The following is a 144179-nucleotide window of genomic DNA, read 5'->3' as shown; positions in this document are numbered from 1 at the left end:
ATTAATGGACTGTTAGGTTGGATGATTAATATAAGGCGCCTGAGAAACAACCTTGAAACATTTCCACCCTAAACTGCAAGATTAAGCCTTTGAAAACGATTTAATCGTTAACATACCTCGCTGCTCCAGCGACTTAATAAGGGCGGGGTCGGTGCGTGTTACAGGCAACCTCGCGGGGTCCCCCCTCCCCTTTGGGGGCTATTTCTGATTCAAAAGTTGAAAAGAAAGAAAGAAACCCAAAGCACTTTTTTAAAAAAAAAACCAGTGTGCAACACTTTGGAGAGAGAACCGCACTTTTTGGCACGGGTCGCGCTGGTTCTGCAACGCCCACACTCTTTAGCAACCAGCACAGCTCTTGCCAGAAAAGTACAGTAGACACGACACCCGCAGCCATTGTCTCCTGCTGGGTTCACAATTGTCTGTCCTCCGCAAAGAGCGGCGCTTCGGCCCTTTTCGGTGTAAAGGTCTCTTCAGAAATAGGATAGCTGGCGTGTAATTCTACATTATAAAAACAGTCGTGAATGTTCATAAGAGCAATATATTTAATAACTGAAAATACATTTTAAAATTGACATATTAAAAATAAACCTGTCTCTCATCATACTATCTCTCTCTCTCTCTCTCTCTCTCTCACTCACACACACACACACACACACACAGAGAGAGAGACAGTTCTGGAAATAGATCCTTCTAAAACGCCGTTTTTTTCTCCCCATTCTCTGATTCTGATTGTTTTTATACGAGATTTTTTTAAAAATCCCAGCAGCTATAGGGGGGACATGCACACTAGAGCGGTGTGCAATGTTTACCCATCATAAAAAACATATACAAAATACAACTTATACTGCTTTCCAGTACACCGTCCATTATTTGCAAAGTTATTTTTTTTAATGCAAACGCTTACGAGGAGCTAGTACCCCAATCCTAGACATGGCAACCTGGAAGTAAATTCCCATTGCTCGGATTAGGATTTACAACCAAGGCAAATTAGCCACAGTAGGCAGCTAATGCAGTGGTACAAACTACAAACGATACCGGCCAAGTTCAACCCAAGTAAGGGCTATACACACGTCCAGTTACTAAACATATACAAAGCTACATAGATACATGGAAGCAGATTCCATTAATTTTACTGACATTTATTTCAACGTAACATATTTAGGTTGCTTTTATCGGCACGCTTAACGTGGAAATAAATTCAACTTTGTGTCGATGAGGTCTATATTTCGAATCCGAGTGCTGCGATTCGATAATTTCGATTTAACTGGGCTGTGGATCGGGCTGATCGAGTTAGACATGCCTAATTTTTAAAGACACAAAAGTAGGCGGTCAGTCTGCTCATTTATTCGATTTTACATGAAGGAAACAAATGACGGGCAATCTGCGCCTAGAGCAAACATAATTGCTATAAAGTTAAACGGCACTCAGCGCAGACTGTTTTGCCTCCTGCAAATTCCACAGGAGTTTGGGGAACCAAAAACATCCTGGCAGGAAACGAGGAATTTATTCAATATCTCTTTGCAGTTCCTGAGAACCGGAATTCCCTTCTGGATACTAAACGGGAATGCCTTGCTCTCTCTTGCCCCGGAGCGCTTCGCCGCATCTATCCTAGAAATGTCATCTACAGAGCAATCAGGTGCATTAGTTTTATCTTCTTCTTCGTCGTCGTCATCATCATCATCATTATTTTACTCAGAAGCAAGTCCCGCTGTGCTCAGTGACGTTTACTCCCGAGTAAGCGTCCTCCAGATCGCAGCCTTCGCTTGCTACCCAATTCTCCTAACGCGCCGCGTCAATTTTTGCAGAAGTCACGCTGAAGGACCGGCTGAGACCATTCGGTCTCCGTCCTCCGAAGCTCCTCGGGACAACCGGAGCGATTGAAACCACCGGCTGATTTCAGTGGTGAAGGGAGGAGGAAGGCAACCTTGCAAGGCGAGAATTCCGATCCGGATCCCATCGAAGCCGGCGTGGCCACCAAACAGGCGCGGAAGCTCCTGGATGGAGAGGAGACGATACTGTGCTTTTTGCGAGGTGGGAGGTAAACAGGAACACTTATTCTTTGGGTTATATATTATAATAATGCACGAGGAATGCCCGCAGTTGAAAAGTGTTTAAGAGTCCGGTTGCCCCCGCCCCTGGTGGATATTATTCTAGTGGGACTAACTTCCAACCAGTCCCTAACTGTACAGGTCAATCCGATGCGCACTTAAGAGTTAAGTCCCGCTGTGTTCAATGGAACTTACTTGGGCGCAGTGGAGTGTAACCTTAGAGCAAGACAACTTGCCAACTTCACCTGGTTCTGGATCCAGAAATTAGTTTCTGAGCTGCCTTAGAGGTGGTCCCAGATAGTTCATCATTCAATGGAGCGATCTCATCATGAAAGTGAATGACTGCTGGCTACGATGGCGGGATAGTCACTCCATTCTCGGAAGGAGAACAATGCCAGTCGCTCACGGACACGCGTGGGGAGAGGGTCATTGCCACAATGCTCGGAGCTTCCCGGAGCTATCTGGTAGGCCAAAGCCAGAACGGGATCAGAGGCTTAGATAGGTCTTTTGGTCTGACCCATCCCAGTAGGGCTTTTCTTAGTTTCTTACGCACGTAATAATAACAACCAACCTGTGTCCTAATTCAGGTGAAACTGGTGAGGAAAACGACAGGTGCAGTGTGCCTTTCTGCATTAAAAAAAATAATACTGTGTTTCTACGTTCAAAGCCTGTTCATTCTTCAGCTGAAATGGGTCAGTAAAGAATGAGCCCTATCCTGCTGAAGTTGAACGCGTTCAAATCTCACTAATTTAAATGGGAGAATTGAAACCCAAGTCTTTTTTTTTTTTTACTGAAATCAGTCTCCTTTATTTTGGTTGGACCGTGCCGTTCCAGCAAGTCCATCCTAAATACGTCTCGTCGCGGGAGACGGATCCAGTTCAATTGTACATTTGAAATTGGAAATGCATTAATGGACTATTTAACCATACCGGTTCAATAAATATGCTGGGGTACTATTATACTGGGGAAAGGTGTTTGCCATAGACCTACGCGCGCCACACCTAAAGTCCCCTGTTTGTGGACAAACATTGCCACGCTGCAATCCTGAACCAATAAAAGAGCAGCGCGATCCTAAGAGCATTGACTCTGCTGTAGATTCCAGGGGGTACCATAGCACTGAACTTCGAAGTAGGTAAGGCATTGGATGGCAGCCTACTTTGCCTAGACGCTTTCGCGAAAGATCAAGATGATCTACAAGTCATTGTATGAAGGGCCACCCATTTTGAAATTAGTCCAAGATATTTATTAGGACGTAGATCCCAGTGAAGGCGCTTCAGGATAGAGGTGTCCAGCTGCTTTCTGGAGCAGGCCCGTAATTGGGAGGAAATGAACTCCGTTCAGTTTACAGGACACACTTCCGAGTAAACATCATTAACATTGGAGATGTCACAATGTTTAAATGTTGGTGTTATTAACGCTTGAAGGCTTGTTCTAAGCCAGGCACAGCGCTTGGTTTCGCAGAACCAATAAGAGCGACAATACTTTGCATTTTACTTGGGGACGCAGATTGCTCAATGCGCTTCTTATTCACTGTCCGAATTGTCTTTAAAAGCCATGCCGTCAAGCCAGAAGCCTGTTGTGGTCAGTCTAAGAAGGCTACTGAGGTGGGATTCACCTGGCTCATAGCTCAGTGTGTCTAAACATTTTCAGCGGATCCTAGGCGTGTCTACTCCAAAGTAAGCCCCCTCCACCCCCAATTCAATAGGACTTATTTCCCAAATCAATGTGCACAGGGCTTCAGCCTTTCAGATGGAAACTGATTTAGAATATACCGGGTAACCAGGGCTGGGTGCGCTGATATGGGAGATCTTCTGCTCCAGGATCGGTCTTCTGTTTCCAGCTACCCAGTGGCTGTATTAAATAATTTTAGATTCAGGGCTAAAGAGAGCGGGCCCCTCTTTCAATCACAATGTGCGCCTATTACTTTGCTTGCTTCTCGTGGTCTTGTGGGAGGGGGCTCTTCAGAGAGGAAATGTTTATACCGTCATCCTTACTGCAAAGGCGATAAACTAGCCCGGCTGCTGTCTTCCTGCTCATTCAGCTAAACTGGGCCCGGGCATTTGCGCCCAAGTTCTGCCCTGATGGCACCACTTCCGTGCGTACACTTCTACTTATATCTGTGCGAATCTCGAGCACCCAGAGTTGTGTCAGCGCCTCGCCATTTCAGTGGGAAGCGACCTAGAGGTGGAGGAAAGGTCCCTCTCTCTCTCTGGGGCTCCTTCTCAACCACAGCGACCCTTCCAGCCACCCCTCCCCGGGCTACGGGTGGCTTTCGCTGGCTGGACCCTGGTCCCAGTCTCCCGCAGCTCCTTTCTCTTTGGCTGCAGGTCCTGCAAATCCCCCGCCGCGTCCAGTAGCAAATGCTGCTTCTTTTGTACTTTCTGGCTCGACTGATAGAGGGGCTGGAGGGACTCAAGGCAGTTCTTTGGCCTCGGTCGGGCTTCAGGGCTTTCCTGTAGAAAAGAGCTGGCGAAGCCCATCGCGCTCTAAAAGTGTGAAGGGAATGGCGGCTTCTGGAGAGAGCTCCTAAAAAATACTGGACCGTCTTCGTGGGGAAAACCTTCCTTCTCAAATGTGCTCCGATCCGGGTCTGTGGAAAATCTGTGGACCATTGGCTGGCTTCTTCTCAGCATACTGCCCATGTCCAAAGGCACTCTTACCTTTCCTCGCCATCACACCAAATGAAGTTGCAGACAGGCTCTGTTCTGAGGCTGGATCCAGTGTGTGCGGTGATGATTGTGGTGGCATCGAATATCTTATTCTTCATTGCCATCAACGTTGTTATCATCCAGCTTGTAAAATTCACTATTCACTGCCGCAAGATGTGATAAGGGCAAAAAGAGAGTCCTTCCCACCAGATGCCTCTGGGAAGACTAGGAACAGAAGTCTCTCCCTATTGGGATGCCCGGCAGCTGGTATTCAGAAGCCTCCTTCCTCTAATACTGAGCCAACACCACTAAAAGCCATTGGGCATGGCCATTGGTTTAGGATGCAATCCCATGCACACTTAATGAGAAGTAGGTTTAATTAAACTCAATAGGGCTTGCCTCTGAGTAGACAGACACAGGATTGCAGTTAGATGGCTTTAAAAGAGGGACTATAGGTTAGGCCTATCAAGGATTATTTGGCACAAGAAGAGTGTGCTTTGCCTCATTCCAGATGCTGAATTGGGCCACAGGGGAGGACTGTGGGCTTCACAGAGGCATGTGTCTGGCTAAAAGGGACGAGGCTGATAGAGAACAAGGAGGGTTCACCCATATAAATCAACACATACACTTCTTATTGGATCTCCCCCATCACCCCACCCCCAAATTCCAGCAGAAGATGCCAGCTCTGAAGGCAGTCCAGAATCTCTTGAGGGTGGGAGAGGGAGGGTGGATCTGTGTCATCACAGATGCGGTCACCTCAGGAGCCACATGGCCCATCATGTTGCCCATTCCTCACCATGCCCACTCCTTCCTTTGGCCATGCTGACTGGTGCTGAGGAGAGTTAGACTCCAGCAACATTGAGAAGGGCCAACAACATCAAAGTCTCACATCGAATATAACTGATCTGTAGAAAGGAGTTTAGGATCTGAAACTAGAAACGATGTATGTGCTTTTGTAACCCAAGAAAAACTTTAAATAAAACAAAAACATTGAGTGGGCCACAGTTTAGCCATCCTTGGATCACACAACGGGTGGTGGTTGAGTGATGGACCATATTGTTTAGAAGCAGGTTATATGCGGAAAACCCTATGCTTCTGGAGACAAGTGACAGGATAAGGCCTTCAAGCCACTTTTGTGAGCCTCAGCCAGCACCGCCAGTCGCTGTGTCCAACAACACTCCTGGCCTAGAAGCTAGAATTGTCTGGCTGGCCCCTGTTGGAGACCTGTTCTGGTCCCTCAAGGCAATTCCTCAGTTCTTCAGTGTCTTGGTCATCTAGAAATAATGGCTTTAATGGGAAGTCAGGGCAGCAACAACCTCCCAGACACCTTACTGTGATATTATTAAAAAGGCTTCTCTTCATACTACATCAGAAGGCAAAGTTCAGAAGGTTCCTCTGAGGCTCCTTTAGTGCTGAACCAGACAAACAAAGACCCCCGTATCTTTGGTACCCCCTTTTTAAAACACGGGAGACAAGGGGAAGAAATAAAACAGCACGTGCAAAAGTTTTCGGCCTCCGTGGTTGAACTGATAAGCTCCCATTTTGTGGTTTCCTCCAGTCATTCCTGTGACTTCATTCTCTCGAATATGGAGGGAAAAGAATTAAAAACGCAGAGAAGGGGCACACCCACCTATACGCACGGAATTTAGCTTACACACAAGAGAAATTCAGACAAGCTATCCATTTATTTCTTCCTTTCCAGACTGTTCAGAATGAAAATAAAATAAAAACGAAGGGAAGCGCCCTGACCGCCCCAGGCCCGCTCCTTACAGCTGCCCCGCCCGCAAGCCTAAAATGATGTTATTTGCTTCTTCCTCAAACCACAATGAGCTTTCAATGTCATTCTTACTTAGCGGCTATGGCTATATTAACAGAAGCGGTATATTTCGAAAAGCAATCCTAAGCAATGCAGTATGTTCACGAGGTTTAAGATCGCAGCCTTACATTACATAGATCGACTCAAGTGTAAGCAGGTTTGACTCAGTCCCGTAGGAATTGACTTGGGCTGGAGTGTGCCCACGCCCCATCTGGGATCCCCCCCCCCAGCCTTTGGGATGGCGCCGGCTAGTTAGGTGAAGACAAATCTTCGCTGTCGTCCCTACCTCCGGATCACGGGAGGGCCGAGGTTGCTCCCGTGAAATAGCATGGAGCCCTGCGGGTTACTTACATAGAAAAACATGAAACGCGCACATAGTTCCAAAACTCATATAGATGCGTGTGTGCCTGCGTGCGCTAAAAGGTAAAGGGACCCCTGACCTTTAGTTTGAGTCCCGGACGACACTGGGGTTGCGGCGCTCATCTAGTTTTACTGGCCTAGGGAGCCGGCGTACAGTTTCCGGGTCATGTAGCCAGCATGACTAAGCCGCTTATGGCGAATCAGAGCAGCGCACTGAAACGCCATTTACCTTCCCGCCGGAGAGGTACCTATTTTTCTACTTGCACTTTGACGTGCTTTGGAACTGCTAGGTTGGCAAGAGCAGGGACCGAGCAACGGGAGCTCACCCAGTCGCGGGGATTCGAACCGCTGACCTTCTGATCGGCAAGACTCACGTCCCTACTCTCACCTTTACCCCTATCCTAAAAGTGGTTTTTAGTCCCATTCATTCCATTGCTGGCTGTAATCCGACACCTTTGTAAGCAAACTCCATTGAACCCCGCACAAGTGCCAAATTCCCGGGTCCTGGGTGCCCGAGTACCCATAAAATTCCCCATGAAGGGGCCGGACACCTACAAATTTCGGTGCCAGGGCCATGCACGCTGCATTGCACCCGGGCACCCACGGTCGCGGGGCCACGTTGGCACTCCTGGAACCCTGCAGGTTTTGCTCGAGGAACCTCACAGAGTACTTCCCGTTGTCTATGTTTTCGAATTATCCAGGGGGGGTGTTCTCCTGCGCAAGCTCCAAACGTAACCACGGAAGCTGTTGGAAGAGATATTTCTCCCAGATCCTGACCTAAATCCTTCCTTGCTTGGCCGGTAAATATCAGAGCAAGCGGTTTATAAATAACGCTTGAACTTCGGGCGACAGAAGTCCATGGGAACTGCGGATTCCCAACTAAGGTGCTTGCGAAACACGAAGATCTGCGGGCCTCTACCAAGCGCAACGCTGCTGGTAGGTAGTGATGGAATTCTACCTATACACTTTGTACACGCATACTGTACATTCGTGGACACTGGGGGTGGCTTACAGCAACACAACATACCAACGATATGCTGGACTATTTCTCAGGGGCGCGTGGGACCTTGGCATAGCCTTAACGCTGACATTTTAGGAAGCCTCCTTAGAAGGAGGCGAGTCCCACTGAGCTCTGTGGGGCTTACTCCTCAGTAAGGCTGCAAGGCCACAACCACTTGGAGTAGCTTCTAGGTAGACTAGGGCTGCACTGCAGATACGCTTTGGATCGGACCACATGTCAAAGACAGGCACTCAGGGATCTTTATTCATTCATCGGTCCTCAAAATCTACTCTTTTTTCCCCAAAGCAAAGTGTTTGGTGGTGGGTGCCGCTAGTCTGCCAGGGCTCCGACTCCGCAGGTGGTCCTAGAGCACCCTGGTTCTGGCTATATCTTGCCGTCGTTCTCAACCGATCCGGATCAAAGCGATCTTGAATGCAGTTCCTCGGAAGCAATGTCCAGGGAAATCAGCCGGGACTGGACTTCCAAGGAAACTCTTGCAGAGTTTATAAGGAGCGGAAAGTTTTCTTTCCCGAGCCCGTCCAACAGTAAATAGAGCTTCAGGGAGCAGGAACCTACCTTAGAACCGAGGCCTGTTGCCAGCCCCGATCCCATGTCTGTTTTCTCAGAAGGAAGTCGTGCTACTTTCCGCGGTAGATAAGTGCGCAACCTCAGGCGGGCTTTCATAATAACTTCCGCGGGATTTTCTTCCAAGTAAATACGCCAGGGCTGGGAGGGCGAATGTGGTTGTGCTCACAAACCCTGGCGCCGTGTGCTTGATGGTGGCACTCGGAAGAAATACCGTAACCACACACCTTTTGGGGCAGATTGACCACTGAGAAAGCTGGACTGGATGGGCCTTTGGCCGGATCCAGCAAGTCTCTTCTTAGGTGTATGCCACTGAACTGAAGGGGGCAGACCATAGGACCCGGGAGGCTAGGGTTCAAATGCCCACTGGGCCATAAAGCTCACCGGGTGACCTTGGGGACACGGTGGTTGTGGGAGCGGGGAGAACCACGCAGACCAGCTTGTAAGCTCCTTGGAGGAAAAGGTGGGCTGGGAATGCCATAAATAACCCAAAACTGCAATACTGTTTCTATGCACTACGAATGTGGTCGAGGTCGACGCCTCTTGGGTCTTGGGCGTGGGGGGGACGGACTGACTGAGCCAGCCTCCTTGAGCCTCAGGGGCAAAACCACTCCGTCCCGCGTTCGCTTCCTTGCTTGCTTGTGTGCTTATGCGTGCGTCTCTCTCTCTCCTCCCCTTCACCGCAGCGTGACATCAAAGAGCCCACCGCTGCATAAAGGCTGGCCGAGTTGCTGGCGGCAGAGCAGGAGGGCTGAGGCGAGCGCGGCAGGGAAGGAGCGCGCCGCTGGACCACGCAACTTGGACGGCGCGCCCGCAGCGTGGGCACCCCTCGGGGCCGAGCCCCCCATGGCTTCTTCGTAGCGCCGGAGACCCGGGGGCGCCGCCGTCGCCATGAACGTGGTGGGGGGCTACCAGGGCCACCCCCATCCCCACCACCACCCGCACCACGGCGCGCTGCTCCACCCCCACCACCCGCACCACGAGCCGTTCCTCTTCGGGCCGCCCGCGCCGCCGCCGCCGCCGGCCCCCGGCCGATGTTTCCCGCCGGCCGAGCGGCCCTTCGCGCAGGGCTGGCTGCTCAGCGCAGCCTCCGACCTCTCCCCACCGCCTCCGCCTCCTCCCGAGTTGGTGTGCGCAGCAGCTGCGGCAGCGGCTGCAGCGGCCGCCGGGCTGGGCTCGTCGGCTTCGCCCGCCTCGTCGTACGGCGGCAGCCCGTCGGAGCTGGGCGGGCGGCTGAGCGCGGCGCGCCGTCGGGGTGCGTCTTCGTCGTCGGCGCCCGGAGCGCCTCGCAAGGAGCGCCGCCGCACCGAGAGCCTGAACAGTGCCTTCGCCGAGCTGCGCGAGTGCATCCCCAACGTGCCGGCCGACACGAAGCTGTCCAAGATCAAGACACTGCGCCTGGCCACCAGCTACATCGCCTACCTCATGGAGGTGCTGGCCAAGGACGGGCCGGCCGCCGAGGGCTTCAAGGCCGAGCTCAAGAAGGCCGAGCCCCGCGACGCCAAGAGGAAGCGCGAGCAGCCGGTAAGGGCCCGCGCGAAGGCGCTCTGCGCACGATCAGAGGCGCCCTCCCCTCGAACGGGAGGAGCAGGGCAGAAAAGTGCGTCTCCAGGTTCTAGACGTAGCGGGATGAGTGGCGGCTCCCTATAAGGGGTGGAAACAATACCTTTGTTTCTGTACAGGCTTTAGGGCAGCTGCAAGGAGCGTAGCCATGGCCGAAACTTAGAGGCGCGGGGGCTAGGGGTGGGGAAAAGACTCTGCTCAATTCCAGGGAATTGCTACTCCTGCCCCTTCACCTTGGAGCTCAGCCGTCCCATCGCTGAGGGGAGGAAAAGGCACATTGGAGAGGCTCTCTTCTTGGCCAGGTGTGACCACCTGAGCGAGCCTGATCCCGCTCCCACTGGCTTCCGCTTCCGGAGAGTGGACCTCTCTGCCCCATAACATGCGCCCCTTCCCCAATTCCAGGTCTTCCTCTCCGGGCCTGTCCCACATTAAACTTCAGGTAAGAGGCTCATGTGATGTAATGGTGCTACAGTTAAAGAATAGCTATCCCAAACAAGGATCTGTTTTTCTCTGAGGCTGATTTCCTCGGTTGGGGTAACTAGAGCAGAGGCCTGAACATCGCAGAGGGGTATGGAAGGAGCCCCACCCCTCCTGTGTGTAGAATTAGGCTGGCAGGCTATAGAGCCCCTCGGAATCATTGGCAAGTCTCTGCTTGGTTTTTTAAAATGATTCCGGCCTGGAGCAAGAGAGAAGTGAGCTTGCTTTTTCTATGTGTGTGTTTAAGATGGTCTAGTATTTTGTTGGATATCAAGTCCACTGACGCCCACGGAAGTCCAAGTGAATAGGGTAAGGAAGAGCCCTCCTTTAAGAAGAGTGGAGTGGATATTAGGGTGGCAAGTTGGGAAAAGCTTCATTTGCTGTGCGGTGGGTTTGGGAGATGGAAAGACTAATTAGAGATGACATTTGGTGGCCTGAGTAGCCTACTTAAACCTCAATTATTAAATCAGAAGAACACAAGAAAAGCCCTGCCAGATCAGACCCAAGGCGTCTCTCGTCCAACATCCTTGTTTCTCACCAGATGCCCCTGGAAAGCCGAGCAGGAGAGCAAAACAGCTCATTCTTGCTCTGGCTCCCCAGCGACTGGTATCTAGAGGCGTGCCAAGGAAAGCCTAGGCCTCTGGCCTTTGGATTTAAATGAGCCCTTCTGCACTGGTGTGTGGGGTGGGGGTTTCTTCTAGACTAAGCAACAAGCAACATTCAAAGGAGGGCTGTAGCAATCTGCACGTTTGATACCCACCCAATCTGAACATAGCTGTCAACTTTTTCCTTTTTTAAAAAAAGGGAAATTCCCTTATTCCGAATAGGATTCCTCGCAAGAAAAGGGAAAAGTTGACAGCTATGAATCTGAAGCCCTTTGTCCCACAAAACAGAGCTTCTCATACCTACCGTATCCCTTGGTGGACTCATCCTGCCGGTCGTGTCTGAATCAAGGCCATAAAGACTGTGTGGGCAAAAGCGTTCGGCAGTCCCAAGTTCGAGACCTGGGTCGGTGGATCTGTGCCCCCCCCCCAACTGATGCTTTGTCCGCGAACTCCGTTGCATGGAATGCATTGCATGACATTTTAGATGGAGCAAGGAATGAACGCAGAATGGGACACTGTGGCAGGCAATATTTCAGGAGAAGTAATGTGGGACTCTGGAGCCTCTCTCCCCGACCCCCTTCCTAATGTGCCAACTGCCGTGGAGATCTCAATCTCTCGGGGAAAGAAGGTCGATTATTTCACTGCATTGCATGCCTTCCGAACTTCATCCGTCAACAGATCAGCTCTCTAGGCAGGGGAATGGGAATCGCTCGCTCCCCTGTTTCAAGACCACGGGGGAATTGCTCTTGGGGTTCTCTGAGCTATGGTCATGTATAATAAGTAACCGTCTGTAACAAATGTTCCCTGCGTCCGCCCTGCAAGCGCCCTTTTTAAACTTGACTCTGGCCTAGGCCAAGCCTTTCGGCTTTGCTAACGGTCTGCCCTCGGCCCCCTGTCGCGCAATCCCCGACATCGCGTGATTTAGGATGGCAGCCTTAGGCCTCCATCCATCCTTCACGCGTCTTTGGAAGCGTGCACTTGTACATACTTCTGAGTAGACAAGCGTGGGCTCGCGCTGCACGTGAGTCATTCGTTCTCTTGGTTTGATTTCCCTTTAGCGTGGATGTGAGACGATGGAGGACAGAGCCAGGCTGAGCTGAGTGAGGGCGGTCATTTCTTGCAAGTGTTGTCCCCAGTTCTGCATTCTGCAAGACGCGCCCTTCCTTCGCGAGAACTACTCCCTTGCACGGAACGTTCTTTGCCGGAGGGAGAATCGGAATCCGACCTTGGATGAACGAGCTATCCAAATGTCGTGGTTGCGCCGCCTTTCTTTACACCCCGAAATAATATATATTAATTACTATGGTTAAAGGAAGCAGACCTAGAATGAAAAGAATGACGAAGCCCGTTGCTTGAGGTTATGACCGCGAGTTAAAGCGGCGAGATCGCCCGCAGCCATCTTCCTCACGTAGCAAAGCGGCGCTTCTTTTAGGTGCAGGTTTATTTTTAAACATGCCTCGCTGCGAGAAAAGTGTTTGGAACTGCGCTTTCTCTAACGTTAGAAGTGAGTGACTCGTCTATTGTGCTGTCCGAGGAATGTTTTTCTAAAATAGCAATTTTGTTCTTCCGGCGTGAATGCATCTGAAACAACGCCATCCGCGCACAAGGGAGTTACATTGTTGCGCAAGCAACAGCAGGCATGCACTGACATACTAGTGTTACCTCTCACAAGAGTATAATAACGGTGACAGTGGTTGCACAATGAGCAGCCTATTCTGCAAGTGCAAATGACGCATTGGAACTGGATTTTCTGCAAGATTCAACACAAGGCTTCTGCTAGCAGTCTGTTTTCTGCGCTAGCAGCATTACACCATAGGAAGGTTTTCAGAAGTAGTAACATTTTTCAAGGGGGAAATGGGGAGGGAAAGCCCTCAGCAGACTGTTGAGGCAGAAGCGGGAGGGAAATGGCATGCCCTGTGAACGGCCATGGCTGGCTGGCTGGCAGGCAGGCATCTTGGACAGGACGTGCAACAGGCCCCGCTTGTTCCGATCCACAAGTTATCCTTTTGATTTCTATTCGCTGCCCTAGTGTTAAGCAGCTGCGTAAAGACCTCGAGGCAACCCAACGTTATTCGCGGGCTGGTTGTGGGGTCGCAGGAGCTTCTTCCTGATTGCAAAGCGGCGCTCTCCTCTTAAGATGTTACCCAGGGTTGCCGGCGACTAACCTTTACTCAGAGCAGACTCACTGAAATTGATGGCCATAACTAACTGAAGCCAAAACAAAATCAAAAATTCTTTCCAGTAGCACCTTAGAGACCAACTGAGTTTGTTCTAGGTATGAGCTTTCGTGTGCATGCACACTTCTTCAGATACACTGAAGCTTTCGTGTGCATGCACACTTCTTCAGATACACTTCAGATACACTTCTTCAGATAACTGAAGCCAATCAGCTTCAATGGGTGTACTCTGAGTAAAAGTGCGTTCAGTAGTCAGCGGCTCAAAGCGCTTTCTCTTCACTCCGCAAGTTGGCCATCGAAGACAGCTGCAAATTCTATGCAAGCTTCCTTGGAAGTCCAATTGACTTGCTTCCGAGTAGACACGCGTAGGATCTGGCGGTAGAAAAGTCCCAGTAGGCCTACTTTTGGAAAGGGCGGCCGAAATGAAATGGCCAACTTTTCTTTCTTTTTTCCCCCTTTTCTCCAGTCCCAGGCCAGGAACCGCATCCTTTTTGGAAGATCGGACTACAACAAATAGTTTAAAAAAAGAACAACCCGGTGGGGGAATGTTGAATGTGCCCCACACCCCTGGAAAGATAGGGAAGATGCAGTGGAGCCTGTCAAATATTGCGCCGCTACTTAAACACCCCACATCCCTTTTAAAATGGCATGTAACTTTCTTGGCCCAGTCCGTCTCTAGGGACGTTCCGTTGATACAGGTCTTTTTCTTGGCGCCTCTTTCGCTAGTTTGCATAGATTTTTTTATTATTATTCTGGGGCTCAAGAAGGTGGCATAACGCAAGAAATTGTTTCAAAATCCTCCAGGAGCGATGAAAGGCGCCGAGGCAACTCCCGACTTCATTTCCTCATCTCCTGTTCCCCTTTCTGGCGAGATTTAAAAATGCGCCATCGAATTGCCAGAGCTGTTTAGAACTGTTAAGATCATTTGAATGTGGGTTTTGGGGTGGGGTAGGGCGAGCAGAGAAAATTTTACACAATCTGGAAGGAAGGGGGAGGAAATAATAATCCCGTATCTTCGCCGTTTTGGCTGCAGTTGCTTCCCGTGGAAAAAACAAAACACAATTTCTCCGCGCAAAGCCAAGGCGCAAGGAATAAATACGCACACGAGGTTAATTGGGACCGCTCCAAAATACGCCGTGGAAGAGTTTCCTCAACAGTACTGTAGTGGTCTTTCCCCCTTTTTCTTTTAATGGAAGCTTCTCCCCAATAAAATAGACCAGCAAGGGCTTGGGGGGGGCGCTGTTCGGCAGACCACACGTTCCTGCCGCCAGCAGAATACAACCCACCCAAATCTCGACCTCCCCCCAAAAGGAAACCCTCCGAAATTGAACTGGAGCGAACCTGGTTCGGCTGTCCTGAGGCTTCCATTTATTTATTTTGTATGCTAATAGATTTCTCTCTTGCTCTTCAGAGTAAATGCATTCAGGCCATTTCAACCCACCCTTTTCTGGAAGTGTAAAAATGGAGGAGGGGGGAAATTGACGGCGAGCCGTTTTACTGCTCCTGCTTTTAAAGAGGCTCTGCGCTTCTTTTCCGTCTCTCAATGACGGCGTTTGGCCGATCAGTTTTCGATACTGTTTCAATACAGAAAAGTATCAGGCCATAGAAACATTAATCGAATTCGATCTCAGCTGCCATCACCATCATCATCGTCGTCATCATTCAAAATTTGTATTGTAATATAATTCCCAATCTCTATTTCCTCCATTCCCCGTCCTGGTTTGGATTCCCCTCTCCATAGTTAAAAGAAGGCGCTTAATCAGTGAAAAATAAATAAAAAAGTAATAAAAAAAGGAAAAGGGGAAAGGGATTCATTCATCTTTATTCCTTTGCGTTCGCTGTCGCTGAGGGGAGATAGAGGAGGACCGGATTTGAAAATAAATAATAACTAAATGACCGAGTTGCAAATACTTCCCAACAAGGGTAAATAAATTAGCATCTGCAAAGTTTATACTATTCAAGAGCCTGTATAAACCCCGCGATTTATTTATTCGGTCCCGTTGCCCGGAGTTTTTTTTTCGCGGAGCGGCATCGGCAATTAAAAGACTCATAACCGCCGTAATTTAGTAGAGGGCTCCGACGTATTTACCAAAACGCAGCCTCCTATATTTATAAAAGGGCTGCAAATAGAGACTGAAATTTATGGCCTTCCGCCTGATTATCTAATACTCATAAACAGATGAACAACTCCGGGGTCTTCTTTACAGCCTTCCGGGAGAAATTTACAAACAGTGGCCTCGTGGACGGCAGGAGGGCTCGCCACGCAAACGCCTGCCTACCTTCCTTCCTTCCTTCCTTCACTTGCCGGGCTCTCTCCTCTGCCTTAGGCACGCACGACCCCACCAAGACCAAGCGGTTTGCAAGCCCCTCCGTTGATTTGCGTTGCAGAGGCAGGAGCTGGCGCCGCTTGCATCGCCTGCGAGGACTGTTAAGCGCGCTTCGCAGGGGCCGCGTTGGGCCTTTTAGGACAATCGATATGATTAGTAGTAAAGGTAAAGGGTAAAGGGACCCCTGATGATTAGTAGTAGGATCCACTTATTAGGGACGGAGCCGCCCTTGAGCACGAGGACCTAGGGAAGGCAGTCCAGGCGCCCTCCTATAGCGTACTTTCTCAAGAGTAACACTCTTAGGATGGCTCCCCTCTACATTTCCCTGCTTTCTTTTCTTCTGGTGATGGTGCTGATTAAAGCGTAATGGAGATTCATTCCCTCCTGGTTTTTTTGTGTTTTTCTCTTTTCTCCCCTCCCCTCTCCCCCTTGCAGCAAACCGAGGGCTATTCTCACGCTTTAGGCCACGGAGAAAAACGGCTTAAGGGCAGGACTGGCTGGCCTCAGCAGGTCTGGGCGCTGGAACTGAATCAATGAATGAAAGCAGGAACGGTTTCCAGAGAACCGACTCCACCAAGGTGGCTGGGAGGAGGACTGCGCGCGCGCGCCCAGGATGGGGGACCCTGTTCTCCCTGGTTGGTCTCTGCCCCATCCCTCGCGCACCCCAAATCCCCAACACTCAGAAGGAGAGAGAGAGAGAAATCGTCCGCGACCCGCTTTTTTGTTTGTTTCCGTCTGCTGATCCGCCCTCTCCTTCGCAGCCTTGGAGCGGGGAGCCGGCGGCCGCCTCAGTGAGGACGAGGATCATGTGCAATGTGGAGGCTGCAGAAGAGGGAAGGGGGGGGGGGAGGCGACGGGAGGGTCCCACACGCCTGAGAACGGAAAACTCCCCCTTCCCTGAAGCCAGTAACTCGCTGGCTTGACAGCCTGGCAAGGACCTGGATGTCAAACGATGGACTGTCTGCGCCGTCGGAAGTCAGGCAGAAAGAAACCTTGCCGGGAACCCGCGCGGGATATCGCGTCGTCTAATGTCTGTTTTGAATGTCTCATGGAACCAGGGTGCCACAGATGTAGATGTGTGTGTGTGTGTGTGTGTGTACCGTACACACACACATATATAGCTATATCACGTGGGATTGTGTGCGGACCTGAAAGGGATCTTGTGTTGCACAAAGAAGGTGGAAGGCCCGCCAGCCGATCCTGACTTGAGAGTGATTTCCATTGCAGTCGTCGGTGGGATTTGCTGTCAAGCCATTGCTGAAGGGTAGGCTTGAGGGAGTGGGGAGTGGGAGGGGGGACGAGGAGAAGAGAGGTTGTTAATCCGATTTCATCACAATTTAGGCTGCAGCCCGAAACATCCTGGTCATAGTGCGGATCCCATGGAACACTAGGAGAGCTACTTCGAAGTACACCGCTCTATTAACGCCATGCCACTCTTCAGGCAACAACTTTATTTCTGCATGCCAGCGTGCAGATCGGAGCTTTTGCTTCCTTTTCAAAATCTGTAGCATCCCCCGCCCTAGCGCCCTAGCAGGGCTGTAGCGGAAACCTGAGCACGTAAACGGATTTGCTCGGGAGTAAATCCCACAGCTAGGAATAGGATTACTTCCTGGCAAGGATGGAAGGATGCAGATAAGAGCTGGAGGAGTTGAATCCCACCTTTGGACATGATCCAGTCCACATTAAGAACCCCCACATTGGATTTCTAAACTCTTGGCTTGGCCTGGACCCATCCCTCAGATTTCAGTGGGGCCAGCTATGCAGTCCTCAAGGGGCTTATTCCAAAATCGCCACCCCCCTCCCCATCAGATTCCATGAAGCTCCTTCAATAAACCACCCGTGGGTGTAACCAGGGGGGCAGGGAGGGGTAGCTGCCCCTCCATCAATAAAAATCAGTAAAAATACATAGCCTTTCAGGTCCAGGTTGCAGAAATGGAAGGAGGCTCGCTTTGGCTGTAACCCGGCTGCTTTCTTCTGTCTCTGTGCCCTAGGTTTACATTTCCTCTGCTTTCATCCCCTCTCCTCCCCAGTTAAAAGAGAATCCAGTTCAGAAAGAAAGGGGCAAAGCAAAAGAACAGGACCCCCAATCTGCTCCTCCTGTTGTAAATGCACTGTCGCCTGCCTGGCCTGGGACCTGATATTGACCATGGTCGATGGGGGGATTGGCCATGCTCTAGAGACACTCTCCCCTACAGATGTGCATGAGCTTTCCATACCTTCCTCCCACCACCACTTCACTCATTCCCTGCAACCCCCCCCCCAAGTTTAGGGGATTGGTTCCTCCTGCACTTGCGGGAGAGGGGAATACTGGGCATGATCCAGCTACAATTAAGCACCATTTAAAAGGTCACCTGGTTTCAGCCGGAGAGAGTTCAGCACATGGTGACCCCGCGTTGAAACCAGTGGTTCCTGAGGATGCTTCCCTGTGGCAGGCTTGTGTGTTGTGCCTAGTGTCATTATTTGTTTCGATGTAAATAAACACAAGGTCTCCCCCTCCTCTGACCATGTCTCTCCTCCCAACATCGTTGATTCCATTTCATATTTTTGTTTGGATGTATTTAAACTACCTAAATGGGTGCATTTTATACATTTCCTGTACCGGGTTTTCTACCTCAAATCTGTATGACCACTTTGCGAAGAGAACAGGTTTGCCTTGCCAAATATTTATGCGGATTTAAAGAATAATAATAATAATAATAATAAAGAAAAGCTTTATGAAGATTTTGCTTTCCTTAAGGCCATCACTCCCTAAAGTCAGACGGATTCCTTGTCTAATGAAGCTGAAATGAAGTGCAAAATCCTCTCTGTTTGAGTTTGGAAACTTATTTTCCTGTTTGTGCTAATGGGAAAACAGCAGTGAGGGAGGAAGTATGAAATTTGAAAGAACAGAACTTGATTAGCAACAGGAAAATAAATAGTGGGGATATGATCCAGCGCTATGCCCTGCTGGTTTATATTTATATATATATATTTATAAAGACTGAAAATTTCTGTCTAGAATCTTGTTTGCATCCATGGATTCCCTAGGTGACTGACTACTGTCAACCACCCTGTGCCAAGGAGAGATATAGCGCAGGGTGGGCGTTCAAATAAATAGGGTGTCAATCATATTTATACATGAACAGAAATAACATGAAATTATTTTAAATATACATCATATTTTGAGAAAGCTCTATATTTATTGATATTGCTAGTTGCTGGTGCTGTGTCATAAACATATATGATTTAATACTACGGCGAAAAAATGTTTATAGTTGTGGTAGTTGCTTGAGAGCTTGCAGACCCAACAGAGATTTTAAAAAATAAATAAATAAAAGTCTTCGCACTAGGCAGACAGACACAGACCATGATTCACAGCCCCATTAAATGTTAGTACATGGATTCTAGACAGTTGTGCCTTAATGCTAAGCACCTTGATTTGGAAGAATTTATTTGAAATCACCAGAACTTGCATTCAAGTAAACATGGGACATGATTCAACCGACGTGAGAAGGTTTTGGCCTCTTACCAAATTCAGTAGGAGAGTTAAGCAAGGATTTGAATGTTTCCAACTGAAATCAATGGGATGTCGGAAGAGAGTTTAGTTGGAGATTTAAGTGTGTGCTTCACATTCCTGGTGGAATTAATTGCTGTTTAAAAAAAAATGTTTATAAGCTTTTCAGTTTTACAAGTAACGGGATACCAACATTTACGTTGTCCTCCCCCTATTCTCAGCCGTCACTCCCCTACAGTGTCAGAAATGGTGAAAGTTAGTTTATTGAAAATCGTTGCTGATACCAAGTTTAAGCAATGTTAAGTCCTCTTTAAAAAAATAAAAAAGAGGAAGTGTTTAAGCATGTATCTGCCATTGAAATAAATGGGATTTAAAAGTTGCCCCCTCTTAGATATATATGTATAGTGTGTTTAGTATACACATTGAGACACCTCAGTGTGCTGACTTGGTATACATAAGCAGCATGCATATTATGGGCACTTTAATTTCTCCATAGCATTTGTGGAGTGTACACATTATTTAACAGTGTTTGTGTTTTAACTGAAATGCAGATGCCTAATATGGATGCAGAGGCACAGCTGTTATGTGGAAGAAGGGCCCAAAGAGTTAATATGTCCCACTTCATTCTATACATCCCCCCCTCTTCTTGGTGACGACTCCATTAGTGCTAATGTGGCAAATCAAAAGGAAATATTTATTGTTAATTTCAAAAGAAAGGTCAACACAGCATAGTTGCTTGTCTCTTCTCCCCCGCTCTTCAAGGCTTAGGAGAAAGAGTAAAACCACGACAGATCCTAATGAGAGAGAATTCCACCCCCTGCCTCCAAGAACTGTTGCATCGGGGCTATTGTGCACTCACAAATTTTGACAAACATTCAGAGCTAGAATCAGAGAACAGGTCTACCATTTTAGAGCCCAAGTCTACCAAATTGGGTAGACTTGGTCTGAGAAACCTTTCTAACAGGTCTACTTTACTGTTGTTTCTCAATGGGTAGACCTGCTGTCCTGGTGATTTCTTCTCCCTGTAGTTGAAACCCTTCAATTCTCACTCCCACCCCCCCTCCAATTAATTGCTCAGCTACTTCACATTTCCCTTAATTTAAAAACAAAAGCAAAACAAAAACACGACAAAACTGAACAACAGCACTTTGATTACACTGCGGTTATTGCCCCCTTTTTCTCAGAAGAAAGGGTATAAAACTTTGCTGTTTTGCAGGTCTAGCATAATCTCTAGCCCTGCCCAACAGGGATAAGCTAATGATGGACTTTATCTGCATTGGTACAGGCAGGGCATTGAAAACCAATGTTGTTTAAATGTAAACGTTGTAAAAACAATGTTTACAAACTCAGGGGAAGAAAATAACACGTGGTATAGGTTATGAAATTAGACCTGAATTAGATAATGGACAACAGTCTTTGTGGCTGCCTTTTTGTTTTTAGGTGTACACAACACCTGCAGTGGGGCAGATCCACACTCAGGACACCAGTGTTGCTGCTGCTTACCTAGTTGGGGCAGGAATGAGGCTGGGTGGAGAGGAGGTTTGTGCTTTGAGAGGACTAGAGAGACTCTTTTGGTGGTTCCAGGTGCCTCCACTCAGACAGCCCCATCGAGGTAAGCAGCAGAAACAGTGGCGTCAAAAGGGGAGCTTCATTCTACCATGTGTGCTGCTACTGCTATTCTGAAAGCCTGGCTTTCTGAATAGTTTTTCATGGGGCGGCAATCACTTCTCCACCAAGGAAGAGAGCTTCAGTATGAATCAGGAAGTTCATTCATTGGGTGTGTCACTTGGGAATGTCTTTGACTAATTGCCTAGCCCTGCTTTCCCAAATGTCCCTCATTTGCACTGAAAGATAGAAATAGGCAGTCTCAGAAACACACTGGCCCAAGAGTTCGTGCAGATTTAGCCTCTTCTTTCTGATTCTACAAGAGTTGGAGAATGGGGGCTATAGTTTTAACCCCTCCACACACAAACATCCACGTTTCAACAAGATCTCCAGTGCTATGCCATTCCTACTAGACCTCCTGGGAAAGATTTGATAGCAATAGTGTAGGGTGCTGAGCTGGAGTTGTTCATTGTGCTCCTTGGACTGCAAATTGGTGGGCATAAACCTTGATACTTAGAGAAAAGCTCCTCCCCTTTCCTCCTCATACCAAGTCACATGCACTGCCTTGACTTTTCTGGTATGCTAGGAAGCTGATCTTACGGGGAGAGGTAAATGTTGCAATAACTAAACCTAATTCAAACATGGGAAACAGAATCCTGACCCATATATAAGACTGGGTGTGCTACTCTTTTTCTGCCAAGTGGTGCCATTAAAGTAAGCCTTTGGAGAAGATGTCCAAGGCCCCCAGTTAGCAGATTGAGAAGGGGGATCTCCAAGGAAAGCAGAGCTGTTACACCACAATTCAAAGTCACTGTACAGATTTTGCTATAGGGGCAAGAGTCAGCACAGCTGCACCTCTCCTTTATTTCTCTCTCCCCACCCCCGTATATATGTGCATGCACACACACATTCACAAATATACATACAGTACATAATTCTGCCAAAAATATTTGCACAACTAACTAATGTACCTGAAGGACAGCATTCTTCATTAAGTATTCTCCCAAGAAGAGGATTTTGTGTCACGGAGGCCTCAGTCCCACTTGTGTCCATTTTGTAAGCACCATGATTGGAATTTAATAGGACTTAATTCTATGTAGATATGGAGAGGTCTGTATTGCACTTTGAGAAAGAGATGGAAAAGGTCAAACTGCTCTTGACTTTCTGTCTGTTCATTATAGAGTCTCTCACACATGGACATTTCCACAGAATGGAAGGCAAAACAAAAGAGGGAGGGAACCAAAATTTTCATTAAAGCCCAGGTGTGGAAACAAATGGCAATCATTAGCCCCTAGTGTCAAAGAAAAATTAGCACCCAAATGAATGGAGCTGAAAATGCATCACTATTGGTTACAGGTGAGCTTCACTGAGAAGAGCATTCCTTGAATGGGCGGCGGCCAGCCAAAAGGCCTGTTCTCCTGTTGTCACCCTCTGGACTGCTCCTTGTAGGGCACAGACAGAGAAGGGCCTCTGATGATGATCAAATCAAGTGAGTTCTCTATCAATACAAGGAGAGAGACTAGAAGCACCCAGCGATGGACTGATAAGTGCACACAGTATCAAGGTCCTTAAGTGATTAGATAATTCCCTCTCCAAGTGTTTGAATTATTTCAGCATCAGGCCTTGGGGATGCTACTTGGAGTATGGGATGTTTATTTCAACCACCCAGTTTCCATTATCAAGGCAGGATTATCAGTAAAATCAATAGAGGCCTTGCTTAGAGGAAAGGGGATTTGCAAGCTCCATAATAAGCCACATATTCATAACATACCATGTTAATCATAATGGAATGCAACCCAAACTGCTTTCTCTTGCTGTGTTGATCATGTAGATGACAGAGGATGCTGTTAACATACTGGCTCTGTTGGTGGAAATACTTCTGGTAATAGGATTCATGAAAGCGACGCCCATTCTTTCCCATACTCACTGGCTTCATTCCTATAACACGGATTACTGAGGCTTTAATTTCATGACAGCAACAGCAGGGAAGGAAAACCCTCCAACGTAAAGAGGGGCCTAGCTGAGGTGTGAGCCCAGGAGATTGAGAAGGTAGCATAAATCGATGCAGTCAAGAAACCTGGTGACAATCCCATGGAGATTCTGCCACAACCAACTTATAACCATTCTGTATGCTGCTCGAAGGTCATCTACATGCTACCTGAACCGGGCCTTAAGTATCCTATTAGACATCAGGTGGAAACTGCAAACTATCCCGAGTATCCAGGAATCATTTAAGAACATAAGAGCAGCCCACTTGGACCAGTCCAATGGCCTCTCTAGTCCAGCATCCTGTTTTCACAGTGGCCAACCAGATGCCTATGGGAAGCCCACAAGCAAGGTCTGAGTGCAACAGTGCTCTCCCCACATGTGATTTGTAGCAGGTGGTATTCAGAGAGATACTGCCTCCAACAGTGCAGGTAGAATATAGTCATCATGCCTAGTTGCCACGGATAGCCTTATCCTTCCTGAATTTCTCTCCTCCTCTTTTGAAACCACCTAGTGTAGTGTCCACAACTATGGTACATTAGGGCTCTCTACATCAGTACACAATTTACATTAGGGGTGGGGAACCTGTGGCCCTCCAGGTGCTCTCGGACTACAATTCCCATAATCCCTATCACAGGGCATGGCGGCTGGGGCTGATGGAATCAAAACATTTCTAGCCTTAGGATTTAAGGTATCAACCTAAGAAGAGAGAAACGGGTAGAGGAAATAATCATGGGAAATACTTGAAAGGAGAAATGTGTTTGTGTGTGTGTTCTGTACAGTACTCTAAACCCAACTGCTGGGTGTATGCCAGCATTCCACTGGAATTTCCCCTAGTGTGGATGGCACTCCTAGACCACACCTTCATGGATCTATGTGCATATAAATAATGAATAGTCACAACTGAACCAAAGAGAAGAAAGAAAGAAAGAAAAAAGTTGCACAAACATTATACTCAATTTTGAAGACACCTTGGGCTGCTTTCTGGTAGTGTGCAAAGTACTGTGCTGTGCCAGAAGCCCCTCGCCCCACCCTATGGCTAGGAAGAGGTGCTATTTCCTGACATTTCCCAGCTGTTTTTTCTCTGTGGTGGCAAGAGCTGGTGTAGCGTGAGTGACTGAGCTACAAAACAAAAAAGACCCCGTGTCCTTAGTTAGCCCCAGTCCCTGCTCTGTAATACAGGGGGAAATAATACCAACATTCTGGGGCAGGGGAAGGTTGTAAAGATCCCCAAAAGATAATAACGGATTTGAAGTGCTTTGAACACTAGAACGCGTTCTGCAAACGTTACAGATGATGATGTGAATGCATTGTCAGCAAATCTCTCTCCAGTTATGGTGGCAAAAAAGTACGGTATCCAGACAGGAGCCAATGCTTCTTTCCAAACATGGTAAACATACATAAGTGGCATAAGCTACAGATGCATCCTATAAGCCGAGTTCTTATGAATGATTTCTGTTCCTTTGCTATTTGTCTCAGTCATTCAAAATGTGCCTGAATAGAAAGCATAAGCGCTGTGTGATCTGATAGAATATAATAAATGGTAACCAAGAACCACTGCTGGATTGGGAACAAGCCTGAACTTTCTGCTTTAATTGAATACAACTGTGAATGTTGCATTGGAGGTTTCAGATGCGCGGTTTAAAGTCCCAGTTAAAGTTTTTGCTGGACAGGAAAGAAAAATGACCTCCCTGTCTCCATTATGCAACCCAGGAAAGGGGCATAGGAGTATTAGGTGTGCCTCTTTGATCCTAGAGGCTAACCCTTGCCTTATATCATGTCTACACTTATCCCTGTACAGCATTAGCTCTTGTCAAGGCATTTTTCAAAATCTTAGCTACCTTCTCCACCCCCTTGTGGCTTAATTATCCCTTGAGAAATCTGAGATGGCTACCCCTCCCCCTCCGCCCACCCAATCTCCTCTCTCTGTGGACTTGGCTCCCCCCACCCCGGTTTCTTGGTTTAGGTGTTCCTTGCCAATTCAAAGATGGCAGGAGGGCAAAACGAATGAGCAAACAAAAGCAACGAATAACATTGTCACGCTACACTGTATTCTGGATTTGTGTATCTCCCTGGACTGCATGCCATATCCTCCCCTTTCGCTCTGCATGCACAGAGGCACAAAGAGAGCTTGAATAGTATGATCACTAAAGGAAACCTGCTGGCCAGAAATCTTGCGCTTGGATAGAGGGCACTGTTGCACATGCACATTCATGCAGCATTTTATTATTCTACAACACGTTCCTGACCTAACAACAGTGTCTTGGTGGAAACATTTATCCACAATGTGAGTGAATCTTCGTACTTTTGTCCATTTACTGTATTTATTTTTCCCAATTTGAACTATTAAATGGTGATTTTATTGAGTCAAAATGAGAGTACCCATTTTAAAAGAAAAAAGCTCTCCCTCCCTCCCTCTCTCTCCATCCCACAATAAGTTTAAGAGACAAAGCAGCATAAAAACCAAAGCAGCACAACAAAATACCATACACAGCACAAAACCAGAACAGCCATCAAATTTATTCACTAAAACCACCCACCATAGTACAGCAACTTAAAAAATAGAAATGTTAAAAGGAGAACAAAAAGGTCTTGACCTGATGCCAAAAATGCAGCAATGCGGGTGCCAGGCAAGTGTCCCAAGGAAAGCACCCCATGGCTTGACCACATGTAGGACCAATAGCTTTGTGCTCATTGCTTCTTTTTCACATGCCTTCTGATTTTGAAGGTTTCAGAACATCCAATGCTGCTACCTTGTGTTTATATAGTTATCCCCATAATGCCTGAAATACTAAACATACATTGCCAGCAGTTCTGACTACCTTGTAAGGTTGGCCAGGACAATTATCCTCCTATTATAGATGGGTGAGCTGAAATGCAGCATCTTCCTTAAGACCAGGCGGCTGAATCAAAAATTGACATAGGAACTTCCAGTGCATTGACCTTGTGATGAAGGAACATCATCTTATTCCCTAAGATGATGCACTACACCCGCCTGGGATGCGGGTGGCGCTGTGGTCTAAACCACTGAGTCTCTTGGGATTGCCGATCAGAAGGTCGGTGGTTCAAATCCCCATGGCAAGGTGAGCTCCCATTGCTCTGTCCCAGCTGCTGTCACCTAGCAGTTCAAAAGCATGCCAGTGCAAGTAGATAAATAGGTACCACAGTGGTGGGAAGGTAAATGGTGTTTTCGTGCACTCTGGTTTTAGTCATGGTGTTTCATTGCACCAGAAGTGGTTTAGTCATGCTAGCCACATGATCCAGAAAGCTGTCTGTAGACAAACGCTGGCTCCCTCGGTCTGAAGCGAGATGAGCGCAGCACCCCATAGTCACCTTTGACTGGACTTAACCGTCCAGGGGTCCTTTACCTTTTTTACTACTACAACCGCCCATTGTCAAGCTTTCCTTTCCAACCCTGAAGGCTAGAAACTTCATCATTATTTTTTAACAGACGCTGGGAATCTCCCATCTAGTGTGCCCAAAGCACGACTAATCACTCATGGTTGCCCCACTGTCAGCATGTATGGTGACAAGGTAAGCAGCTAGCCCTGCAGGGAATCGCCCACTCAATGACTCATCTCCGCACTTACGTGTTCAGCCTTTTGGCAAATTATCTCGTCTCGCTACCCCCCACCCCACCCCCACCCCAAGCACACACAGTTTCCTTCAGAAAGCTGCAGTGTTGTTTCTTTCTTGGTATTTATGAGACTGTTTATCTGATTTCAAAGGAGCCAATTCTTATCTCGGAAGCGGCAAGGAAGGGGTTAAACAGGACAGCCCCGTAGACAGCATGGAGCCAAATAAAATACCAATCTGACAAAAGGGGGGTCGGGCGGGCTGGGAAACTAGAAAGAAAAACAGGAGTGGGAAAGGCACATGGAAACAAAACTGAAATGGAATGGGGAATGGCTTTTTGGGTGCCCGAGAAAGCGTATGGCCCTCTATTGGGTGGCCAGGCCTTGTCTGAAGATGGTCGACACTGAGAACCTGCCTTCTTTGCTTCTTGCTGCTCTTTCTTCCCTGCTTGGTTTGGAAGAATAGAGCGGCCATTGTCTCACCCAGGCCAGAGGAAGAAAAATTAAACACGGCGTTGGGAGCTTCAGCGCCGCCAGGCCTAATCCAAGGGTTTTCCGCACAGAGGAGTCCACAACACAAGAGGCCTTCAGGAGACGTGTGAGGGCAGGCCCCGTTAAAGTTAATGAGAGGTACCTACAAACATTTCCACAAGCCGAGAAGTGGGAGTTCGGTGAAAGTCCAGGGGAAGTGCTTCAAAGGCAGCAAAGTATTATTGCTTCATTTCCCCCCTGGGTAAGTTTGTATGCATAGCTGTACAAAAATTGGATGGTGGCGGGGGGGGGGGGGAGAGGGAGCAGAAGAAAAGTTATAGCTGCTACTGTGCCTAACTTAGCTATATGGCCGGAAAGCGGGTAGCAAGGTCATGCCCACTGCAGTGCCACGGGGGGGAAAAGTTGCAGCCACCTATCTCTTACATGAAGCTTGTGGGCGTTGTGACTGGATGTCAGTATTCAGCTGCCTCATGGGAATCTACAGATAAGAACCAAAGGCTGACAGGGCGGGTCTTCTCTCCGAGGGTCTCCTTTTAAAAGGTGGAAAGTGTGTGGAACTGTGTGGAGACCATCTGGGCTGTGATTCCTGGAAGACCTGCTCCCTGCCTTGCAGGCCTTTTCCACCTGGCCTGGGAGGGCAGAACTGACTCCAGCTACAAAAGGCTGTTGAGGTGGCCAGAGACCATCTTGACTGTCTCTTAATGCAGACCCAGGTCATGGAGCCTGAGCTTCCACAGCCACCACCCATCATGAACCACCATTGGCAGCAACAGCAGCAGATACGTTCTATGCTTATATTTCATTTTCTTACTACTTGTGCTCTTTGAAATGTGCATTTTATATTTGACTTCCATGATTAATGTTTTCTTTTGAAATGTTTAAGATACTTTTTCATTAATTTTGCTGCATTAAATGTGCATTCTGTAGTTGACCTTCTTTGTAATGTTTTACTTTTAAATCTTTTAAGGTAATATTTTAGTTTCCGGTTAATTATGCTCCTTTGAATATATACTTAAAATTTGACTTCCTTCTGTATTGTCTTAGTCTGAATTGTTTTATTTGATGCTTTAATGTAGGTTGCCTTGTGATTTTTTTCCCTTTAAAATATGAAGTGGAGCAGATATGAAATGGAAAAAACCCTGCATATTAATTTTTTTAATGAAAAAAACCCTTTAAAAAAAGACTCCAAGGAGATAGTAAAAGAGAGGAAAATTAACAGAAAACCTCCCTTTTCACCAAATAAAGAGATTTATTGGCCTTGTTAAAAAAAAATACAGGAGAACCCAGAGCTGGGGGGACGGGGGACGGGACCTGAGGCTCTTCAGATGTTGGACTCCCAATTCCCATCAGTCCCAGCCAACATGGCAACTGGACAGGGGTGATGGCAGTTGGAGTCCAGGAAAATCTGGAGAGCCAAAAGTCCCCCTTGCCCTGGCCTGGAGAATTGCACATCCAATCTCTAGCACGAATCTGAAAGTTGTGATCAGTAAACAATATTCCTTGATCTCGAAAATGAAAGCTACTCGTTTTAACTGGGAAAAGGATACACAGGGGAACATAATGTAAGGTTTCATCTTTGGTCACTAAAAATGTTGCAAGGTTGCTGCCCTGGACTCCTATGGAAGGAAGTGGGGAATAGATGATAATAACAACAGCAACTGTCCCCCTCAAGAAAAGCTTTTGTGTAAGATTCAGTTTTATTGGTACATGACTTCCAACTGTCAGAAACAAAATTATAATCTCAGGGCTGGCAAATGCTGAGAAGTCAGGCTCTAGGAAGATGTATACATTAAAAAAAAGAAAAGAAAACACATATACTGGACATATTTTTTAAAAACACATGTTATTCTCTTAGCTCCATGAGCACAACATACAGGTAATACAGCTTGGATGGAGACCTTAAGATCAGAGAAACTGTGTATGAAACAAGATAGTAATGCTGATTCTCAGGTCTAGGAAACAGACCTTTCCGTTCTTCAAAGAGCAGGTGCCCATTCTGGGGATACTCCTTGATCCAGCTCTGTCACTGGAGCTATAGCCATAGGCAACAATTGCTATGTTCTACCTCTGTAGCCAGGGACATGGGTGGCGCTGTGGGTTATACCACAGAGCCTAGGGCTTGCCAATCAGAAGGTCAGCGGTTTGAATCCCCACGACAGGGTGAGCTCCCGTTGTTCGGTCCCTGCTCTTGCCAACCTAGCAGTTCGAAAGCATGTCAAAGTGCAAGTAGATAAATAGGTACCACTCCAGTGGGAAGGTAAACAGCATTTCCGTGCACTGCTCTGGTTCACCAGAAGTGGCTTAGTCATGCTCACCACATGACCCGGAAGCTCCCTCAGCCAGTAAAGCGAGATGAGCGCCACAACCCCAGAGTCGTCCGCGACTGGACCTAACGGTCAGGGGTCCCTTTACCTTTATCTCTGTAGCCAGAGGCATCATGCCTCTGAATACCAATGATTGGGAATCACAGTTGGATAGATTGCTGTTGCGCTGATGTCCAATTTGCAGGCTTCTCACAGGCACCTGGTTGGCTACTGTGGGAACAGTATGTTGGACTAGATGGGCCACTGGCCTGATCCAGCAGCTGCTTCTTATGTTCTTTAGGAGGCTGAATTGGCCTCTGTGGCATGGAATACCTTTTGCCAGTTTTAGGCTCGTCCATCATCTTGATAAGGATAGCTTAGCAACATTAATCCATTATCCAGTAACATTCCAGCTGGAGTACTATCATGCATTGGACATAGGTTTGCCTTTGAGGATCAAGACCTTGAGTAGAGGCCCTTTCACTAGTATCATCAGTTCCTGAATTATGTTATGCTCACACAAAGTTGAGGGCCTTTTCTGAGGTGGCACATCTTGACTTTGGAACATTCTCCCTATGCAGAAGCTTGACTGGTGTCAACATCACAGGACTTCTCCACATCATCATTTAGTGTGGATTAGAATCTGACTGTGCCTCCATTTATGTGGTGTTGTCCACACATCACTTTTTCAATTGCAGTCTCACTATTCCCACACACACACACACACACACACACACCCTGCCAAATTTAGTTTTTTTCCAGATTTGCAGAAAAAGGAGAGGTGGGTGCAAACTGTATTGGAAGCAGATGCTTTGTATCATATTATTTTTATTTGTGTGAAAATAATAATAATAATAATAATAATAATAATAATAATAATAATAATAATAATAATAATAATTTATTATAATAATAATTTAATTGTACCCCGCCCATCTGGCTGGGTCCCCCCAGCCACTCTGGGGGCAGCCTCCAACAGATATTAAAATACATTAAAATATCACAGGTTAAAAACTTCCCTAAACAGGGTTGCCTTCAGGTAATTTGACTTCTTCTTTCCATCTCCCCTTTTCACACTCCCTACTTTAGTTTTCTCTTTCACACCTTTCATGACAGTTGTGTATGCTTCCAGTAATGGAGCGCCATGTGGACACACACACGATTAAACCCTCAGATTTGTGCATAAGTTGAACATTTGATCACATAAACTGTAGCACTACCGGTCTCTCCCTAACCTTGTGCACACTGCAGTATCACGTGCATTAGAATCTGCCCATGTTCCCCTTTGTGTAGCTTTGTGTATACTTCCTGAAATGGAGCAGCTGTGGATACGTGTGTTTACTGTTAAACACTCAGATTTGTACATAAGCACACATTTGAGGAAAAACAGCAACATATACTCAATAAATTATCTTGGTAGTTTTTTGTTGTTTTTTAAAGGGGCTGCTTGTGCCCGTACGACATTACATTAAGTCACTACTCAACTGCTTATTGAAACCTTAATTGATTTTGCTATCAACTTGTAAAGCATTTGTTTTGTTTATTTGTTCCATTCACATTTATTTATTCACACACATTGTTATTTGCCCTTTTTTGGCCTCTCTTTTAACTTCTTGTGTTTCTTTGCCACTGCCTTTGGTGGCTGTGAACCTGTGATCCTGCAGCTGTTGGACTCAAACTCCCATTAGCCCTGGTCAAATATGATGGTCCAGGAATATTTGGAGGCTGGCCATCTGTGGGCTGCATTCCACATGCCTAATACACACTTTTCTTTTATCAGATACAAAAGAAAGTTTAACACGAAGCATCACTACTGCATTATGACATAATAATAAAGCAACCTTTCAGAATGCTGTTTTCAGGACACACACACTGTACTGCTCACTTTAATGTTTATATATCCAAGAATAAGCTTTTGAACTTTTGCTAGAAATATGCCTCCCAATAATCTTTCCCCTCCCCTTCACAATGGCACCTCTGCCTATAGATATTTATTTGCACATTCATTTATGTATATATAAAAACTCAGACATGTGTGGATTACAACCAGTGGCAGACCTTGGCCTCTCAGATTTCAATGGCGCCCTGCACCATGCCAAAACCCAGCACAGCCCCCTGCCTCTCACCTTCTGTTAGATGTCAGAATTGCAGTGCCTGCTGTGGTTCTCAAGATGTTCTGTGCCTGGTGTGATCAAACTAGTCATGCTCCCCTGGATAAGTCTTTGCTTACAACATACTATGGTCTTTGTTACTGCTAGCACATAAACTGCTAGCACTGACACTTGATAATGACAGGAAGGATACTTCAGAGTAACAAAATCCTCCTTTATTCCTCTGCTACAGGAGATGGAAAATAAGACTGGACACAGTAGTAATTACTCCCGAAGTCTCTATGAACATATTCCCAGAGACTAAGGGACTTCATGTTCAGTATCATGACATGGGAATAAGGCTTTGAGCTGGTTTATACATGTGTTCAGCACTTGATTACTATAGCATCAAGAGAAATCAGCCATCATGTGTTTATCACCACAGAAGAGATTTTTTCATTCACATTTTTTAAAAAGTGATGTTATTTCACACATAGGAAGCTTACACCAAGCTCAGCTATTTGTTTGTCAAGCTCGGCATTGTCAACTCCTCCTCCCTACAACAAAAGGTCTGGGGCAGAAGCCCTTTACATCACCTGTTACCTGAGCCTTTTAAATGAAAATGCCAGGGATCAGGGATTTATGCATTACAAGGCATGTGCTCTGTCACCAAGGTCCTGTACAAACCCTCATTGAAACCAACGAAGTGCATGTGTGGGGAAAGCAGCCTTTAGGGCTACCACTTTGGGAAGGGTCTCCAGGCTCATTTTCTTTAGTCCACAGGGGATTGGTGGACAATGGGTTTCTCTATCAAGAAAGGGAAAGGTTTCAACCAATCATCATGCTTGAACTTCTAGGAAGATCAGTGGAATGAAGGGACTGGCCTTTTGGATTAGACATTAAGCCTGTGAGGCAGACAGCTTGCCAAAAGGGAGATTTTGTACATGTAGATGGGAAATTGTGTGCCAAGGTGGTTTGAAGCTGTGGCATATTTTCCTCCCTGTAACTTTGCTTACATTTTCTTAAGGAAGAGCCTGACAGTTCTTGTCATTTAAGGTCCCCCCCACCCAGCCCTTTAGATGGCTCCTTCAGGGAGGGTAATTGGGCCATAATTTGTTTTTTATGTCAAGATGGCGTCAAAGATAAGGTGAATGTTTCAGAGTTTGGGGACTAAAGAGACAGGAGAAATCCTGACCTGGGCCCGACCTCGAAATAATGGCCAAAAGCCCCAGTAAGTAACAGTTGCAGGTGAAAGATTTACAGCCAGCGAGGCCTTTGATCCTCACCCATCCTTCCAGTCTCTCAGGACCTTGGCCAGCTTTCAAATAAAATAACTGCTATGTCTTCTTTGCATTGCCTGCCCATAGCCTTGTGGGTCTACTGGAATCTCCAACCTAGACAGCCCAATCAGATCAAGTCTTCTGTGCCAGAGAGTCTTGTAACTCCTCTCTTGGCAGCCAATAATGCTGTGAATTGATGAACTGATGGAAGAACACCCAGTAGGGCAAATCCTTCTTAGATAAAACACAAGTGAGACACCACACTGTTCTTTATTAAGGCTTTATTAAGTCAGACCTAAGTACTTTCCAAGGCAGCATAGAATGGTTGTTTGCAAACAGTTTAGAAAATGGTTTAGGGCCTACCAGTGCTGTTTGTTGGGTTTTGATGCTACTGATGGAAGGAGTTAATTTCCTACACACACTCCAAAGGCTCTTCATGCAAGACAAGTGATCCCGATTGAGCCCATGCTGACCAGTGCATCAATACATTTTTAGTTTCACTAAGGTCTACCTAACTCTGCTTAATGCTAACACAAACATGTCCCACAATACTGTAGGTAACCACAACAAATTGACATTGAGCTTGGCTGAGCTCACAAATGGCAACAAGGAGCACAGAAAACCATATCACAAGTGTCATCACTGTGGAATCTGGTTATTCTTCACAAAGTAATCAGTATTTGACAAAGCAGATATATCAGAAATGATGGAAATCATTTAATGTTATTAAAACAGTAGAAGGAATAGTTTGGGTTTAATCAGTGCTGCTTCTGTACAATATATGGGAGGCATCCAGCTCAAATCTATGGCTCTCTGATTTTTGAAAGATTAAGGTTAAAAACTATTTTGTCCTTTGAAATAAGCTTCCGTCTTTCTGCCTCATCCACAAGGCATTTTATAATTTCTTTATCCTTTTATTGAGTACATGGTTGAGATCCCATATTCTTGCAGTAGGATAGGTTTCTTTTTCCATTAAAAAGATGTCTGCAGTGCTCTGTGGCCTTCCGTGCTGTTTCCCTGGTTTTTGACTAAGCTGCAGGCAGCTGGGGAGGCTGGCTACACACTGCCTGAGATTGATGCCTTGCTGATTTTCTTGTTAATGGAACCTTAACCTTAGAGAAATCACACAGACCCTTTTCTGCACTAACCTCACTAAAACAAAAAACAAAAAAAAGCTAATAAAACAGCTGTTGGGAGTAGGGTAGACAGCCTTCCTATCTTCCTGTGCCTATAGGAAAGCCTAGATGAGGACATCTGTCTTGAGAGACAATGGCATGCGCCTCTTCTCTGGGGTGCACCAATATGAGTGATAATATTCCTCAAAGTTTAATCCATTTTCTATGTTCATGCCTCCTGTTCCTTTTAGTGCACCCTCATTTGTGCTGCTATAGAAACCGAAGCTGTAGGAACATAAACACATGCTAGAAAGCAGCTTTAAAAGCAAGTTTAAGAAAAGCTGGGAGGGGGCAGGGTGGGGGAAGACTTTCTAATAGCCTGGGAAGATCTAAACCTGACTCCAAAAGCAAAGGAGATGTAAACCCTAGGTCTTGAATTAGTAGCCTTAGAAAAACTAATCAGTCATCCCTTCTTATGTACACTGGGTAAATATAAAATATAAGCCTCAGCTATTACTATAGACTCGTCTGTTTGATAACAGATTGCCTATAAAATAAACCCTCAACCATTAAATCTCCATTCATGTTCTCCACTATCCTCCAATCTGCCCTTTATAACAGGGATGCTGAGAAAAATCAAAGCCTGGCTTTTATCAAACGTTATGGAAAGGGTGGAGAAACAACTCCTTCAGGGATCCAATCCAATGTGCATAGTGCATTTCATTCTCAAACAGGCAATTTTTTTAAAAAAGCCAGATTTTTAATGATATTCATATCTCTTAATACTGCATAATCCTACTTCCGGTATCTGACAAGCACTTCTATGGAAAGAGTCCTGTTTGTGACAGGAAAATGGCTGCAGTCCCTGTTAACAGCTGTGGAAAATGTTCCTTACCCAATCAGCAAAACACAGACCTGCGGCTGAGAGGGAAGGGGAGGGGCACAAACATTGCCAAGGTTATAAGGCTGCAAAACCAGCTGTGCTTGCTTAGATGATACTGCCCTCATATGGTGAAAAAGCATACAGGAGGGAAGTACACAATGAGCACAGTCCAGTACTTGGATTATAATGCGCTAGTCTAGAACACTGATGCAGAAATCACTCAGTTCAGAGATCGGTGGCTTGAAAGCTACATGCCCAGCCTTTGCTCCAAGAATCCCGAGAACCAAGCTATGAGCATTATAATGTAAAGCTCTCAGAAAACGATCCATTTATATAGTGGAAGCACAACAGCACACACTTGAACTATCCTTGATGTGCTTTGTCCTTGGTGCCCCTTCTGCCAGCTTTAAGTGGGTTCTTGAAGGCTCTTCTTGGTAACAATTTCTCAAAGGGTAGTTAAAATGGCTGATTACTAACGTAACAACAGCAATAGCCCAAAGAGAACAGAAGTGGTTTGGAATACCGAGTATAAATTTAAGAATGTGACATGTTTATAAGGACAGACATTTCACCATACTTTATTTAAAAAACAGAGCTCTGTTGTCTTTATAATGTTCAATGCATTCCTGCAACTGAAATGTGACCTGTTATGAGGTACAGTACATAATATGATTTGCTTCCAAGCTTTCAGTTTTTAAAATATGGAATACTGGTAAGCAACTGGGTATGACCAGGTCAAGTACAAAATGTCTGAAGTTGAGAAAAGGTTTTTTTGCTTTTTCTTCCCGCATGGGTGATGCAAGTGTCTTCCTATGCCCATCATTTAAGGATTTCAGCAAACAAAGTATGAACACATATAAGTGAGTACATTTACAAGGAAAACTGCAACCAGCAAAACTGATCATTTATTAAAAATGCACCTCAGGCATTGACATATTTGTCCAACATCACAGAGTTTTAACTTACAGTGGAAGGAAGGATACACTATACATCTTAGAGAAAAGAACTCTACAGTTTCACTGTAAGTCACAAGGTTGCTTAAGAATACACAGTTATTATTTCACAATGAAAGCTTGCCTAAAACATTTGGCATAAAGATCAGAACAAGACATTGAAGGCCCACCAGAATGAATGAAGGGGAAGGGAAGTTGTTTTCCTCCAGTAAGCCTGTTATATGTCAAAGGGGTAAATTGTCATGTTTTTCTAGTGTGCATCAGGACAAGAAAGGAGGGATGAAGGCAACATAATAAAAGGCAAACTCCATAAGCTCATGTTTGAAAATTGTAACAAAAAAACCCTCAAAAACAACCAGCAGGAAAAAACTATTGCTAAGCATTTCATTGAAATTCTGAGTTTAAGGCATGAGCCCCTTCCCCTCTAGAAACATATGAAATTCAACATCTAAGGTATTAATAAATGAGAACAGGTAAATTCTACAGAAGAGCAAGAATTATCCTGCACCACTATCACACTTTTAAGAAACAAACAAATCCATGCACACCCTTAGATTCACAACTGAGCATGTGGGATATTACAAGTGAGGGAACACTGATGTTCTGCTTCATTATAGCAGGGCCCTTTAATCAATTGTTCCAGTACTGAGATACTTATTTTAGGATAGCTGTCCTGAAGATTCACCAGTCCCTCATCTCAACACACAGGGCGAAGTGACACTAGTGCACTGAATACAACAGTCGGCCATTTAAGTCTTAACTTTATCAAAATGCTTTTTTCTAGTATGCCAAGGGGTTTCATCTTATTTACATTAGAATTTATCAACGTGAGGTAAAGTGCAAGGCTCCCAAACCCACCCACCCCCCGCAAAAAAATTGCATTTGGCTAATAGTTATAATATAGTTATCTCAAAATTTAAAATACTGTTTTAGTAAGTTCTCTCTCAAGACAAGTCACCAATTGCTGTATTTCTGGGATATATCTTGCTCATGGCTTTTCAAGTCTGCTTTTGAAAATCTGGAAAAAAATATCCTTGCCATGAGCTACTTTGGCTTTGCTGACGTTTACACAGATATGTTTACTGATAAAATATTTTAGGTGGCTGGGGGAAAAAAGGTTTGATTGAATTAGTCTATGAATCTAAGACTCAGGAGTTCTGCAAGGACAACTGCAGGACTTACTTTTGAATCATATTTCATGATATGCCTTGCAAGACAAAATCTGAAATTTAATGCAAGTGTTTGATATGCAACATTTATATGGCAGAAACACACTTGGACTTGCTTGATTTAGTTTCTGACTATTTAATCAACTGCACAATGTATTCATAAAAGTGTCATTCCAGTGCTATAATTGTCATTGCACATTCCCCATCACTTTGCTCTTTCCTTCATTCAATTCAAGGGATGAACAAAAATCCTTGCACTACTACAACTACAAATGCACCGAGGACCACCATATTTTGATGGTTAACTTCATTATAGAAGATGTGCCACATTAAGTTCTTTGGCTCTGATGCAAAGCCCATTAAAACAATGATGGCCCTTCTGCTAGCTTTAAGTGGGTTCTTGAATGAGTTTGAAGGTTTCAAACAGATCTTCTTGCTTGGAGTTAAGTTTCATTCAGTATAGCTGTGGTCAGCAATATAATCTCCCACACCTAATCTTAAACATTTGAACTGTCACACCCAAGCCACAGTTCGTAGCTGACTAGCTTAAACCCCATGTAAACTATATAGTTGACAAGAATCAAGATAAAATGTAACCCACCAGTTTGTATGAACGAACATGTCAATGTGACTAAGTTCTCATATATTCTATTAAGTTTAGAATATCTTTCACATCCTTTGAAGCTCAAAAATGCTGATGAAGGTTTTATTAAAACCACAAGGAATTGGATAATTTCCTTAAATGGCACGCAGCATAATCTGCCATTACATTAAACAACTGCATTATGGTGGTTTTGGTGATTCTACACTAGATGTTCAAGAATCACAGGCTTCTCCCTGAATATAGTTATTGCTGTGAGCTGGAATCCTTTCTAGCATGACAAGCCATGAAAATGGCTTATTTTGTCTGCCATGACATTTGTTCAACCCTTGTTGGTCTAGCTGAAAATAAGGCATATAGAGATGTCTCTAAACTACAACAGGACTCAACAATTATGATATCAGCAATTGCTGATCTGCTTGTATAATGAATAACAATTACATTTTACATCAATTAATTTATTTGGGGAAATGATTTCCTTGATTTGATTTCCAAAGCTATGCCTAAAGGGGTAGCACCTGCATTTTTCCATAGTCATTTTGAAGCTGGCTGCTGAAACCCTGCAGTTATTTATTTACAAAAAATGAGATCTAACACTAAAAAATGTACATTTTTGGTCTAGAAGTGAGGCATACAGTGTGTGTCTCTTTGATGACCATGGCAAAATTCCTCTAACTGCAAACATGAATATTCTGAAGATAAATAAAAAACCATGTCCCCAAGCTTCTGCTTATGAAGATTAATTGTGTTCTGGCGGCCAGTTCAATTCACTTTTCCCAGTGAATACACTTTGTGTATGTGTTGGAAGTACATGGTAAATTGACATACTCTTTGCTGAAGCTGCCTGAAAATAACCACATTTAATGGTGGTATCCAATTAATTGAGAGAATGTGTAATCGTGACGCGTACCCACTGTTTCTTGAGCATCTATTTGCAACAGAAACAAACAAACCATTGCAAATGAGTGTTGCATCTTTGAGGCCAATTTTAGTTTTTTCATGCGCTTTGTCAGACTGAAAAGTATTTAAGAAGATAAGGCTGCACTGCACAACAAATAAATGTAAGGCTGAATTAAGCAGTATCACCATAGCGTAACATGAGTTTGGGGTAGGGCAGAGATCTACTATTAGGATGCCAAAATACTCTTGAATGCTTGCCTATCACCTTATCATCTGAGAAATTATCTTTGGAGTAGATTATCGGCATCTTGCACCATACACTCATCTCTTACTTGGATACAAGACTGATGGATTTCAGAGGTGCTTAAATCTGTGCTTTTATAAAACAAAGTCAAGGACTAGAGCAGCACAGGGCTGATATGATGCTTATAGTCTCTAAGTTGAATGTGAAGAAAATGCGAAAACTACAAGAAACAGAGTGTTACAACTCTGACCTTCGGTAAAGTCTTATTTTAGACCAGGCAAGAGTAACTTGTAACTTACCAAGCAAAATACAGTTCACCATTCATGTTAAGCAGTCCATCAAGAGGTCAATAATCTGTATATGTTGTTGGCCAGGACATAAGAAGTTAGGCACCTGCAAGCCAAAGCTAGCAGGCCACAAGTTGTTGACTTATTTTAGACCATGAGGTTGCCTCCTCCACTGAAGAAAATGAGGAAGCTGTACACATGTGCAGTGCATAAGGATTTCTGGATTGGATAAAAGGTGAAGAGCAACATGAAATTTAAACAATGGTAACTTTGTCACTGCACATTTCAGGTGGCTGCATGTAGGAGAGAGAAGTGGATTGGCACTAATTCTCATTTCCAAAAATTAGGGTGAGCAGAGGTCACTGCTAACACCAGCTCATATTATTGTCTACTGACATCATAACTGCTGTTTTGCATTGTGCGCATTCAAATGTCAAAGCATCAGATAGGCCTAATGAATATCTGCCTATCCAAGACCAGATTAGGTCTATAACTGAATATTTGGTTACAGACCTGGGCTGCACTCCTACACTCATTTTTCTGGAAGTAGACCAGTGGAACTCAATGGGGCTTACCTCTGAATATATATAATTGTGCTGTTAATCTGGTGCTTTAAATATTGATCAATGGCCCACAGTAACTTAAATAAAGCCATTTTTAGTATGGTGAAAAAACAGAATTAAATTTGTGCACTGAACTTTGCAAGAGCACAGGATAGCATGTCTAAATTCTAATGGCTCTCAATTAAGTGATGCTTTTTTAAAAAAACAAACCCAACAACACCTGAACATTTAACATTTTAACTTTTGTAAATTCACAAAATAGAAGTCCTAGTAGCAAATAAGCAGAGTTGGACAGTTTTAGTATTCTATCAAGACCATATACATACAAAAAGGCGTGGTTTAAAAACTTCTAGCACCCATACATATTTTGCCTCAAAGCAAGTAATCCTGTATTGAATACAAGTGGTGACCACACTTAAAAACAGGAACCCCAGACCAAGATTTTTGAATCAAAATTCCAGTGTCATGCCTGACCTGGAGCAAGTAAGTCTTAGAGCCCTATTGGATATGGTATGATCCAGTTCAAGAATGTTGAATTCATATCACATGTGACTTATAATCAAGAGATTAATTTTAATCCTGTGGACAAGCATTATATTTGACTTCTTGATTTTTCCTGTGATCGCCATCCCTTCAGTCAAGTATTAGGCTTTGAAAATTCTGGAATCATCACATATATTCATGTATTCGAATATTCTGGGCCAAAGGTTTTCTGTATAATTTCTAGTTTGCACTTTAATTTACAAAAATGTTAACTTTTTTGTATTCATAATGCACCTGATACTTCTTCAAATTCACATATGATTGTGTCCAAAACCTGCCTGATCTTCATTCAAGTTTGCTACTTTCTGACTTCTGATCCAACCTACTCTTGTTACTCTTTACCATGTATATGAAGTATGCAAGTGTCTCTTTCTCATTCACTGGGATGTTCCTGAAGTGGCGGCTGACAGTCTGAAAGGACAAGAAAATTAGAAAGTTTTGTAATATGGAGCTAGCACATGGTCTGTGGCAGGGATGGAGAACATGCAGTCATCCAGATGTTGTTCAACTCCCAACTCCCATCAGCCAGGACAATAGTCAGGGATCGTAGGGTTGTGTAGTCCAACACCTGGACTTCATCTGGACCACAGGCTCCCAATCCCTTGGCTGTGGTTTAGTCACAACTGGCTTTCTAAGGTCTGTTGAATGTGCTTGAAATTTCTTTTCATCTCAATATTTCATGGAATGCTAAGGAGAAACAACTGTTGATACTTCCTATGATATGCAAAGCAGAAAATGAACCTATAGTACACATAACACCTTGCAGAAGCCCCTGAGAAACATAATGACCTACAGTATGTATTCAAACTTTATTTGCGTAGCCGACTGGCCATAGCATCTAAAAGACAAACACCAACAAAAATACAACAAATATGGCTACCAATAAAACCTTATAACCTATTAAAACTCAGGATAATAGCTCCTTGGACCTTAACATAAATAGTAAAATGATAATAATAATGATAATAATAAAATCCTATGCTGGGAATCCGGATGTCTACACTGTTGTCGTTCAGATAGCAGCTCTCAATCTCATTGCTCTCTCGATAAATCTGGCAACCTTCTCTGTTGAGCTGTTCTGGTCGGCTAGAAGTGAAAACAATTTGGCTTCACAAGAGCAGCCCGGGATGGCAGATAGGAGCGGCGTGATGGTCTCATCCCTCAGGTCTTTATACAGGGGGCAGGACAAGAGTACATGCGACACAGTCTCTACATAGCCGGATCCACAGGGGCATAGCCGGATCTCGATTGGAATTTTTTGGTATCTACCTTCAAGAACAGCTGAGGGTAACATATTTAGCCTGGCCAGTGTAAAGGCCCGCCTAAATTTTGGGATGGTTAGGTTGGACAAGTATGGTGCCCGAGATTCAAAGTGGGAGGGGGGCAGATAAGCGTACCAAGCACTAAATTTCTTGATAGAGGCCAGATTATTCTGCAGTTCAATATCCTTCAGGCGCTGGTCAATAAGGATTTTTGCCTTGGGAAGACCCATTTTAAGTAGGTGTTGTGCTTGGAGGCCACATGTGAGTAGTTTTTGATGCACTGCTTTGGACCACAGACTTCTGTGTGCATCTCGTGTGACTAGGGGCAATAGGCCGGATGGATTTAAATTTAAGCGAATCCAATAGTTGAATGTTCTTAACCAGGTCCTGGTTTCGACAGAGGGGAGGCCGGTCTCCAATCGTAGGGCCGCGTTTGGTGCACATGGTGGGACGCCTAGGATCTGTCTTAAGAATCTAGACTGGACCGTTTCAAGTATGTTACAATGGTTTCCCGTCCAGATTTGGGCCCCATAGAGTAACTGCGCCAAGGGTTTTGCTTGAAAAACCTCCAGAGCTGCTGGAATATGCCTGCCTCCCTTTGTAAAGTAAAAGCGAGACAATATTTTGGCGCTTTGGGATGCTTTTTCCCTGGCATATTTATGATGAGCCTCCCAGGACCCTGTTGACTGGAAAACTATTCCGAGATATTTAAAATTTTTGACCTGTTCTATTGGTTGATTGTCCATCTCCCATCTATATTGTCTGTGTCTCCTGGCAAAGACCATGACTTTGGTTTTTTGGTGATTTACCACCAGTTGATCTCTCCTGCAGTAGGCTGAGAATTCTCTTAAAAGCCTTTTGAGGCCTACTTTGGTTCGTGACAGAAGAACCGCGTCATCCGCATAGAGGAGCGCTGAAATTGATTTTTCGGCCAGTTTGGGGGCATGAAACTCTGGGGATGTTAAATATTTGACCATGTCGTTTATGTATAGATTGAATAAGGCCGGGGCTAAAATGCAGCCCTGTTTGACTCCTTTGTTGGTTGGTACAGGGCCAATCAGCTGCCCATTAACTGAGGTTCTTACATATATTTTGGAGTCTTTGTATAGGCTTTTTATCAAGAATAGTAATCTTTTATCAATGCTGGAAGTGTTTAATTTAGCCCAGAGTTTGACTCGTGAAATCGAGTCAAAGGCCGCCTTCAGGTCAATAAAGGCTGCGTATAGAATCCCACGTGTTTTATTGACATATTTATCTATGAGATGTGATAGTACAAAGCAGTGGTCTATTGTTGTTCTGCCCTGTCTGAAACCGGCTTGCTCCTCTGCCAGAACTGCCTCAGTTTCCATCCAGTCAATTAGTTTAGTGTGGAGGTGTTTGGCGTACAATTTGCTGGGAATAGGGAGGAGACTAATGGGTCTGTAGCTCGCTGGATCAGCCATTGGACCCTTTTTGTAGATTGGAATGATTACTGCCTACAGTATAAAACAGAGATTGCCCACTTGAACAATTATAGATGTTAGTTGATAAATCATACAAAACTTCTAGCCTGTTTGATAGCCTGCTGTTCGTTGAGAGGAGGGTATTGGTTTGTTTTTGTTTGTACTATAATGAAAGCACAGAAGTTTGCTAGCCAACTTACTTCTGCCAGCTGAGCTTTATTCAGGCCAGGTCTGGTTTGCAACTTGTAATGCCTTTTATAACGACGCAGTGTGTTTACCTGAAGTTGAAACAAGTCGACCTGCAAAAAAGATGGCATGACTGACAATTAAAAGGCATAGTCTTTTTAAAAATATGCATCTACTCTAAGAAGAAACCTGTAAGAAACATCACCTGTTTTAAGGCAAGGAATTCCAAAACAGGTAACTAGCATATAAATAGTGAGACATCAACAGCTCTGCAAGTACCTTACTTCCCTGTACTTTCAACAGAATGATCTCTCCGTTTTGTATGCACTCTCTGGATTGTAGCCACCATATTGGTACAGTGATGAGAATACACTATCCCAGTCATTTCTTTGGTGACACAGCAGGGTTACATTTGACTATTCTTATTTGCCCTCTTAAAAGATTAAGGCTTGGATCCAGAGTTCCTGTGAGAGGGCAAGCCAGAGGTCAGTGGTAGAGCACATGCTTTGCACACAGACAATCATGCGTTTCATCTCCAGTATCACCAGATTGTTCTGGGAGCTATTTCTGTCTGAAACCCTGGAGAACCACTATAAGTCAGCATGGAGAATGCTAAATTAGGTGGACCAATAGTCTGACTCAGTGTAAGGCAGCTACCTTGGTTTCTAACTTGGCTCATAGGCTGCTGGAGGGAGGGAGATAAATTTTCACCAGTTACCCTTCTCACCTGCAGGTACCATGCTCCAGTGTTGGGGGACTGTTCAGATAAATATGGGTGGTGGTAGTGTAAAATTGGTGAAAATCTCCTCCCCCTCCTGCAGGAGCCCTTTAACTCACTGAGGGGAACTCTGAATGCAACCCTATATCCTTATTTAACTTTCATACAAAGTTAATACAACGTGGTGTTCAAACAATCCCTAGTACTTCTTTTATTGATTGCTGCTATGTACAGGTGAATGCCTTCTGTGCCAACTTTTAAATGCCTGTTGGAAACTTTTCTATTCCGCCAGGCTTATGCAGGCAATTAAGAGTGCATCCCCCAAGATGGGACACCGATTTTGTTTTAATTCCTTTTGCGTTTAACTTGCTTTTTTATTATTTATTGTCCGGTTTTATGTTTTTTATACTGCTGTAAAACGCTGTAGTATATTTTTATGCTACAGTATAGAAATGTTTTCATAACTAACTAACTAACTAAAATATAGCCCCTTGAAGTTGCATTTTTAATTACTTGTGTTTCAATCATAATTTGAGAAGTACAAAAAGCATCATAACTTATGAAAGTCTATGTCACAAAGAGCAGGCTTTCCAATCACTAAGTAAGAATTAGAAAGCACACCTCCTATCCAGAGCTTTCCCTTCTGTAAACAAGTTTGTCACTTGCTTATTTATCATTTATTTAAGCCTTTTATACCCTACCTTATATCCTGCCCAAAAGGCTCTAATAGTGACCTAAAAAAATCAGTACCAAGATGGTCCTTACTCTCAGGCTCATAGTTTAAAAATGCATGACACACAAGGGAAAGGGAAAAGCAAGCTCCAACACAAGTCACAGTGCTTATAACGCAGCTGCATAGTTCTGTCTATGCTGATTAGCGCTGTCTAAAAGAGTACCCACTTTCGACCCATGTCAGTTCTGGCTGTCTTGCCCTATCCCTCAGTTTCATTCTAGGAGCAGAGCTGGTGACAGTTTCCAGGCCAGAACAACTCCTGACACACAGGTCTTTCCTGAGATAGCTCACCAAATGAGTTAGAATCATCACAGTAGGGGATATGATAGTAAAATGTGATGGACAGATTCTTTATAGAGTAGTACAAAAGTACACTAAATTTTGCAGGAAAGCAGATTAGTTGTGTCTGGCCTACAAGAGCTCTGTTTTCTCCAAAAGCAATCTGTTCTTACAAATTAAATTTCCGAAAATTAAATTTCCAAAACGATAAGAGGCTGTTGGAGGTGAAGGCATGGGCATTATAACTGTACTTTTTTACTATGTAACCTTCAGCCTATAGATCAGAAGTGTGGACCCTCACATCTGGTAGTCAAATGCGGCCCTTCAGGTCTTTTGGGATTATTGCTAGACCACAACCCTTCCTACTCCATACTCTATCCCCAGGCTACATTGTGGCTCTGCCCCCTCATCAAATGCTTTAAACTGACTGGAATGTGTTCTTGAAGTGTGCCTTTTGCTTGCCTGGATGGAAGATAGAGAGAGAGGTGTGGCTGCAGAAACCTTGGAATTACACTTGTTGCACCATCCATTACTGCCTTGGCCCCACCCACCACTGGTATGTGGCCTGCAGAAAGTTGCCCATGAGAAACTGCAACCTTCAGGCTGAAAACGGTCCCCCACGAGGTTGACCAAGATGAATGAAAATACAATCAGGGTCAAACAGAAATTGCAACAATCTCCAATTTAATTATGCTACGTACCTCTGGGACATCAATCTCATGCTCTGGAGAGTCTCCCCCATCATCACTGGTCTTCCTCTTTCTTTTGTTTCGAACACTCTGAATGAAGTTCTTGTGGAAATCACATATATACAGGTGTCCTACCTATCAATTAAAAAAAAACCAAACATGCAGTGAAATAGTACAGTGGTCACAATATAGCAGAGTGGAAGATTACATTTAAGAAATTACATTTAATTAAGCTGCAAAATATCACTAGCACAGACTTGGACTTTTTTGGGGAGGGGGAGGATCTGTTTATCTATTAACCCAAAAGCTGCTGAGAGGCAGAATACCAGCAACCCCCTTAAATATCATTGGGCATACTCCACCCTGTCTCCATCCCCAATATATTGAGGGGCAAAGGTAGTTCATTTAAAAATAAATATTTGTGGTTTATGGCAGGCTGCTGCAGTAGTGCTAACAGCAGTCCACACTAAGGAAACAGTTCTCCAATCATTCCCACCCATATACCTTCTCATTGCCAGAAAGGGAAGCAGTTCCTCCAATAAGGACTTGCAGATGTAAATAAGCTGAAGACTGGGAAACTGAAGTTGTGGCTTAGAACTTGGGAGCTGCACCTGGAGCAGGTGAATTAATTTCTCCAACAGAAATTAAGGGAACTACCCCCTTCTATAGTTTCAGAATGGGACTTTGCACTCCAGAACCCCAAAAGATGAGCCGAGAAATTTGATAGTATTTATTGAGCATTAGTTCCTAGTTTGGGTCACTGCATAATTGTCTACAAATCAGCTTGCAAAAGAAAAAGATCCAAGTGTGTTGGAAGTTGGTAAGTTACATAACAGGGCGCCAGGTATAGTGAGGGTTTATTATGATCTGAAATATAAAGGTACATTTATACCACACTTACTTCAGTATAACTTACTTATTTTTGAGTCTGACAGCACATCAGTTACCTATTAAGCCTATAGCTGCTCCATGCATGTACAGAGCAGGGACAAAGAGGCAGTAAATTTCATTAACCACAATTTGAGACTTGAGGACTATTTCATTGTTTCCAGAGCATTACAGTTATCATTCTAGTGAGTAGGCATCTGATAACATCCATGAAAGTTTACACTACAGTTCCACAGGACTCTTGTATGTTTGCTGTACCATATTAAAGTTGTTTTGTTTTGTTTTTTTACTTCATGGTTGGAGATTTAACAGGTTTTTAAAACCAGCCCTTTCAAGGCAACAGCCTGAAATCTGCAAAGGCACATCAGTCAAATACTGTACATACAACAGTTCCCAGCAGTAATGCCACAGTGTCAATAACAAACTGTAATACTATATAGCCTTTGACAAAGAAGTGGATGTTTTATTGGTTGCTCAAACTGCCACTGATAAATAAATGTCCTCTATATACCAGTGCTATATCTTTACATAGCATTATAGCCACCTCCACCCTTGCTCTTAAAAGCTCAGAACTGGTTATAGCTTCTTACCTCGACCAGACAGGATATTGTCTTCCCTAATCTGCAATGTGTTGTGAACTTTGTGCAATTAATATCACTCGATCATTAGATTAAAGTGTATTTACACTCTGAATTAAATTAGTTAATTGTTGTTCCCATTTCTATTATTATATTTGTATGTATGATCGCTCTCTCTCTTACTCAGCATAACTTTATAAAGCTAGACTGGACAAAAATATAGTATGCAGTTAGAGACCACATAAGCTGTTTTAGACTCTCATCTCTTCCTATAACAAAAAGGAACCAAAATCTCTATCTACATGGGTTTTCATGCTAGAAACATAAGCCATAAGTACTGTAGAGGCAACATGCTCTATTTCAACTTCTCTAGATTATTTTTTTAAAAAAACAGTTATCGTTATTATAAGTTACAGTGAATGCAGTAAGAGTACTGCTAAAGCACTGCTCATCTGAAAACTGCAACCAATAGCCACCACAAACCTTTCGAAGCTTTTGCTGCAGCAGCTAGCTATTAGATCAACACCACCAACATCTGAAATTATTCTCAGGAAAGGGCAAACAGTAACACAGAGAAGTGCAGCACATCGAGGCAACCCCCCCCCCCCCAGCACAACTCACGCTTTTGTCAGTATCCAGCTTCAGCTTTTTCTGGGAGATGCTCTTCTGGATCCTCTTGCTGAAGGAGGCATTGCCAGCCGGGCGGACACAGCGGTCCCCGTCGTCGATAAGGCAGCAACTCTGTCCGTAGAAAGGGGTGGTGGGAGGCCCATCCCGACTGTCTTCCTCAGTGCTGAAACCATTCATCGCAGCCTCCCCCCAGCTCCGCGGAGAGAAAGCGAAGGCAGGCGGGCGGGCAGCGACCCTCCCCGCCTCTGGGCTACTTCGCCCGGGTTTTGCGAAGCCCCTTCCCCGTCCCTTTGAGCCTCCTCCTCCTGGCCTATCCGACCCTGGGCTTATCCACCTGCCTTAAAGGGACATTGCCTGTCAGCAGGACACTTCCTCCCCGCGCCCCTTTTACAGCCTTCCCCAGCTCCCCGCAAGGAAACCCCCACCTCTTCCTCCCCCCCCCCCACCGCCGAGTGTGTCACACCGCGAGGGACCCACAGAAACCGTCTGTGGGGCAGCCGCCCCCCTATCCGCTCTTTTACGAAACTCACTCTCTTTCCATTCTCGGAGCACAAACGCCCTTTCCGACCACACCTCACCCCCCCACCCCCCCAAAAAAACCCTTCGTCCTCCCCGGGACTCCCGGTCTGCCCCGCCTCCCCTGAGGGGAACACTCGCCTTCCCCCCCCCCCTCCACCGGCCTCTTCCTCACGGCCTCTCAGAGAGCAACTCCTGACAGGCGACTGCCCCCCTCCCTTGGCAACAACAGAAGCGGGCGCCGCTCAAGCTCCCTTCACTCGGAGACCGCCCCCCCCCCCCCCCCGATGTCGGCAGCCTCGTGAGGTGGAGGTGGCCGTTGCTGCCTGTACTCCACCGTCCTAGCAGGGAGAGTCGGATCTCCCCCCCCCCTCCCCGAGGGAGCGAGCGACTGACTGACTGACTGCTCTCTTCGTCTTCTCTTTACTCTCTCTCTCTCTCTCTCACACACACACACACAAAAACCTGCCCGCTCCGCCTCCTCCACCTTAGCCGGAAGTCCCGTCTCCGAGCAGCCATTGGTTGCTCGAGTGCGGAAGGCCGGGAACTGTGCCGCCGCACGCACGGCCTATTGGCCAGAGCGGTTGTCCGTCTGCGGCGATAGGCTGTTTCCTGCGATGGGGGCGGTTGCTAGGAGAGTGTTTGAAGTCCGCACAGAGAATGAAAGCGGAGGGGAGGGGAGAGAGGGAGGCTGGCAGGGCGGAGGGAGGAAGTTTGGGATGCAGCTCCGAGGCCCGTTTCACATGCAGAGCGTGGGGGGGGGGGGAGACACAACAACTTACATCAGAGTAAACACGCTTAAGGTTGCGCTGCTTAAGACCTAACCCGAAAAAAGGAGCGCCTTGTAAAAAATTACAAAGCGGGTGGTTTATACCGGTAGATATATATTGCCTACACAGCGATAAAGTGAGCGCTAGACGAGTGGTCATAGAATTGTAGAGTTGGATGAGACCCTGAGGGCGAAATTGGGAAAAGGGGAAGGTCATGGGCGTACCCTGGTGGCAGCTGCCCTCCTAAATCAAGTAAATAAAAAATACTTAGGTAACTGCAACTGACCAATTGCGTCGCTCTGCTCCCCCCCCCCCCAATAAATTCTGGCTACGTCCATGGCGAGGTTGTTAAAAGAACTGGCGGGGTCAAAGGTTCTGGGGAATTTGGAGGAGACAAAACTCCGAGCCCCATGGGGACCCCAGGACAGGAAGAAGCAGGTTAGGGCCCAGGAAAGCAGGGAGACCGAGTTCGGAGGCACGCTTGGAGCTGCAAATCAGGAACGGGCAAACGAGACAAATCCGTCCGAAAAGTCTTAATTAAGAGCTGGTAGTTCTCCAAGAATGGCTTTATTCTTGGATTAGGATTGGCTAAATGATACAGAGAGCGGATTCACCACATAACAGGATACTGATACGGTTTGCAGAGCTCGTAGTTTAAATAGAAGTATATACTGTAATGGGTATGTATGGGACCAGAACAAGTGTGTGGGCTTTGAAATTTCGAAGGGGATTTAAAAAATAATAATTTAAAAAATTGCTTAGCATTCTCCATGGACTGCATTTAACCTGCATATTCCAGCAGAGGGAGTAATCACCCCATATATAAGGAATATAATCTAGTATTATTATTAAACAGAAATCAACAGGTAAGAAAAATGTGTGTTTTCAGCCCTATGATCTTTGTACTATGGTGTACTATGGAATTATCTTCTTGCCAATGATGTTCAACATCTGTATGAATCCACTGGGATCCGTCATTAGGGGTTTGGGGGCAAAATGTCATTAGTACACTAATGAAACACAGTTCTATTTATAACATCTGAGTCAGGAGAGTCTTGCATGATCTGGCCCATTATATGGGTGAGTGGTGGACTGAATGAGGGCAAAAAAAACTTGAGTTTTGGCTATAAATTGGTGGGGCGAGAAGAGCTTTCAGTCCCTTCCCCAACTGCTAGTCTGGGTAGACCAGACATGCCAGAGGTGCTTCAATAGCTGCCACCACTCTCCCTTAGGTTACCTCTAATCCCGGACAGGAGGACTTTCCTGGGATCCAAGGGGGAGCAGAGATACCTTTCTCTCACCCTAGACCAAAGTAGCCATCTTTTTTCAGTCAAACCCCACTCACACATGTGGCATGAACCAAATGCCTGTGCACATAAGGGGCTGGAAACTTCATAAGGCTCCTAACATCTTGGGCCCGGGATACTTTGATCACAATGCGTTATATCCTTGCCTGATCACTGAGGTTAAGGAGAGCTGCTGTCAGCAGACCACCATGGTTCAGATGCAGGGCTCACATCTACCAGAGCTTCACATTCAGTATTGTGGAGCCAATGCTGTGGACCCCTCTTCCTCTTGAGTTCAGACAGGCCCTCCCCTACTGAACTTCAGGTACCTGGTGAATTTGTTCTTTTTTTGGACTAGGGGTTTTTAAAACAAGCCTTTCTGATTTTATGGTAAATTTAAATAATTTTATGCATTGTGTATCTAACTTCATTGTTGAATGTAAGACACTGGTTTTAAGCGGAATATAAGTGGAATAAAAAATAATGTATTGCATTTGTTAGTTGGTAGTTACAAAACAAGAGAAGTCTCAAAGCAATTTAAAACACAGATAAAATCAATTAAAAGCCAAATTTTAAATGACATACAACATTCATAAAATGCTCATCCAACAAGACAAGAAGATAAATTCCTACCCCACTAAAAGGTGAGTACTGTACCAGAATAAAAGCTAATTTAACAATCAAAGCCTGGATAAATAAAAATGCCTGGGCCTGGAGCCTAAAAACTAACCATGATGACACCAGACATGTTTTGCTGGGGAGAACATTCCACAGATGGGGAGCCACTATTGAAAAAGCTTGTTCTTATGTAGTCACCTTCCACACTTCCCTTGGAGAAGGCCTCTGTTGAAGATCACAAGGTCTCAGATGGTTCATGTGGGGGAGAGGCAGTTCTTGCAACTCACTACACCCCAACTCTCTTAAGTCTCATGTTTTAAGTATAACAAATTTCAGAAAAAATACTTGATGTTTTTTAAAAAGTGATAAAAACCAAGAGGTCAATGTCTGTAGTTGTCGGGGATTTGAAGCTATTGGAAGGCAATATGATCTTAGGACACTTTTCAATGCAGAAGATATGATTTTCTTCTCCAAGTATCCACATAAAATGCTTTGGTTACTGCAAAACGGAACACTTCCAAAGATGTTCAGAAAAAGACACAATACAAATTTATTTTAAATATATTATAAAAGAAAGTCCATTCATCTCTTAGAAACACTATACCTTACACCCAAATGATTTCCAATTTATCAAAGATTCTAAATTAAAGTGCTAGACATCCTTTACCTCCCCCCAACACAATAGGACAGTGTCCTGAGATGCACAAATAAATACACTGGTTTATGCTGCAACATCCAATTTCAAACAATCTGTTAAGCATGCATTACAATGTTGAAACAAAGAGCCCCTGTATAACCTTGTCTCAAAACATAATTGGCCACTTGATACTATTGTTGGAAGAGAGATGGTGTTTTACAACACAATCCTTACCATTTCTACTCAGAAGTAAGTCTTACTGAAGTCAATGGGTTTACTCCCAGGTAAGTGGTGTTACGACTGCAACCTTAGCCAGTTAGCTTGATTCTACAATGCAACGTCATTAACTTAGTTAATATAATTTTATTTAGGATAAAAAGCTCCTATTAGCAACAATGGAATGTGCTTGCATGGTGCTAGCCTAATCAAATTGAAACTGGAAATCTCTGGGTGACTATAGAAGCATTAGGATGGTCCTGAACTGAATGCATGTCAAAAAGCCTTTTCTTAATGGGCAATGAATTTTTATCTAAATTGTCATCTTGTTCCATATATGATTACATGTGACATCTTAGAAATCATATAGAGTTTATAACACTGAGACCCTAGAAAAAACTAAAGCCAAACTATATGTGAGCATTTGCAACTACACTTCTCTACCTCCCATCACAAATAAAGCAATTTGTATCAGATATAATTTAAAAGGTTTATTTGGGAAGAAGTGCTAAACTCTAACCACTCACCCTGTCTTCAGATCATCTCCTTGTGAGCTGTCCACCCATGTCACTTTTCGCTCATCTAGGCTCTGATATAATGAGCCTGGCTAGGAAAAGAAGAACCGGTGAGGAGGGGGCCACAGGAAGGTGAGTGGCAGGTGTAGGGAAGGTTCAGTGCCTTCTCTTTCTCTCTGCACACAAACTCTTTCTACAGGCTCTCACAGGTATACTCTTTTTGTTCTTAAGACTCCCTTCCCCATTTGTTTGCTGCCATCACATCTAATTTTGGACATGGTTACCCACAAAACAGAAGCAAATTCACAAAGTTGAGAAGACACCTCTATGCTGTTAGTATCTTCCTAACACTTTCCAATGAAATAAAATTGGTGGAAAATGCCTCAATGTTTATAGCAAGTTAAGGAACCTTCAGGAACTCTTCTTCATATTAGATAGGGTGCCCAGAAGGACTCTGCAGCAAGGCCTTTGAGCATTTCTGTACATGCTAAGCAGCAAGTCCTGTTGAAATTAGTAGGAATTCAGCTAGTTTTGATATTACAGTATATTAAGCTAATCAGACGGCTTACACTAGTTTAGACTAGCTTAAACCAGGGGTGGTTATATCCATGTTAGTACTGTGAGTATTTCTATGAAACATAAAGCAAACTACTGTTAAGTCTTCTGCTCTTTTCAGATTTTTTTTTTTTTTTTACATCACAGCTTCATAGCAAAAACCTAATCAAATTGCGGTATTGTTTTGATAACAACAATTTATTATTTATACCCCTCCCACCTGGCTGGGTTTCCCCAGCCACTCTGGGCAGCTTCCAACCAAATATTAAAAACAATACAGCATCAAACATTAAAAACGTTCCTAAACAGGGCCGCCTTCAGTTGTCTTTTAAAAGTAAAATAGTTGCTTATTGCCTTGACATCTGCTGGGAGGGCGTTCCACAGGGCAGGCGCCACTACCGAGAAGGCCCTCTGTCTGGTTCCCTGTAACCTCACTTCTTGCAGCCAGGGAACCGCCAGAAGGCCCTCGGCGCTGGACCTCAGTGTCTGGGCTGGATGATGGGGGTGGAGACGCTCCTTCAGGTAAACAGGACCGAGGCCGTTTGATGGTGAAAATATGTCTTTTTATATAGCCCACTAATCCTTGTAATGATAAAGCCACTTGTGTCACACCACTATGGCCTACAGGAACACTGTACTCACATATTGTCCTGAAAGCTAACCTTCCAACTGCTTGGGATATGCTGTATAGAGGCTTTTGGGTCAAGCTCTTCTAGGTGTTTGTTTAGTTGAGTGAAACAGATGCCATTATGAAAAAGGTATTCAAGCATGTATGAGGGTGGAAACAAGTTGCTTTACTGCTTCTCTGTTATGATACTGACTAGATCAGGCTTCCTCAACCTTGGCCCTCCAGATGTTTTTGGCCTACAGCTCCCGTGATCACTAACTAGCAGGACCAGTGGTCAGGGATGATTGGAACTGTAGTCTCAAAACATCTGTAGGGCCAAGGTTGAAGAAGCCTGGACTAGATATTGACAAATATTTCTAATGAATTACACATACATTTTATGGAAGCTACCCTCTTGATTTATTTTGATATGTGTTGCAGACTATTGATGGAAGACACTGCATGGTGAATCTTGTATGCTTGTATGCCAACATTTGGGATCAGGAGCCACTTACGAAACTGTCAGAATTAGCCATCATGGGTATATAGGGATGCTCATTCATGTCCTTTACACCATTTTTGTTTTGAGTAATGAAACTTAGCAACTGGTTTTCTAAACCAAGACCATAAACTTTCCATTCTACAATATGAACCTGAAATTGGATATTTAAACACAAAAAACTTCCTAAAACATCACTAATTGCACATTGTACTGTACTCTTGTACATCCCACATCCCACTCCAGTCCAAGGCACTAGGAATTGTTCAAGTTTAGGTACTTGTTGAACATTTGCATTTAAAAAGGCACTTCTTTATTTTAATGATGCTGTGAAATTTGATTTTGATAACATTAATTAAGACCACAAAAGGTGTATGTTTGAATGCAAGAATTTTCTAAACCAGATGGGGTTATTTCCTGCAGCCAAGATATTTAGATGGCTTTGAAGGATTCAGATAATATCACTGCTAGCAACAGGCACATTTCAATCCACACATTTCAACCAAATCATTGAAAACATTCAGATTTTTGAATTGAGATGCTATGCTGAAATCACCACAACCACATAGGGAGCCACTTACAAACTGCTTGCTCAACCTACCCACCGTCACCCCCCCCCCACTACACTCTCCTTGATACATCCTGTGGAGCTGCTTCTCAAGCAGCAATTATGCTGAAATCAAAAGTATGACTTAGGCCTGACTGGAACAAAACATGGATGGACAATGTGCATGTTAATACTGCATACACTGCTTTCCTCCAAAAGCATCAGTGTCAGCACAACTGAACAGTTTTTTTGCTTAGCACAAGGAAGTTGAGGTCAAGTAACTGAAGTGTGACCAAGAATCTTAGCTACACATCCTAAAATATTCAAGAGCAAAGTATTTTCAGTTTTGTTAACTGACACCCTTATCATGCATGCAAATCTGGTTTCATAGACTCATGCTTTAGATAGTATGAATATAAATAAAGCAGAAGATTAATTACAGATAAAAGTAGTAAAATGCATTTTCATTTCTCAACCAACAGGTGGCCTGCTAACAATGCTTTCAAACCATTGCCTGGGGCTCCCAGGGTTGAATGCATTACTTATGTGCAGAGATCGCCACTCAGCCAGAGTTAAATATGTTTAAGATATTTTGTAACTTGACAAATATTTATATTGCTGCAAAGAGGAAGCTCTTAAGAATATTTTAACATCTGGCTTTTGGTGTTTGGTTTCAGCAGGTTAGTAACAATCAGAAACATTCCTGGAGCAACATAGTAAAAGTGTCTGAGATTGCAAGATAAAAACTCGCTAAATTAAAGTCTCACCTCAGTCATGAACTTGTTAGACAGCCTTGCACTAATACTGGTCTACTTTGCAGGACCGTTGTAAAGATTACTACTGCATGAACACAAATATTACAGTACTTCAAACTCAACCTATGTATTGACTATTCAGCTTACTGGTAATTACATTTTCACCCTGCCTAGACAATGGCCTTCAGATTTAAAATTCCAGTTACTTTGCCATCTGGTTAGTAGCCCACTGCAAACAGCACTAGTTCTTAGATGTATCATTAACTGAAGGTGTACTAGCTTGCTAAATTATTCGACACATACTACTTTTGATGAAAAACATAAGGATGACTGGAACAAACTAGGAGCATAAGTTATATATAATTTAAAATATATTAAGTAAATAATAATGAATGATTGTTTAATAAGTAAATAAATAATAATGGATGATGGTTTAATAAGTAGGTAAATAATAATGGAGATTTTGTTAATGAAATGAAATCCAGAAGGGAGAGATCGGGGGAAGTCACCTCAAGATGTTAGAGATGTGTCTTGCTTGTTTTTTATATGTTTTGTTTTGTTTGTTTTTCTTATAAAATGAATAAAAATATATATTTTTTAAAAAAGGAACAAACTAGGAGCAGAAAATTCAGCTAGCATGGGATCAGAATTGAGGGGAAAGAAATGAGCGTTGGAAGAAATAAAGGAAAGAGGTCATGATCAGCAGTCTATACTGTACAGTATATGCACAAGGAAGCATTCACACCCAGAACAACTCTTTCCTTTCATATTGGTGTCCTTAACAGGAAATCCCTGCATGTGGATTATTTCCCTTAACTGAACAAAATAAATAAATCTAAGTATGAATTGATCTTCTGAGTGTACCATGAGACATTGTTTTGATAACCAGTGACAGACTAGTGAGGTAGAACTGGAAGAGGCAAATTAGCACCTTTTAACACATGGGAAGGCATTAAAAGCAATCCTCAAAAATCCCCACAGGAAATCACCTATCACTAGTGAAATTTAAAAACAGATTTCAGCCTGAGTTGAACAAAAATGCAGGTTTAACTATGTCAAGAAAAACTAATGATATCAAGGTCTAACTGAAGCCAAAGGAATTGTGCTGTAAAATATTATCCCAACACATGTCTCTTCAGAAGGAAGTCCCATTGAGGTCAATAGGATTTATTTTCAAGGGGACAGAGGTCTTTAAATACCTAAAATATGCAGGTGGAGGGAAATGTCATCAATGAGAAATAAATAATTAAGATCAAACTGGGAAAAAGGCAATCGGTTTGGTTTTGGCTAATGCTCCATTTGCCCAATTCACTAACCTAAAAATATTGGACAATGGGAAATGCTGGGTAAAACTGCAGCTAACAAAGAACTGGGGAGTTTGTAAATTCAAATTCGTGAATATGAAAAACTGACAGGAATCACACTCCAGTTATTTCCAATGAAGATTAAAGGATGACCATTTAAGTCATTTGGAATGAGATGCAGGGAGGCCTAAGGTATGAAAGATGCTGCACTGTATGAATCCTTTACTTTTGTAGAGCACTGCAGTTGTTGTTTTATTGTAGGATATTGTTGTGCATGGTCCCAGGTGTGGCTGGATATTATAAGTTGGTCACTAAGTAAGAATTTCACTGCAATCTTAAAACATACTTATTTGGAAGTAGGTCTCACCCATGTTACTGGGGAATTAAATTTCATGTAGTGAACTTAGAATTTTAGCCCTAGTTCTGTTTGTATAACTGGGTCTTTTGAGTTAAAGTCATATGTCTGTGAACAGGTGAATTATCCATGACTGAGCTGATTTGCCTAACTCAGGGGTCTGGCAGAGGATCTATCTGGTGGGTGGGATCCTGAGTTCCACTCCCCTCCCAGGTAACTACTTTGACCATTGGGTAGGGCCACCCACCTGCCAATAACCTGACATCGCCATGTCAGGCAGCCCAGCTTCAAATGAAAGAATTGGGAGTGTACTCTAAGTGCCTTTCTGACTCTTCCTTCCTATGTTTGAACTAAAGCTGGGCTGCAAAGGAAGATGCCTATTGAAAGGGGTTTGCATTCAGCTTTTGACAGGGTTTGGCTGCAGTTGGAAGTTCCTCATGTAGTTAATTTCCATGGGGTTTGTAGTCCACAAACTGCAAACCTCTCTCCTGGTAGGGATCGACTCTATTCAAGAGCTCCAGGGCAATGAACAACTTCATGCCACCAAAACTAAGGGTCAGTGTAAAAATCCAGTGCCAACACCACTCTTAAACCATCTGGACTGGAGATATGCATTATCATAACAATTATCCTTGGCTGCTGTATGGATCTATGGGTTTGGCTTTGAGACAATGTGGTGCAGAATTCATGCCAGTTGCACATTACCCTTATGAAAAATACGCTGGCTTAGATGTGACCTTAATAGCTGAAAAACTAGAAGATTATGAAAGGATACGGTCCTGCATTAGAGAACTAGGTTTCGATCTGTGGCATAATTATAGCAATATAGATTTCTAGATATCTTGTTAATGTGATGCAGCATCATCAAAGTAAAGACTGGCCTGATAGTCACACCCTCTCCTGAGATTTTCCCTTTTATTGTTTTAAAAAATTATTCTTTTAAAAAAATTGTCATCTCCCCTGTAAAAATTATAGCTGTAATATATACATATAGACAGTCTTTAAAGATCAAGATTCTTGTTAAAGTTTTCCAAGACTGTTGAATTTGTGTGTTCAAATATCCACTGCTGTGTTGGAGAAGAAGGATTGCATGTGCTCATGAAGATTTTTCGATCACTCTCACTACAGTCCATGCAGCTGCCACTTACTGGGTGGTAAAGAGTCTTGTCCTAAGGATGAAAATTAGAAATCAGTTTGCTGGACATGAATATATGCCACAGACTTCAGAAAGTTGTTTCAAAGAAAAATGTATCTGTCATTTTATTACTTATCATCTAACAGCAGCTCTTGTTTAGAAGTAGCATTTCTCCACATTTATTGTACATTGCTTTAGCTAAGCAATTTCAAACAAATTAAATAAATAAATAAAGATATCTATCTTCACAACTGAAATAAAAAACGAGTACTGATAAAGAAAACCACTCTTCCAGACTTATTCAAATCCAACAGGTTATCCACTAGACCTCACTTGGAATAGTGTTTCATGCATGCATATTGTTAACTTATTGTCCTTGTCTTCAACTCTTGCTTGTATCCAAATCTTCCTGAAGCAGGCACTGAAATGTCTGGGCTACACCTCACTGAACTTCAACACATCTTCATGTGGCTTAAGAATGCTAGAACTGGGTTCACTGATATTATGAAGCAGGGGTGAATGATGAGATCTGAACCCTGAGATTCCTTGGGAAGATGTCTTGCCTTCATGACAACAGTTTACTCAAGCCTGCCTTATGATTCCTTATTTTGTATCGTGGAAATTTGTACTTTATAGATACTGCAGTTATCATTGCTTTTGAGTATTTCTGCCATCCATGAATATAATCCCAGGTCTTTGTTTCTTTTTTGAAAAGGGATAAACTTTTCAAAGCCTATGGCCCATCAGTTGTTGTTGTTGTTGGACCCCAACTCCCATTAGCCCCAGCTAGCTTGGCTAATGGTGAGGGTTGAGGGGAATTTAAGTCCAATATCTGAAGCCCCCCTGCTCCCAAGTAGAACAGCAGTATACGAGTGGCATGATAGGAAAAGTTCCTACCATGGAACAGTTGAATACCACTTCATATGGTACACTTACAACAAGCAGGTTTATTTGCTATCTCTGGTAGAGATGTTACTATGCCCTATTGTTCTTTTAATAAAAAGAGGGTTCCACCCAGCTGCAATCATAGGGACAAAGTATTACAATATGAATAATATTTTTCAAGATATTACAGGTAACCATAATGCAGAAGTAATGGCTTCCACATTCTGAGTAATAACAGACTCACTTTCCTGTATTTCCATAGCTGATTCCCCTTCATTCCATGACAGTCATAGAGAGTCACTGGGCTGTTGTGGGAAACAGCATCAAAACAGAATTTCTTTGTGTGCTGGGGATCTCCTGGACGGATGTCCTCTCGCCAGCTAAATGTGAATACCTGCTAGGACAAACATCAAACCCTCAGAACAAACAATGAGGACAAAAATTCAGACTTCTCTGTTATATGCATCCCTGCCCTTCAGAGCTACTCATTGTGAAGAACAATTACTCTCTCCTTAGGACAGGGCAAGAAATAGAGAAATAGAATGGTGGCATTGTTAAGAAACGCAAACACTGAAAAGGAGCTCTACAATGGCAGTTGTGTTTTGAACTGGAAGGCTCCAAATGACACCCCCCCTGGGGGGGCATCTAATACCAGTTGCCCTGTGGAAAAGAACATCAGTTGCTTAAATGGAGCAGATTGATTTTGGTTTGTTTTAAGTGAGTGGCTCTTGAAGTATCTATTGTATGTTTATAAATACAGTGAGTCATTTTGAAGACTGTAGTTAAAAAAACAGGATATAAATCTACTAAATAAATAAATAGGTAAGGGAAGAAAAGAAATGGAACTAATATAGGGTGCTTTTTAAATTTAATTTAGACCAAGTGAATAAAATGAACATAACTAAATCATGCTTATTAATTTCAATGGGTCTGCTCTAGAGCAAAACCTAGCTGACCAGAACCAACAATCTGTCACAGTAATTTCCCTTAGGTGAAACTGACTAGCACTGAAAGATTTACTGTAACAACAGGAAGAAAAAGGAGAGACAGCAAGATTCACTACAGCAAGAGCAGTTCTACGATGTATGGTTAATGGAGCTCTATCGGCTTGTATTCTTTTGGAGGACTGCAGGGGTATCTCTCAAGTTGAAGTACCACCCCACCAGTTCAGTAATGAGAAGACATGGAAGCAACTGCTTTATGTTGCTACTGTTAGTACTAATAAAAAACAAAGGAAATCTCTTTATGGAAGAATTAGACTAAAATATCTATTTCAACATCCACATTAATTTTCACAACCCAAATTAAACTGCATATAAAACTCATGCAGGCTTTTTGGATTTACCGTATTTTTCTGTGTATAACACACCCCTGTGCATAACACAACTCCTATTTTTGGGGACTCCAAATAAATCCCCCATATGCACCATCCATGTATAAGACAACCCCCCCCCCCAATTTTAAACTTGAAAAAAATAGGGAAAAATATAGTCTTATACACAGAAAAATACGGTAGTTTCAAAGTCAGTTGGTTTAGTTTTCCATTTCCAGGCAACTGAAATGGTAGTCGGCAACTTCTCATTTTACATATTATGTTAGAATAAAGCTGTCACTTCTAGCATCTTATATATTAAGAAATGAAAATATTCGGTGAAAATATTCCCTAACCAGTTTAATCTCTCATTAGCATCCACTGGAGTGTTAATTATACCTCCTGCAACACTAAGTGGTCACTGGATGTAGTAGCAGATTCATTAATATGGTGTTTCAGAAGATACTTAGAAATGATAGTGTCTGTACATAGTACAGTTGCATGACTAGTGTCTTATTAACCTTTTCCTGTCTGCATCTTCTCTATTCACCTCAGGATTTGGCTCCAGATAATACTGGTTTTCTGCCACAGCACACATAATTTAAAGTACTTAGCTCCTGCACCCCAAGTGTGTTTACATACCAAGGCCTTCAGCTTGATAATTAGCATCTAGACCAGCGGATTATGTTCTACTCCCCTAGCAAACCCCTTCTTAATCTTACATTAGTGAAGTTATTGTGGTAGTTCAGTAATACATATTTTGCATAAAATAGTTCTTTCTAAAACTGCCTGTGGAAACACTAAGAATGAAATAATTATAAAAAAAGAATGCAAATACCTGCACACTGTTCCAGGCAGCTTCTCCTCTGCCTTTCACACAGGCTTCAACCCGTAGTGGGGAACCAAGGGCTCCATGTTTGGTATCTGCACAGAGGCCAGTTCCTACATTACGAACCTGAAAGATTAAGTTGCTGATTAGGTTTGCATCTAACTTCTTGACATAGTGGCAGTCAAGGAAACTGAAGTGCAGGTAAAAGGTAAAGGTAAAGGACCCATGGATGGTTAAGTCCAGTCAAAGGGATGTGGTGCTCATCTTGCTTCAAGCTGAATGAGCCGGTATTTGTCCACAGACAGCTTTCCAGGTCATGTGGTCATGACTAAACCACTTCTGGTGCAACGGAACACTGTGATGGAAGCCAGAGAGCACGGAAACGCCATTTACCTTCCTGCCGCAACAGTACCTATTTATCTACTTGCACTAGTGTGTTTTTGAACTGCTGGGTTGGCCCCCTGCTTACAAGGGGGCTACATTCTGAGGCACCGCGCGTGTCAGTGAAATTACATATAAAAGAAACCCAGTGAAAAAGCCTGCAAACACCCGCATTTCAGTGATGTCTTTTTGATGTTTCCAGGTCACTTCTGGGTTCGGTGCGATGTGCATATACATCGTCACACACATATTAAATGTGTGTAAACAGGGGGCTGAAATACAGGCAGCCCCCCATAGCAAATGCTGGCATAAATGCAAAGATACAAGACAATATGATTTCTATATATGTATGTGTGTGGATGTGACAAGAATGCCCAAGAACTGAGAAGCCAAGAAATGGGATTTGGAACAATCTGCTCTGTGCCTTAAAGGAAAAGAAGCAGCATGTTGAATACACATCTGAGCTTGAGAGCTATTTAAAAAGTGGCTTCAGTGCAGAAGTGTGAAGGCGGTGATAGTAAAAAAGAAATGATCAAAGCCTTGAATTTACTAACCATTCTTAGGTCAGGGTTAAACCTGATAATGGGGTGTCAGAATAAGTAAATCTTAAGGAGCAAACATACCCCAGAAGTTAGTGTGTATTGTTTTCAATAGTTTTAGTAAAGTTAGTCTTTTTGCTAATGGATTCTTAAGTGTAGCGAAAACAACCTTTTCTAGCCATATTCACATACATTCACTAAATTCCTGGATGACAGGGATATGGAACCTGTTATTAGATCACACCTCCCATCATACATGACCATTGGGTCTGTTGGCTGGCACTTATGGGAGTTGGAAGTCCAGCAACTTTGGGAAGGCCTCAGGTTTCCCATCCCTTCTGTAAAGTTCTGTACCATCAAGTATGTACAGAAGTAAACATGCACAACAATTTCACTTAAAGCAGGACTCAACGGGTACTGGAAATGCTGTGGTTTGATCTGCAACCATACACCATGGCATGGCTGGGACTTCTTGATACAACTGAATTTCTTGAATAAACTAACCTCTCCCCAGGCAGCTGCTGGAGGCTCCACTGGTGGATAGAACTTTTGCAAGTCCCAAGCAACTTCATTCATGAACCATTTGAAGCTTTTGCAGTTGAGATTACTGCGAAGTTCTTTCTGAGCAGTCACATCTCCTGCAGACAGATGCCGATATTCAGGTCTCCTCTGGTAAATGTACTCTGCATATTCATCCATCCACACCTCAGCAACACGCTTCAGGTTCTACATAGGTGACAATATATTTGAAATGAAGAAATGAAAAAAGCATATCCATAAATTTGAATTATACAGGATGCACATATGAGAGATTAATAAGCTGCCTTACATGGAGGCACGCATAAAGGGCATTATGGACTCTGAAATACTACATTAGTAAGTCCAAACCCAATCAGATGGTACAGTAAGACGACTGCTCTTCCAAGGAGTCAGACAACCAGAACATTCTATAAAGGTTGAATTAAACTGGGCCCTGAGCATCTATTTCATCAAAAAGAACTTGAAAAGTAATTGTGTTCTTTAGGTAGTTAATTGTGACTGAGGGAGAGAGAAGACTTTTCAGTCATGTTTCTTCTTCTTCTGCTACTGACTTTTTCCACCAGAGGGAGTATCTACCCTTCTTTAAAATACATATCTCTTAATACCAAATAAAAGCACTCATCTTTGCATATGAAAATTCGCTAATGTGAGAGGGCAAACTTTGAATTTCTGGGTAGTAACACTGAAGATCCTCATGTGTACGTATTTTGAATCATCCTGAAGAATACTGTATATTAATGTGGGTCAATCTAATTTCAGATGTCTTGCCAGTTAAAAGAATCATCCTATTATCAACCCCCCTTCACTGGGGGGGATGATGTTTGTCATGCTAATGGGTTTTTAACAAAAAGAAAGCTAAAGATAAAGGATGATATCAAAATGTGGCAGTCAGCTCACCCAACAGCCATTCTTATAGCCTTGTTCAGTTCTTAATATAGTGCAGCAACCTAATCCAATGAGTGTCTTACAACAGGAACGAAGGAAACTACCTTATACTGAGTCAAAGTATTGATCTATCTAGCTCAGTACTGCCTACAACAGGGGTCCTCAAACTTTTTTTAAACAGGGGGCCAGTTCACTGTCCCTCAGACACTGTCGGGGCGGGGGCTGGACTGTAATTTGAAAAATATATATGAACAAATCCCTGTGCACACTGCACATTTTTAATTTGTAGTGCACAAAAACAACAACAGGGGAAAAATACAATATTTAAAATGAAGAATGATTTTAATCAACATAAATGTATAAGTATTTCAATGGGAAGTATGGGCCTGCTTTTGGCTAATGAGACCCCTTTGGGGGTTGGGGTTGGAAAGCGAGGTCATGGTTTTGCAAGGAAGGAAATAAATGTCCAAAAGCAGGAGGGGCGTTGGGTGGGTTGGGTGCCCCCCCCCATCTGAGCCTGGGCTTCTCTGCTCCTTCACTCACGGACTCACTCGAAGGCGAAGAAGAGGCCGCTGGTGACCACAATGAGGCCGAGCGTGAGGAAGAATACGCCGCTGTGCTGTGACAGCATGAGGTGGCCTCAGCAGTAGAAGCGGTTGTGCCCGGGGAAGACTTCCCACTTGCGGCGGGGCCTGTGTGCCGCGGTGGCGGCGGCTGCTACCACAAAGAAGCTGCCGGTGCCAAAGGCTCCGAGGAAGCAGGAGCGGCCGGGGTGCCCGGCAGAATCTGCCAGTACTCGCATTCCTTCATGGTGAGGGCATCAGCAGTGTTGGCGGAGATGGCGTTGGCCGGCCTCTCCTGTCCAGACCCCACTGAGAGGCAGCGGTGGCCTCTGGCGCAGCCAGGACTGCCCAGCAGGTGGGAAGCGAGAGCGGTCTGGGTGCCCGGCGGGATCTGCCGCTGCGTGTCGGCGGCTGCTCTACGAATGAAAGGCCGCGTTGGAGTTTACCTGAGCACTGCTGGGGACTGGTTGGTCTGTCCCCGCGCCATGCTCAGGTAAACTCCAATGCTGCTTTTCATTCGTTGAGCTGCTGCGTGTCTATTTCTGTCTGTTTTTTGAAACGGGGACCTTTCAGAAAAGGTAAAGGATAATCTGAGGGAAAAATTCATTGAGAAATGAAATAGCTTTTTGTACTATCTAAAGAAGCGGTACAACATCAATACAGTTTTTGCTTTAGAATAACTCTTGTTTGTCTTAGAAATGGTATAGTAATAAAATGAAATATAAAATTAAGGTAATTGAGGTCAGTGTCAGATTTTTACGTGTTTTTTATATTCATCAAATATTTATTAGAATTTAATGAAGAGATGGATTAGGGAAGTCAAAGAATAAGATTATCTAATAATTTAGCCTCACTGTTATGAACGGATGGCTAAAAAGTATGAATATATGGCTCTAAATTAATTATTGTTATAATGAGATATTGGCCAAAAATGAATATGGAAGATATGGATGTATTCATGTAAGTATATTGTATGTGTATGTAAGTTTTTTCTTTTTTCTCTTTTGTATTTGTATTGTAGGTCGGTATGTTTGTATGTATGTTGGTTTGTATGTTTATATTTTCGTATAATAAAAGAAAAAAGAGGGGGGAGAAATGGGGATCTTCAGTGTGTTAGGCAAATGTGATAACCTCTACACCAGGCATCCCCAAACTGCGGCCCTCCAGATGTTTTGGCCTACAACTCCCATGATCCCTAGCTAACAGGACCAGTGGTCAGAGATAGTCCCAAACATCTGGAGGGCCGAAGTTTGGGGATGCCTGCTCTACACTACAGAAACCACTTGTAAAAGATGTAGCACAACCCTTAGAGCAACTATTTTTATTTTTATAGTTTGTGAGAGTTCAGCTTGTGTGCTATCATTTGCTTCCAAAAAATGTCCACTCCCAAACTTCTAGCACCAATGTTAAAAAATGCATATTGCCCATTATCTTTTTAGAAGATTGCACCTTGACTGAATACATGGAACGATGGAAATATAGCAAAATAGGCTCTTACTCTTGCCAAGCTGACTCCTGAAGGAACCTTGTAAGGAACATATTTTCTGTAGATATGACCAACACGGGAACAAGGAATATCTTCCATACGACCCCCACACATCCATACCTGTCAGATGCCAGAGAGAGTAAGCACAGATCAGAATTTCTGAAGATGATGGAAATCAAAACTTTTTCAAAGTCATATCAAGTAGTAAGTTGGCTACCTTAGTAAACTATTTTTAAAACATCATAAATGCATTCAGACCTCATGTTATTCAAGCTTTTAAAGTTGTGCATATCTGAAACTATGTCACCACTGTGACATAAAAATACCACCAGACCCAACACCTAGAAATGAACCTAGTATGAATCAAAAGTAGTATGTATCTTCGGTAGTTCAAAGATTTCTGAATGTTAACGCACATGTAAACACATGACTACTAAAGTTGAATACTTTTGTAGATTCTTATGTAGTGTTATTATGAAACAATCTCAAAGAGTTATCAATACCTTACTTGCTATTTTGTAAACCTACTACAGGGCCAACATGACCTTCTACTCTGCTTTTGCAGAGATACATATGCTGATGTATTCCTGAAATTAGCAAAAGTGCATAACTATTTTTAAAAAATGGAGCATCAGTTAACTAAATGCTACTTGCAGAATTATGACTCTATTTATGTCCAAGTAAGGTCAACAAAATTATTTTCCCTTCAAGAAGCATTGAATCTGTGCCAACATTCTCTAGGAACTTTCCTTGATACCTAGATTAAATATGGATATAAATTTTGCCAGTCTAGGTAATTAAAACAGATGTAGTGTTGAGTGCATGCATTCCAGTAGGCTTAATGAATTTAAGTTCTTTGACCAATAATGTACATAATCTGTATTAAAGTACCATGCCCATTTATTAACAGACTGGCTCTGAAATGTCTTAAAAAGGATTGTCTGGCTAGGTTTGCTAAGGTAAACATTTTAATGATCCAACAAAGGTTTCATTAAAACATTTCCCAGCTTTTATTCTGTAGAGGAAACTAAATATTAAGCAGTCTTTGACTTGCCTGTCAAATATGAATTTAAGCATTAGGATTACAGTCAACAGTGGTGAGAATGTACTGCTCACCATTGGTTTTGATAAGTGACAACCCTGAATCAATTCTTGAATTCAAAAAGAGCAGTTTCCAGATAGGCAGTTTCATTAATGGATACAAGGAATGGGGAAGAAATTGGTATTGTTAGCATTGTATTGTGAACCTACCTCATTCACATTTACTGAGCAAATATGCAGATTGAAATGCAGCTATCCTTCAAAATTAAAATTTTTGAATATTAGGATGCAGTCCCCAAACTTAAAGATATGTATAAAAATATGTGTATTAGGGGGAGGTGTACACGTTAATGGAAATAAATTTTAAAATGCATTAGATTAGACAATTACTTATGTTTAATACAAAATTGTATTAAAATGTTTATATTAGGAGAATGCAAGTGAAAATGCTTGCCTATTTCAATGTAGGATTTTCCAAAATGTTTACAAAATAATGTGGAAATGGGACAAAAGAAAATTTAAGATAAGAAAAATGAAGAACTGTGAAGAACTGAAACTGACTGATTAGTCTATCCTTAATGGATACACTGGGTGGTAATCGATTAAATTTTACTCAGCATACTGTAAATCTACTGAAAATAATGAACATGAATAAGTTGCTCTATTAATTTAAATCGGTCTACTAAGCGTGAAACTTAGTTGATTATTATTATTTTAATTTATTACCCCCACCGTCACCCTAAGGTTCCAGCGAGGATTGCAACAATTACAACAATGTTTAGGGGCATGATTTTTGGTAGCTGAGGGCAACGTGAATATACTAGCTCCATCCAGCTAGTAGGAGTAGGAGTGTGTTTAGCTATGTTAGCTGAGAACATAATCAGCCTTGAGAGATTGATGCTTTTCATCTGGGCCTAAGCCTCCTTCTCGCAAGAAATGCTTGGATGGCAAAGGATCTTCAAAAGCAACTGGGGGAAAGTATCTCCCCTATGAACTTCACAGTGTGGCCATAATTGTCTCACAGCTACAAGAACACTTCCATACAAAGAAATTAGACCAACAGCGGAAGGCTAAAATTAAAATACAACGGGTGATATACATCCAAGTTATACTCAAGAATAGGCACACTGAAATCAATAGACAATAACTTTAAATGGGCCTATTCTGATCCTGACTAAAACTGGATAGCACCCAATATGTAAAAGCCCAAAACATCTAAGAAGATGGAACCAGTGTTGTCTGACTTACATAGCATTTCGAAAACTATCTTCATTATGGATCAACACATTCCATTAATATAAAAATTACAACTTCTGATTACACAATCTACTTGTCCACTGGCGTATGAACAAACTAAGTCATCTGTGAGTTCCTGTCAATGTGCTGCAGCTATCCTTCCCTCACACTTACCCAACTCAACTGCTTTTAAAAACACTCATGTTTTCAATTGATAATGTGCTATTCAAATACAAATTTAATTTCAAAAGCAGACATCCTATTCATTTTCATTGCTGCTTTGATTCATTTTATTAGCAATCCCTTTGTGTGATGACAGAATTCATTACAACTTGTGCATAAAGAAAACTATCATTCTCATCAATAGAGAAATTGGTAGAAAGAGAGAGCCTTATACACGAGAAGGAAAAAGAAGGTAGGAATTAAAAAGGTAGCACTGAAATTAAAAATAGCAAGTGTCTATCAAGCAGCTGCTCTTGGTAGAAAACAGTAGCTACTAGCAGACAGATAAGACACTCCTGATTTTATGCATGCTAGGCAGCACACAGCTCATTGTTGCCTCTTAAACAATGCCACTATTTGTCCATCTGCCTTCAATAACAGGATTGCACTGTTTATGTCTTGCCATCACCCTGTCACTTGTCTTATTTTACAAGAAAGGAGATCAGACTGGCCATACCAAGACTATCTGGTATTATGAGGAAAGTCAATGTTGTGGTTAGGGTGAAAAGTAAAGGTAAAGGGACCCCTGACCATTAAGTCCAGTCGCAGACAACTCTGGGGTTGCGGCGCTCATCTCGCTTTACTGGCCGAGGGAGCCAGCGTACAGCTTCCAGGTCATGTGGCCAGCATGACTAAGCCACTTCTGGCGAACCAGAGCAGTGCACAGAAACACCATTTACCTTCCCGCCGGAGCGGTACCTATTTATCTACTTGCACTTTGACATGCTTTCAAACTGCTAGGTTGGCAGGAGCAGGGACTAAAGAACGGGAGCTCACCCTGTTGCGGGGATTCGAATCACCAACCTTCTGATCAGCAAGTCCTAGGCTCTGTGGTTTAGACCACAGCGCCACCTGCAGCCCCGGTTAGGGTGCAGGGTATAATAAAAATTATAAACCAAAGAATATAGATTACATACTTCTTAAACTTCCACCCTCCCAAACTAGTTAAAAACTACCTAAATTCCTGTGTAGCTACTGATCCCAAGCAGATGCCTACATAAACAAAATCTATTCAACACTGTTCATAGTACAAAGCACAAAAAACTAGCTTTTAAAAAAAATCACAAGGAACAGCTCTGACAGGGGAGAAATCACAAGGAACAGCTCTGAGAACAGGGGAGAAATAAAATATCCTGAGAAGTAATAACTAGCATTAATCAGTGATATACAATAACTCTGTAGAAAACGTAGCACTAAAAAAATGTAATCCAGTGCAAACGTATTATAAGCAGCAAGAGAGAAATCTGAAAAGCAAGGCTCTTCTGTTTCTAAGTCTTCCAGAGAGAATAAACATGTAAATAAGTTACATGTATACATGCATTTTAATCAGCATCATCATAATTTTATTTGTATTCTTCCTTTCCATAGTTTAAAACCATGTCATGTCTAGTTTGTCCCTTGAAGACAGCGAATTGCTAAGAAGGAAGCAGGACTGCTGTAGAGTCCCCCAAGACTTCACATCCAAAACCAAAATAGGGAAATCATCAGAGAAGTTGGATAGCGATTCCATGTCATTACTGGTATGTTACAATCAGGGCCGGCGCGTCCATTTAGGCGAACTAGGCAGTTGCCTAGGGCGCCAAAATGGAGGGGGCGCTGGCCAGCCTGCCCCCACCCCCCGCCGCTGGGGGAAGGCAGGAGGAGGCCCTGCCTCCCTCTGCCCTCTCCGGCTGGTGTGCACGCCCTGCCTGGGAGGTTTGCACGATCCCCAGCAGCCGCCCCTCCTCTCGGCGCCGCAATTGGTCACCGGAGCGTTTCTCCAGCCTGTGCAGAGGAGGGGCGGCCACCAGGGATCACGCTCCTTCACGGCTGCCCCGCACCCTCCTCCAGTCCTGCGCAGCGGCAGTTCCAACCGTTTGCAGCCCGGCTCCCTTGTGCTTCTCGGCGACCCACCTCTGCCTGCTACAGCAGAGAGACTGGCTTTGCAATGTTTCTCTCCTTCCTTCCCCTCTGCCTGCAAGACCCCGGGTCAGCTCTTGCCCTGTTCAAAGCCCTCCCAGTCTCCGGTTGCAGCAACCCCGCTCCTGCATGCTGGTTTCCAAAGAGCCAAGTTGTGTTTTGCATCCACCACTTTTTTACTATGATTACAATAATCGTTGTTTGTTGGGAGGCAAACCCCGCCACCTCCAGGTCACTGGCTGTTCAAGGAGCTGGGACTGGTGGGAGCTTGGAGTCTAAGCCCTGCAGGCTCACCAGCCCTCGTCCAAGCCCGGGGGGGGGGCGCCAGAAGGTGATCCCGCCTAGGGGGCAAAAAGCCCTAGCACCGACCCTGGTTACAATCAGCAATCTGATCAAGAATAAGCAGAGAATCAGAGATACTGCATCAAATCTCAAAATATAGCTGTCATTCCAAGCTTGATAGGTATCCACAACTATGAGTCTTATATGCCTATTTTATTCAATGTAAACATTTGCTCTAGAGGACAGGCTATGTTTATACTACCTGCTAGTCCTTAAAAATAATCTTGCAAAGAGAAATTTCTTTTGGGTGAAAATTAAACACTTGGAAACATTTTTATAGTAATTCAACTAATTCGCTTCCCATCAAAAGCAATACAAATTGTACATTTCTAAAATCTACCTGAAGAAAACTGGCCTCACTTGCAACCAGCACAAGGTAAAAGCTCCTTAACCGCTGACTGCATAGGACTACTTCATCCTCATCCAGAGCAGGCTATCAAAAAACTTTCAAGATACAGGAATCTTTTTGGAGAAGCACGTCCTTCCTATAAGCTACATAAGACAAGAGAAAATTAGGTTCCCTAATGCCATGCAAACATGCTCCAATGATTATATAAAGGAATTTCCCTACATTAAGAGAAATGAAATGATAAGTGCTGTAATTCACACTACCCTTTGTTCTCTCCTAGAATTGCTGGGAACTGATGATTTCCCTTTTCTTACACAGTTCCCCAAGTAATATTTCCCTAGCAATAATCTGGAATAGATTAATGAAGTGAGGGGGGAAAGTTGGTTAAAAATGGGTTGAAAGTTTGGTCTTTGAAACAACATTTTCCATTTATTTTACTTGGAATAAGTCCTAGGTGGATTCTTTGTGCTCCTTCGGAGGCAGGATCTCAGCATCTTCTTATGTTTAAACAGATGCAGTTTTGAAATGGAATATGAAGTTTCATAGCTGTTAAGTCTCGAAAACTCTGTGTTCTTGTTGCTATGAACAAATCTTTTATTCTTATTATTTTATCAGAATTTCTATCAGCCACAGATGAATGCATCAATCTATCATAACTCCTGAAAACACACTGTTTCAGTGAAACATCTTTTTCTGTTGAACAATACAAAGAAAGGAGGACTTCTGCTGGGATTTAATTAGAGTGAATTTAACCCACCATAAATTATCATCCTTGGCCTGAAATAAAACTCTGCAATACACTGTGCAAGCAGGCAGATGAATGAAGTATTCGTATTTCCTGCAGATCAAATAGTGTCTGCTCCAGCATTTCAAAGACAAAGAGCTTGCAGAGTCACTGTCATCACTCTTGGAAACTACTGTTTTTGAAAAGGTCCGAAATGGAAAAGATGAATGCTGCTTTTACCATCTCCTGCAGAGAATTAAATTATTACACTATTTCTTTACACACACTAGTAAAAGGGATAAATGGAGCCAACTGTAAAGAAATCTCACAGAGGAAATAAGAAACCTTCAATATGTCTTTATCACTTAGCTTTTTGTAGTTAAACAATGAGATGAAAATGTTGTTTGCTGCATGTTAATTATCAAATTAATGTAGTTTGATCACTTTTTGCATCACAGTTCAGATTTGAAAAACTACTTGGGGTGAGCAGAAAAAAGAAATAATTATAATAATCAGGGAAGGGCTGTTGGCAAGACAAAATTACCCCCTGTGATCTTTGCAAGTGGTTGGATTCATGTTGAGGCAGTGGGGCTTATTTACTTGGATGCAGGACCTACTAGAATGGCTATGCATTAAAACATTTTCAAAGTAATTGCAAACACAAGAAAAAACTAGAGCTATCACAAAGCACTGGAGAATAAAAACATTAAAAATATTTGCTAACTACAGTAACCAAGTTGTTTATTAATCAAATGCTTTCCTTTTAATCACTAGAAGTACTGCTGAAGACCTCAGTTGTATTTATTCTACTTAACAAATTCTAGTAACTAAACTCATAGCTCAGACAGGTCAATGCAGTTCAATGAACAAGCTGATCCATGAGTAGCTAGCTTCTTAATTTTGAGATGAGGTGGCCACATGAATTTATTCATTTGTTCCATCTTACAGAATGTTCTATGTACAGAAGACTATAGTAGCAAGCCATTTTGTTTCATGACACTTACAAAAATAATATTCTATCCATTCATTATGCCCCTGCTTCCTTGGCTTACTATTGGCTATGTAACCAACTTAGCAGAAACTGATTGCCTTTCAGTTTGTCTATAAAAAATCAATCACTCAAATATTCACCTCTCATATTACAGATCAGGTAACATCATTTAGCAGTTAGCATGTAATCTGACAGAGGCTTTCAATTCTTAGCCATATATTTGGTTTATTAAATGTTGCAGAAATCCTTTCAACAGTTTTATTTTATAAATTCACAGAAAAACAAAGACTGCAAACTGGTGCTTCATGTCTATAAACTACTTCATTATTCAGCACTTTTTCAAATAAAAGTTTTTAGGAAACATAGCTCACCTTAAATGATATTTCATACTGTTCTCCACCCCATATTTCGAGGCCTGCATCATATCCTCCCAGCTCCCAGAACCACTTTCTATCGACTGCAAACAGTCCTCCAGCCATAACAGGAGATCTTAAGGGGGGCGAAAAAACCTTTCACATTACAAAACCTATCATTATAGTTATGCCACCATTACATCCATATATCAATCAATGACATTCCTGAAATCACATTTCATACTTAAATATTTCTTCTACTGCTCCACCTTAACACTACTTTTAATCTATGTGGTGTTGTTGCACAGTATATCTTTAAACTATGAACCCAGGAGAACTTGGCAGTTTCCTTCAGAATGAATTAATGAGATGTCCAATAGCGGAAGGTGTCTGGGAATACAGCCCACATTATCTAACAAAGGCCCAATGTTGTACCTTTTAACATTCTTCCTCTCCTTAATTGGTCTAGGCGGCAAAATACTCTGAATCAAATCTTCAATTTAACAATGCTGCATTTTTACCCACACATAGCAACAAAGGTTAAGATAAAATAAAGTGTGTTGAGGTTACCAAATCATGGACCAACTTGGTCAGGCTATCCTACCACTATATTAACATGAATTTGTAATTATTAAGAAAATTAAGTTTATGTTTTGATTTAATTTGCACCAGCATGCAATATGTTCTATTAAATATCCACCATTCTGACTTATTTCAATTATGCAATTGAAGTTATTTTTATACATTTGAAATGGAAATTATCTCTTTTCAAAAAGTTGTAGTAGACAGAGACAACACAAAAGAATTATATATTTTGAAACAAAACATTACTTGTGATGGCCAAGGATAGTTTCTATCTGTTTGAAAGCACCAGTGTCAAGAGCCTAGCTTGTTAAACACCTATTCACACTTTGCTTCATGAACTTACTCAAAAGGGTCACTCGGGTCAGGTTTCTGTAATTCAGGAGGAATAGGTATCCGCTTGTAATACATCTCCCAGTCAAATGCACCTCGCATTGCATCTCCAGCTTGTGTTTCATAGCCAAAGTGGTCATGGTCAATTACATCAATCATTGGACAAACAATAGTTTTGCGATTTCGAGCAATGCGGTCTGGGGTATAGATAGAAACATGTTACATTATTTTGCTACAGATGAAAGGAGTAGCAAACACAATTGTATCTATAATACTCCATAAAGAATATATTCAGAAGTACAGTTACATGACTTTTTAATTTTTCTCCTCTTTCCACGAAACACACATGGGTAATGTAATTCAAATGTGAACTATCTACCAATCAGAAAAAAAATATAGAGTTGTCTTGCTGAATACAGGAGTTTCACATTCATTGGTAATTTTTCATGCTCTTCCAAAGACTAAATAAAATAATAATGCTGGAAAGGTAACATCTGGGAGCACATATACACTTGGAGTTGAATTTAGTCTACCTATTCAGATTTACACCTAACAACAAGTTGAGGTAGGGGAAGGGCTGATAAGTCAGTTTAGTGCTATCTATACTACACTATGCTTGTCTCCAATACCAGTTGGCAGAACTGGTGATGTTCATTGAGCACTGCAACTGCTTGAGGATCAGAGCTCTCAATGTCTGTGAGATCACCTTCCAAGAGGAAAGTCCATCAGTTTGGCACTACTCAGGTAATGAAAGCAGTAGCTGTGTGGGACAGGCAGACTGCAGGGAAGAGGTGCCATGAAACCAGGAAACTATGGTGCAGAAGCAAGGTGACTGAAGGATAGGAACTGAGAGACAGACAAAGGACAGTGAACAGAGGCAATGGGCTAATCAAAGAGGAGTCTCTGAAGAAATTTCAGCGCTAGGGTTATGAAACACTATGGGTGAATGAAGAAAGTGCAACAGAAGCTTAGTAAAATGGAACAATGAGGGAAGTTGTCTAAAAATTGTGGAGCTGTGGAAACACTGAGGAAAGAAGGGAAAAAGAAGTTTAGAGCAAAACCTCATGTAGTCCTGGGGGTAGCACTGGCTGCACTTTATTGGCATAAGGGAAGTAACCACCAGGGAAGGCCCAAAAAGTTTGTGAGATAGAAAACATAGGGTTCTTAAAAATCTGAAGCATTGGCTGGGTAATTGTATTTTTACAGCTATATAGATAGGGAATGCACTTACTAGGGCTGCAGCACTGTGACTTTGTAGCCTTAAGAGGACAATGAGTGCCAAGCAGCAAGAGAAGGCCATTTTTCACATATTATATGTGAACTACACAGACCAGTTGCAGGTTTCTAATGTTGAATGTCTATACACACACATCTGAAAAGCCTGTTTACCTTGGTATTAGACAAAAATTAACAGATATTCAAATGCCTCACTATTTTGTCATCCAAATGTTATATTATTTTCTGTTTATCTGTCAACCAAAACAAAACAAAGCAAAAATAATAATTCAAAATGAGAAACTACGCTGTGTGGAGCAAGCAAGCAATTACCAGCCAAGCCTTGTTTTAAACAATGGTCTGTTAATAGCCTATTTTTTTCTACAAGTACAAAACTATTTCAATAAGCCAATATGCCAGTCAGCCCTAATGTGTTTAAGTTCTGTGTTAGATTCAGGCAGGAAATAATTCAGGCAAAACACCTTCACAAAACAAATAAAACTATTTTCTAACTTGAATTTACCAACACAGCTGGATTATATATTTCACTGGGCTTCAGCGGTTGCAGTGTGATCCATGGTGAGTCACAACAGGAGTACTACCATCATCCAAGTATACGGTAAAATGCAAGTTTTATGTATCTTTGTCTAGACTATTAGACATGAGACATAGCTAAATGTGAACCAACTGCAGCTAAAAAACTGAAATCAGAAAAAATGTCTGAAATTAGAAACACTTTTTAAAGATCACTTTGCAAGCGTGGAAAGGAAGACGTGATGAAGCAACACAGCCAGAACCATTAAAAAGACAGTCCTATTTTGAACCTTCATTTTATCCAAGTACCTTCTCACCCTTTCCCAAAGAGAATCACACTGAGGCACTATCTGAGTAAATGATGTCAACAGTCTTTCTATAAGCCAGATACTGACTTTTTTGTAGAAAATGTTCTGGGAAGTCCCAGAACAGTAAAATTAAATTATGGATGAAATTTTAGTTTTAAGTCAGTTTGTAAGCCTCTGTATTTCTGAAAACATAGCTAGAAAGTATTGCTAGAAATGCCATATCAGGACATGTGATTATTAGACTGAAATACATGTTGATACTGGGAATTTATTGTGAAATTGTAGTGTTACTTGTTATGCGCTGGCTTGAGTGATGCGCATGCATTAGAAAGGTGGGATAAAAATCATATAAATCAACAGTCTGCTTACCTAAAAGGGGTGGCAACCAGTTCACATTGGCCTCACAGTGAGAGTCCAAAAAAGTAATAACATCTCCTATAGCAACAGAAGCTCCCAGCATACGAGTTCTTATCAACCCTTCTCTCTTCTTAGTTCGGAGAATCCTCACTTTGGGAAACTGGGCCATATAGTCCTCCAAGCGCTTTTTTAAGTGTTCTGCATGGAAAATTAAATGATTTCTCATCCAGTCCTTTATTCTTTATTTCTCCCCAACTTTAAAACCCAATTTCCAGAATCTGGAACACCTTTAAGGTTTAATAGGTTTTTTAAAATAATTTTGCTATTTTATCATTTTTATATATCTTATATCTAGACTATTAGATATGAAACATATCTAAACGTGAAACCACTGTATATGAAGCAGCTAGAAAACTGAAATCAGAAAAACATCAGAAATTAGAAAAAAACACTTTTTAAAAAATCACTTTGCAAGCTTTGAAATGAGGATGTGATCAAGCAGCACAGTTGGAACCATTAAAAATACAATCCCAGTTTAGACCTGTCATGTTGGTTGGGTTAGATACCTTGACAAAAGTAAAGTTTCATAACTGATCATTGCCATTGTTTATTCTAGCTACAAACTTTAAGATAATAAAGTATTGGTAGTTGCACAGAATCTTCACCAGGCAATTAAAGTATCTATATATATAAAATGCAAGTGTCTCTGCATCCAGTCCGTGTGTCTCTGGGTTTGCGCTACTGAGCATGTGCCCCAGGGACACAGGGATTGGACGCAGAGAGATCGGGCCGCGAGCAGCGTCGGCAGTTGAAGCGGGCCGTTGAAATGGAATGCTGGCTCTCCATAAGATTGGGGAGGCCGAGGAGGAAGGCCACGCTGCTTCTGCCGCCGCTACAACAAGAGCCCCGAGGCCTAGCGGCCCAGAGCAGCCCGCCCTGCAGAGACTTTGGGCAGCCGGAGCTGGAGTTGTGATTTTGGAGAGGGGCCACACAGGTGCCTCCCTCCCAAGCCTGGCAAACACGAACTCCCCTCAGAGGGGCGGGAAAGGAGCGCAAAATTTCGGAGAGATGGCGGCACGGCTTGCCCCAGTGCCGGCTGGCTTCCCAACAGCCTCGAGAGGGCGGGCGGTTGAGAAGCGAGGCGAGGCTCCGGCGCGGGGTCTCCGCAGGCTTCCTGCTATGACGGGGCGGGCATTTCCTGAGACGCCTCGGAGTTTTGCAGCGCCTTGCTTCCCTTTCGCTTTTTGCATGCAAAGTCCGAGGGAAAAAGAAGTCTTTTTTGAGGGGACGAGCCTCCTCCACCGGCACCGACTGTGGCCGCCTGACTCTGCGGTGGCTGCAGCCTTGCGTTGAGGGAGGGAGGAGGGAAGGGGTGGGGGTGGGGGGCAGCCAGGCCCCGGCTGAGGCCCAGAGCTGGCGGGGGAGGACTCAGCCGCTCGGAGACGGTAAGGGGGGAGGGAGCAGAGGGCGACATTGCAGCCGCCACCGCCACGCTACGGGAGCCGGGATGGACCAGGACGCAGAGTGCGTAGGGACGATGGAGGGGGGCTGCGCCTAGAGTTGCGCGCGGACGTTGCTGCACCATTGCGGGAGGAGGGGAGGGAGGGGGGGGAACAGGCACAGCGGGAGGCCACAACGACCCGCGGCGCCGGCCGGGCCCTGAGCCCTCCCGCGCCGCCCGCATCCCTTCGGGCCGCCGAGCGGCCTGCTCCCGCAGCCCAGCCGGCCCAGCGGGAGGCCCCAACAACAAGCGACAGCGACGGCAGGGCTCTGAGCCCTCCCGCGCCGCCCGCATCCCTTCGGGCCGCCGAGCGGCCTGCTCCCGGGGTCCCGCGGCCCAGCGGGAGGCCCCAACAACAAGCGGCGGCGACGGCAGGGCTCTGAGCCCTCCCGCGCCGCCCGCATCCCTTCGGGCCGCCGAGCGGCCTGCTCCCGGGCTCCCGCGGCCCAGCGGGAGGCCCCAACAAGCGGCGGCGACGGCAGGGCTCTGAGCCCTCCCGCGCCGCCCGCATCCCTTCGGGCCACCAAGCGGCCTGCTCCCGCAGCCCAGCCGGCCCAGCGGGAGGCCCCAACAACAAGCGGCGGCGACGGCAGGGCCCTGGGCTCTCCGCGCCACCAGCGTCACTTCGGCCGCCGACGCGGCCTGATCCCGGGCTCCCGCCGCCCTCCCAGGCACAGCCGGAGGCCCCCCATGGCAAGCAACGGCGGCAGAAGGGCCCTGAGCCCTTGCGTGCCGCCGCCAATGAAGCGGGCCCGATCATCCTGATCCTGGCCCTCCAACTCAACCCTTGGGCTTACCTGACTTCCTGGAGACGCTCCTGGACCCTGGATGAACCTGGTAGGATGAGCTCATCCTGCCTCCCCAAAAATTTGACCACATTCTAGCGCCCGTTTTTTTAACGGGCTGAAACCACTAGTTACATATAATTCAATAACATACACCAGGCCAATAAAACACAAACACATGGACAGTAATGGTTTAATTTTGATAGGCATACAACACGCAAGTAGTTAATCCATAAGCATACTATAATAATACAAACAATTTTATTAACCACTAATCAAATAATTTGCTTGACACTAGAGTAAGATTGTATATTACCAACATGGGCAGATCTAAATTTCAAGTATGGGATATCAGATGAAGGGGTTGGATTTTTTTCTTTTTTCTTTTACATTGTTAACTACAGTGCGGCTTAAGTCTACAGTTATAGGAGCCCATACCACTTTGCCAAATCCAGATAAGCACCCTGGGAATTTTGGATGAAGGGAAGTATACAAATGGAATAGAAGAAGCACCCTCTCTCTCAAAATCAAAACTCTTTTAAAAACTGCAATATGTGTGAGCTCTATGATGTGAGAATATATTTTGCAAGCTACTTCACAACTGAATAAATGTTCATTTAACTGTCACATAGCTCTTTTTTTAACTGGAGAAAATAGCTATCAGGAGAAGTAATGAACCACTGTGGGACAGCTTTGCATAATTCCACATCCCTAGAAATGCATTATCTTAGCCAAAAGCCAATAATAGGACCTGAAAAGCTCACTCACTATTTAATATAAAAACTCACTCTCTATTAAATATTTCTAAAAATCTAATGATAATACAAACAGATGTTCTCCATTTCAACAACCATAAATGATTTCCATGCTTGATAAAGCATTAGCTATTTGAGCCACACTGAAAACAAGAATATAATTAGCATTCTGAAAGTCAGTATATGAAATAATTTAATTTAAATAAGATAAAGGAATAGTGGTTGAAATTAAAACACAAATCCACAAATAGCTCCTATGACTTAACATAAGAGATTCTGGAGTCAGTTTGCAATAAAGGAATTTTGATTGCAGTTCCTGTTCTGACAACCTTTGTGTATGTTTTAGTTAGCTATGGATATTTCCAGAATGGCAGTTTCTAGTGTACCCAAACATTGTTTATCCACCGTAAACTGAATACAGAATTGCAAACAATCTTCCACACCTTGGAGAGGAGCATTTTGTGTATGAATATATCCCATTATATGCAAGAACATTTGGAATACTGGGCAGGATTCACCTAATGAATTTTGTCAGCAGAATCTCTGCACAAGTAATCTGCTATATACCCCCCCTTTTTTGGTTCAGTCATATGTCTGCATAAATAAATATTATAATGAAAGTACCTCTGTCACTGAAATCATCCACCAGTACAATTTCAGCTATGAGTTCAGGAGGAGAGCGATTGAGAACACTGTGCACTGTTCTGAGAAGTGATGACCACCCTTCGTTGTGGAATGGGATTATTACACTGGTGTTGGGGAGGTTTTCCAGGTATAGCTTGCTATTGCAGCTACAAGACAGATGAACATAGTAACTAGCTTGACTAGCATACAAAGAATGGTTACTACTATTATATGAGGTTTTTTTTTGCTTATTGCAGCTAAATATTAAACATACAGTTGAATAATAGCATGTATTAGGACAGATTTAGGAGGAATAAGGTTCTAACTGGGTCCATAGGCCAGAGGTTCCCTACTGTTGCTTTATAAGATCCAAGACTTAAACAATGATACCTCTCAGTAGGATGGAGGAGATATTTTAAAAACTTTTTGGATGGAATGTCAGAGAGATGAGAGATCATACCGTATCAAGCACCAAAAGAAGGATGACTGTCAGGCAGCACTTTCTGAATGTAATTTGTTTACAAAATACGTATCATACAAGCTGCTGTGAGTGATTGTTCAGGAGAATTTTAAGGGGATTTCATAGCCCTGGGTACATACAAATCTCAAAGTGAGGATACATTCAAAGTAAACAGATGTTCCATGACCCACAGGGTTCTTTTCTATTCCTCATTTATTCAGATAGTTTCAATGTTTTAATGGTGTGCTTATATGGTGTAACCTGCCATGGGATCGTCTGGTGAAGGATGGGCAAGAAAATAACAACAGCAACAACACTGACAATAAAACATATCCACTCTATAGCAAACCTATTAAACTAAATCACCAATAAGATAAAACACAGAGGAGAGTTTATTTGCAACTGTTGAAATCTCTGTACATAAATATTTATGCTTTATTTCTTGGCTCTTATGACAGAGTTAAGACTTGCTGAACTATCAAGTTTGTTGTTTAATACATTAGATAATTCAACCTATCAAGATACTGCAGATGTATGTAACAAGCAAGGGCAATACAAATTGTAATGACACTCAAGTTAGGATACAGAAAAGCCAATTTTAGAAATAAAAACCTTCATACTTTCAGCAACAAGAAAAGTTTGTACTTACTTTGGGTGTCGTATATCTGGTAGGGATCGATTGAGAGAAACTTTGTCACTTACAAAAATATTAAAGCCATTTTCTCTGTATGCCTGGTCCACTTGCTCAGTATCTGTCATAGGATACGGTTTTCCCTGTTCTCCATTTCCTACAGCAAAAGAAGTGGAGCCGTTAATACTTACAAAATTCCAGTGGCTGAAAGCTCACAACACACATTCTGTCAATCTGGTCCTTCTAGATGTTATGGACTACAACTCCCACTAGTCTCAGCCAGCACGGCAGGCTAGGCAATACTCATTATGCCACATTCTATCAAGGACACAGTATGATGTCCAAACACCACACTCTACATCTGTTAAAACTATTAAGCAATTGAGAAGCGGATGATAAAACTGTAAGAACTATAGGAACACTTAATGGTGTTTATAACAGATACCTTGTTAACTGTCATTTTGAAAAAAGGTCAGATTTAGGACTAATTAGATTTAACTCAATTTACAGTGGTGCCTCGCAAGACAAAATTAATTCGTTCTGCGAGTCGTTTCGTATTGCGAAAAATTCGTCTTGCGAAGCACGGATTCCCATAGGAATGCATTGAAATTTAATTCCCATAGGAATGCATTGAAATTTTCGTCTTGCGAAGCATGCCCATAGAAAAATTCGTCTTGTGAGTCACCTAAAAAATCGCAAAACCCTTTCGTCTAGCGAGTTTTTCGTTGTGCAAGGCATTCATCTTGCGAGGTACCACTGTATAGGATGCAAAATATACACAACCTAGGTAGGCCAATCAGTTTCTTAAAAGTATGTGGAGAACTTTCCTGCCCTTGTTCTCTGTTGGCCCCACTATTTGGTTTTGGAGGACACAAACCATGTCTGGCAAATGCTCAATTTCTATCTAGATCAATCTGATTAACTCTTATTACTCCCTCCTATTGCATAAAGTCTAGCAGGATGCTACTGTCAGCACAATCTTCCCTCTCTCCACCAACTGGTACTACTGTACCACACAGAAGGCTGCCAAAATCAGGCATGAAAACCCAAACAACCCCCAACTCCGTTTTAGGGCTGGTATGACAAATCTTCACCAGTTTCAGGCTTACATTTTTTGCCACTTCAACTGGAAAAGGGAGATTTTGCATGGCCTCCACACTCACATACCAATTTACATCATTCCACTTCAAAATAGCAAGTTACGGCAGTCTCTGGTTTGCTTAACATCAGTCACCATTTTTATCCCTTCCATTTATGTCCCACTGATGCTTTTAAGGCCTTTGCAATGGAAACCTGGGCATTTAAGCCTTCCAGTGAAGATTTAAATGGGGGTGGTGTGCTGCATGCAGTTCTCCCTTCTTTCCTTCTTGTCCTGCCCTTTGTGATACATCAAATTGCACTCTCAAGTGGCTAGCTTAAAAGTCCTTGAAAGACCTTGAAAGACATCATGCTTGTAGAATGGTTGGGAGCAAGCAGCATACAAACATAGCCGCCTAGGTAACCACCCAATGTTATTCCTTTCTAGTTTGAAGTCTGAGGTCCTGTTGCATTTTTCAGTTCCTTCCCTTGGAACAAACGAACACCCATATGATAATATAGCAAATTATCAGAACTGAAAAGAAAAACAGAAGTAGTAGACTTCTTTGCTCAACAACTGCCCGAAGCACCTTCCAGACACTTGCTAGCAAAGGCCTGCTGACTTTCTTGTAGAAACTCTGCCAACAGTAATTGATACTGAGTTACATAAAGTATACCCTCCCCCAGAAGAAGAGAAGAAGAAGAGTTCGGATTTGATATTCTACTTTATCACTACCCAAAGGAGTCTCAAAGCGGCTAACATTCTCTTTTCCCTTCCTCCCCCACAATAAACACACTGTGATGTGAGCGGGGCTGAGAGACTTCAAAGAAGTGTGACTAGCCCAAGGTCACTCAGCAACTGCATGTGGAGGAGCGGAGACGCGAACCTGGTTCCCCAGATTATGAGTCTACTGCTCTTAACCACTACACCACACTGGCTCTTTCCCCCAGCACTTTGTGCTCAGTTCCATTTTACTTAGAGGTTACTGAATATGTAATTCAATATTACATGCTTTAAGGCTGAATGATACACACCTGTACGTTGCAAGTCTTTCTTTATAGCATCTCTGTCATGCCAGTCCTTTTTCCTTTGTCTGTTTTCAAGATAAGCTTCTTTCTTCTGCCTTGTACGGAAACCCTTTTAAATAAACATTATCTATAAGTTTGGGAAAGCATTCAAGGCCAAACTGAATTACTGATAAGCCACATTTTCAAAACATACTCATAGAACTATAGAGTTGGAAGGGACCCCAATGGTAATCTATCCAAACCCCCTTCAATGCACGACTCTCAACTAGATCACACATGACAGATGGCCATCCAACCTCTGTTTAAAAACCTCCAAGGAAGGAGAGACCACCAGAATGGTGAATACTGACCTACAGGATGACCCTGCCCTTGTGAGTCATCAAAGAACATTTCAAAAGCTGTGGGGTTTAACTTATGTGGCATTTTAAGAAAGGTCAGAGGAGTATTGCATCAATACCTTTGATAGTGATATTTGGTCTGTCATGTTCTTAATCTAATTTTGGATTTGCTTTCTGCTTAACAATCCATTGCATAGGGCTTTACTTCGCTGTTTCCTGTACCAAGTCAATGCATCTGAAGTACGTTTTCCTCTAAAATGAAGGATTACAGACTTGAAGCTAATCTTTCCCTCATTGCTTCCATCCCTCACTTTAATGAAAGTGAGGTCAGAGTAGAAAGAAATATTAAACAATACTCTAAAAATGGATTTAGACTAATAGTTGTAAACAGCCATTCATGTTGCTTACCAAGCTTAAAAATCACCAAAGAAATCTAGTAACGTTCAATAGCTAAATATACACAAAAATGCAATTTTAATCTTTTGTTTAGTTGCTATTTGGTGTGCCTGGTCCCAGCTATGAATGGTTATTTAAGCCATGTAAATGCTATATAAAAATATGATAAAATCACCAATTAAGTGGAAGCATTATATAATGTTAGATAGAAATAGTAAAAAGCACTATTTTATTTCTAGTCAGATCAAATAACAAAACAGTTTTTTATAATATATAAAGTGGTGAACAAAACAACAGATTCAGGTTTACACCTTTTGTTAAAAAATTCTCATTAGTTAAAAGAAATCCAACTCACAGTATTTATAAGCTTTTTGCAAAGTGCACCAATGTGATGAACAAATGACATACATAAAAATGCAGAAATATAACAACTCTAAAATAAATTATATAGAATGATGCTTAGCTTATTTTGTTATATATTTTGTGGCATATCTCATATACTTGGATTGCTAGAATTATGCCCAATACAAGATGAAATGCCTTTGTGTCAAGGTGTCATTTGTTTGATACTTTGGGTGGTAATCTGGAACTTCTCAAGATTACAACTTTACACCTTGCACAAAAATCAAAGATCATAAACTTAAACAGAGCCTAGCATGAAGCCTTAAGAAAAATCCTTGTTTAAGATGGGCCTGCATTTGTGGGTACAGTTCCTCCTGCATCAGAGATTGCACAAAAATTGCAATAAACATGGTGGTCTTGTGATATGTAATAGGAGGATTTTCCAAAGGCTAGTGCTGCAACACTAAATGCCCAATGGTAATACAGTAGCCTACCTCCAAGAACAGAGGCAGTATGCTTCTGAATACAAGTTGATAGGGAAGCAAAGTAGGAGAAGTATATTGCCATTGTGTCTTGCTTTTGGTTGTGACAGCGGGAAACACAATGCTGGGCTAGATAGATCAGTGATCTGATCCAACAGGACTCTTAAGTTTTATGGAGCAATATACTTCAACTTTTGCATCAACAGACCATTTTTTGTTTTCTTTTGGAACAATATCTTTTCACCATGACAATACAGGCACCATTACCTTAAAGTTAGTTTACCAGTTTTTTCCCCCAATGAATCCAGGGATACTTTTCAATTTCCATAGGATGATAGGATTTTGTCAGGGGACTGATTTGTAAATTGGGGGACTGTTCCTGGGAAATGGGGACATCTGGTAACCTTACCTTAAAGTAGGTGTCAATCTCCTTTTGACAATCAACACACACACACACACACACACACACACACACACTTTATTTCTTTTTTAAAAAAATGCAAAACACCACACAGACACCCTTCAAAAATCCATATCCTTTGGCTGGACTGACATTTGCAAGGGGCTCCAAGCTTTAATCCAAAATCTGATCCATCATGGGTAGGGAATGAAAACTCATTTTCCTTTTAAGAACAAACATTTGTCTGTGAAAAGACCATCCTGAGAGATTGCTCCATTCTATTTCATATTGGTAAAACTATTTGCTCTGGTGCTATTTCCTCCTTGGAATTCTGTTGTATTCTGAATTAGAAATTATGTACTAAAAACAGCATAATACAAACACACAGAATAGCGGTATGCAGCAGCCAGAAGGTAAATTAGCAACCCAAATGTTAAGGCTGAAGAGCATGCATACATTTGTGGGAGAGAACCAGTTATGGTGCCCAGCTCCTTTTTAGACAAAACAGTAGTTTGCCTCTAACTGCCATAACAAGGACAAAAAAGCAAAGCTGTGGCTGCTGGCACTGTTTTTACTCACATGTGCATAAACTTTCTTTTAATTCTAACACAACCCCCTTTTTCAAATGGAGAAAGAGGAATTCAAAAGGCTGATAATTACTAAGATTATTATTACTGGTCAGCACACTGAACTAGTGTAGCACAGTGGATAAGTTGTGAGCCTAGAAATTTCTACTTCAAAGCTCAGTACAGCTATTAACTTGTTAGACGGCTTTAGGCAAACTCTATCAGTCTTAGTAGCCTCATCGGCAATAAAGGGAAAAGCAATGCTGACCTACTTTAATGGGTGGTTGTGGCAACTGCAATTATATGTGTAGTTCTTAGAATATTGTAAGTGTGCTATATAAATTCCAAATATTATTACTTAAAGGAAAAATGCAGTCCTTTTTGGAGATATTGTTTGAAACAGCCATCTTTAATGAAGTAAAAATATCATGATATAAAGCTCCTTTATACCAACATTTTGGAAATAATGATTAAACATATTGGTGATAGATCTTAACAAAGCACTCTTTGGTACATCAGGTGTCTCAGTATTGTTGACTCTGATCCAGAGGGACAAACATGTCCCTTCAAAGTGCTCTGCAAGCTCCAAATTTACAAAAAGAGAAAGCACAATTTAGCAGGAAGCATTTTTAATGGGGGAAAATGAGGAAAGGTATCTGTGCATGCACAGTATAATTTCCTCTTTTAAATCACTCTTGTGCCATGTTTGCCCAACCCCCCTTTTTAACTCAAAGGTTTAAAGGTCTGGGAATTCTGTGTGGGGATAGCTTTTGAGGACTCAAAATATGAATACGGCTCTTTTTTGACTCATGAAAACAGAACTCCCACACTTCACTGAATAAATTAGTGCAAAACTATTTTGATTAAGTAATTTGTATGCAAACAGTGATTACTGTTTGTTTACATCTTGTTTTTGTTGCAGTTTTAGTGTTTTGATAAACACTGAACATTCATCAACAGTGATAGCAGTTGACTGAATGCAAGAGAAGGCCTGGAAATGATCCTGCTAACCTCCACAAGAGCCAAAAACCACACCTTTAGAGAATATGTTTTTCTTCAAACAGCAAATAATAGAATAAAAAAAAAGTCTGATCATGTAGTAGTGATTCAACAACTGGACTTCCTTTCATGTAAGACAGGATGCGGGTGGCGCTGTGGTCTGCTAATCAGAGGATTGGTGGTTCGAATCCCCGCGATGGGGTAAGCTCCTGTTGTTCGGTCCCAGCTCCTGCCAACCTAGCAGTTCGAAAGCACATCAAAGTGCAAGTAGATAAATAGGTACCGCTCCAGCGGGAAGGTAAACGGCGTTTCCGTGTGCTGCTCTGGTTCGCCAGAAGTGGCTTAGTCATGCTGGCCACATGACCCGGAAGCTGTCTGTAGACAAATGCCGGCTCCCTTGGCCTATAGAGCGAGATGAGCACGCAACCCCAGAGGGGTCTGCGACTGGACCTAATGGTCAGGGGTACCTTTACCTTTACCTTTAAGACAGGTGTATTTACGGCTGAGTACAATATTGCCTAAGAAGCAAAGTCTTAAGAATCTCTATCCTTTTAGATAGCTATAAGTATCTATATAGCATAACTTAGGCTGTGAAATGTCAGGGACTCAACACAAATTATGAGCACATCTTTTAACTGGATAAGGAAGTGCAGTAGTTTATCTTCCCTGTCAAAAAACTAGGACAGCATCAAGTCCTAAATAATTAATATGACTTTTCTGGATAATATATAAATATTTTCCATCACCTATTTTACAAGAAAAGAGAGTATTGAATGCTTAACTCTCAAGACTCCATGAAACCTGATTCACAGGGACTTATTTCTATCTCACATTCACAATTTATTTATAGCCCATTCAAAATTTGCCAAACAGCTGGCTTTTAGAAGGCACTGTCAAAGCCCATTAAGAAATGATCTCCAAAACATCTGTAGATGGTTATAATACAACAGGAAAACAGAACTGTCTTTTGTACCAGTTCTTGAAAAGGAAAATCAAAATCTTGTGTTTTGATCTGGGCTTATTCTGAAATTATTCATATTTTATGTACATCAATACAAAGATGTGGATTTAATTAATTGCACCTCAGACTTTTTCTAGGATGAGCTAAAGGATCCCACATCAACCATATAGTGCTACTTCACAAGAGCAGAAGGGAAATATAGCACTCCTACTTTTATGAATAGTGGCAGAAGTTTGGAAAGGTTACTTTGCAAAATGAATATACACATAGTGGTAATAGAAATAAATCAGGATTTTCTATTGGATAGGAACTGCTGACTGCAAAATGATAAATGTAAATTCAGCGGGAAGCTTCAAATTATTGTTTTGTACTAATCACAGGCAATTGATGGGAGGATGTGTATGAAGTGTGCTGCTTGGAAGAGATATTGATTATATGGTTATAGTCACCCTAGCTGGTAGTTCATATAGACAGATAAATATGAATAATGTAGCAAAAGGTGAATAAAACTTTTGAACCCCTCTATTAAGGATTGACCACTTAAGTTTATGTGCAGCATGTTCGAAACAACGAAAATAAAGTATTGCTAACAACAATTAATCATTAACTTATGAAATTCACTACTGCAAGATGTTCAGAAGATGCCAAAGGGCTATTACTCACTGAGCATCCATACACAGATGAACTGCATTTCTGAATTTCAGATGTTAACATAACCTTATGCCTTGTTTGTCATATTCCAGAAGCATCTTCTTTACTGTTTGAAATGCAATGCTTCTTAATTCTTATTTGGTCTTTGTGTTCAATCTCTTTTTGGCTTTGTAGCAACATGTGTAATATACTATAATCAATTGTTCCCTGCAGATATATTGATTGAAATGTAGTGTCTTTTACACTGTAGACCAAAATTTGTTTTAAAGACATAACATATTATAAACATTAATCTTATCCAGGACAGTAAAACAGCTACAACTAAAATACACTCCCTACAAAGTAGGTTGAAAACAAAACTAAAACCGCAATTAGCAGCAATACAAAGACTAAACATATAAAAACAAAAGCAAAAAATCCTTCCAGAGAGACCAACTAAGTTTGTTCTTGGTATGAGCTTTTGTTTTTTATTTTGTTTTGATTATGGCAGACCAACATGGCTACCTACCTGTAACTTAAACATATAAAGACGTTTTTCACCTGGTACTGTACACAAAACTCATCAGGATGTTTGCCAGGTGAAAAGCCCTAAGAAAAGCATTCCACATAAAATGCCATTTCCTGCTTGTTGTGTTACGGCACAACACAGAGAAAAGGGCATCCTTTGACCTTAAATGGTAGCCAAGTTCATGTGGGAACCAAAACAGACAGAAAACTAAAAATAAAAAAAAAATTAAAAAAAAATTAATTGTCCAGTAGCACCTTATAGAGTAGACCAACTAAGTTTGTTCTGGTATAAGCTTTAGTTGGTCTATAAAGTGCTACTGGACAATTTTTTATTTTTTTTATTTCGACTGCGTCAGACCAACACGGCTGAAAACTGTAATTCTGGAAACAGACAGGAATCCAATGGAGCTTGTTAATACTGGTGAAATGCATTACCACTGCTTAGTCCTGATCAGCAGTTCAACCACCATGTTTTAGATTTCATTTTGCAGCAAGTGAGGGGGAAAATGCCCTGGAAAGTGTGGGATAATACTTGCTTGAGTGCAACATCATCTAACCTTCCTGCAAATGACAATGAATGCTCATTAAATAGCCAACACCATCTAATTTCCCTGAATACAAATCAGGATGAATGCTCAATAGATAAGAACATAAGAAGAGCCTGCTGGATCAGGCAAATGCCCCATGTAGTCCAGCATCCTGTTCACACAGTGAGCCTGAATCCTGTTAAAATTAGTCTGAATCCTAGCAAAATGGAAGCTCTGTAGGTGAGTGTCCCCAATCTGGGAAGTCCTTAATTTGCGTGTCCTGGCTGAGGTAACACTCTCTCCGAAGGAGCTAGTGCTCTGCCATTAGACACACATGTACCCTACCTGCCCGGGAGTGCATTTCACCAACTTTGGTTGTTAAGACAGCTATAGCCATTCCTGGATCAGGGCAGCTTGTCCACAGTTGTTTGTGCATTTGTAACCATGCGGCTGAATTACTGCAATGTGCTGTATGTGAGGCTATTTTTGGTATGGAGGCGGAGGCTGAAACTGGTGCAGAATGGTTGTTTGTCGGTGAAACCGCCGCCAGCATACAACACCTTGCTTGTGGGATTTTCACTGGTTGCCAATCTGCTACTAGGCCAAGCTCAAGGAGTCGGTAGTAACATAAAGATCAGGACCAGTTTACTTGAAAGCCTGTCTTATCCCTTACATATCCAGTAGATCACCGTGGTCTGCAAGATAATTTCTTCTTTAAGTTCCAAAGATTTCAGAAGCTCATTCTGCAGTAACTCAAAGCAGGGCTTTCAATGTGACTGCCCCTGTTCTGTGCAATAACATTCCTATTGAGATATGACACCCTTCCTATAAGGCTCCTACAACTGATTTTCCCCTCTGACATAGCCACATGCCACTCAACAGGTTTTGCAGAATATATACGTTAACTTGTCTGAGCAGCAAGGTAGATGGAAATATGTGAACCTTCCAGAAATGCAGATCAGCTATAGAAAAATATTGCTTAAGGAAGCCGTAAACAGAGGTCAGTTTGGCATATAGAAGTGGCCCCACAGCTATGGCACTTCCTCTCCTGGGATATAAGTTTTAAATGATGTAAGCTGTCATGGGAAAATAATGTGTTTTGAATGGCAACTAACAAATTACTTTAAATAAATAACTGTGGAACAGATTCCCCTTCCTTGCACTGCCCTGTTCTGCCTTTGTGTATGTTGAGGGAGCCAGGGGATACAGAACTCTGTTAAAACTTGTGGGGAATGGGCCATACTTTGATGTAGTGCTGACATTGGGAATGATCATATCATCAGTTTAAAATGATTTCTTTCAGTAAGCCTTTGCATCATGAATCCTGTTGTTTTATTCTCTGATTTTATTCATGTTTTAAGTTTTGTATTTTGTAAGCTTTTACTTTTTGAAAGATGCTTTGAGACTCAGATGTTGAGAAAAGCAAGGCATCTTTTTTTAAAAAAATAAATAGATAAAAATATACTTTCCACCTTACAGAAAACACAATTACAAAAAAAACAAAAACAAAAAAACAAAAAACTCTGGACTTTGGAAAGTTCTGTCACTTAAGTCTGAGTAGGCGATCTTGGTCAGCATCCTGACAGAGAAACAAATCCACAACTCCCCTTTCTATGTCTACACATAAATACAGTACTGTCATAAACAATGAACTGAAACCATGAGCAAAGGCCTAGGGTTTTACCCTCAAATGTAGTACAGAAACTAGTTAGAATTTTGTTTAGAAATGTAGTTGCAAAATGAGCAAGTTTAATTATAGAAATAAGTATTTTCTGGTTCATTGAATCGGAAGGAACCCTCATGGGTCATCACGTCCAACCCCCTGCAACGCAGGAATCTCGAATAATTGTGCTGTGTTTGAAAATAGTGAGGGTGGGGAGACATTTGCTTCTAGGGTACCAATTTAGTTCCAGACTTAGCACATTTTACTCCAGGAGTCAGCAACCTTTTTCAGTCGTGGGCCAGTCCACCGCCCCTCAGACCATGTGGTGGGCCGAATAATATATAGATAGATAGATAGATAGATAGATAGATAGATATAGATATAGATATATAATGAACAAATTCCTATGCCCCACAAATAACCCAGAGGTGCATTTTAAATAAAAGGACACATTCTACTCATGTAAAAACACCAGGCAGGCCCCACAAATAACCCAAAGATGCATTTTAAATAAAAGGACACATTCTACTCATGTAAAAACATGCCGATTCCCGGACCGTCCACACGTTGGATTGAGAAGGCGATTAGGCCACATCTGGCCCACAGGCCTTAGGTTGCCTATCCCTGTTTTACTCAATATCACACAACAGGCTCCCTTTCCTCACCAGATGTTCTGGTGACTACAGTATTATCAAGAGTTTGTGATATTGACTACAATGTATCATTCAAGATGCAAACATAGCCAACACATGACACACTGGTTGGTACTGCTTACAATACTTGAATAATTTGCCCTCCATGCCCACAGCACAATCTTAAGACTGAGGATAAGATGACTGCATGGCAGATGACTTCTTTTGCATGCTTGCCAAGTATACAAACAAGAGGATACTGCTTGACTTTACAACAGACAGCCCTTTGAGAGGTGTTAACACATCCAGAAAACTAAAATGCAAAAACTAGCTTGTGGATGTTACTGAGAATGCAGTTTTCATCCTCCATCACCAGGTGTTATGATAATGACAACGGTACTAATATTCCCATGCATTGAGCAGTTCATAGAGTCTTGTATTACAGTGAACTGCAAATCTCTATTTTTTTTGTAATTGTAGGGCTAGATATTTTTTTAATGACATGCTAACTAACAGACTAAGAGGAGGCTTAGAAAATTAATCACAGCTTTGCAGGAGTAATCTAACAAATGTTTTCCTAATGAGGAGAAAGATGAAAATACATTATTAATTATAAGCTTTATGATCCAACTGTACTCAGCTTTGTGAGATCATTTTGTAATAAACTAATGCTGCAACAGAGAGCCACTAAATGTTGTAGTCTTTTTGGTAAACAAATACTTGCAGTTCTACCATTATTGGTTTCCACTCCACTGCTGAGTGAAAGAGCTATGATAGGTACATTAAAATTGGAATGACCTATAAGGACCAGAAACCAATATTAAGTATTTTAAAAGTTTTAAAGGTAGTTATAAACCATGTTAAATGGCATCTGCAAAGCCACTGATTTCTCACAGCACTAATCTCCCTACAATTTAAATTAAACCAATACATTGAAGACATTCATTCATTACACGGACAAGCTGTAGCAACCCCCTGACTCACATACTGACTCCAGCACAGCTGCAAGGACAATATCTGGCATGTCTCTTTCCATTTTAGATCAACCACAATTTAGTGTTACATCCCAGCACTAAACTGTGGTTAATCTTTACTATGGTAAGTGAAAAGCCAGCTTCATAAACCACTGCTGGAAGCAGGTTTCCTCTCCACACCCTCACTGATAATAGTTAAGAATACTGCATTTTAACATAGAAGCAAAAGCTAATGAACTTCTCCTCATGGCCTCAACAGAGGAGGTAGCCACTGCAAGCACAGCAGAAGGCTACACTTCATCACAGCACACACCTCTTCCCCCAATCCCAGCCTATGGTATAGTAGTCGAGAGATTGGAAATGAGGCTCAACATAATTGAGAGGAAGATAACTTGCCACTTCTCTGCCTGCATCTCTGGTACCTTTCCCTTATTCTATAAACCCAATAATATATCCTGAATGCACCCTGCCCATGACTCTTCTCTCCAAGGCCTACCTGGTTCTTCTCACAAATTGTGTTTAAACACTTGTTAAAGATTGGCCTGTTCCCTCTGTCAAATTCAAACATGACAAATTTCTCTGATAATATTTTCCACCTCAGACACTCTCCCCTTTCCTAGTGTGTACCAAAAAAGGTTGTTAGGGCTGTGGATTAGGTCTGTGCACATAATTTATATATAATACCTAATTAGGAACCCCTAAGAATATTATTTTTTCTTGAAATCTGAAGAGCAGTGAGGGCAATAAATTGTAAAAACATTAGAACAAACAAAAGTCCATGAAATGGCAACAGAAGGGATTCATGTTTAGGGCATTCAAGTGAAGACAGAACAAGTTTATAACTGACATACCAGCAGGAACTTTCAAAATTCATTGTACACATTGCTAAGGTTCTATGTTCATTATTTTGGGAGACACTGCACATTTGTGTGTCACAGCATTTTGTCTTGAATGAAGCCTTTTTCATTAACGCTAAAGAAATAAAGTTACCATAGCTGTACAATACAGAACTAAATGTATATATATTTAGATAAATGAAAAGAACATTACCTTAAGTAGCTGTTTGAGGCCCTTTCTCTATAAGACTCACAGATAAAATATAAAACTGACCACCTCAATGAGTCGTGTGTGTTTACTCAAAACTAAAACACATATACATCAATGAATTCCCAAGTTAAAACAAGTAGTCTTGCAGCAGTAACATATGTATTCTGCCATAAGAGTCCACTTCTACCAGCATGACGAAGTTGCTGCTCCCATTAGATATGCACAGGATAGCAACCTTACACCCTTAACTCTGAGCTGACCTAAACAATGAGAGCCTTATAACAAAGAAGATTAGTTTACCAGTGACAGCTCATGCTCTTCACCTTATTTTGCTCCTGAATGACAGGGTGCCAAAACAAGAACAACACCAGCACGTTAATATAAAAGGGAAACCCAGAAACTCTTAATACAAAAGATTCCTAATCAGGTTTTTTTTTTTAAAGGACAACCTGGTAATCTAGAGCTTTTCTGTGTGAGCACTTGCAAAATCAACCTATGATTCAGTCTGGTTCAAAATGGGAACTGCCTATTCCCCTCCAAAAAGAAAAAAAGGAGGAAGAAAACTCTGCCTTACTTTCTTCACCTCCACCCGGTTCACTTATTAGTAGATCAGGAAAGATCAGGTAAGCCAACTATGACTTACAAGTCTTGCAAAGGGTATTAGCTCAGGAGAGGAGAGTAATGACAGAGGAGCTGAGCCTGCTGAAAGCCACAGAGCATGGGTGGGGTGGGGTCACAAAGATTCACCACCCCCCACAGTAGCCTTATCCTCAGCCACCTCTTGGCCTGAAAGGAAGTGTGGCTTCCTTCCTCTGCCCCGTCACCCCCTCCTACTAATGGGTCCAGCTTTGACCGCCCTGGATGTGTGTGTCTGAGTGAGTGAGTGAGTGTGTAAGAGAGAGAAACCTCTGTGTACCCCATCCATCCCCCCCTCTCTCTTTGTGTGTGTGTGTGTGTACACACATATACACATTGGACGTGTGTGTGCCTATGTGAGTGACAGAGAAACCTCTATGTAGCCCAGCTATCCTTTCCCTCTATCTGTGCATATATAATGTACGTATATATAGGCAATGCAGAGGCCCTTCACCCCACAGAGAGCGGCCGCTTCCTCTTCCGTCACCACTGTCTATATAGAAATGAGGGTGAAAGGCAGATTTTTTTAAAAAATAATAACCACCGAGGGCGAAGGATGAAGGGAAGTCCGAGTCGTCCCCTCAGGAGGATCCTTGTCTCCCGGCTACATCCGAAGTGGCAACCGCTCTTCCCCACAGGACCCCAGACGTGAGGCGAAGAGACAGAGAGAGAGGGAGGAAGAGAAAAATATGCGGCTCCCTCCACTTCTCACCTGCGCTTCTCCTCGGGCTGCTGCCGCCGCTGCCGCCGGTACCGCCCCAGCTGCCGCCGCCCCGCGGGCTCCCCACGCGCCTCCGCCGCCTGCCGCTTCTCTGCCATCGCCGCCATCCAGCTGCCGCTCCCGGTAAAGCGACCATAGCCCCACGTTGGGAAGGAAGACGAGGGCGGCCAGCGCCAGCCCCACCGCCTGCAGCAGCCGCTTCTGCTTCCGCCGCATCCGAGAAGCCACCGGGAAGCCCCCCCCCCACCCCACCCCAACTTTCCCCTCACACAAGGGGCTGAGGCGGCGGTTACTGCGGCGGCGGCGGCAGCAGCAGCAGCACCCGAGCAGCGCGCGAGGCGAAGCCGACCCGCCAACTCCGCTCCGTCAGGCACTTCCGCTCCGGAGGGGTGGGCACTACCACTCCCACCGCGAGCGGGTGGGGGGGGCAGCTCGGCGTTGGAGCGCCGCCCAGAAACCTCGAGGCAGGCCACGCCCACCGATAGTGCCCGGCGCCGAGCAGGGAGGCAGGGGTGGGTGGGGACAGAAGCGTGGCAGCTCCGGCTCCTCTCGTCGCAAGCCGCCAACCGCCCCCCTCAAATGTTTTGTAAATGGTACTGGCCGTAGTCTTCCCCTGTGGGCTGGTGGTGGAGCTGACAGGGCCAGAAGCTTAAATAGGAGCGAGTGCGGGGAAGAGGGTAGATCGGGCGGAACCTGCCTGCCAGCAGGGTTGCCTTTCCTACGCTGTGCCAGAGAGTTGTAATTAGGCACCGCTTACATTACTGAATGTGAAGGGAAGAGGTTTGCAGCGAATGAGCCCTTATGCTGGGGGGTCGCGTGCGTGTGCACGGGTAGGTTAGAAAGCGGGGAATGATAGCGCTAAAAGCAGAGATCAAGCGGGACGGAAAAGCCCAAGTGTTGTTAAAAGAGGGCAGTACCAAGGACGAGGAAATTGAAAGGGCTCAAAGCATTTAATTCCTTTACCGCCTTGAGCGATATGTTGGAGGAGGAGACTTGTAGGGTTTGTTGGTTTTTTAATTAATGACTGAAAAAGCAGAGCCTTCTAGGGGCGCCAGGGAAGTGATGGAGCAATGTGGAGGGACTTTCAATGCTCTTAAAATAATGCGATACGCATTTATTAGGTTTTCCAAACGTCAGAGCCCTACTGTGAATTTGGATCACAGGTAAACAAAAGAAGCGAGCCCAGTACTGTATACACAGAGAAGTTCAAAAATTCTCCCAAGGTGCTGCTGTTCAATATCCTCTAACAACGGAGTGATCTGCAGCCTTTCCACTTTAGCACCTTTTTAAATTGTACATTTAACTATATTCTAATCTTGTAAATACCGCCTTTTGTTTGCCAACTGCAAACTGCAGCGGTTTTTTGTTCTTTTCAAACTCATTGTGCACTTGCTAGAATTCAATAGCTGAAGGTTTTATTTTGACTTTATATAATTGTCAGTAATTATAGTCATAATGGGGAATTAAAAAGGCTTCTTTTCACCACCACTGCTAGGAGATGTAAATAACTTTGAATATCATAAAATGGTAATGCAAAATAAGCTAGTGTCTTTGAATTTAACTTTAATTTCACTTCCAAACCAGAGACAAAATAGCTTCATAGTACAGACAGCATATTGGTTAGGATCCCCAAAGCTAAAAAAAACAAGTTCATTTTAAGTGTGCATGTGCTTGCTTGTAAATCAGAATATTCAATATACATTGTAAAAGTTGATACTTCCTATATACTTCTAGCTCACGGCTGGTATCTGCTTTGAATCTTACATAGAACTGAGATACACCATCTGCAACTACTTGTTGGTCTGTTAACATGTGTAGCTTCAAATTATGCGGAAGAATCAGGCCTTTTCAGCAGTAAATCTTAAAAGTTCTACAAAAGATAACAGGACCTTAGCATGCCTTTTCTTCCAGACCCAGGGAGATCTTCTTCTCACATTTGGATCTTGAATGGGTGTGGCATGTAACCTACATAGCGAAATATACTGGGTGAGATCCAATTACATCATACTGTTGATTTAGATCTGTGGGAATGAATGGACTTGTCCATTGATTTCAATGGTTCTTCTCTGAATATGACTAGCATTGGATATTGTCCAGTGTTCTCCAAAGATTTTATGTTTGCAGGAATATTAATACACAGCACTAGAGATGAAGCCACTTCAGTGTTTCAGATTTCCACTCTGAAATGTCATTGAAACAAACCTCCGCATATTGCAAGTGAAACTGTAGCTTCTAAAGTTTCAAAGCTATTGTTTCACTTACAACTTTGCAAGAATGAACCATGTGATGAATTGAAGCAGCTGTAACCTAGCAGTTTGAAAGTAAAAACAATTTCCCCATAAGATTGGAAGGATGCAGAGAACATTTCTGAAGTCTCTGGTTTTGCTAATATTGCTAGATATATTTAGTGTCAATTTTTGGCACGATAAATATTATTCCATGACATGATCAAAATGAGTAAATGCGTGTCTTGTGAAGGGAAAGGCAAATTTTTCAAACTGGGGATACAGGAAATATTACACCACATGGTTAGTCTTTCAGGTACCAAGAGGGGAAGTTGTTTAGACTTCCCATGGTTACTTGAGCCATTAATTCTTTGTTTGGCATCTGCAGCCACAGCAGCTGGTATGGCTGACACTGGCAATTGTTCATCAGCCTACTGCTTGAGTGTGTTCCACCATATCATAAACAAATCAAGTCTTGGCCAGGACACAGCATTTCAAATAACTGTTCTCTCTCCCCTCCTAACAATTTCTTAATTTCTTAACACTGTAATCCAGTGCATATTGACTCAGAGGTAACGGCCACTGTGTTCAACGGGGCTTACTCAATAGTGTTTAGGATTGTAGCCTATGTTAAGAACAAACAACTTGTATAATTAGGAAGAGGAATGCTGAGCAAGAGTATGTTAAGTTACCGGTAAATAGCTGAACTGTGGCAAAAGCACATCCTGCTGGGTTTGCATCTTAAATAAATTAGTGTCTTGCAAGTGGAATATCTACATTTACATTTTAATTTTTATTGCATTAAAATGTTCTATTTTTAAATTAAAAGTTGCATTTTTTTGCCTCCACACATCTTTTCTCTCCCCCCTCCATCACCTAACCCTCCTGTGAAGAAATATAAATTTAAACTCAGCACATAATCCACTAGGTGGCAATCTTCCAGCTAATTCTGAATTCATCAAATGCCAGGCAAATTATCCAACAATTCATTTTAAGTACAAGTCACAGCCCCTACATTTGTATAACCTGTAAGGCTTTGGAGTTGCTCACTGTTTTCTTTAAAACACACTGCTCCATGGCATATTAATGGCGGAGATCCCCACAGATTCATTTTTTCATCTCACTGTGTTCCTCTTTGTCATCACTGTATTATCATCAGTGGTGCAGTGAATAATACTCTGCCTGTTGGTGAATAATGCATAACCACTTAAATTGTAAACCAGTAAAGAAAGATGTATAATACAAAAACCTTTCTTTAGAGGTTTATGCCTTAAATTGCCATGAGGGCAATTGTTATATTTATGATACTATTTTATATTTACCAACCTGAGGTGGCTGCACCAGCATATTAGCCACAGAAAAGTCTCTTTTGTTGCCATTTTAATTCCGTATTTTCTTTGTAATCCATTTTGGTAACTACTTTAATCTCCGTGCCCAATAATGGGCATTTTTCTCTAATCTTCCTTTCTCTAAACCTTCTCCCTTTTTCCTTTCTGCTTCAAAACTGCTTTTCCCCCTTCTCTTTCTGTATCCCTTCTCTTTCTCTTTTCTTTGGCCTATCCTCCCGTTTTTCCATTTCCTAGAAGGCTGGTCGCCAAAGAATTGATGCTTTTGAATTATGGTGCTGGAGGAGACTCTTGAGAGTCCCATGGACTGCAAAAAGATCAAACATATCCATCCTTAAAGAAATCAGCCCTGAGTGCTCACCGGAAGGGCAGATCCTGAAGTTGAGGCTGCAATACTTTGGCCACCTCATGAGAAGAGAAGACTCCCTGGAAAAGACCCTGATGTTGGGAAAGATGGAGGGCACAAGGAGAAGGGGACGACAGAGGACGAGATGGTTGGGCAGTGTTCTCGAAGCTACCAACATGAGTTTGGCCAAACTGTGAGAGGCAATGAAGTAAAAAGGCTGGTGCCTTCATTAGACACTTTTAGGAGGCAGGTGAAAACATTCCTCTTCAACCAGGCTTTTGGCTTATACCCTTTTTCAATGGGTTTGTGAGAAGGGGTGGGTTGGGGGTTATTGGTTTGTGCATGGTTTCCCCCCCTTTTTTATTATGTATTTATATTTTTATATTGTATTTTTAGGTTTGTGAACCACCCTGAGATCTATGGATGAAGCATGGTATACAAATCTAACAAATAATACAACATCCATGGTATGCAGGACAGAGTTCATCCCTTGTGATTCACATATGATGCTTTCGTATGTGTGAGAGACAAAGAAATTGCAGAATCAGCCATATGCTTCCTTGCACAGAAATTCTGTTAGCATTAAAAACCAACAGTGTACATAAATTGTTCTTGCGTATATAGCTTTATCAGAAATCCTGGTGTGTGTCCCCCCCTAGTTATCTGCTTTTTAGATCAGGTAGCTATGAATGAGTTTGGCTTGCTAGTGCTTAAGGAAATTACATATTCATAGGAACATTGCTGAATACCCCAGAGTATAAGAAACATTAAATTAAATTAAGGATGCAACCTATCCAATCAATTTCCCACTGACAAGGTATGCTCTATATACTAAATGAATTAGTAAATGGGAGAGCAAACCCAATTAGATTTGAGCATAATTTTTGAATCTGTTGACTGAGTCCCAAGATTCATTACACTTAGTTAAATAATGCACCAAGCACGTAGATAGCTCTCTCAACATAGTCACTTTCCAGAAATGTTAAAATATATTCTAGATAAGATCTACAGATCTAAAGCATGCTGTGGACTGTGGCTTCTCCTGCAAAAAAATTGTGGACAGGTTGTGTTTTAGTTGGAACAATTATATTCCCCATTTACAAGCCTTTCATGTTTCAGAAACAGGAACTCCTAATTCCTGTACTTAATTTTTCAACAATGTTAGCTCTATTCCTGATTTGATGTAAGTTTCACTGTGGTATCCAGTGAAATGTAAACTGGAATAGTTTGCCTTCAGCCTAGTTCAGCACTGCAGACAGCTCCTCAGTGACAATGAGTATGGCACACATACATTTTTGGGATTGCAATAAATCTTGCAAGACTGTGTCGCTCTTCAGTTCTGTATTAGGATTTCTGATAACAAAGTTGCTCTGAATGAAACCAAAAGCTGAGCTTTTCCTATCCAAAACCAAGTTCTATTATGGATCAGTCAGTGAAGACTTGCCACCCCAAAATCAGTACCAGAACTTAGAGGTGTCATTACAGATGGACTCTTCAAGCATCAGGATTGTGTTCATTGTTGTTAATTCCTGGTGCCTTCAAGCTTTTAATATTGTTTTATGACCTGTATTACATATTGTTTTATTTCTGTACATTCTTGAAGTATTATTGAATGTAGAACACTTTATACATTCTGAAATAAATAAAATGTCCATCATTAGGATAGTAGCTTCTTAAAGCCACTAATATAATTCTACACTAAAAAATAGAGCTTGTTTTTCCCCACATCACATTCCATGATTAATTTTATGACTCTATTTAAAAAAAAAGAACAGTGCCAGATACTTTGCTACAGTAACATGAGGGTTACATCACAGTGAAATTAATGTTTTTCATTCCAGCTTTGCTTGTAATTTGTTTTTCATATAGTGATTTTCTTTAGCAATGGTTTCAACCTTCTCCTCCAAAGGGCTTGAATTTTTATGCACCGAACCACTGAACACCATCTTTTTTAGAATCAATAAATGAGTCAGTCTGTAAATATTGGGTGAAAACATTCTGCTATTTCTATAGAACATTTAACAACACACCCCTTGCCTTCCAAGTCTATTTCAATTCAAATGATTCTGTAATATGAAGGGAATTTAATTATAAATAAATATTATTCTATAGAATAACATTTGGAGTACAGAACACCCTTCTCATTTAATACACATTGTCCTGAACCCCCAGCCTACCTAGCGTCAAGTCCCATACAGTATGTCGAGTCCAAAGTTAAAAAAACAGGAAACACAGTGCGGGGTCAATCCATGTAAGCCAAGTTCAAAGTCCACCAGCCAGGAAACACAGTCTAGAGGTGAACCCAAAGCACAGTCTTGTAAAGGTCCTGGGAAATCCAAGCCAAGGTCCATTAACATGAGCAGTTGAGCAGATATCCCCATGGTTCTCCTCTTTTCTCTCTTGAGTCTTGATTGTAGTAGCTGGGCTTGGTGAGGCATGTGACTCTCACCTGTCCTGAGCCAAATCCAGCTGAGGAATCATACACCGCTTCCCAGAGCCAAGAGCCCCACCTGCCAAGCTAGTGAGCTGGGCTGTGTGTCCTGACGTGCCTCAGCCTCCCAGAGCGTATCTCTCACTGCTCCCTATGCCCCAGAACCTGCCTTGTTCATGGAGACGGGTGCCTCTCTGGCTCTGATGATGCTCTTCTGGTCCTTGCACACTGACCCCCATCCTCTCACCATCCTCTGTCATCCTGTGTGTACTTTCCGCAACCCCAACATCTCCTTTTCCATCACTGGCCTGCCCTGGTAGGTTCCAGCCATGGCTACATCCCTCACTGGGATCCTCTTCCTCCTCCCCATTCATGACACACACATATATACTGTATTACACTTTAGGATGTCCCTGGGTCAACGTAAGTCAGGCTTAACCCTCCATCAACAGATGGGGGTCAAATTCACCCTGAAAACACTGGGGAAAACAACAACTCCATGTTCCAGGTAGTCCCTAACCATGATGAGGTATGAATTTCCATGTGACATTTCAGGGACCCTCCCCCTTAATTTTGTAAATGACCGATGCATTTACTCCTACAGCTTTCCAAATGTATACCTATTGGAATGAATAAGAAAATTAAAAAATTATACAAGTAAGATAAAATGCTGTTCATTATCCATGGCCAATAATAGCTCATGACAACCCCTTTACAAACTACAATTTATTAATCTTACTCTGAAGTAAGAAGCACTGTCATGGTGTTCAAGGGATGGGAGCACGGCAGGTGGGTGAAGTCCCATTGGAAGAGTGAATGCCTACTCATGTTCAATTGGATCTTGCTTTATGCCTTGAAAATTCAGGTGGGGATAGAACTTCACAGTGATGGGCAATGGGATCTCATCTCCCTCCTCAGTCACAAGCTCAAATCCTAGCACCTTGGATGCCACATATAATGAAATTGCTTCTGAGAACTTTTAACGGAACTGAAATTGACGAGGCCTATATTGATTTTTTGATATGACTTTCTAAAAATAGAGCATGACAAAACTAGCCCTGACAGAGGATGCATATTATTGAAGGATTTTCTTTCTGATCCTACTGGATTAAGATTGTTTACAGTCATAAAACACATCCCAAAAGTCAATGTTAGCAGCTGCCTTACTTTACTTTTAACAAGCCCAGGCATAGCTGGGCAAAAATGAATGCCCTGGTTGCTAAAGCCTCCTTTCCTTTTGTGAAACTGCACCCCTAAAGCTATTCAGCAGTATGTTTAAGGGGAGCAAGGAATATCTCTTAGTTCCAAAAGTGACTTGTGCTGTTATCATTTTCATGGTCCATAGTGGGAAGGCAGAGGAAAGTGAAAAATAGTTCTATAGGCATGCCATGTTTATCTGTGTTATCAAGGATCCTTTGGAAGAGCTTCCTGGTTTGTAACTCTTTAACCCAGTTCTGCCCTTTACATTAGCCATATGTTTTTGATTATCTTTCATGGCAGGAAGAGATTGCAGCTGTGTAGGCTTCAAAACAGCTGTTGAAGAGAGCAGTGATGGTGACTCACTGGGAGGTTAAACAAGGAGAGGTGGTTCATTCCACAATGGATGAAATAAATTCATGGATGAGAAGGCAATCAGTTGCAAGTAGTATCTTTCACTCCAGGATCAGAGGCAGGACCAGAAGAATACCTATTGCTAAAATCCCAAGTGGTGAGAGTACAGAGTCCTGCTTGTGGGCTTCTTATAGATATCAGGTTGACTACTGGGAGAACAGGGTGAAGGACTCGATGGGCCATTGTTCTGATCTGACAGGGTTCTTCAGATGTAAGAACTAACACAAAGAAGCAATTTGGTCTTCTTCACAAACATGTTTCTCTATTTTCTTTTCCATTGCGGGTTCTTGAATAATAACATTTTTGTGGTTTATATTACAACCCTGTACCTACTTTCCTGGGAGTAAGCCCCACTCAACTCGTTGTTGTTGTTTTTTTACTTCTGAACAAATAATAATAATAATAATAATAATAATAATAATAATAATAATAATAATAATTGTATTATTTTTACCCCGCCCATCTGGCTGGGTTTCCCCAGCCACTCTGGGCGGTTCCCAACCGAACACTAAAAACAGAATAAAACTTCAAACATTAAAAACTTACCTAAACACGTGTAAGATTTGCCCTTTCAGATTTGTACCATCATCATTGCCTGCTCTATGAAACAGGAAAAAGAAAAAGGTGTTTTTCATAATGCAGAATGTGCCTTTAAAAAAGAAATGAAAGTGAGGCACATTTGAAAATATTAATGCTGAGGTCCTAAAGAATAAAATATATAACCAAGTCCCATGGGCTATATTTCCAAATAAAAGTGCTTGGGATTCATCCCATTGCATAAACACTGCAAATGTTAGCACGTAGTTTTGAGAACTGCTCCCATTGGGAGAGGCACAAAAGACCAGTAAAAGAAAGTTGGGGACAGATTTCATGATGCCTAACTGTGAGGAATGTGTTTTATTGGCCATTATGAAGATCAGGAATGACACTGTAATTTTTAAGAGGGTACATAAGCTCTTGTCGTACCCTTCAGCCTATGCTGCATTGGTTTATGTTAGGGTAAAGAGTCTTTGTTGGGGGGTAGCTGGGACATTCACAATGGTGGTGGGGAGGAAAAGGTTAAAATCTCCAGACTGAATTTTGGCCTTCAGCTATTACTGCCGCACCTGTCAGATCTCCTCCAATTGCTATTTTTCCCCCTATACATATTTGGGTTCTTTGGCGGTCCAAAAGGTGAAGTATCTATATTTTTGAAGACCAGCTTCCTTATACAGTATAACTTCATAATGTTCCAAATGATACTAATGTTCTAAAGCAGATCCAAGAGAAGAGGCGCTTGAAACTCTGTGCAGTTTGGATTCCACCCCCCCATAGAGGAACCATTCCAATTTCCCTTTTTTATCTTGGACCTCTGCATTGGAAGCCAATAACAATTGTTCAAACATCCCCATTGGATTCCACCTCTGTTCACTGTTGGCTAATGTAGCTTTTTAATACTAATATGCCAAAAGAAACTGGATGTGTCAATAGCACCATTCTCTTGATGATGTGTAGTAAGGGGAAGAAGAATCAGAAGCTGCGCTGCTAGAGACACTTGTGTGCATAATAAAATCTGTTAGTCACAATGAAACCTTTGTCTGCTAAATGAGCACAGACACAGATTTTCTTCCTCACGCACACCACTACTGCAGGAAACCAGTAGGGCATCATTAATGTTGTCCTCTGAACATCATTTCTAAACTGGGCATGAGCAACAGACATCTCCTTTCACATTCCTTTTGAGTTATTTTTTTGCATGCGTCTGTGAACTCCATGGGCCCCATTAAAATACATAGGATTCTAGAAAAGGAAAACAATTTCTTGACTCAGCACAAAAACACTTCAGTATGAAAGCAATGAAGTGGGGGAGGGAAATAGGCTGTGACAAAACTTATAGATGCATAAAAGCTCAGATTTTTGTGTGTGTATATATATTACTGTAGAACCAGTAATATTTATGATGTGATGTTTATTTATTTATAATTCAATTATTTAAAATATATTGAGTGCTATCTAGTTGCAACAGCCCACTTGCACAAATGCCATTCTGATAGTGTTGGAATAGTGTCATTCTTCTTCTTCTTCTTCTTCTTTAGTCATTTAGTCATGTCCGACTCTTCGTGATCCCATGGACCACAGCACTCCAGGCACTCCTGTCTTCCACTGCCTCTCGCAGTTTGGTCAAACTCATGCTAGTAGCTTCGAGAACACTGTCCAACCATCTCATCCTCTGTCGCCCCCTTCGCCTTGTGCCCTCAATCTTTCCCAACATCAGGGTCTTTTCCAGGGAGTCTTCTCTTCTCATGAGAGTGCCATTCTTAATGTGGAGCAACAACCAAACCCAGCGGGTTCCTTCTGCTTACAAATCTATTGTGAAACACCTAGCACAACTGCTAGAACTATACAGTACTTGGTTAACAGTTACACTTGTGTGCTACTGATTGTGGAAAAACAGCAGCTCTCAAACTTCTTCTGTCAACACCATGTGTGATCTCATCCATTATAAGTAAAAAGTAAAACAACTAATGGTGAAGTTACCTATTACATTCAGTACACTCAGAGAAGAGAACAAGGAAAAATTATACAGAGGTTTGTAGGAAATTTTGTGCTGTTTTTACTATCTGCATTTTAACAGATTCGTTTTTATGTCTTAAATTCATTATAGTTTAATTACTTTTTAACCATTATCTTTTATATGCTTTTAGCTATCTGTACTTTATCCATGCTGTTTTAATTTTCTGAGCCCCTGTTCTGGGAGCATGGTGGGATATAAATCAATAAATAATATAGCATAGCAGCTCTCATTCAGCTTTCCTATTTCCAGCATAGTATTATAAAAGTGTGAATGGTCTACTAAGCAAATTATTGTAACAAAAGCCACATGAGTTTGGATGAAACGGAACTTGGTCATGGTCGTAAGCAATGCTATAATATGCTTAACGCTCTTCTGAGTTCCATATTGTTTTAAATTAACATGGTGGAATTATAGTATTCCAGATTCACATACCAGGTTATTACTCTACAATATCAAATTTATTATTATTATTATTATTATTATTATTATTATTATTATTATTATTATTTGGACAGGCGGAGTCCCCCAAACCCTAGGCGACCCCCGAGCGGAATAATGACACACAACAACGTGCTATGGGATTAAAATTGGCCACAACTTTATTAAGATTCAGATGTAGGGAGACCTTGGCTTAGTCATTGGGCGTTTATCCTTCCCAGCCCCCCAGCTGGGGATCTGGGAAACTGCAGGGTTATCCAGAATGTGCGGGGATTGGGCTGGCTCTGGAGAACATATGTTCAAGCAGATAGCCCGCCCCCCGTTTGCCGCCACTGGTAGGGGAGACCAATGACAACCTCTCGGCGTATGTACAATACCTCCCCCCAATACCCCTTTAATGGGGAACCCTGGTATTGCTGCCACACTGGGGGCACGGAGTCACCGCCCCCCCCATTTAGGAAGATGACTAAAGGATTCCGGCCAAGGCCTGAAACCAGCTCTGGAGCCGACTGCTGCTTCTCTGGTAAGCTACACTCTGTATTGTGTGGGCTGGGTAGTCCCTCCCTTTACCTGGCCAATCCCTTGGCAATGCCTCCCCCAGGCGAGATTGGTCAGTTAACTGGGCAGGCGGAGACCCCAGGTCCCTTCTGGGGGAGGGCGCAGCCAGCCGAACTACCAGGTGTCGCCCAGGAATTCAGGGGGCTGTGCCCGACCACGCAAATGTCGCCCCCCATTTAATGTGGGGAGCGGTCATAATAATAATAATAATTATTATTATTATTAAATTTGCAAGTCAGCTGTAAAAGAATGAACTAAGCAGATCTTTTGATTACACTTTATGTGCAGACACACACCTATTCCTTTTCCAAATGCATAATGAAAAGGTTTATACACCCCATGGCAAAGTTGTGCAAGTGATATATCACACCCTTCAACATTTTTCAGATGAAAATAGGGACATTCTATTCTACTTCAAATTCACTGCTTGAGCATCCCCTCTTCTAAGCATTGTTAGACAGCCATATTCAGTTGCTCACCTGATGTTTACAAGCAGGGGTACATGCAACCCCATGTGTGCCAGCCCCAAGTTCCTGTGTTGAGTGGGGAAGATCTGCAGGGGATTTTATTCACATTCACTTGAACCTAAGCTGAACCCTCTGGAAAACTGAGAATGTTGCTTTATTAGGATATAGGATTGTGTGAAGCATTAAAGCCACCTGCTGATATTACCCACAACACCGAACGATTGGGGAGTCACCCCCCCCCGGCCAAAACAGGATCAGCAATTTACCACAGACAATTACCATGGCTTATAGCAGAATATATTGGAAGGAGATTTGAAAGGAAATTACAATCTTATCTGTGAACATTTTTTGCTCGACAGAATGATTATCCCTAAAAAGAAAAAGAAAAATCTCCTAAAGGTGGTTTTCTATTTGTATTACATAGGGTTATAGTTAAGACGCCTGATACTTGAAGGCCCCAGTGGCTTGCCTAATAATTTTATTTGTATCTTTCCCCTCCCTCTCTTCAGTTTGTTCTATAGTTCCCTCAGCTATTCCTCCTCAAGCACACTTCATATCCATAAAGAAGCCTGCTACTTGCTTGCAAAACTCTGGGCCAAAGTGTGATTCTTAGTGTAGCACAATTCCATGGCAACCACCTTCAGTTCCTTTCCCATGTACCTGCCTGCGTTCTTCACTTTGGACAATTTTTAAAAAAATCTTAACTGTATATTCTTCAGGGTGACATGAAACATGCCCATAGGGCATTCATTTCTGTGGGCCTGAGTTGTAATTAATTCATTACCTGCACATTTCAAATGCAGGCCATGAAATGAATTGGAAACAGATCTCTCGTTAGGAAAAGGTTTTATGGCTATAAAACAGCAAAAACATAAAACAGCAAGCAGAACATCATCATCATCATCATCATTTATTATTTATACCCTGCCCATCTGGCTGGGTTTCCCTAGCCACTCTGGGCAGCTTCCAACAAAATTTTAAAAATACATTAAAACATCAGTCATTAAAAACTTCCCTAAACAGGGTTGCCTTCAGATGTCTTCTAAAAGTCAGATAGTTGTTTATTTCTTTGACATCTGATGGGAGGGTGTTCCACAGGGCAGGCACCACCACCAAGAAGGCCCTCTGCCTGGTCCCGTTGTAACTTCACTTCTCGCAGTGAGGGAACCACCAGAAGGCCCTCGGAGCTGGACAACAGTGTCCGGGCAGAACAATGGGGATGGAGATGCTCCATAAGGCAAGGGACCACAAATGTGTACAGACTCTGATACAGCTTCTGAGTTTTATTCCACCAGAGTACTGGATATAATATAAGGTCCATAGAGTTCCTGGTAAAAATAGGGAAGGGGAAGACTAAGGTAGCTATTATTATTTCACCACAGTAAGACCTAAACATAGGCAGGGGTTATGTTCTGGGGACCACACCAAAAGCTAAAATCACATATAGCCAAAACACAATGGGTGCAATGGTGGGTGGGACTGCCAGAGTCTTTCTTCCCCAGACAACCACCCCTTCTCCACCCCATTTTTTAAAAAAAAATTCTTTTGCCAAGCATGTAAAGCTGAATAATGCATTATGAATGTTAAAAGTAGGACATCATGTGTCCATCTACATTATGAAAACCATTCCTTAACACTTCCTTAACATTAAAAACCATGAGCGCAGATCTGCCCTGGGTCATATCCGAAGTTGCTGCTGTGCTAGTGCAAGCATTCTGCTTGGGCAAAGGAACTTTCATCTTCCCACTGCGGCCCTCTTGTTGTGGCTCTCATTGGATGAAAGACTCAGACCATTCATATATGCTCTTTATTGCTCAGAGTGCTACAAAGTTATAAAGCAGGCAAGAGTGGCAATCAGGGCCGTAGCTAGTGGGTGGTGAGGATGGTCCCCGCCAGGGGTGCAGGTGAGCTCCCTCCCTTAAAATCGGCTAAAAATATGTTCATAAATATGTCTATAAATAAGAGCTAATTTGTTCTTGCCTAGGGGGCACAATCTGGACAGTTCTGCCAGGGGCACAAGAACACCTAGCTATGGCTCTGGCGGCAATGCACAGCAGGTGCCATGCATGTCTAAGTAGGCCAAGTTGTTGATCCAACAAACAACAGACCCCCTGCAATCCCATTATAAGGAGCTGGGTCAAGCACAACTTAGGACTGTTTGCTGAGATGGCTGAACCTGACCTGTCCGTTTGCACCTGCGCTGCCATCTCTGTGACCTGGGGGATGGAGGAGGCATTAGGAACACCCCTGGAACAAACTGAGTGGTAGCCTCCTCTTCGGAGGCTAAGCTGGGGATGAGTTCTGCTGGCTCTGGAGGGAGAGGCGATTCAAGAGGTGAATTTGGCCCAGAAGCTGGATTGAAGCAGATACTGTGCACTAGGGTGGCTGAGGAGGAAGTGGAATGGTGTAAAGCATGGGTAAGCAAACTAAGGTGTGCGGGCTGGATCAGGCCCAATTGCCTTCTGGATCCGGCCCGCAGACAGTCCGGGAATCGCTGCATGGATCGCCAGCGGGCGCGTTCTTTCCCTCTCCCTCCCTCTCCCTCACACGGTGGTGGTGGTGGCAGTGCCTCCTCCCTGCCTCCTCTTGGCTTCTCCCTGCCCTGCCTAGAGGAGGAAGGGGTCTGGGCTTTGTTGGTGCCAGCAGCAGCAGCGCTCAAGCAACCGCCATTTTAAGCAGCCCCTCTCCAGAGCCCTTTTGCGTGCCACTCATCGTTCCGCCGCCGCCAGCCCCTGCCACTAGCAAGACACAGGTAAGCAGCTGCCGGGGCTCATGGTGCTCTTGCATCACCCCCCCCCCCAAATATAGTCCAACCCCCCACAAGGTCTGAGGGACAGTGGACCGGCCCACTGCTGAAAAAGTTTGCTGGCCCCTGGTGTCAAGGGAGGAGAGGATCCTCCCGCCAGGCTGACTCCTCGGCATCCTAGGACCTGATGTGTCCAGTCCCAGCTCGCTGGGCTCTTCCCTGAGATCATCCATGGGCAAATCCTTACGCCCCTTGTTCTGGTCTGGCCAGCCCCTCCATGACATCTCCTCAGGACCCATGGCATAGCTGCCCACAGTCATCAATCTGCTCCACAGCATTGATAAACACTCTGGAGCGGATTTTTAGGCTGTATGGGGAGCGGAGAGGAAGGGGAAGTTCTGCTGTGCAAGCAAAACCTCAGAACCAATCAATAACAAGGTAAAAGACCCAGAAAATCTTACAGGCAGCCCTGTTTAGGCACACATTTAAGTTTTCCCCCTTTCAAACATGGTTTGTTCGCATCATTCGGTCAAGGGAAATTTCCATCTGTGCTAAGGCAGTGCTATTTATTTTATTCAGTTAAGAGAATTAATCAGTTACAATCAATTAATCAGAAGTTAATGGACTACAAAACCTTTCAATTGAACAAGCTTAGTTGTTTTATTTACCTCTACAGGACTTTCAGTTGTATTTTTTTCAACCAGCATTTACCTGCCCTAATGTATCGTGTGCAGCTTCAGCCATAAATAAAAGAAAATAGAAACTGAAAGCAGAAAAAAGGTTTTTGCACTTTCTGGCTTGCGAAGGATAAGTAAAGGAAATGAATGCATTCATCAAGAAAGAAAAGGCGGGGGGAGGGAACACACACAAATCCTTGCTTCGTCTCAGCAGCCACCAGCTGCGCCAATTCTGCTTAGGATAATTCTGAAGCAAACTGTACAGGTTGCTTGGTGAGCTTGTTTGCATGTAAATGCCTGGAAACGTTTTCCTACTCTTGGTTATTTCCTAACAGAACTAGATCTGAGCTCTGAGCACAAACCAAAAAGGTTGGACACACAAGAGTGCTCTCTCTGTCTCTCTCTCTCTCTCTCTCTCACACACACACATTCAAAATTCATGGAAAATGCTTTGCCACTAATTTCACATAAGCCTTTTTAAATTTCACTTTAAAATTTTAAAATATCAGGCAACCACACAGAAGTCTTCAATTCATATTGGCTGTTGCATATGAGGAAACAAGAAGGAGAAGCCACACAATACCATGTGAGTTATTGCAGTAAATAAAAACCAACCTTTCCCATCCAGGTGATGAGTTTTCTCTCTTTACAGTCAGCTTTGTTGCTTACACATACACTTTGTTGCTTTCTTTTCCAACTGAGGCTTGGTTTATGGGCCTTTCTCATTTTATGACTCCCCAAGCAAGATTGTAAGTAAAGGTTTCAGGAAATGCAGATGGTGGCTGAAAGTGATTAAAAACTAAATGAAATGAAATAAAATCCCTACTGTAGTTTTTTTCTCCTTTCAGGGCACTTCCGGAGTGTTGTCGTATTTGGGTGGTATTCGATCACATCCTGGCAAACTCAGTTGATTTGGAGGTCTTTCACAACAAACCTAGTTCCCAAAACGATTGAACTTTTTACAGTGGGGAAAGATGGGGAAACGAACTGGAAAGTATGGGTGGGGTAGTTCTTGCTTTGATGCAACATCATGTAACCTCCCCACCAACAAATTGCAAATGGGAGGCTCTGAGAATGGGTACCATTCTAGCAATTGCCCTTCTCAGGGGTTGCTGGGGGCAGCCCTCCACCCCCACCCCCATCAAAGGAATGCTAGGAAAACAATAGTGATGCAAAGGGTGGGGATGGAAATCAACTTTTGGATTTGATTCCAAATATTCTGGAATCAAAGCCCCCCCCCCCCAAGGCTGCTTAAATTGGCGAGGCTTTACACTACAGTATTTCTTAAAACTAATTAAAAAATTTAAAAAATTGTCCAGTAGCACCTTAGAGACCAACTAAGTTTGTTCTGCATATAAGCTTTAATTTCGACTGTGTCAGACCAACACGGCTACCTACCTGAGTCTTAAAACCAAGGAAACTTAGGCAAAAGCAGATTTCACTGAGCAGCATATTCAGCTCGATATGTCCTCTCTGTCCTAACATAGTCACTCTTGCAGAGATGACCGAGCAGGGCATCCTCTGAAGGGGCCTTTGCCAGCTTTCCTCCCCCCTTCAGGCATGTCCAAAGTCCATCTTGGGGGCTCAAGAACTTTGGGGTAAAATAATAATAAAAGCTAAACAATTTCAAGCTTCAATCCTAAACAAAGGTCAACAACTTTGGTTGGCCCTTTGGACGGCCCCCACGGCCCTTCACTTCATCAAATCTGGCCTTCTTTGAAAAAATTTTGGACAAAAACAATGCCTTTGATAACACATCTGAGACATGTTAAGATAAGCAGCAGCAGTATTGCATAGCTCTGCTTCAGCTGTGGCATCACAGTGACTCTTATGGTGTAATGCTGGCAAGGAAAAAACAACACAGGTGCTTAAGCCCCATCCTGCCTGTGTGCTCTGGAAATGAAGAGCTGGACAAAAGGATCAGGCCGTTAATCCGATTTTAATAAATCAGGTCAGTTTAATAAAACCAATGGCCTTGCACTAGGTAAACTGTGAATGCCTCTGCTTCAGTGGCCTGGGAGCAGCAGCCACAGTTGGCCATTGTGTAGCTTTAGTCACTCTTCAATTTGCAGAAGGTGTTTGGAAGCCCCAAATAAAAGTGCAGTGTGCAGGCTGCTTGCACTTGTGAATGAGAGAGAGGGAGAGGGAGAGACGACAAGCAGTTGTGATTAAGCCCAGCCACCCCTGCATATAGCTTGTTTCTTTAATGTGCAATGTCTTGACCTTCCCTGAGAATTTCAGCGGTGAGGCTGGACTGCAGAATCTCTGTAGCTGGCACAGCATACAAGCCAATGCAGCTGCAGGAAGAGAGGTTCCCTGGGCACTCCTGTTCCTTTGCCAGTGATTCATTTCTGGCAAACACTGATGCAGAGCATATGCAGTGAGAGAGAGGGGGAGGGGAAGGGGAAGGGGAAGGGGAAGAGCCGAGCGGAGAAACAGCATTTCCAAAGCTGTTGTGAAATTTTCATGCATTTGGAAGCTGGCCAAAGAGAGGACAAATCCAGGCAGACAAACTTCTGCCTGCATGATGATCCTGACTCTGCCTTGTAAGGCATGAAGGGAACTTGAACTATTCAGCAAACTATATTAAAAACGACCACATCTGGATCAATCGATGTTCAAATAAGTGTGACATACACACACCCTCCTGTTTTTAAACCTATTGATTGACAAATAATCCTCTTGAGGGACTCTCAGGCCTGATTCACGCAAGCCACATTCACACCATACAATTAAGGACTACAAAATCACTTTAGACACGCAAGGATTCCCCCAAAGCATTCTGGGAGCACCTTGTGCGCATTGGGCTGCAGGTTGTTCTAAGCCCAAAATATAGAGGAGCATTTTTTGAACCATGTAATTAGAAAGAATTTATATAGAGTATGGGAGAAATACAATAACCTGCTTGAAAGGAAAATACCTTTTTATGGCTCTCACCCACAGAAGCAATTTCTTTGAAAAGATTGAATATGGACCGACGTTGGGCAACATACAGAGACTTTCCAGAGCAAGAGGTAAAATGGAAGAAATTAGAAGATGTTAGCAAACCAGTAGCAGACTGGCACTGCAATTCTCTGTTCTTCGGTGATTGTTCTCTGATTGTCAGAGATTGGTCTCTGCAGAACAGAAGCAGCAATTTTCCTCCCATCACCGGGCTGGGTTGGCCAGAGGATATGTCTGTTTGTGTACAATTGCACACGTCTGCCTCTGTGCGTGAGCATGTCTGCCCATGTGTTTGTATGTGCAAATGAGAAAGGTGGGTGTGGGGTGACCATGCCAAGTTTGATGATGCCCGTTTTAACTTTGGGCATGCCATCTGCTAGCATATGGCATTGGAAGGTTGGCCAACAATGAACACTGACTGTCAGCCAAAAGAGGGTACCCACCCCTGCCTGTGATAAACTCCTACTGGGATTTAATGAGCTGAATGGCAAAACAAACTGGATGAAGGGATTGAATAAAAATATGCAGATGATTCCAAGGCAATATTTTATCACCACTTGCTATCTGCACAAGATGCTATGTGACTCAGTTTGCTTGAGGCAAGCGAGACAAAGTGAATCAGGATGATGATGCCCAATAAGAAACCCAACATGTGCCAGGGAGTTCAAATTGTGAACAGTCATTTGCAATCCTAAAAAGGCTTTATTTGCTCCACTTTCAAGTGCCTCTCTGCTTTTCAGCTGAAAATCTCACCGCTCCCTCTGCATAGCTCAATGGAAATAAGGAAAGCATATAAATATGAATGGGACCAAGTCTTTCAATAAACTTGTTTTTCAGTGGTGTGGCTGAAAGGATGAAGGAGAGAGGTATGCTCATAAATCAAGTAACACAAATAGCTTTTTCTATGCTGCTCTTGATCTGTCAAAAAGTGGAAAGCTGGCAACAATTTATCAAATTCTTTCATTTGGTATTGACCTTTGGCCAATACTCTCCAGGGGCTCAACAATTCATGTTTCAATCCTGGGCCACAGCCAGAGAGTCGATTTCCTATCTTTCCCTCCACCACACAAATCTAGTATTTATGAGCCGGAAGGCAGTTTCCCCTCTAGCTGGTGAAAGAAGGTCTGAAGCTAATAACCTTTTCCTTTTCCAGTTTCCTTTTGGGGAACAGGACTCAGTTGTCACATTATGTTATCATGGTCTCAGTCCAGTTAACAGAGATTAATGCAAAGTGTGCTTCCCACTACCCTGCTTCTGTAACGGAGAGAAAAAGGCGAAATAATGAATGGACGAATGAACACGGCAATGTCATCCATCTGAAATATTGTGAGGGCGCTGACTCAAACCAACCTGGTATGATAACTCAGTCTAATGGTGTACGTAGTAAGAATAATGAATTGCTGTCATAAGCTTATGCAAGCAGCCAAGCTGCCTCTGAATGTATCACTCCTCGGTACCTTGAAGACAGAAAACAAATAATCTAACCAGGATAGCAGTAAATCATTTGGTAGTCCCGCCCTGCCAAATGTGGGAATTAAGGCTGCGTGTTAATGGCAAGGTTTGCATGCCCCAGATGCAGCCTGCAAAAACTCCCCCTGGAACCTTAAAAAAAGAAGGTGTAAGTATGTTAAGAAGCAATGTCCCCGCAGGCACATAATTTGCGCACCCCAAATTTGGCTTCCTTACAGCGCTGAGCTTGCCCTTGGTTGGAAATGCCAGCTTTCTGAGCAAATAAAAGCCAGAGCATCGCTCATTAATAGCAACATGCAAAAATGCTGGAGCAGAAAAAAGAAGATGAACCGGGGAGGGGAGAGAGGGTAATGGGTGAGTTTGTATTCTTTCTCAGAGGCAAAATATGGTAGCTGTATATACTAGTAAATATCAATGGTTCTCCCTAGGGATTCTTCAAGGATTTTAATTGGCTGCTTTCCTCATCACCCCCAGTTTTGCAATGAGACTAGGCATAGCGCGGTGGAATCCATATGGAAGCTAACATGTGATGAACTCCCAGACCACCATGTGCTACGCAGGAAAGACTTTTGCAGCTTGCCCAAAGGGTAGTGGCTACTTTTGCAGGCATGAGAACAACTCACTTCATATGCAGCAACCACAGACTAAAAACCCCATGAGGATATATCATGGCTCGGTGGTAGAGCCGGTGCTTTGCATACAGAAGATCTCAGCTCCAATCTCGGATTCTCGGATTCAAAGGCTCAGGGGTAGAGATGGGGGAATCTGTCCATTTTGGTCCCTCCCCTTTCCAATGTTAAAAGTTGAGTTCTCCACATTTCCACATCAGTTTGCAATTTATTTATTTTTTAAAAAATTAGTCCTCATGAAAATTCATCAGCGTTGTAGTGCAAAGTTCTGTTATACACATGTTTGCATTTTTGAATGTGAACATTTCGTACATCTAATATACATTTTTGCAAAGTAAATTTCCCAAATACAATGCATTTTGTATGTTATTTTCACCAACAGATGCATTTTTTGTATATTTTACCCTGGCATATGCATTTTTGGACACATTACTTGGTTTACTTGGCTGGAGAAATGCATTACACAACTGTACCTAGCCATCTTTAAATGCAATGTGAATCAAATTTATTTCCCCATTCCATGTAGGGAGCAGGTGATGGGAAAGACCTCTGACTAACAACCTTGAGAGTCACAGCCACCTAGAGTAGAGTGGACAATACTGGGTTAAATGTTCCCTATAATCCACAGTATCTTTGACCAAAATCCACATCTGTGAACACACCCAGGACCTTTGTAATAAGAAGTGTGATGATGTAAAGGGAATCAGGAAGGCTTTATGTGAAAGTTGTGACAATTATAAGGCAAACAGATTTCACGGAATTCCACATGCATTCCCATCCATATGCATAACTGAAGGGACTGCAGGTAATGTACTGTATATATGACTGAAACACAGGATACCTTACACTTGATACTGCTGTAAGTAGCTGTTGTACAGGTGTGGCAATGGCACATTGATGGTTCCTTTGTACAAAAGAAACAACTGACATTAGTTAAAGGTGTTTTTAAGCACCGAAACATTAAGAACACAACAATAATCATTTTAGTGGAGGTTTTAAACACGAGAAGGTTATTTCTCAAAACAAGTCATGCCAGACAAAACTCATTTCTTTCATTTCTTTTTTTTATACCGTCTGGTGGATCAGACCCTGTGGACATTGTGTCTAATCAGAAAGGGTTGAGGGAACTGGGTATGTTTAGCCTGAAGAGGAGACTGAGAGGGGATATGATAGTCATCTTCAAACATCTCAAGGGCTGTCACATAGGGAATGCAGCTAGCTTCTTTTTCTCCTGCTCTAGAGGCTAGGACCCAAACCATTGGTTTCAAGTTACAAGAAAGGAGATTTGAACTAAATATCAGGAAGAATTCTCTGACAGTAAGAGCTGTTTGACAGTGGAACAGATTCCCTTGGGAGGCTGTGGACTCTCCTTCCTTGGAGGTTTTTAAACAGAGTCTGGATGGCCATCTGTCATGGATGCTTTAGTCGGTATTCCTACATTGCAAGGAGCAGCTGGACTAGAGGACCCTCAAGGTCCCTTCCAACTTTACAACTCAACAATTATGCAATTTTCCTTCACTTTTCTTACTTTTTATGTGTTGTATACATACACTTTTGCAACTTTGGGGGGCGCTTGTCAATGTTAGACACCAATTCCATGGAAAAAAGAAAAGTGATTGAGTGAGAATCTGTGAGCTGCCAGCACAAGTGAAATTGTTTCATCCTGAAACAATATTGAGCTGCTGGAAAAGAATTATGAAATCCAGCAGATTACCTCTGAAGGGATGCCAAAACATCTGTTCAAAATAAGTGTTTTTCTAACTTAGCTGAAGATGTTTGTACAAGAATGCACAGTAAAAGAGTTCTTAAAACAAAGCAGGGAAAGGAGAACAGCAATAAATCCAGAAGTAATATACAGCAGAGCAAGACAAGGAGTGACACAAAGCTGGCTATTATAGTAGTTGCTGCAAGCTGGTGGTTCCTCAAGGTTTCCAGACCTCCTAAGTGTAAATGATGCTTCATCAGGAACAAGATTCCCCATGTACATTCTGTAGGGAAGGCAGCCCCATGAATACAAAGAGATATTTGAGAAGAAAAGGAGAAGCCCAAGCCAGGGGGCTCATGCCAGCAGCTCCTGAAGAGACCACCAACAACCTGAGTAAACTCTGTCCTCTACCAACCTAGTGGCTATTTAAATGGCATTGAGCCCTGAGGGAAGGATAGAACAGGACCGCCAATGGCCTGAGAGAATTCTGCTTCTTTATCGTTTGTTATTTGCATTTGTTTTAGTGTTTTAAACAGGTAGCTGCCTTGGTTGCCTTGAAGAAATGTGGTATAGTATTTACAGACATAGCAATCCTAGCCGTGCCTAGGGAATTATCAGGGCACGAGAGCCAGTGCTGCATCCAAAGTCTTGCTGGGTTCTGCTGGTCTGGACAGAAAGGATGGGGGACTGGTTTTTGTTGGCTTTCTTTTTCTGTGTCAGATCCAGGTGTCCTCACTTGGCAATGGGCCAGGATATGATCCAGTAGGGCCTTGCCCAACTCTGCTTCTGCCCCCAAATGCCCCATTTCAGAGTCCTATAGTGGCTACTGCTGGTGGACTCCTGCCTGCTTGGGCTGAATCATTTCTTCACTGGCAACAGCATTAGCTGTTTTGCTAGTAGTGATATTGGGTCATAAAAACTTTGACCCAAGTAGTGCTGCTGGCCGGCACTGCAATCAATCACCCTTACGATCGTCTCCGACATCAATGGCGCCCAGGCACACTTCTGCTGCGTCCTGAGCGTTCTCCAATTGCAGAGTTAAGCACAGCGTCGCGATGGCTTTTTAGGTCTGCTTCTCCGTGGCGTCGTGAAATAACTTGACAGACGCCAGTGCTACTAAACTAAACTAGACTTTATTTAGTAGCACACACACACAAGTCCTCCAGACTTGAGCTGCATGCTTGCAGCAAACTAACATTCAGCAGTAACACAAAGCAATAAGGCAGAATGAATGCAGAGAAGGGGAAAGTGAAACCAAACCTCCCCTTTTCTAGACAAAGGAAAAGTGCCCGTATTACAGTGGGCAAGGCTAAACTCCCAGGATCAGAACGCCTCTTGCATTATTAACTCTAAGATGTCCAGAAAACCTGACACCCCCTCTCGTTCGCAATCCTGGGTAGACATATATACATTTCATTCAACATTTAACCCATCACAGAAAACTTCGTGTTTCTGGAAACTCAAGGGCTTTGTGAATCCATCGGCAAGATTCATTTCGCTAGGACAATATTTCAACTTGACCACATTTGTCCTAACGCTCTCATGCACATTTTTGAACCGAATATCCAGGTGTTTGGTTCGTGCGTTGAATTGGCCGGATTCAGCCAACTTCAGGCATGGCTGGTTATCCTCCCATATGGTGATGGGTAGGTAACACTTCTCACACACTTCCTGCACTAGGCACTTGTAGAATTCAAGCTCTCGACACATTTCTGAAAGAGCACTGAACTCTGCCTCAGTTGATGATAGAGCAATTAAACTCTGCTTTTTTGACCTCCAGCCAATTACAGAACCTCCAAATTTTACCACTATTCCAGAAATTGACTTTCTGTCTGAGCCGCAAGCCCAATCAGCATCCACCCAACATTGAAGCTGTTCATCACCTTGGGCTGTCAGTGTGAGGCTAAACTCTTTGGTCTCTTGCAAATATCTAAGAACTCTTTTGACCCCATTCCATGCCATCACACTGGGCTTTGCTGCCTCTTGGCTCAGCAGATTAACTGCAAATGCAATATCGGGCCTGCTCCACTGCGAGAGATAGAGCAGGCTTCCCAGAGCAGATTGATATACCTCTTGGTTCTCAAACTCTCTTTTTTCAACAGATTGGTTATCAGTTACAAAACTCGTTTCCATTGGTGTCCTTGCACCTTTGCAGTCTGCCATATTGAATTTCCTGAGTAACTGATCAATCTTTGCGCTCTGGTTCAACACAAAACTGCCATCTTGGTCTCTGTGAATCTGAACCCCTAGATACATGTTCACAGGACCCAACTCCTTGAGTTTGAAGTGCTGCCTCAGCTTACTTGCAAACTCCTGCACCTGTTTGTTTGTGTTGGCCACTAGTACAATGTCGTCGACAAAGATCAGGGCCAATTCTTGTTGCTGACCTGTCCCTTTTATGTACAAACAGTTGTCCGCACGGCTTTTCCTAAAGCCTAGCTTCTCCAGCGCTTGGTCGAGACACTGATTCCAGTTTCTCGCGGACTGTTTGAGACCATAAATGGAGCGGTGTAGCCTCCATACGAGACCTGGCCTGTCGCCCTCAAAACCTGGAGGAGGTAGCATATAGATTTCCTCCTGCAGCGGTGCATTTAAGTAGGCGACATCAATATCAAAATGAGCAGCTTCTGCGCCTCTCTGCGCTGCTACAGCAAGAAGCAATCTCATTGTTTCACTACGGGACGTGGGTGCATAGACTTGTGAGTAATGCACTCCTGGCCTCTGGCTGAAACCTCTTGCCACCAATCTAGCCTTATATTGTGGCTCTCCACTTGCAGTGGGTTTCAATCTATAGACCCAGCGACAGCTCACAGCTTGCTGTCCAGCTGGCAAAGTGGTCAGCGTGAAAACTCCAAGAGATTTCATGGCACTAAGTTCTTTCTCCATTGCTTGTTGCCACTTGCTGGATTCTACCTGAGGTAATCTCTGCACCTCAGCGAAACTTTCCGGTTCGCAGTGAGCAAAACCGGCCCAAACATTAGTGGCTTGGAACTTGTCAGGAGGTTTCCCCTTTGTAGTGCGCTTGGAACGCCGTGGCACCACCGGTGACTCGCCCCCTGACCCAGACGTGCTAGACTCAGCCTGGGAGTCCCTGGCGTCTGGTGAACCACCAAGCGACCTACTGCGCTTGCTATGTCCCCCTGGACTGGGCTTCCCTATTGGGGACCTTGGAGACCTACCTCGCTTGCCTCTCCTAGCTACTTCTGGAGATGTGGGTGCACTCCTTGGTTCTGTCTTCACCTGTCTCTTTGGGATTGCCCCCTCTGACACTGCACCCTGGTCGTGTTCGGGAATGCGGCCCGAAACACCAGCAGGTTGACCACCTTCTGCACCACTGGCAGGTGTAACTGGCTGATCTTCATAGTCAAGATCGCTGAACGGATCTGTGAGCACCTCAGGATTTCCGTGAATCCTTTTCCAGCCTTGCTGCTCACAAAACTCAGCGCTCCTGCTGATTATGACTCGTGAACGATCGCCATCTGGGAAAGCAAATCTCCAGGCTTTCGAACCTGTCTCGTAGCCACAGAAAATCAACTTTTGTGATCTTGGACTGCCCTTTCTACGTAAATGTTTGGGGATAAGAACCCAAGCTTCTGCCCCGAAAGTCCGAAAATAGTGGACCTTGGGCTTCTTTCCATAAAGTAGAAAGTAGGGCGTGGTCCCTATCACGGAACTGTATGTCCTGTTAAGAGTGTGGCAGACAGTTCTCCAGGCTTCAGCCCAATAGCATCTTGGCAAGCCTGAGTCAAACAAGAGAGCATCTACTGCCTCCTGCATTGTTCTATTCCGCCTCTCAGAAACACCATTCTCTTGAGGAGAATAAGGAGCAGTTTTTCTATGCTTGATACCTTTGGCACGAAAGAAATCCTGCAGCTTAGATGCAGTAAATTCTGTGCCTCGGTCTGTCTGAAACGCTTTCACGCGGGTTCCAAATTCCACCTCTACTGCTTTCACCCATTCTATAATCTCCTTCGCTGTTTGCCCCTTGTCTTTGAGCGTGAAAATCCATCCTGCTCGACTAAAATCATCAGTGAGACAAAGAACATAACGAGAATTACCCATGCTTGGCACCCCCATCGGACCACAGAGATCCGCATGCACAAGCTCGAAAGCTTGCTTGGTCACCCTATCAGACGATGGGTAGCTGCAAGAATGCACTTTGGCTCTTTTACAAGCTCTACAGTCTAGAAACTTGGAGCACTCCTTCATTTTACAACCATCAGTGCACTCTACCTGTTTGCGCACATATTTCCAATTCACGTGCGAGAATCTGCGATGCCATAAATGCAAACACTGATCATGCGTGGGTAAGTTGGCATACTGAGCTTGAGTCTCCTCAGAGATGCCATTACTTGTTTCAGCACCCTGCGCCCTCTCTGTGGCGCTGTTGTCAGTTTCCAGCATATACACCCCATCATGGCCTTTCACCTGGACCAATTGTTTCCCATCTTTGGAGATGGTGCATACCTGGTTCCCAAAACTGACCAGATAACCTGCATTGTCTAAAGCTGAAACAGAAAGTAAACCAAATTTCATACCATCTAAAACATACACATCAATATCATCATTAAGACAAGGCATGAACATAACACCAGTTTTGGTAACAGGTCTTGTGGTTGAATCAGCCAGAGTGACTGTAGTTGCATCTTGGATCGGCCTGCAGTTCCGCAACTGGCTGCTAGGTGGCGCTAGATGTCTCCCCGCACCACTGTCGATAAGCCAACGCAGCTTGGGGGTAGCAACTGTCTTTCCAACCAAAGCATATGCAGCTGCTTTGCAGTGGGCTCCAGCCCCTCCTCTGCTTGCTCTGGAAGGTCCTCTTCTCCCACGACGTGGTCTTCCTTTCATCTCCCTGTTGCCATGGAAACCATCTTTGAAGTCAGCCTGAAGATGTTTATCAGAATTGCACAGATAACAGCGCTTAGCTGCAAAAGCTTTAACAGAGCTCTCAGCGTTTTCTCCACTCCTGGGCTTAGGCAAAAAGCAACCCCCCTTTACAGCTTTCCCTTTCTCTCTCTGCCTCCGGTCCTGTTCGTCCTGCAGCCTCCCAGTAACATAGTCCAGATTCAACTGGCTTGCAGGCATGGACTCCAGCGTTAGGGAAAGAGTCTCATAACTGGGGTCTAGTGAGCTCAAAAGGATATAGACCTTTTGTTCCTCTGAGAAAGGAACATTCAGCTGTCTCAACTTGTTGAAGAGTGCCAGCATTTTGGCCACATGTTGACGCACACAGCCTCCTTCTTGCAAACGTAACTCAAACAGCTGTCTAGTTGTATGAAGTTTGGCACCAGCTGACGTTCTTTGAAACACACGCTTAAGACACTCCCAAATTTGGTGGGCATTAGTGGCAGCGTCTATGTGCACCATCAGCTCTTCCTCTATGCCCATGACTATGTGAGCAGTAGCCCTCTGGTCTTTCTTAAGTGCTGCAGCAGCTTCAGCAGCAGGGGCTTGAACTGGTGGGCTCTGAGTACAAGTCCAAAGATCTTTAGCAATCAGAAATATCTCCATTTTCTTGGCCCAATCTTGCCAATTCCTCCCATCCAACCTTGGAAAGGGTGGCACGAAACTCTCATGGGACTGCGCCATCTCCCCCCTGGGGCTTGAGGTAACTCACGTGGCTGCAAACTCAGCACTCGCCTCTCAGCTCCCAGCTCCGGAAAACGGCTTCTCTTCACCAGCGAGGTTTCCCTGCTTTGTGCCTCAAAAGCATGGCACAAAACAGTCCTCCAGCTGGGCTATCGGCTGCCGGCCCCGCAGACATGCAGACCTCCCGTCCTGGCAATCAATCTCCTCAGGACGCCTCGCCATCAAAGCGTAGCTTCTTGGCAATAAAGCAATTAAGCCATTAAGCCATAACCTGTTTTGCTAGTAGTGATATTGGGTCATAAAAACTTTGACCCAAGTAGTGCTGCTGGCCGGCACTGCAATCAATCACCCTTACGATCGTCTCCGACATCAATGGCGCCCAGGCACACTTCTGCTGCGTCCTGAGCGTTCTCCAATTGCAGAGTTAAGCACAGCGTCGCGATGGCTTTTTAGGTCTGCTTCTCCGTGGCGTCGTGAAATAACTTGACAGACGCCAGTGCTACTAAACTAAACTAGACTTTATTTAGTAGCACACACACACAAGTCCTCCAGACTTGAGCTGCATGCTTGCAGCAAACTAACATTCAGCAGTAACACAAAGCAATAAGGCAGAATGAATGCAGAGAAGGGGAAAGTGAAACCAAACCTCCCCTTTTCTAGACAAAGGAAAAGTGCCCGTATTACAGTGGGCAAGGCTAAACTCCCAGGATCAGAACGCCTCTTGCATTATTAACTCTAAGATGTCCAGAAAACCTGACATTAGCGCAGGGCTAGGATTGGCCTCGCGGATGCACATACTGAGAACTCCTCTATTGCAACGAATGCAGAAGCTCATATATGCAAGATTTCTGTGCATTTGGGGGCAATTACAACTACAGGCACCTGATGCAGCTAGAGGCCGATGCAGAGGCCATGAGATGAATTTGTGCCGGATGCTCTCCAGTGCTAATTTCAGACCCTGAGCCTGCTTGCAGACCCAAGCATTAGGACAGCACCAGTTGTTTTGCTGGTCTACCACGTGGTTTCTCTCTCCAATTCTGCTTGGTTGTGAACCGATACATACCCGATGCACAGCTCCACACAGCAAACACAACCATGGGGAGATAACAAGGATCACTTGCACTCTTGGTAAGGAGCTGTATCGCCCCCCCCCCCCCAAGAAAAACACACACACTTTACTGCAATAGTTACATTAGAAATTAGGACATTTTACACAACCCACGTACTTGAAGTACGGTATAATGGAAGTTCTGTTTGTGGCCTTAGATCAGGCATAGGCAAACTCGGCCCTCCAGATGTTTTGGGACTACAACTCCCATCATCCCTAGCTAACAGGACCAATGGTCAGGGATGATGGGAGTTGTAGTCCCAAAACATCTGGAGGGCCGAGTTTGCCAATGCCTGTACTAAACCATGACGATCTCTGTGGGAATGTGCTGTAGGAATGCACCCAGTCTTCCAAATGAGCAACATGCAGATGTGCCCTAAGAGAGGACTGTGACTCAAAAGTGCTTCAGAAACAGCAATGAACACGGCTCAAGAAAGCAAGTAAATACAGGACTACGTGACTGTTTTGGTTTGAGGCGGCAGTAGCAGCCACATATTGAAAGTAATTATTCCGTTCTTCTTGGATCAGGTGAAGTCTCAGCGGGAAAGCAGAGTCCAATTTTAAACTCCCTTCATTTTAAAGAACAAGGCTGAATGGCTGGAAAGTCTCCAGAGGAGCGGAAACATATTAAGAAGGAAGGAACTGTAAAGGAACTTTGAAGGGACAAGGTATCATTCACCAAGATGGCAGTGAAACATTTTTTCAGCACCTGAATAATTTAGGTTGTGGCAGAAATATGAGAGGTGAAAACAATGTGTATAGTCCAGCAAACAATTAAGTACCAACGCCTCCAGAAATCCACAGTGAGTCTTGGCCTGGTTTCCCACACGATGGATATTGCTTCATTCTACAACCCAGCTGCGAACATCCAATGGAAGGCAAGGCCTTCCAGTAACAATCAGGAGCACAGCTATCCCACTTTCAGCAGGAGGGCTGGCAAATGACTTATGGGAGAGAAATGCAATTTACCTGTCTGCACATTAAATAGTTGTGCCAGGGGTAAAACTGGCTTCCCTTTTTTTATATTGCAGAAACTGGGGGTGATGCTCGGCAGTCAAAGCCAGCAAAACCCATGTCATCAAAGGGATATGAGCATTAGCCCCTCAGGAAAGGGGACCAATATCGGGCATGGAAATGAAAAGTGGTTTTTATATTTTGATTGGACACTGACTTTTCTGAATCCATTTTTCTCTCTCCCCAGGGATGATCATAAACGTGCAATTTTGGCTGTTTCCATAAGTCCACAGGGCTCTGCAAAATGAAACTCACTCCAAAATATAATAGATCAACCAATTGGGAGATGCTGCAGTTAGTCTTGGTTGGAAGCAGCCTGTGCATTGAATCTTTGTATTTACTGCTGGGAATGCAAAATAAAATGAGAGGGACAAGTCTTAAGATTTTCAACTGAACCTGAGTTAAAATAAAGCACCAATGAGTTTAGTTTCAAGCACTGTCATCTCTAGAGGTATGTAGATATATATCATGCACCCTCCCAAAGGTTGTCAAAGTGCATACAAAAATTGATCAACATTTAAGGCTGCAATCCCATGCACATTTAGATGGGAATATGTGATATTCATTGGACTTACTTCTGATAGGACTGAGATGGCCTGTAAACCCTCCAGATGTTGTTGGGTTAGAATTTCCATCATCACTGGCCATTGGTCCTGCTGGCTGAGGCTGATGGAAGTTGGAAGGAAGGTTTCCTACCCCTTCTGTAAAACATATCAATTAAAGATTTCATTCTTTTTCTCTACCTTGAGCAGGATGTTTTCTTTCTGCTTTTGTAAATTTCTGTAAAGGGCATCATTCTTATATTTTGGCTTTCCACAGTTTCTGATAACTACTCAAAAGTTAACAAAGTTCATATTAACAGACCTGCAATCCAAGTGGGAATTGGGTGTTGTGGGTTGCATGAATGGAGTTCCACATGCACAATTGGACTTTCACTTCCTCTCTTCTCCCTGCACAACCCCAGCACCTGTTTTGGAGGAATCACCAACCACCTGGAGCAGATTTTGTGGTTGCACAGGGTTTTTTAGGGTAGGGCAGCAAGTGGTTGCTTTGCACAAGTGGAAATCTGTTGCATGGTTGGAACAGCAGTATTGGATGCATTGCTGTTTCATCCATTTTCCTTACCATCAGTGGTCTAGTGTGCTCCATGAGTACAGCTACCTGGTTCTCCCATCTGACATTTTCTCAAGGCATGGAGGTCAGGGAAATGGAATTAAAAGGATAGATGCAAAGCTGAGAGCAGGTTCAGTGGTGTAGCCTAAGTCTGGTCCTTCCATGAAGCAGAGTGAAATACCTGCCTCGGGTGGCAAATTCTGAGGGATGGAAAGTAGCTAGAAATGTATTTAGCTTGCTGCCCTAGGGTGCAATGGAGCACTTTGTTCCATCACCAATGCTTAAGTAAGAGTCAACTATAAGTCTAGTCAGATATTGTGTACATTTTGTCCTTTGCCTCAGGCAGCAAAATGGTCACTCTTGGTGAATCCCCACCAACTTCCTTTTAATCACATGGAAAAGGGATGTGGGTGGCACTGCGGTCTAAACCACTGAGCCACTTGGGCTTGCTGATCGGAAGGTCGGTGGTTTGAATCCGTGTGATGGGGTGAGCTCCCGTTGCTCTATCCCAGCTCCTGCCAACCTAGCAGTTCAAAAGCATGCTAGTGCAAATAGGTACTGCTGTGGCGGAAAGGCAAATGGCGTTTCTGTGCTCTCTGGTTTCCGTCACAGTGTTCCGTTGCACCAGAAGCGGTTTAGTCACGCTGGTCACATTACCTGGAAAGCTGTCTGTGAACAAATGCTGGCTCCCTCGGCCTGAATCGAGATGAGTGCTGCAACCCCACAGTCGCCTTTACACTGGACTTAGCCATCCAGGGGTCCTTTACCTTACCTTTTTAACCTTTACCCTTAATCACATGGAATCAGTTTCATATACATAATGCACAAAGGGGGGGTTATGTATGGGATCCAGAATTTTAACACAATTTCATTGAAGCAATGAGAGAAAATAAGAACATTGAGGCGAACCCTAAAAGGCTAATGGTTCACGAAGTGGCCTGTGTCCTAGGTGCACAGACTACCTGCTTAATATCAGAGACAGAAGCTATTCATTGGAATGCTGGAATGCCTAACAACTGCAAATCTCAATCCATTTTACATATATGGGTCAGTGATAATGGATTGTGCTGCAAATCTTAGGCAATCTTATTTAAAGGGTATTTCTTTCTACTGGTGTCAATGGATTTTACGTGTATACATAGCTCACTATTACTGTCAGCTGGTAGACTAAATCACCAGAGGGCAAGGACAATGACGTTTCTGATCAAGAATGCTTCCAAATTTCTTTTAAAAGCACTAACTTTGTAGTGAATTTAGTAGCACAAGATTAATTTTGGGGGGTGTGCGTATAATCCCAGGATACAATGATGCTGAGGCTTGTTGAAATCAGCAGAATGGGAACTTGGGCAATTCTTTATGGAATGTAATTACTCTTGTAAAAAAGAAAAGCATTTAATTCATTTCATGGGAAAAGGATTACTCTGCAGTCAGTGCTGAACTATATAAACGAAGACTTGCTGCTATCCACATCAACATACTGAAGGTATTTCAAAAACCTTTGCAAATTTATGTTTGCACAATGAATAGAAATGCAATATCCAACCTGGGTTTTCAAGCAGATTGGGACAATGCCATAGATAATATTCTGACTCTGGTTTTAAGAAAATGATTCAATTCCTAATAAACCATCTCTGAGCACTTTGTGTGTCCTGACAGATTTTGAACCTGCAACTCTTATACTTTCAGAAAATGTAAATGATGAATGTACAGCCCAATTATATTTAGACAGCATGTCAAATTGCACACATGCTGCACAGAGAGACAGAGAGAGGGAAGAAGAGAAAGAGAAAGAGAAAGAGAGAGAGAGAGAGAGAGAGAGAGAGAGAGAGAGAAGGAGAGAACCTGCTCCAGGAATATTGAACATAACACAGCCTTTCTTGGAGAGTGGGACTCTGCCAGAAATACATGCAGAACTTTCAAACATTTAAAGGGGCAGTGCATCACAGCCTCAGTTTCAGCTGGAGAGCCATGATGTTATTGATTATAGCACTAATTTAAAAAATCATGTTCTGTGCACAGAAACTCCTTAATAGGAAATAAACAATTCATGCACAATCAAATGCATTATCTGATGCACACTATTTGCACTGATCTGCCTAGTAATTAATTTAATTAGTGTTGACATACTAGGAATAAATTGTGCTGCTTACTTCATGTTCTATCATGTAAACAGTAGACAGCAACTACTCTGGAAGGAGGCATTGACCCAGCAGTAGCATGTAAACCATCATAGACAAGTGACAATAAGCTTAAGTTGAATGCCCCATGGAAATATATTGGGCATTATTTATGATGACGTTCAGTAGTTAACTGGCTGTTGTGTTGATTCAGTTTATATTAGCTGTCTATGCAGCAATGCACCAATAGGTTGTGTAGGACTAAACTGTTCCCTTTCTCCTCTTTTAGATTAATGGCACAATTCACTGTCACTTTGGATACATTTCCAAGAGCTTCCCAAAGGGAAATTCAAGCCAGATGGATGAGTTTGTGATTATTTGCACTCTGGAACATAAATATATATTTAGATTTCTTTTTTATAGTTAAGGTAAAGACCCATACAACCCAGGCCACCATACTGGGGCTTAATGCTATCACAGTCTGATTCACCTGCTCACCCACTTTTATCACATCAAACGGTATTAAGTGGTTTCTGTTGGTTAAATTGTATAGTCACAAGTGGCCCTTCCACACCTTACTTGTAGCTGTAGGTTTACATCCGTGTGCTAGCACTAGAAACACAATATTCTGTCCATCATGGGAAAGGGGAATAGCCACGCTGTGGGATTAAAGCAATATTTCTGTTTATTATTATTTGTTTTTCAATAAGGAGAGAAGTGCACTTCTTAGTTGGAGATGTAAACAGCGTAGCTTTCAAAGCTTTTTTAAAAAAGTTTTTTTTGTACCCAGACAGCTTAATCATTGTACATTCCAATGTTGTTCCATATCTGGTAATGCAAGGGTTTTCATAAATTGTCCCCCTCATTAAATGGCTGAAGCCTGGTTTAGACACTGAAACAGACTAAGAAATGTGTGACATGGTATTCCTTCTGTATGTAAACACACATCCTGGTTGAAGCAGCAGTATGATACACGATCATGCCTGTGGATTACCCACAAATTCATGGGATAGCCTTAAGATCTGTCTATCTCATAACCTATGCTTGGAGTCATTTTAGAGCAGAAATGGGGAACCTGTAGCTCTCCAGATGCTATGGGACTTCATCTCTCATCAGCCCCAGGCAGCATGGTATGATGGGAGTTGTAGTTTAGCAACATCTAGAGGGTCACAGATTCCCCATCTCTATTTTAGAACACAGTTTGTGGCTGTGACAGGATTGAAGGAGCAATATTCCCCCCACCATTGCCTGTAACCATGTATTTCTTCCAATAGCATGTGAAATGTTTTGAAACAGCAAAAATGCTATCTCATGACATGCCCAACATTTCATGCTTTTTGTGTATTTCACTGGGCTAACTGATTTTCAATTACTGTGTTCTGTATTATTATTATTATTTATTTAATTTATATACCGCCCTATACCCGGGGGTATGTAGACCCATACATAATGCCATGCAAAAATGTCTGACCTGCCAACTCCCCACGTCTGAAGAATTCTGCTTCTTGGGTTGTACCCAAGACCATTGGTTGGGACTGAGATTCTAATTTCCACAGCTGCTGTGAAGATTTATAAAGATTTATTTATGAAGATTTATTTATCCATGGGATCCAGCTGAATTGGCTTGGAATCCGTTGCTTCCTCCCACGGAGAGGAAGATCAGACAGGCAGCAGAGATCATCTTTAATTTATCAATGGGCAGAAGCAAAGGAGCTCGTCCTGTCTAAATATCGTCCTCGATAAATAAGAAAGCCCTCCTCCTGGTGCTGCTCCTGTGGGTTCTTAATGAAGTGGAGCTGCTCAAATATTCACAGACCCAGATTTTATTTTATTATTTAAAAAAGAAAGGCAAGGAGGAACAAAGAGTTCTGGTACAACATCCTTCTGTGCCTGATGTTTGGAGTGCATGTTCTTGCTGGTTCATGCATATCAAAGGAACTGACCACCAATGGGGAGCATATAGGGTTCCCCCCTCCCTACAAAGGTCTATTCAATAATATATCTTCCTTTCCATATTCATTACAGAGAGACAGAGACTTTGCCCATGTGCTCACCAGCCTTTTCTGAACGTTCCCTGAATTAATTCTCTATTTTAGTGACTAGAAGGCATACTGAACAGGTGGGAAAGCTTTTTCAGGGCTACATTCCCATCAGGCAAACCTTGCCGGTGGGGTAGGGAATGCCAGTGGTGAGAGGAGCCGGGGCAACAAATATAAATGGTCCCTTTGTATAGTAGGCTAGATTCCATACACATACCTCTCTATCCTTCCCTCAGGCAAGCAAGGGGCATTGTGGGAGATCAAGGACATAGTCCAGCCAGGCAAAAGCACCCAAGCAGGGTGTGGAGCAGGGCTGATGAGGGTTTTGGCCTGGGGAGAGTCCTGAGGGCCAGATAGAGAAGCCCAGAAGGCCACATTCAGACCCCAGGTTGAATGCTAGGGAAGAATGTGAGATAGTTTGAAGTGGGTGCTGTGCATACAAGATTCAGGTCATTTGTTTGGATTTTGAATCCAACATCCCACTAAGTTCTGGTTGCACTACACCCATTGAGATCAATGGACCTATGTCCACTGAATTCAATGGGATACAATTCTGTATCCAAATCAGGTCAGGTCGGAACCATGCCTGTAACTTCCTGTTCTTCCTGCTTCACCACCTCTCCTTGGTATTCTTTAGGCCTGAGTTAAGTCTGACATTGGCCATGGAGCGAGGGAAACACTCCTTAATACAGTCGTACCTTGGAAGTCGAACAGCTTAGTTCCTGAACGTTTTGGCTCCCGAATGTCACAAACCCAGAAGTGACTGTTCCGGTTTGCGAACTATTTTGGGAAGCCGAACGTCTGACAGGGCTTCTGTAGCTTCCGATTGGCTGCAGTAGCTTCCTGCAGCCAATCAGAAGCCACGCTTTGGTTTTCGAACATTTTCGAAGTCAAACGGACTTCCAGAACAGATTTTTCATTAATGATTTTATTGTACGCCACAATTATATTTTAATGAGCTAGCAGTTTATAAATGTTCTTATAAATAAATAAATAAATTACTCATCCAAGTAAAAAAGGTAGGAAGACGTTATTGCATAATCTTCCTTTTACTATAGAATGTTCCCCAAGGGGCTGTTTACCTTCCCGCCGGAGCGGTACCTACCCGGTATTTATCTACTTGCACTTTGACGTGCTTTCAAACTGCTAGATTGGCAGGAGCTGGGACCGAGCATTGGGAGCTCACCCCGTCACGGGAATTCAAACCGCTGACCTTCTGATCGGCAAGCCCTAGGCTCTGTGGTTTAACCCACAGCGCCACCCGCGTCCCTCTTGAGGTCCTATTAGGCAATTTAAAAACCTGATAGTAATCAATGATGGGCAAACCCTTGAATTTGCCAGCTTCAGCTGGAACAGTGTCCTGCTTCTGTGCCCTTCTCACACCTTGACCCTCAGCTTTTGCCCCAAAGGCCACCAGCACTTCAGTCTGCACAAAATATTCCGATATTGATTGTATCCCTCAGGCTCTCTTTTCTCCTCCTCCTCCTCTTCTTATTCATTTCATTTCTATACCACTTTATATTTTTAAGGGGTGGGGGGAATCTCAAAAGTGCTTCACAACCTACATTAAAACATTAAATAAAACAACTCAGAACAAAACATTACAGAAGAAAGTCAAATACAAAGCTACATAATTCAATGCTACACAATTAACAGGAAACAAAAATATTATCTTAAAGATTGCAGAAGAAAACATTACTAAAGGAAGTCAAATGCAAAATGCACATTTAAATTAGCTTTTCATTTTTAATAACTTTTTTCAAATGATGGAATGTTGTATTTTGTTTTGTGTTTCATATAAGGAAGAACAAGAGCCCTGCTTTCGTAAAGCACCCATGAATGTTGCTTGAGGGCCAGTTTGCGGAGGTGGAGCTTTATTTGTTTACTCATTTGAGTGCTTCTTTGCTCTTCATCATAAGATCCCTTGGGAAATGCTTATATAAAAAGCAATTATTGTTTTCAAATTAAAACAAAAGTGGTTGCATCCAGCCTTGGAGGAGACTCCCTGAAATGAATGAACATGCCGATTAATTTCAATAGGTCTGCTATCGGCACGACTAGGATTGGAGACAACCTAATGACACAAACCACGCTATTCATGAGTACTGTGAGGGCAACAGAAGGCAGAAGGTGGTTCTAGCTTCTGCCACCCTACTTTTTACACCTCTTTCTACACCTACTTTGCACCTCCACCATCACTTTTCAGAAAGAAGCCTATCTGAGTGAGCTGTGCTGCCGATGTCCTGTGAGAGAAGAGGATCTCTCCCTTAATTTACTACTTCATGCACAGCACATATGTTTGCATATGGTCACCGATTCATGCCAATAACTAACAGGGCATCAAAATATGAAATATACAGGAAAATGGTATGCATCTCTGTTTGGCCAGGGGCCATGAATGTGGTTGGATTTGAGGTGCTCCTCCTACCAGGTCCCATGGAAAGCTTCCCATGATGTTCAATGATGGTGAAATAAATGTGAAGCTTGCTGAGGGGGTGTGGTTATACTGTGGTGCCCAAGAAAAATGGCACCACTTAACATTAGAGAGAAACGTTAGATAGCAAGGAAGAGAGGCAAAGAGCTTCAGAGGCAGTCTTCCTGGACTGGAAGGAACTGATGACGTCCACGGGGTGGGATTGTAGTAAGGGTGACCTTTCAGGGCAAAGGATAATGTCACTGAAGAGAGTTCACTTCAGCAATCACCATGATTAGCACAGCAGGAGAAACACAGGCAGCAAACCTTGGCTCTGTCTATTTAATCCATTGATTCTGCCAAGTGGCATCTTGTTCCACCACTCAGGGACACAGTGATTGCAGCTTGGTGTTATCCAGAAACCAAGAGATTAAAGGACAGCAGCTTCCGCAGCTTCTCCACCGGCAAGGAAGGCATGCTCTCTCTCTGACTCCCATCTGTTCTATTATTACCAAGCAAATCTATGTCAGGTGTGAACAGTGAAAAGGGAACACGTGCTGCTGCTTCAGTTCCTCAATAGTTCCAAGTGAAAGATACCAGCTTACTTTATTGTACAACAGGGCCAGTTCCCCCCCCCCAAAGGGAGGCTATTTAAGTGCTTTTTCTTTGTAATACCAACAACAGGAATGTTAGAAATTCCAGTGCTCAGCCCAGGTTTTATATAACCCCCACCCCTGAACACATCATTTACCATGCCTAAATAGCCTTAGTAATGCCAATAATGTCAGCATTATATGTTAACATTGCACCTCAGGGTGTCCGGGTGAAAAGTGGGTCCTCGCAAAGTGTAGCTCAGCGGTCGGCAAGGTTTATCTTGCCTGGGCCGGATCGGTCCTGTGGAGATCCCTCCGTGGGCCGAATCTCGTGTGCGAGCGCCCGTGATTTTCGGCATCTGTGCATGCGCAGCCACAATTTTTTAGCATCTGTGCAGACGTGATTTTTGGCCTCTGCATGTGCGCAGATGTGATTTCCAGTGCCATGGAAGTGAGTCCCCATGCCGCGCTGCACCTGTTTAGCGCAGCGCGCGGGCGGGAAACTCATGGGCTGGTCAAACGACCTCCGCAGGCCGCTTCCGGCCCATAGGCCTTAGGTTGCTGACCCCTGGTGTAGCTCCACAAAATAAAGTTGTGACCATGACACTTTTATACAAAATTGGCCCTCGTTTTCTGTCATGCTGTTCCTGTCCAGACAAAGTTGAAGGACACAAGCTTGCCTCGGAGTGTGCAGAAAATCAATGTGATGTGAGTTCAAATCCATGGTCCATTTCAGTGATGGTAAACAACTCCAGATCACAGGATTTAGCTAATTTGATTTGCACATTAACACTTGCTCTTTTGGTACTCCCTCCATGCCAATCCAATACCTTTTATGGACAATGTTAATCAGGGCTGGCATGAACACTTACAGCAACCTTGGGCAGCCTACAGCTGCTTTGGCCTTGGTGCCACCTGTTCTCCTATCCATGGAATTATCTGGCAGCAGTGGCTAGGTCTGGAAAGCTTCCCATGGTATTAAATTTCTCACAGTGCTCCAGTGCTGCCGGATAAACTCATGAAGGAATGGAGCAGGTGGGAGTGGGGAGAACCAGCAGAGGAGTCCTGAGTCCTGACAGGAGAGGAACCTCCACAAACCAGGGGGCTCCATCAGAGACCACTTTGCCTTGGGCCTCCCAAACTTCACTGTTCGTCTAGCGTTAATAAAGAAACAGCACATTTTATCACCTGCTACCATCCATGAATTCTTCCTCAGTCAGACTTGGCCTCCATTTCACCCCTGCTCAGACTGCATGTACCTAAAAAAACCTTTAGTCTTCGGATGCCAGAAATGCATTGCTCAAGTTGCCATGACAGCCCCTGTGATTTGATAGCAGTTAAGGAACCTCTGCATACAATGCATAATTCTAAATATGATATTTGGATGTGAATGAGTTACCAGCGCTATGAAGAAATGGGCACATGTAAAAAGTCAGTTTAGTCTAGTGGTTGATTTAGACTTAGGGTCAAATCCTAAATATTACGCATGATGAAATGCGCGATTTTTTTCAATGGCACTGAAACATTAAAATATATATTTATTTTTTGCAGTAGAAAAACTACCTAATCCACATGGTAGGTTGCCTCACAAGAATGGTTTGTTCTATGAAGATAGCCACTACAGATTTATTTATAATACATTTCTGCACATGTCTACTCAGAAGTAAGTTCAGTGGGACTTACTCCCTTACAAAGCATATAAGATTACGGCCTTAAGGAGTCACATGGCAACCATTTTGTGTTCACCAGCATTCACTTTCAGCTGACACCTTTTAGCACAACTGAATTATTGCAGTTCTTCTGTGAGCTACATATGGAGTTGCAACTGACTTTCCAATATTTTGGGGAAGAGAAATCTCTCTCTGCCTCTTATTGTATTACATCCACACAGGCATCAGACCACTGACAATGCACTAATGTTAGAAGTATATTGATTTGTAAATTCACTTTTTAAATTCGAGGTAAAATCTTTTTTTTAAAAAAAATGCTGCTCAGATGGCACTGGCTAGAAGGGTGTGCTGAAATGCAGAGATATAGCAATAGTCAGTACTTTTTTCTAGAAAATAAGGTACAGGAATTCATTGAGAACAGACCTTTGTACTAGTAGTATTGGTGACTTCCCATTTATGTGGGGGTTCCATTCCAGAACCACGTATAATGGGGAAAACCCTGGAGCACCCTAGCGACTCAAAGAGAAAGGTAAAAAGGTAAAGGACCCCTGGACGGTTAAGTCCAGTGAAAGGCGACTATGGGGTTGTGGCGCTCATCTCGCTTTCAGGCCAAGGGAACTGGTGTTTGTCCACAGACAGCTTTCTGGGTCATGCGGCCAACATGACTAAACCACTTCTGCCGCAATGAAACACCGTGATGGAAATGCACAGAAACGCCGTTTACCTTTCTGCCGCAGTGGTACCTATTTATCTACTTGCACTGGTGTGCTTTAGAACTGCTAGGTTAGCAGAAGCTGGGACAGAGCAACGGGAGCTCACCCTGTTGTGGGGATCCGAACCGCTGTTCTTCTGATCGGCAATCCCAAGAGGCTCAGTGGTTTAGACCACAGTGCCACCGGTGTACCAAAGAGGTCCCAAAGAGCCCAAAGAAGCCTCCCTTTGTATCAGCTCTGCAAGCTGCCCTTTCCCTATGGAAAGCACGTACCAGCTGAAGAGGCAGGGAGTCTCCTGGACCAGCAGAACTGATATGCAGGGAGGTTTCTTCCCGCGCGTCAGCTTTGCTGGCCCCATGAGCCAGAGGCACAGCGGGGCTAGAGGTTCCAGAACTGTGTTCTGGAGCATTCCAGTTAAAAAAAAAAAGCCCTGGGCAATAGACTTTCTCAGGAAGGTGTGCCTACATACTGTACCTGTGGAGACTGTGCTATGAATCTTTTATTTCCTCACAAGCCTGATTTTCTGAGCTATGAAAAGAGATGGAAGTACCATTGGGAAGACACAAGAAGTCTGCAATGTGATGGTGATTTGGTAACATAGAGGTCTGTTTGTATCTGTATCTATATATCTATAGTGGATGAAGAGCAGCAATTTCAGGGTAAACACCTAGAGTGGAAGCTTTCCAGCATGAACTAGTTTGCTTGAGGCAGATGAAGCCCAACATTAGGCCCTGAGCTTGTAATTTCAGAGTAAGATGGGTCAGAATCAAGTCCAGCAGCCTTTCCTTTTCAACAAAATGGTTTCCTGTGCCTCAGAGTGGCTATTCCTCCAGAAGGCACTTCCCTAGAAAGGGAACCACAGAGCCTCCAGATTAGCCTAGTATCTGTGCCAGGCTGACACTGTGTCACATTCTGTCTCCGGGAGTTCTCAAAAATAGCTCTCTTTCTTTCAAATGATGTTGCATAACAGCCTCCCTATCTAGCAAATCATCCTTCCTTGTTCCGGCGGTGAATGCCCATGAGTGAGTGCTCTCTATGCATTTGTGTTAGGGAAATGACACTCTCTGAAATCTACCTTCAGACAAAAGCACCTGCTTCCATAACTAGGACCTCAGGGAATCGCTGTGTAACGAAATCCAAGATTAGCTGGTGATGTGGTGCTAGCTTTCACAAGGCCGATGTGAAGTGAGATACCAAGGCATGTTCATTTTCTCAGATGCCCCTGAAATGAATTGCTTTTCTGATACAGCTCTGAAGAGGAAATTCATATTTAATTATTCGGATGTTTTACTGTCTTATAACCTACCTACCTACCTACCTATTTCTCTCTTTTTAATAAACTGTGTCAATCCTGAGCATGGTATTCACAAAATTGATTGGGGAATGGAATTTATTAAAGTAAAAATATGTCAAAAAAAACCTGCCACTTTCCCCATAATTTCTGCTTCATTCTTAACTTGGAAAACAGCTCTTTATGCTGTTCTCATATTGGCCTCTCACAACAAGTTCACTTAAATCCTGATCTACTCTACAATAAGTAGTTTTCTGTCCCAATTCATTTAAAATTATTCCAGGCTGCATCAACAGAAGTATAGTGTCCAGATCAAGGGAAGTAATAAAACCGCTCTATTCTGTCTTGGACAGAACACATTTCAGATACTGTGTCTAGTTCTAATTTAAGAAGGATATTGACAAGCTGTAACATGTGCAGAGGAAGGGAACCAAGATTATCAAGGGTCTGGAAACCAAGCCTTATGAGGAATGGTTGAAGGAGCTGGCTATGGAGAAGAGGAGACTGAGAGATTTGTTAGCTATCTTCAAATATCTAAAGGGCTGTCTACATGGAAGATGGAGCAAGCTTGTTTTCTCCTGCTCTGGAGGCTAGGACTGGAACCAATGGCTTCAAATTACAAGAAAGGATATTCCGACTAAACATCAGAAAGAACTTTATGATGATAAGAGCTGTTTGACAGTGGAACAGACTCCCACGAGAGGTGGTGGACTCTCCTTCATTAGAGGTTTTAAAGCAGAGGATCTGCCTTAGATGCTTTAGTTGAGATTCCTGCATTACAAGGGGTTGGACCCTTGGATGTTCCAACTCTATAATTCTCTAATTCAGTGAACACAACAGTGATGTTTAAACATCCAGTATAGTTACAGAATCTAATCTAAACTGGATCTTATCTTATAGATGCAGTTTATGGAACTGTATAAATTTTACATAGAGGCCTTTGTGTTTTAGACTACAGCCACACTTGCACCTTACATTTAAAGCATTATTATACTACTCTAAACAGTCAGGGCTCACCCCAAAGATTCCTGAGAACTTTAGCTTATTAAGAATATGGAGAGTTCTTAGGACATCCCTATTGTCCTCACAGAGCTAGAATTCAGAGTTGTTTAACGGTCAGTCTCTCTTCCCAGGAAACTTTGGAAAATGTAGCTCTCTGTGTGGGTGGGATAGGGGGGTCTCCAAACAACCCTTAGTACCCTTTACAAATTGCAGTTCCCAAGACTTTTTGGGGAAGCTCAAATAACTGATGACATTAAACAAGATTAATGAGCAGTGCTGGTGTGCGGAGGTGGGGAGCTCCACTAAAGCCTACATCTATTGATTGGGCATGCTTGATTCCTCTGCTTTTGCTGACATTGCAGTAACATATTCATGGCCCAGCAGGGGAAAAACCATGCATATTCTTAGAAGGAAATTGCCTTCTGTTATTTTCCATTTGTAAACAAGTGAAAGCAAGGGCCTATACCACTCTAGATTTATTCGCAACACCAAAAGTCACTCAATGGTGGCTTTTTCACACATGCATTTTTCTCCCGCATTTGCTCTGACCTGCAAAATACAAATTCTAAAACAGTATTATAAGGTACATACATTGGCAGGTGCAGCCTGACACGTCAGCAGACAGAACTCTTGAGCAGTTGCCAAGGGCGTGCCACTGCTGATGTTGCTCCCCTGGGCCTCCTTTTCCTGGTATTCTGCAGCATGCTGGGCAGGAGCCATTGGAACTGCTTGCAATATTGCTACAGAGGGTTGTGGGCCATTACAGTGGCAGCTGTTTGGCCTATTTTGACCAAGTGTCCTATTTCATTGAACATGAATGACATCTGAGGGTGGCAGTCCTTGGGTGCCTGGGTAAAAGAGAGAATAGAGAACCTGAACCATAAAGAGCTCTGTTGAAAAAGGAATTCTATCGCATCCCTCTTTTTTCCAATCATACTTAGTCCACCAGCTAGGCAGTATGCTTCAACAGGCTGAAGGAGATGCAGGACCTAGGAGAGCTCCCAGAAGACTGCTTACCTCAATGAGGTATGGCACTCAACTGAGGTGTTTTATATCCCTGTGGAGCCAGGCTCCCTCCACTTCCTTAAAGGGATAGTTCTCTGACCCAATGCCTGGCACTCTCAGTTAGCCCTCACCTTGTGCATTGCCTGTGCTGGCAAGCAGGAACTGGAAAGTCTGAGGCTCCTAATTTAAAAGTTCCTCAGAACTCAGTGGTTGATGTTTCATGGGGTCTCGGCTTCAAGGGGCTCCTACAGTTTAGGCTTGTTATCTGCCCTAAGTATGCACTCTCAAACCTGGAAATGGCTCTTGTGGGCTGGCAGTTTTTCAACGGTCTGTGGCTCATGGGTATTTATTTTAACTCCTGCCCACCTAGCGGTTTGAAAGCATGTCAAAGTGCAAGTAGATAAATAGGTACCGCTCCAGGCGGGAAGGTAAATGGCGTTTCCATGCGCTGCCCTGGTTCGCCAGAAGCAGCTTTGTCATGCTGGCCACATGACCCGGAAGCTGTACGCCGGCTCCCTCGGCCAGTTACGCGAGATGAGTGCTGCAACCCTAGAGTTGTCTGTGACTGGACCTAATGGTCAGGGGTCTCTTTACCTTTACCTTACCGCTAGATGCACCCCTTCAGTATCAAAGGCGACACCATATTCTTGCCCAGTCCCCATTTTTTTTCTACAATAAAGTTGGCACTGACCTTTCCATAGTGAGTAGGCTTGCATATCGATAGCCAACAAAGCGTTCTAAAATAGCTTTGTAAAATTGTCTTCTTCTTTTTTTACAGCACTTTGCCCTTTTATGGCCTGAAATGCAGGATTTATGTTAACTTTTCCTAGCATGCAGACAGAATAGGAGGTAAAATGCCACCTGCTTTAGCTCTGTATATCAGGTTGCTAATAAGCCATGGAAATGGAATAAATACACACACACAGCTCAGCCAGTAGTGGCCTTTGTGGCACCCACTCTCCTAACACTGATGTCACCACAGCTTACCTGGATTGCAATGAGGCATGATAGGGTGGTTGTTAGGCCAGGACTGTGTGCACACTGGTGGGACCAATCTGGTGCTCCCACCAGAGTGCCCAAGTAGCTCCCACCTTGCCAGCATATCCAGGTAAGCTGCAGCTAAGCCATTGATCAGAAGGTGGATCCATAGCCCAGCTCCACCACATGGGACATTAATGATGTGAACTTCTCATCTAGTGTTTCCCCCCGCTTCAGCACTGCATATACATTATCCCAAGCTGACAGAACTGGGAAATTGTGGAAGCACAGAGATATTTTTTGCCGGATCAATGGAGATCAACTGAGTTGCCAAAGAGAGGGTAGAGTTACTGTGTACTCAAAAACCGGTTAGGTGGCAACTTCGGGAAGGGACCTAGACTCTTAAGCATTGCACCCTTGCTGCACAGTGGTTGCATTAAGTTGGGGAAACAGGCTGAGAATTTGGCCTAAAGATTCACCAGTAGCCAACTCACAAATTTTCTTTGATGGAAGTGGAGCAAAGATCTCACGGGAGATCATGGCTCCCCGATTACATTGCTCTTGTGTGTTGCCCATTCGCACGAACAGTTTCCTTCCCAAAGCCAGCTGCTAGCATGTAGCCAGACCCTGTTGTCTGTGATACAGCTCAGCATATGAGAGTTTACATGGATCCCATAAGTGAACACAGGGGGATACGGGAACACTCTTGGAACTGTGACAATACAGCAGCTCACAGCTTTGCAGCTCTGCAGAACAGGATGCTAAATCATACTGAGGACAAGGATTTTATCCATCCCGCAGACTGCAGGTTTAGTGCTTGGATGGCTCATTAACTAATAATAATGAGTCAGAGTGCTTAGCTCGTGGGCATTGTAAATGATACAGTGTTGGGAGACACCATGAGGATGCAGAATTTCAATGAGGCTGATCTAAGGAGCACCAATAAAATGCCACAGTTTATCCCTGTGCTGTGGAACTAACAATACAGCCTTAATGAGAACACAGCAGCTTCTGTGCCTCTCTGGCTCAGATCACCAAGCAACAGAGCCAAGGCCCTTCCTCAACTTAGCTCTTTCTGGCCAATGTTGCATACGCAAAGAGCTTAATTTGTGGGCATAACGTTGCTCTCAGCTATTAACAGTGTGAGGCTTTCTGGCATTTCCCCCTCAAAGAGACACCGAGCAAATCTCTGATTCCCTGCATCATGCCTCTTGCATGATGTGACAATATTTATTTAACAGGTGTTACTTTGCTTCTTACTTTTCATGACTGCAGTCAAAGAGGTATCACGCACCTGGTAGGAAAGGGATAAGTAAGAATTAGAAATCTTACAAGAACTGGAATGTGTCGATTGGTTTTTGAAATGCTCATTTTAACCCAAGGACGCGGGGTGGGGTGGGCTATGGCCACCCAGATGCTGTTTGACATCAACCCCATCAACCCCAGTCAATGTGACCAATGATCATGGAGATGATGGGAGTTGTAGTCCAACAACATCAGGAGGGCCACAGGTCCCCCACCATTGCTTTAACCAGAGTATACCATCATTGATTTTAGCTCTCTGGGTATCCATCTGAAATGTGGTCATTTATGGTAACCTTCTGTAGGCTTGTCGTTCCTGTCTCTTACAAGGACCTGGGAGAGCAGGGTTTGAATCTCCACTCAGCCATGAAGCTCACTGGCTGACGTTCGGCCAATCGCCCTCTCTTAGCCTAACCTGCCTCACAGGCTTGTTGTGAGGATGAATAGGGCAGCAGAACCATGCACACCACCTTCAAATCCTTGGAATATAAAGGTGGTATATAAATGTAATAAACACATAAATAATAATAAAAAATTGTTCCGTTGAGACTTAATTTAGACCAATTAAGCATTGATACTCCTAGTTTATTTTCTTTTGAACATAGGCTTTCTACACATATGTCAGGTTTCTTTCCTTTTAAACCTTAATTAAAAAACAACCATACTTGAAGTCTGCTTTCAAAGTTCTGACCTACTTCACAAATATTAGCTTAGCTTAGGCATGCAGGGTATTGCTTCCCTTGCTCTGGTTTGCTGTCAGAGCAACTTGCCAGCCCTTCTTTGGGCACTGACTCCAGAAGTTCATTTTCATAGCTGTCTGTTCCCCATTAATATGACAATAGTACAATAATGTGTGCCATGCCAGAAATATCTTGCACTCACTTTAGAAGGGCAGTCTAATCATGCTGTGCTAAGATTTATTCCCGGCATTAAAAACACATTTTCAAGATGCCAATGGTCCTTTTCAGTGACTGATCTGGAGAACATTGCAGTTGCATGATAATATTTCTCTCTGAGAGTCAGAGGACATGAGTACAATCATTGGATGGGTTGTGCAATAAGGCAAGCCATCACTTGTATCTGAAAGATACAGGGAATTAGCATCTAATTGAGTAGGATAAAAAAAAGGCATAGAAATGAGGAAACAGTTCCACACATTAGCAAGCTCCTACACGGGAGGCAATTTGCACCTGAATGAATGTAAAGCCTATGGCAGGAAATGTGACACATGGCCATAATAGACAAGGGTTTTACTGATGTGTGTATACCAATTTGTACAAAGTTCCACCTGGAGTCTTAGTCCTCCGCTCCAAATACCCTTGTACCACAGCTGGAGCCAAAACCCAGAAGGTGCAAAAGGTCTACTAGGTGGCAGCATGGGATAGATCTGGCCTCCAAGAGAGCAGACGGACAAGTCTGTTGTAGTTGACAGTTTGACCCTTCACCTGTAGAAGCCATCAGGAAAAACTACTGCTGTAATAGGAAACCAGAGGCATGCCAAAATCTTATGGAAATCAATGGGCATTAAGCGGACAGTTAATTTTTAAAACTGCTTTGGCTTCAGCAGGGGTTAACCAATAAAGCATGCCTGTTGTCCCCTGGATTGGGTCCAAAGACAGCAGCCTTGAAATACAGCAGAAACTGGCGTCGCAGCTCAGGAGTGAGTGAGAATTGCAGACACCACTAGAAGGTTCCTTGGCACCCACAGGTCAGTAAGTGATATACAAGCAGTGAAGTGTGAAGGCTGCAGACTCAACCTCTTCAGCTGAAAGGAAGAAAGAGGTCTAATTTCTATTTCAAAGGGGCTTAATTAGTTAATTTATTTGATGTGAATAATTGATTGAACGCCCTGCCCATTGGCAAGGAGGCACCTGAGTGTTCTGTCGTGAAAGACTGCTGTTAGTTAATTAATGATTATGGTCAGGGATCAAAGGAACACTTAGTGCCATAAAAATTTAAAGGAAGAAAGCGCACCAAGCTACAATACCCAGCTTCTGAATGCCCTTCTTCAATTTCTCTTCCACTCACTGATATGTCAGGCCTGTGCTGGAAGCAATCCAAGTGGCCAATCAATCTTTGGAAAAATAGCACAGCTGCAGAGAAGGAGTCTCAGGAGAGCATTGTGCCAGCAGTAGCTACATCTAAAGGCACTGAACCGTCATCACTCTCGACAGCTGGAAACATATATAAAAATATAAATAAGATTCATGAAATAGAGTTCAAGACTTCACGGAACTCCTGTGTTAACATTCTACAGCTGCAGAGTCTGATTCCTGCATTGAGCAACATGGTAGCATCTGAAAATGGTTGAAAGTCCAGCCAAATATGGTTTCCCAGCAAGGCTTGCAGCTCGGGGAGAAATTATTATTTTTGTTTATTTGCAGCTTAACAACAATCACAATCTTAATACAGTGGCCTGTCTTAACATCCAGTGCTTTAGCCTTTCCTCTATGCTTTGGGAAGCCTTGTACTTGAGGGGAAAACCCAGATGCCTGGCATGTTAATCCAGTTAAACCACGGGTAGCCAATGTGGTGCCCTCCAGACTACAACTCCCACAGAGTCTTCCGAAGGTAATTCCCCTACCCAGAGTTCCTCCACAAATTCTTTGTCAAGACCCAGAGACTGGACTCCCTAAGACAATGTCTGGGCAGCTTTCAGCCCAGCAGCTGAGTTAACAAGAGCCTATCTGGACTTCATATATCTGTTGAGTCTGTCCTGGCTGCTCCTCAAGCTGAGCTGCTCACAAACTGAGGAGAATCCCTGATTTGAATGCCCAGAGACATGCCAACCTTCATGCTGCCATCCATGACATACCATTGAATTAAGAGATCGCTTCATGCATAATCTTAACCTCAACCAACCACCCCAACTCAGCAATTTGAATTTGGGGGTGGCAGGGTCTCAGTGTCTGTGTAAGTCCTGTATTTCAGCTTTGTGTTTGTTTGTTTGTTTGTTATTTGGAGGACGTAGATGCGTCCTTGGCACCCGATTAGTGCATGATGATATGCAGAGATTTGTAAAGGCAGACTAGCCAAGATCCTGGCTGAAGGAAACTTTAGGTAACTTCAGGACAGCATTGCCTTGAGCATCAACCAGGATTGAAATGATTAAGTCCTCCTTGTGCATGTTTTGAAATAGATGCCAAGCAAAGATCAAAAAGGTTTTCTCACCACCAGGCTTGCTTTAGGGTCCTTAACCTTGCTCATTTACTGAAATGATATTATAAGGAAAAGTAGCAAGCATGGCTATGTCAGGAAAGCCAGCCCATGCGGTGGAGAAGAGCCACTCCTTCCATTGTGGCTTGTCCTGTTCCTCAACTGCAGCACTGATGCTCTGCAGCTGAGAGGGTACTTGCAAATGTTGTTGTGTGTCCTCCTCCTCCTCCACGTTTCCTATGCACTTCAACCATCACCACTACAAGGCAATCAGGGGAGAGGCCCCTTCCAACTTGCTCTATCGTGATGGCAGAATGACTGCTGGAAAGAGACCCTGGAGACAACTTATACACCTGTGCTCAGAAACATATAAACCCATTGCTTTCCTTGGTCACCCCGGGCCTCCTAGTCATGCATGTGCAGCCTCTACAAGGAAAGAGGACACACAACAACATGAACCAAGGATCCAACCTGCCATTTATGGTTTACATCAGCCTCCAGCCAACCTGGTGCTCTCCAGATAGCTTCTACTACAACTTCCATCAGCCACAGCCAACACAGCCATATAATTTGGAGGCTGATGGGAGTTGTGGTCCAAAACAACTAGAGGGCACCAGGTTAGCAGAGGCTGGTTTACCTCCATCGCTAACTCTTAAGGTGAGCACACCTATTAACCACTTTATTTCCACACCTCTTCTTGTAACATTGGGTAGGTTCTTGAGAGAACTCAGTTCACGTTTAAGTGGTGAATTTGGTCATGGCCAGAGGTCTAGCTTTCTCTCCTGCTGCCCCAATCTTTTCTGTGGCCTTTTGTTTTAACTTATTAGAAGCACAATTCTAACCTTCTCAGAAGCATTCCACTTTGAAGTTAAGTGCCTGCCTGAATTCTCCAGCTTGTCTCATGGAAAACCA

The 144179-nt window shown here is 43.2% G+C and overlaps 3 protein-coding genes across 5 annotated transcripts; 1 reads left to right on the top strand and 2 right to left on the bottom strand.

Moving 5' to 3' along the window:
• Positions 1–9099: 9099 nt before the first annotated feature.
• Positions 9100–16437, top strand: HAND1 (heart and neural crest derivatives expressed 1). The gene is made up of 2 exons (XM_033140344.1): positions 9100–9981; positions 16042–16437. Exons 1-2 carry the CDS (start codon positions 9349–9351, stop codon positions 16141–16143), a joined length of 735 nt encoding a protein of 244 aa, XP_032996235.1. The 5' UTR covers positions 9100–9348; the 3' UTR covers positions 16144–16437.
• A 22931-nt stretch (positions 16438–39368) lies between these two features.
• SAP30L (SAP30 like) lies at positions 39369–47443 on the bottom strand. Of its 2 annotated transcripts, none has more exons than XM_033140342.1 (4): positions 47085–47443; positions 45010–45132; positions 42671–42691; positions 39369–40099 (listed from the first exon to the last, which is right to left on the bottom strand). In XM_033140342.1, the coding sequence occupies exons 1-4, from the start codon at positions 47268–47270 to the stop codon at positions 39974–39976; spliced, it is 456 nt and encodes a 151-aa protein (XP_032996233.1). In that variant the 5' UTR covers positions 47271–47443; the 3' UTR covers positions 39369–39973. The 2 variants fall into 2 exon arrangements, with proteins under 2 accessions (XP_032996233.1, XP_032996232.1); XM_033140341.1 differs by having other exon boundaries at positions 42593–42691; positions 47085–47382.
• Positions 47444–57171: 9728 nt separating this feature from the next.
• Positions 57172–94258, bottom strand: GALNT10 (polypeptide N-acetylgalactosaminyltransferase 10). Of its 2 annotated transcripts, none has more exons than XM_033140339.1 (12): positions 94010–94258; positions 82183–82285; positions 80089–80227; positions 78980–79146; positions 75327–75512; positions 72914–73097; positions 72004–72121; positions 64841–64948; positions 61859–62080; positions 60444–60560; positions 58538–58690; positions 57172–57442 (listed from the first exon to the last, which is right to left on the bottom strand). In XM_033140339.1, the coding sequence occupies exons 1-12, from the start codon at positions 94232–94234 to the stop codon at positions 57275–57277; spliced, it is 1890 nt and encodes a 629-aa protein (XP_032996230.1). In that variant the 5' UTR covers positions 94235–94258; the 3' UTR covers positions 57172–57274. The 2 variants fall into 2 exon arrangements, with proteins under 2 accessions (XP_032996230.1, XP_032996231.1); XM_033140340.1 differs by having other exon boundaries at positions 58538–58687.
• Between the last annotated feature and the right edge of the window lie 49921 nt (positions 94259–144179).

The sequence above is a fragment of the Lacerta agilis genome, chromosome 2 (assembly GCF_009819535.1).
Source record: "Lacerta agilis isolate rLacAgi1 chromosome 2, rLacAgi1.pri, whole genome shotgun sequence".
NCBI lineage: Eukaryota > Metazoa > Chordata > Lepidosauria > Squamata > Lacertidae > Lacerta > Lacerta agilis.
This window is presented reverse-complemented; position numbering and strand designations above follow the sequence as displayed.

Coding starts and splice junctions, on each gene's coding strand:
- HAND1 (XM_033140344.1), top strand. CDS start 9,349: ATGAACGTGGTGGGGGGCTACCAGGGCCACCCCCATCCCCACCACCAC. Junction 9,982..16,041: donor AGAGGAAGCGCGAGCAGCCG/GTAAGGGCCCGC, acceptor TCCCCCTTGCAG/CAAACCGAGGGCTATTCTCA.
- SAP30L (XM_033140341.1), bottom strand. CDS start 47,270: ATGAATGGTTTCAGCACTGAGGAAGACAGTCGGGATGGGCCTCCCACC. Junction 45,133..47,084: donor AGCTGGATACTGACAAAAGC/GTGAGTTGTGCT, acceptor TTTAATTGATAG/GTAGGACACCTGTATATATG. Junction 40,100..42,592: donor ATAAAGCTCAGCTGGCAGAA/GTAAGTTGGCTA, acceptor TTGTCCTTTCAG/ACTGTCAGCCGCCACTTCAG.
- GALNT10 (XM_033140339.1), bottom strand. CDS start 94,234: ATGCGGCGGAAGCAGAAGCGGCTGCTGCAGGCGGTGGGGCTGGCGCTG. Junction 72,122..72,913: donor GACCCGAGTGACCCTTTTGA/GTAAGTTCATGA, acceptor GCCCCCCTTAAG/ATCTCCTGTTATGGCTGGAG. Junction 64,949..72,003: donor AGTATGAAATATCATTTAAG/GTGAGCTATGTT, acceptor GGCATCTGACAG/GTATGGATGTGTGGGGGTCG.